The 144,179-nt window shown below is 38.2% G+C and overlaps 3 protein-coding genes across 12 annotated transcripts in view; all 3 read left to right on the forward strand.

Moving 5' to 3' along the window:
• Nucleotides 1-4,064: 4,064 nt before the first annotated feature.
• RPS6KA3 (ribosomal protein S6 kinase A3) lies at nucleotides 4,065-106,184 on the forward strand. 6 transcript variants are annotated; one of them, XM_018043793.1, is made up of 24 exons: nucleotides 4,074-4,089; nucleotides 27,332-27,425; nucleotides 28,414-28,450; nucleotides 34,233-34,289; nucleotides 56,686-56,802; nucleotides 63,004-63,085; nucleotides 70,247-70,327; nucleotides 71,320-71,399; nucleotides 71,999-72,105; nucleotides 74,745-74,782; nucleotides 75,010-75,152; nucleotides 75,329-75,399; nucleotides 82,462-82,550; nucleotides 82,737-82,801; nucleotides 82,882-82,984; nucleotides 85,327-85,451; nucleotides 87,391-87,516; nucleotides 89,493-89,582; nucleotides 91,803-91,961; nucleotides 94,022-94,183; nucleotides 96,752-96,828; nucleotides 97,348-97,465; nucleotides 99,898-100,038; nucleotides 100,675-106,184. In XM_018043793.1, the coding sequence occupies exons 4-24, from the start codon at nucleotides 34,248-34,250 to the stop codon at nucleotides 100,795-100,797; spliced, it is 2,139 nt and encodes a 712-aa protein (XP_017899282.1). In that variant the 5' UTR covers nucleotides 4,074-4,089; nucleotides 27,332-27,425; nucleotides 28,414-28,450; nucleotides 34,233-34,247; the 3' UTR covers nucleotides 100,798-106,184. The 6 variants fall into 6 exon arrangements, with proteins under 6 accessions (XP_017899284.1, XP_017899282.1, XP_017899280.1 ...); XM_018043794.1 differs by lacking the exon at nucleotides 4,074-4,089 and adding an exon at nucleotides 4,434-4,533 and having other exon boundaries at nucleotides 28,351-28,450; XM_018043792.1 differs by lacking the exon at nucleotides 4,074-4,089 and adding an exon at nucleotides 4,434-4,533.
• A 1,771-nt stretch (nucleotides 106,185-107,955) lies between these two features.
• Nucleotides 107,956-119,354, forward strand: EIF1AX (eukaryotic translation initiation factor 1A, X-linked). Its single transcript, XM_005701009.3, has 7 exons — nucleotides 107,956-108,188; nucleotides 109,073-109,156; nucleotides 111,351-111,454; nucleotides 112,240-112,290; nucleotides 114,825-114,906; nucleotides 115,678-115,769; nucleotides 117,320-119,354. The coding sequence occupies exons 1-7, from the start codon at nucleotides 108,173-108,175 to the stop codon at nucleotides 117,323-117,325; spliced, it is 435 nt and encodes a 144-aa protein (XP_005701066.1). The 5' UTR covers nucleotides 107,956-108,172; the 3' UTR covers nucleotides 117,326-119,354.
• A 4,890-nt stretch (nucleotides 119,355-124,244) lies between these two features.
• The window catches only part of MAP7D2 (MAP7 domain containing 2), an 89,335-nt gene continuing 69,400 nt past the window's right edge, over nucleotides 124,245-144,179 (forward strand). For 4 of the 5 annotated variants that reach the window (XM_018043819.1, XM_018043824.1, XM_018043821.1 and 1 more), the window contains exon 1: nucleotides 124,245-124,408. In XM_018043819.1, the coding sequence (XP_017899308.1) occupies nucleotides 124,282-124,408 (127 nt within the window). In that variant the 5' untranslated portion in view covers nucleotides 124,245-124,281. Of the gene's footprint in view, nucleotides 124,409-124,535; nucleotides 124,612-144,179 lie in introns of those variants that run through there. The other variant, XM_018043822.1, reaches the window with a different exon arrangement.

Here is a 144,179-nt window from a genome sequence, read left to right on the forward strand (position 1 = left end):
TTATCCTGTTTTCATATGAGGAAAACAGCTTATTTTGCCATTGTTTATTGAGCAACTAGTACATGCCAGACCCTGTTCTAGGCCTTTAAGTTGAAGCTTAAAGATGTAAAGGAACCTGGAGTTTAGACATAGGCCTAGCTCTGCTCTTGTCCTATCCTGTACTGCCTTACCATGAAGAATGTTAAATGTTTCAAGTATTTGTATCATAGATCATCTTCCCCTTAGTTCCTTATAGATTTTATGAGCATCTTGCATCACATGCAATTCCAGAATCATTGAACTTTAATATCTATAGGAGAATCTAGAGAAGATCTTACATTTTCTGAAACTTGAATTCTTTCAAATAAAATGTCCAGATAGGTTTAGAAATATCTGTTGTCTCTTAAGATGTGTGTCAATCAGGAAACTATTAATTTTTACTTGGGAAATTTCAAAGAAAAGATGAAATTCATACACATGAAAAAAATATGTCACCATGTATTGTCTTATGCAAGATAAACTTCCAGCCCAAGTTTTACCTTACTTTCTTACTGCAAAGAAATAGTTAAACAGTCTCTAGTGATTACTTTTTTGTATGAAAAGTAAACATGTTTCAGATAATGTAGAGGGACAACACCTGTTTCAGAGAGGTACTGATGAGTACATTTTATGGGTTTTCCATAGGGACAAACCTATAACTGAGAGTATTGGATGTATATGAGGTGGAGATTGTGCGATGAGCCATAGTTTAGTCATCTTGTAACTTTTCCAGACTGATGTAACTCCATTTTTTTGAACAAATGTTATTTTGTTAAGTAAATGCCCATTTAAACTTGTATACAAAGGTTATAATTATAGCAGGAAATTGTTGGGGACAGAGGAGGTTAAATCTGGTTGTCCTGTCATACATCAGGAATGATTTCTTGGAAATCTAGTCCAGATTTTCGACTGAGGTTTGCTGTTTCCCTTTGCTGTAGTTTCAAGTAATAACTTTCCAATATCTTGGTTCTGACTGAGGTGTGTGCGTGTGTGTGTGTGTGTGTGTGTGTGTGTGTGTGTGTGTTGGGGGAAGGGGTATAGAATCAGTAGGTAACTAAATCAACCCTTTCTGCAGATTTTGCACCAAGGAGCCCCAAAAGACAATGGAATATGAGGGCATCACTTAACATTACAGGACTTTAGGAATACATAAAAGGCTCAGTGTTAAAGGAAAATGCTAACGCAGAACTGTCCTGTACAGCTATAATGCCAGTTTTGACAAGTAAGCCACATATGTAAGTATACATTTTATAGCAGCCACATTAAAGAAGTAAAGAGAAACAGGAAATTAATTTTAACAAAATATTTTAACTCAATATATTGAAAATATCAACTCGTCATTATTACTGAGGTCTTTACATTCTTTTTTGGTACTAAGTCTTTGTAATCTGGTGTGATCTCAATAGCAACCAGCCAGCCTTGTTTTAAGTGGTCAAGAGCCATGGTGTGGCTAGTGGCTACCATATTACCCTGCACAGATGCTCTCTAGAGGCAGCTATTCTTTGAATACCTAAGAGTTTTCCTTTCTTAAAGGGGGGCGAGGGGAGTAATCCTGCTCAGGACAATATCACCTTCTATGTTCAAATAACTTTTGTTGCCACCTGCAAGACAAATCCCCCAGCCTTATTTGATTTTCCCCGATTCTCCCAGCAAGAGTGAGTGGTTGCACCACTCTTGGATTTAATAAATGAAAGAAACCAAAAGTTTATTGTTAACCAAAAGAAAAAAAATCGCTTTCTTTTCTTTTTGGGCAAAGGGAAGGAGAATAGTGTTTTCCCAAATCAATTCACATACTTATCAACTTGAGCCTATTTGCAGGACAGCTGTGCTAGTGGTACTTTAGCCTATTATTAAGTTCATTTAATGCTTAACTCCTGCAATGTGACCACTATTCACACTACTTTTTCAGATGAATTCGCTATTTTAAAAGTTATTCCTCTGAATCAACTCCCTACTGAAATCAACTTTTCAGTATGCAAACAACTAGTTTTTAAAAGGTTGGCTCACCCTTTGGGTGGAGTATTTAGAGTTGGACAGTGTTAGACACATGATAACTCTTCAACTGTATGTTTTTACTAAAGAAAGAATGTTAATTGGAATAATTGATCACCGTTGGGGGCGGAGGACTAATTTACCTTAAACTAACCAAACTGACCGACTTCTTTTCGCTGTAAGGAATGGTAACGTGCTTTGCAATATAAATGAAAGATAAATCTGGCACTTTGTGCATAAATGCAAAACGATATACAATTCCTTATCTTCAAACTACTGGAGGCTGGTTTTACTGTTAGGAGTTACAGAGACGGTGGCTGCCAAATTAGCTGAGGTTTGGGTCCAGATTGGATTTGCAGCACTTGAATCAGCATGCTGGGGGAGGTGACAAAATCACGAGCTCCGTCCTCCCCACCCCCACCTCACAGACCACGCTGAGCCTGCCCAGATGTTGCTCAACCCTGAGCTGTCCCCCTGAGTCCAAGGCTGCAGGAGAGGGCGCGCAGCGAGGATTTCCGGCCGCCTCCTCAGGCTCCCTGAACAGATGGAGCCTCTTCAGGTGGCCACGGGGCTCCCGGGCCTCGAGCCTGTACCCAGGGGCGCGCCAGCGAAGGCAGCAGAAAAAACTAACACCTGCCTCTCTCGGCCCAGAGAGAAAGCTTGCACCGCCCGCACAGACCTGGCTGGGCAGCTAGGTGTGGGGCTCTAATCTCATCCTCACACCTGCGTTAGGAAGGAAGGCTCTCCAGGTGTGTGGGCCCCTGGAGGATGAAAGGAGCTGTTAAGAGGCGTGCACAGGAGCGCAGCGGGGGACGCGCTCTGGTCGCCGAGCGTGGGATGATCTGGACGCCTGGGCAGAGGCCTGAGGGGATGGAAGCACTGGCCGGCTTGGAGATTTCCCTTTACTTTTTTCCTTTTCCTTGTAGGGCGGTTAGCCAATGGCTGCGGTAGCTTTCCACTCAGCCCGGCGACTTTTACACAATTCTGCCCCGGCGCACTGAGCTCGCCGGCCACCTGGCGCTGGGAACATGGGGTCGAAACCGCCGCCCCCACCCACTCCAGACGTCCAGGCCTCTCTCTTCACGCTCTCCCGGTCTTCTGGCGCTCCATCGCCGTCTGGGGCTTGGGATTCCTTAACCTAGGGCTTCCCTGTCTTGGGCAGGAGTTAGAAGCCCTCCCTCTCTCCCCTCCTCCACTCACCGCCAGCCTGATTTTTAATCTAATCTTTTATTTAAAGTCAACAGAGAAGCAGGAATCCCGGGCTCCTGCCACCAAGATATTTTAAAATAATTCCCCAACCTCTGCCGAGACTGGCAGCCTTGAAGAACCTCCTTGTTTTCTCCTTCGTGAAGATTTAGGCTGCGGAGAACCGGGGAGGGATGGGAGGGGGCGAGCTTGGAGGGTCGCGCCTGAAGCCTGAGGGCTCTGTGGACTTTGTGGGGGGGGGGGGACTCATGCAAGACGAAGTAATTCCAGATATTAAAAATAATATAACACAAAAGCGTCAGTTTGGAGAGCCTTGACTCAAAGCGAGAGCCGAAGCCCCAAGCGGCTCCAGGACACGAAGCCTTCTGTATCCCCATCGTGGGGGGTGGAGGGGCAGGTGAATGCCCATCATATGACCCTGAGAGAGGGTGGGTCCTGGGCCATTACATGTGCCGATAGACTCGGCGCGCCCACATGCACCCACGGAAAAATCGGGCCGAAAAGACCCCACGACCCCTCCCCGGGTCCTTGGTACGGTACCGCACCCCCTACGCCTCACCGGTCTCTCCCTAGATGGGTGGGGACCACAATTCTCTACATCCCTGAGAGCCTTCAACCTGCTTGGACCTGTGGCTCTTAGAAACTCTCAGCCTTTCGCACCTCCTCCTTTCCCGCTCTTTCCCCCACCTCCCGCCGACGCCCCCAGATTTCTCCGCTTGCCCTTCCTGAAAGAAGGCGAGGCCCAGAAGCTGAAGCTCGGGCGAGGAAGGAGGGACGAGCGGAGCGCCGCGGCCAGGGGCGTGTCTTCCCAGGCCCCGCCCCCGGCTGCGCGCGGCGGTGGCGGCGGCGGCCGAGCCTCGCTCTGAGAGACAGGTATCGCTTAGGCGCCATGTTGTGAGCGGAAGTGGGGGAGCGCGCGGGGGCCGCTGTTCTGCTGGGAGCGGGCGCGGGAACCGGCGGGGGGGGCGGAGCTGTAGTCCCGGCGGCGGAAGGAGGAGAGGAAGAAAGGGGCGAGACCCGGTGCCGGGCAGCCGCGCGAGGCTCTCGCTCAGTGCGCGGGCGTCTCCAGCCGGGCGCGCGGCGTTCGAGGGTCGGTGTCGGCGCCGAGCCCTCTCTCGGGCTGCCGCCGTTGCTGCTGCAGCTGCTGCCGCCGCTTCTGCCGTGGGGCTCGGGCGGCGACGGAACGGGGCCGGCCGCGGGGCGGGCGGGGAGGGAGGAGGCGGTGAAGGCGGCGGGCCGGGGGGGAAGATGCCGCTGGCGCAGCTGGCGGACCCGTGGCAGAAGATGGCTGTGGAGAGCCCATCCGACAGCGCTGAGGTGAGTGCAGCCGGGCGGCTGGGGCCGGCGCGCCCCCCTCCCCGCGCCCCCGCCGGTTCGCTCTTTTCCCGGGAGCCGGCCACTCGGCCCCTTCCTCTGCTGCTCGCTTCTCCCCTCGGTTCGGGATTCCGGTTTGGGTAGTTGGGGTTGATCTGTTTGCCCTTCTCTTCCTCCCATCCGCACGCCCTCTCCCTTCCCTCGCTAGAGGGGCTGTGGTGTGGTGGCGCGTGGGGTTTGGAGTGGGCGCCGGGGCTTTGCAAGAAGCCGATTTTCACCAACTTTGCGTGGGGGGAGCAGGACGCGGAGCGGGGGCCGGCGAGGAGTTGGGAAGTTTGGCCCTGCCTGGTCGGGGGCTTCCCTGGACCCTGGTGACTTTGGGGGATGCGGGAGGGGTGTGGATTGGGTTCACTGTAGAGCGGGGACTCTCGAATCCGGCTAGGGGACAGGGTTACCCTGGGGAACCGGGCGCGCGTGGGCAGGAACGGCCCGGGGCAGGGGTAGCGACCTGTGGGGGGGGGGGTTCGGATAAGGGGTGCAGGACAGTCTAGGGTTTTTGGCCCCCCTCCCATCTGCCGCAGTAGTTTCTGCTGCTGCAAAGAAAAAAAGTGGAAGCCTGAGGTTCTCCATCCTACTCCCCGCCCCGTTTCTGAGGTCGCTGAGCTTGAGGACCCCGTCTCTTGGAGTTTAACTTGAGTTTCCTGTCCGCGGAGATGATACAGTGATATTCAAGATCAGCGGCCGCAGTAAAGGGCTTTCTGGTTTACCTCGCCCGGGATCTGGTGACCGTCCCTGAGATGCCCACCGTGGTGACCCAAACCCAAACGATATAACCAAACAGGGCCAGACAGAATTTCCCCGGCTCTTCGCAGCCGCTTCTGTCCCAGAACCAACTCGGGGTCTGTGAAAATAATCCAGACAAGACCCATTTCAAGGCATCAGCGCTCCTCTCCGGAGCGGAAAATCAATTCCTGATGGTGGCGCGTCTGTGATTCTTCCTTCTTGACTTTTTGCTGTCTTCTATCCCCACAGCGGACTTTGGGGGATTACAGGATGATAGACTGCGTGTGTGTGATAGTTACTGAGTGAGTGACCCCATTTCTGGAAAGCATGACTGAAGCGCGGGGGCGGAATGGGGCAGGCTCTGATGAGTGGTGTACTTGGCGGCAGCCGCTGCCCTGCCGGCCTCCGCAGTGTGAGAGGTGGATAGGGTTACTGGTTACGTCAGTAAGACCGAGGCTCAGTTTTGATCTGAGATGCGGGACACTTGCATTCTTGGGTAGAATGGAGGGGGAGGGGGACGGGGATCAGTTCAAATCACTTTGCACTTTTTGCCTGGTCACCTCCGCTGCTGAATAAAGTAAAATGTTTACTTGCTCTCCTTATCGCAAGCAGAATTGTAATAGTGCTTACGGTTGGTGCTTTGCATTTTGCGACTTGGATCATATTTTTAAAACCTAAACGAAACGCTCTTCTTCCATGGAAAACACATTGATAGATGTTTCCTAAAAATATATTTTTTAAAGGAAATAAGGTTTTTAAGTCTGGCGAAATTAAGAGAATTTCATTTAAAATTGTTAGCCAGTCGAATATTGTAAATTTTTTGTAAGGAAGTCAAATTTAGAATGTTTAATCATCTTTTGAATGGATAGTGTGAAAAAACAATGCGTCTGGGACTCTTTTCATTCATTTTTTTTTCCTTCAGAAAAATTTTTTGCTTTAAGTACCATAGGTAAAAGGTTAACAAAGTATATTCTCAAACTGCCGACCTTGTGGAAATAAATTGAATTTGCTTTGAGCCTGATTTTTAGATGCTAACGTTAGCATTCGCTGCTCTTAATCAGTCCACATTTCTGCTTGGCATTTATCAATGTGTTTAAAAAAAAAAAGTCATTTAAGATTCCACCTGATCCTTTTTCTGTGCAGCATGCATTTGGATAAAGAAAACACAAAACTAATGTTTATTTAGCACTTACTATATGCCAGATACTGTGCTCATGCTATTTCATTTTATCCTTCCAATCCCCCCAACAGAGTAGGATTTTGGTCTCCGTTGTTATAGATTAAGAAACTGATTTCAGAAGTTAAGGGCACAAAGATTATAAATAGTAAATGGCAGAGCCATAATTCACAGCCAGGTGAATATAATTCATGTGCTTTACTTTATACTAGGGTAGATGTTTCATATCTTTTGTGGAAAAAATCAGTATAAACAAATAAGCCAATAGTTAGAGGCCATGTATTTTTCAGAAACAATTATGGTATTATAAGATGTCTCATTTGTTAAAGCCTACTTATTTTAGTTACTGTCATGGTTTCCAGAACCTGGCAGATAGGTTTCCACAACTTGCCATTTTCAAGTAATTTTCTTGAAATTCTGGCATAAGGTATTTCAATCAGAGCCAGTGTTGCCTAGATTTATTAAAATTAGATTCTAACAAATTGCCTTTAGATATTTTATTGCTTTTGCTTATTCAGCTGTTTCAAGTAAATTACTTCTGACACAAATTTGAAAATACTGAAACCAGTAAGGAGAAGGTTGAAAATTTTCGTTTGGATGTCTAATATTGGACTTAAAATATTATGCCATCTTCTCCCCAGTAAGTTATCAGTGAATAATTGTATTTTACTAGAGTAAAATCATTTTTAAAAAGTCATTGAGTAAAAACACCAAAATGTTTCTCTTCAGGCCAAAAGATTTCAGGGTAAAATATTATGCCATCTTCTCCCCAGTAAGTTATCAGTGAATAATTGTATTTTACTAGAGTAAAATCATTTTTAAAAAGTCATTGAGTAAAAACACCAAAATGTTTCTCTTCAGGCCAAAAGATTTCAGGGTCCTTCTCTATAGAGATTTACATTTATAGTCTCCTCCTTAGGAGACTGAATTCTTCAAAGCTGAGACTTTTTTTTCTTCTCTATATCCTTAGCAGTTGACACAGTGCCTGGCATATACATAATATAGGCCCCCTAGATGACCAGTGAGTTAATTATGAAGGTCAGAAATAGGGTAATTGTCAGTCTTATTTCTATTCTTATCATTTTAATCTTAAATTGAAATATGAGCAATCTTAAAAGAACTGAGTACCTCACCAAAAGTACAGGCAGTTTGTTGATTCCTTTATATATCTCCTTGACCTCATATGAGTCTCATAGTGCTCAAAACAGAAAAACCCTTGTGGTTGAACTCAAACATGGGTCAGAACATGATAGGCTAGAACTATGCCAAATGTTTAAAGCAGCAAATTTAGAATAATAAAGGAAGTACTGTGTAAGCAAAGTCAAGGTTGGTACAAGATTAAAAACAAAATACCTTCCTAAATGCTCCAGGTTAATTCAAAACTCTAATGAATTATTTAAGATGGTAGTGTGTTTTTGAATATTGGAGTGTTCAGGAGATGGATATCAAGGGATTGTGGCTAATAAGTTCTAAAAACTCCAGCTTCTGCTGTTAGGGACATTTACTGAATCTTAAGCCTGACTTAAAGTGACACTTTCTCAGTTTTAGTAAAGATAAATTATAGTAAACCTAAATATGAATGATTTTCAAAAAGAATAAAATTAAGGAGATTCTCTTTGCTTTATAGAAATGTGCTATGTAAAAATATAGTAGCTACTTTGAATTCCTTTAAATAAGATGTACCCATAATGCATTGAAAAATATTAACTATATAAATATTTACAAAAAACAAGACCCTTGTTTTGGAAACCATCTTCACTGGATGTGCAACCATTTGTAATCTCAAAGATTATATTGGATTCTGTAGTATTTCCACTATATCAATATTAGATTTCTTATATTTCATCTGTAGGGAAAAACATTCTATTAAAATGTGATCTTTGATTTTGAAAAAAAAAATGTTTTATTAAGTTCTTTTCCTTTTCCTGTTTCATTTTTACCATTTTTCAGGTTTTTTTCTTTCCCCCAAGTGAAGATCTGAGGAGAGGACAGGTATTGTTACATGTCAACTGTCGAGTAACTGTGACACATTATTGAACACTTTGCTGTTTTCAGTGATTATAATATTAAATATCAGTTTTTTAAAACTAAATTTAGGAAACTTTGCTTTATTTTGGCAGCTTGATCCTATGCTAACGGGGTTAATCCAAAATGAGAAACTTCTTTGATACATTTAAATTTTAAGATAAAGAGAGAAGCCTATCCAATTAAAGAAACAAGTATAGGCGGACTTTGCCTTTTCATCATTGTTTCTGGAAATCACAATGAGTATATCTTATTTTTATATGAAAAGAGTGGCATAATTGGGATGTGCACTCTTGACCAAGGACATGACATTTGGTAAATTATAGAATGATCAAAAATATAGCAGATCATTTAGAAGTCTGAATTACAGAAGAGTTGTTGTAAAGATTTTTTTTTAATTTATCATCCACTAAAAAATTTATGCCATTGTGATCATTGACAAAGATTTGCTCTAGAGTTCCATATTCAGAGACGTGTGATCTGCTAGGCTGTGAATGATGGGTGACCTCACGTGGCCCAGTTTGTCCAGTGCAGACTGAATGTTTTAGACCCAGTGGTTTCAGATTACAGGGTACAACAGTGACATCTTGGTGGTCTCTTGGTAATACATGAGTGTAATAGTGCTTGGTTGTTCATGCTTTTTGGTGGATAACAAGTTTTAAAGCATTGGAATGCAAGTGATAAATGTAATATTTTACACATCCCACTCCCTATTTCACATAATAGGAAGAAAAAAACAAGTAATTGCACTTTAATACTTGGCATTAAACTTAACACCGGCACCACATCCCCCCCCCACCCACCTTAGTAGTTGATAACAGTTTCCTGTGTCATTAATCTGGAACAATTATCAAATCTCAGTTACTCTAGTTTTTCAATTTTATACCAAATAGCAAGATAACTAAATCTTAATTGTTAAGTAAAGTGTGTCAGTTAACAAAACAAACACAAATATATATGTTATATAAAACAGTATAAAATGTATCCATAAAAACATAAATATCATTCAATACATTTGGCTATTTTAAGCAAATAGCTTAGTTACTAGCAATTAAATATTTCAATTTTACTTATTCCACTTTGTGGGATAATTTGAATGTATGTCAAAGTGTTAAAGAACATACTTTGGAGCCATGAAGATCTGGGTTTGAGCCCTGCCTCTACCACTTAATATCTTTGTAATCTTATGCAAGTTATTTAAAATCTCTATGCTTTAACATTCGAATCTGTAAAATAGGCATAAAAATAATACCTACTTTATCAGGTTGTGATGGGAATTAAATGATAATATATGTAAAGCATTTGGTTCAGTACATGGTTTAAGTGTTTAATAGTTATAATGAATCATCTCTCAACCAGAACTATTTTAGTAAATTCTGTGTTTTAATTCTGGGGTAGTTTTTCCAGAATCAAACAGAACAATTAAAAATGGTTTATTTGGTTGACCTGTTTTAAAAGAACCTTTGTAATATCAGAATATAATTGTAAGGTAAGGTGAACAGAAGTCTCTTGAATCTTACCCTTTTTTGTATTGTTCCCCTCTTTGATAGTGTCTTTAAAGGGGGGAAACAGATAAAGAACATTTTGAGGAGTATGTGTGGAAGGAAGAAAAGAAAGTATGTTCATATTTCAGTGATGCTTAAATTGGAAGCCCTCTCACAATCCTTGGCATGTCGTTTAGTTAGCAGTAGTTTTTTTCCCTTAGTGATACATAAAATAATAGTGTATCTTAACACATGATGGTATCTAGTAATTGATGAAATATGATATACTGTATATGTCAACCTCTTGAAGGAGGTGTGTCTGTGAAGAAATAAACTTAATATATAGTATCAGTAGGTAGAATTTTAACTTACTCTAAAAAGTAACAAAACAAAATGTGTGCGTCTTTTTATATTTTAGAGTCACTTCTGTTAATTTCCTTTTTTAGGGACAGAAATTAATATTGCACACCTCCCTCTCCATTACTATAACCATGTTTATTTTGGTTATTTGATTATGCCATGAGTAGCTGGGTTTTCCTGTCTAGAAACACAATCCTTTGGATTTTATTCTGTTATGTGATACTGGTACTTAGGCAACTTTGAATAGTACATATGGTATTTTCAACTGAGAAGTCTCTGAAAATTTGCAAAATGAGTCTGTGTCCCAACAACCATCTTCTCCCTCCAAAGCACATGTGCGCACGCGCACACACACACACACACACACACACACACACACACACACAGCATCATGACATAATCAAATAAATTTGGGGTTGTGGAGTTAAATGAGATGTGACTAATGTCTTTACTGGCCAACATCTTAGAAATTTAAGATGATGATGTACATGATGAATCTGCAAAAAGGAAATATCTCAGAGCATTTGAGACTTGATGTCAGCATCCCTTTTTTGTGAACCATCTATGAAGTCTCAAAGGACATAAGTGCTTTGCAGAACACAATTTTGGAAAGTCTGATAACTATAGTAATAGGATCCAGTATTGCCTGGCTTGTTTAATTGACTTTATCAAAGCTTTTTTTTCCTGTAACTGTCAAAAGTTTTTGTTTCATTTTGAAGTCTTTCTAAATTAATTTGTGTAACAATTTTCCATTCTAATAGTTGACTAAAATTTAAATACAATAAAGTTTTAAATAATTTAAACTTTTAAAGCCAATGTTCTGAAATTAGTGGTCATATTCTATCTTAATATCAAGCTAATTGCCCCTACTAAATGGCCCCCATATTGACTTGCTTTGCAACTTATGTTTAATATTCAGAGTTTTTAAAAAACTTATCACTTGCTACTTAATGCTGCTGTCAGTCTGTCTACCTGTCCCAATCTTTTTTAATTAATTGCTTCAAACTTAGAGTTACTAGAAAATAGCTAGGATTAATAATATTTTGATGCAGCTGTTTTTAACTTGGGAATATTGTTACTTCATCTTTTAAAAAATTTACACTTACAGCTTACTAAATAATGTAAGGGCTTCCCTGGTGACTCAGATGGTAAAGAATTGGCCTGCAATGCAGGAGACCCAGATTTGATCCCTGGGTTAGGAAGATGCCCTGGAGAAGGGAATGGCAACCCACTCCAGTATTTTTGCCTGGAGAATTCCATGGACAGAGGAGCCTGGAGGGCTACAGTCCATGGGATTGCAAAGAGTTGGACACAACTGAATGACCAAAACTTTCACAAATAATGTAAAATGACTTTCTTACCCTTTTTCTGATCTCTGTCCACCATGTACACATACCTCTGGAATCAGGGATGTTTGATGGACATATTAGCCACTAACAAGCTGATTTTGTTTCAACCTACCATAGCAGAATAGCTCAATTACTGGCATTACCTACTCTGAATCTTTACCTTCTTCTCCTGAAGGTGTCAGCTAGAAAGAAATGTGAATGAACTAAAGATCAGCTGGCTGCAAGACTGAAAGCTAGCCTGCTGTCCCACCTGGAGTCAGCTCTCCACATTGTCTTTTAGAGGGTATTTGTGTCTGTGTGTGTTCCCCATGAAACAGTGCTAGTTCCCTGAATATTACATAACCATACATTTATGTGTAAATCCAAAAGCATTTTTATACTTCCTATTATTCTTCTCCTCTATTAGTATAAATAGAATTACAGCAGTAGCATAACTTAAGTCAGATTTGCCTGTCTTAACTAATATTCTATCCATGGTCTCTCACATACTTTAAAAACTAATTATGTTTTATCCACTATGTTAATTGATCTTTGTAATCTTACATGTGATGATGATCTCATCTTCATTTCTGACCTGGTCATCTAGATTTCTGTGAGCTTACCTCTAATCCTTTGGGCCACAAAACTTGTTATAGGAAACTTGGTTTAGTCATTTGATATGAGTTAGAAGCAGATGTCAAATGATAGCCTGAAACAAAAGTTCATTTTGACATTAAGAGATTGAAGTACATCTCAAGTGCAGTGTTTGGGGAGATATCTTCACTCCAGAAATCTTGTAGAATCTATACTAAAAACCTCAGTTATGCAGGATCTTATTTTGCTTCTTCACATTTAGGAGCAGAGGAGTGTATCTGAAAACAATATAAAATAATAGGAGAGATTCACTTAAACAACTTCTAGGTAGGCACTGTTTGGTCGCCACTAGCCACATGTGGCTGTTGAGCACTTGAAACGTGGCTAGTATGAGGAACTGAATTTTTTTTATTAACTTTAATTAAAATGGTAATAGTCACCGTGGCTATTGGCTACCACATACAATAGAACAATTCTAGATTATAGAATACAAGTTGAATCCTTTTTTCTACACCAGTGTTTTTCAACTCTACCTTCTATTGCTTGTATTTTAAAGTTAATAGGCTTAATGCTTTTTCTAAATGAAAAGTATATTGAATATGCTTTTTCAAATTATGTTTAATCACCTTTGTCTTGTTTATCTTCTACCCTGAATATTTCGATAAGTGATACATGTACCTCAAATAACCATTCTGCAATTTATACAACTCTACTAATTTTACGGTGACATTCTCATTCAAGTGGTAACATCGAAGTGTTGGGGAAATTTGGCAGTCCGAAATGGTGTCTTTTGTTCACTATACTGTACTAATAAATACTGGGAAAGTAGATTGATACATCTTAGAAATTAACATTTACTGAATGCCTTTTCTTTGACTGTGGTTTCCCTGGTGGCTCAGATGGTAAAGAGTCTGCCTACAATGCAGGAGACCTGGGTTTGATCCCTGGGTCGGGAAGATCCCCTGGAGGAGGAAATGGCAACCCACTCCAGTGTTCTTGCCTGGAAAATCCCATGGATGGAGGAGCCTGGTGGCTACCGTCCACGGGGTCGCAAAGAGTCGGACATGACTGAGCGACTAACAACTCTCTCTGTTTTCTTTGACTAGACGCTTTGTGTGTATCAACTTGAATGAGATAGATGTAATTAACTTCAACTTACAGATGAGGAAACTGAAGCCTAGAGAGGTTAAGTAACTTGCTCATGATTGCACAGCTCTTAAGTGGAGGAGGCAGAGTTCAAACACCAAGTCTCACAGATTGAAAATTCCATTGATTTTCCACTAGACTGCCCGGCTTTGGTTGAGAACAGCGTATAGGTGAGTGACTCGGTCAAAATGACATCTCCTCCTAAGGGAGAGAGGGTCCATATGGTTTGTACTGAGCACTTGTTTTTATGGGAATGTATAGGTAGACTTAGAAAAGCAAAATGGATATTACTCTTCAAATAGAGCTTGGGTAAAATAACCTGGGAGCTGGCTTGAGAAACACCATTTTTGACATTGTATGGGAAATTTTTACAATTTTTAAGCTGTCTTACAAGTGAGAATTTGAAACAAAAGCTACTGTACTTGAAAAAGGAGGTTTGCCCAGATGTAACTTAACCCCTCTCCATACAGAAGCCCCTAGGTGTGTGCTTGAATAACTGCTGTTTTTAAATTGCAGCTTATTAAACCATTACCTCTTTATATTTGCATCTTCTTTTCAGAAAAAAATCTATTTAACTTTCCCTCAGAGTGCCAGAAAACAGGGTCTGACTGAGCCTGAAAAAGTTGCCAATTATCTTGCTACAGTGAAAGAAAAGGAAATTTAAAGAAATGTTACACAATCATTGGTGGCTTGTTTTCACCCTTTGGAACTTAGGTTTTTAACTTAGGTTAAAGAGCCCAGTTAATATTTTTTAAAAATTGAGACATGATTTATATGCCACATTTTACTCTTATGAAGTATGTAATTCAGTAGTCTTTAGTATATTCATAAAGTTGTGCAACCATCATCACTATCTGATTTCATAACTTTTTCATCACCCCCAAAATCCCATACTCATTAGCCAGTTACTCCCTATTCACTCCTTCCCCCAGCCCCTGGTGACTAATAATCTAATTTCTGTCTCTGTAGATTAGTTTCTTATGGACATTTCATATTAATGGAATTATATGATATGTGGCTTTTCCGTCTGGCATCATTCATTTAACATAATGTTTTCAGGGTTCATCGGTGTTGTAGCATATGTATCAGTGCTTCATTTTTATGGCTGAGTAATATTCTGTTGCATGGTTATAGCAATTTTGTTTAACCATTTATTTGTTGATGGACATATGAATTGTTTCCACTTTGGGCTATTATAAATGCTGTGAACATTTGTCTACAAGTTTTTATGTGAATATGTTTTCAGTTCTCTTGGGTATATGCCTAGGAGTGGAATCGCTGTGTCATATGGTAAGTCTATATTTAATTTTTTGAAAAACTGGCAAATTGTTTTCCAACTGGTTTGTACCATTGAAAGGACTGAAGCTGAAACTCCAGTATTTTGGCCACCTGATGTGAAGAACTGACTCATTTGAAAAGACCCTGATTCTGGGAAATATTGAAGGCGGGAGGAGAAGGGGACGACAGAGGATGAGATGGTTGAATGGGGTCACCGACTCAATGGACATGAGTTTGAGTGAACTCTGGGAGTTGGTGATGGACAGGGAGGCCTGGCGTGTTGCGATTCATGGGGTCACAAAGAATCAGACACGACTGAGCGAGTGGACTGAACTGAACTTGTACCATTTTACATTCCCATCAGCAGTGTATGAGAGTTTCAGTTTCTCCACATCCTCACCAACACTTGTTATTGTTTTTTCATTATAACCACCCTGTGTGTGTGAAAGTGGTATCTCATCATGGTTTAGATTTACATTTCTCTAATGAATGAGGATGTGAAGGATTTTTCATGTGTTTATTGTCTACTTGTATCCATAATTCTTGCGCATGTTTTGTTGCTGATTAGGGAACTTAAATGGAGTTTTACTCTAAGGCTAATATAGAAGATCCTTACCTATGTCATGCTATATACATTGTTCTCAGAAAACTTAGTTTCAGTTTGTACTTTTAAAAGATTTGCTTCATTTTTAGATATGATAAATAAAAAGCTTTTTCTAAAACAATAGCTTTCCAACTGAGTGAATAGAGACCTACATTCTGTGGAAATATCTTAGGCTACCTCATCACCTGGGCCCACCTCCAGCTAGAGCAGAGTTTCTAAAGAAACATATCTAAGAGTAAAAGATTAATTTTAAAAACTTACAGAAAGAAAGCAAAAATTGAGGTGATATTTTTCCTTACAGTCCCTTCAGCCTTCAGTCTTGTTATACTATAGTTTCTTAAAGCAAGACTATAGCAATGAATCGAAGACCAATCAAAACAAAAAGTCTACAATCTCTGAAATTAAATATAAATAAATAAAATGAATTTTCAAGAATCCATCTCTTAATGTGAGATATACAGATGTTTCGTTTAAAGAAGTAAAAATGCAAAGTGAAACCCCTGTTTGCCTTCTTTCCTTCAAGTTCCAGTTGGCTCTTGGTATAATTCAAGAAGAATAGCTATCAAAGTGGATGTTGGTAGCAGTAAGGGGAGTTACTTAAAGAGAGGTGTCACTGGCAAGTTAAAAATAAAATTTGCTGTAGATTATTAAAAAGAAGAGCTCCAAATGAGTTTTAAAGTGATCTTCCCCCCCTGGCTGTTCTGAGTTTGTGTAGTATATTACTAGGTAATAATGAATAGAGTTCTCTCCTTTGGAATATTGTAATGTGAAATTACTGAGGTGGACAGACAGTTGAATAACATGAAGCAAGCTAAGTTTGCCAGGAACAATATAAACATAATTGGATCTTTAGGGGAAAATTATGATTTATGATGTTATAGCAGTTTTCCATAGTACATTTTTAACCATAATGTGGAAACTTAGAAAATAAATGATATTACCCCAAACACCCAATAAAGTTTCTTTTAACATGTACACACACACACACACACAAATGTTATTTCAACATAAAAAGTAGTCATTTGAAGGAGACTTCTGTTTATGCCAAGATGGAGGAGTCTTTTTTTTTTTTTTCTTAGGTCTTCCTTTACAACTAAAACACCTAACAAACAAGCACAGAAACACTCTGAAATGTAGAAATAAGAAGGCAGACTGCCTGCAGACTTTGAGACTAAAGGAATGACACAAATAGTAAGTTCTCTGGGTGTTCTTATCACCTCCCATATATCCTGGAGGGTGTTGTAAAAGCCTCCAACCTGGAACCAACAACAGGCACAGACAAAACGGACTCCAAGAAAAGCCAGTTCTCTTTAACCAGACTGGTGGGGGAAGGGTAGGCTAACAACAGTAAACCTTTTTGGCAACACCCACCCTACTATAGCCAAACACCAACAGAAAAACCCCACCCTACTCCTAAGCAGCAAGTGGCAGTTCTTGGATTCCTCCACCCTATGGTGTTGGCTGGGCAGCTGAGGGACCTCATCTTCCCTTCCTGCCTAGCAAGAGCAAACAGCAGTTTGATACCCCCTGCTGGGTGGTTTTGGCAGGTTGTGCAGGGACCCAATATTCTCTCACCGCCACCCCTGTCCCACTCCCTACAGAAGGAGGTGATGTTCTCACTAGAGTAGCATCTGTGGGGGCCAGCAACCACTGAGCCTCCACCCCAACCTGAAAGAAGTGAGACATAACAAGGTGGTGTGAGGCAGGGCTAGTCCTGGCTAAGCCTCCCCACAGCCCTGTGTCAGTGAAGTGTTGAGCCTCCACCCAGCATCAAGAAGGTAGATAGAGCAAGATGGTTGGAGGTGGCCTAGTCAACACTGCGTCCCCCTCCCCCGATGCAGTAAGGCCCAGGTGTCACCCCCATCTGGCAGCTACAAGGCAAAACAGTGGTGGATGACAGGGCTGATTGGCACTCCACTCCCCCCTCTCCCCTCTCCTGTTGTCAGCTGGGTCTTTAAGGGAGCTGAACTTTCCTCCCTGCCTTGCAGGAATGAAGCAGTGTGAGTCAACCCTCCACTTCCCCTCTCCCTACTGTCAGTGGGATCTGTCAGGGAGCTGAGCTTACACCCCTACTCTATGGCAACGGGGTGGTGCGGGTTGGTGCCCCACTTTCACTAGGAACAAGAGTGAAGCTGAACTTCCATCCCACCCATCTGCAAAAAGGCAGTGTGAGTCATTGCTCTACTTTTGCCAGGGTGGTGTTGGCGGAGCCCAGCAGGAAGCTGAACATACACACTCACCCTGCCCTCACACTACACCTCAGCTGGTAGACTGCCTGCTAAAAAAGAGTAAATAGGATTCAGAGTCTTAAATTCTCCAAAATGTCCATTATTGCAGTTGAAGTTCACTTAAGAGCTAGGAAAATCATATCATGAATGAGGAAAAAAGGCACCAGATACCAACACTGAGATGCTTTAGATGTTGGTTGTCTAACAAGGATTTTAAAACAGCCAGTATAAAAATTTGAAACAAATGAATTAGTCTCAGAAAAGAAATAAAGCAGAAAATGGACATTTTGGAACTGAAAAATACAATAACCAAAATAAACTTACTACATGGGCTCAACAGAAGAGCAGAGGGACTTCCCTGGCAGTCCAGTGGTTAAGACTCTGGGCTTCCACTGCAAGGGGCAAAGGTTTGATCCCTGGTCAGGGAACTAAGATCCCACATGTGGCACAGCCAAAAAAACAAGAATGGAGATGACTGGAAAAGAATCAATAAAACTGAAGATAGAGTGGTAGAAATTGCTCATTCTGAATATCAGAGTAAAAACCACAAATTAAATGAAGAGTGTCTCAGGGGTCTGGGGAACATTAACAGGAGATTTAATATTCATGTCACCACAGTCTCAGAGCTAGAGAAAAAAGGTGGACTTAAAGAAATAATGCCTGAAATTTCCCCAATTTGGCAAAAGATGCAAACCTGCAGATTCAAGAAGCTGATTGAACCCCACATAAGGTAAACCTAAAGTAATCCACACCTAGACACATCAAAATCAAACCTTTGGAAATGTGAAATTATTTAATGGCTATAGAGTTTAAATTTTGCAAGATGAAAAAATTCTCAAGATTGGTTGCACAGCAATGTGAATATGTTTAACATACTGAACTGTACACTAAAAAATAGTTAAGATGTTAAATTTTATGTTACATGTATTTTACAATTAAATTTAAAAAAAATCAAACTAAAAGACAAAGAATCTTAAAGCAGTTAGAAATGAACTGTTACAGGGGAGCAATGATGGAAGCCAGATGGAAATGGCACACTGTATTTTAAGTACTGAAAGAAAAGAACTGGCAACTCCAAATTCTATACTTAGTGAAAATGTCCTTCTATCAGGAAAGTGCAACCAAAGCAGTCTCAGATGAAGGGAAGCTATGAGAATGTGTCTGTAGTAAGACTGTGAAAGAATGACTGCAGGTAGTTCTTCAAGCAGAAAGGAAGTGATAAAAGAAGGATCTGGAACATCAAGAATAACATAAAATCTACATATTTTCTTCCAGAAAATAGATGGAGAAACATCACAAGTCATCTTTTGAGGCCAGTGTTACCCTGATACCAAAACATACAGACAGTATAAAAAAGAAAACTACACATCAGTACCCTTAGAAATATAGACACAGAATCCTCAACAAAATATTAGCAGAACAAATCCAGCAACATATAAAAAGAACTATACACCATGACCTGAGTGGGTTGTATTCCAAGGATGTAAGACTGATTCAGTATTCAAAAATCAGTTGATATAGTCCACTGTATTAAACAGTTGAAGAAAAATATTTAAAATGTGTGAAACACATGATTAAAGACAGATTGGAAAGGAAGAAATTTTAAAAATCTCTATTAGCAAGTGACATGCAAGATGAAAAAATTCATCAACCTAAACCTTAATCTTTATACAACAACTAATCAAAAGTGTATCATGGATTTAACTATAAAACTCTAAAACATTTAGAATTTAGATATGAGAAAATCTTCAGGACCATGGGTGGAGGGAAGGGTTCATAGACAAGATACCAAAAACACAACCCATAAAAGAAAAGAAATTGGACTTTATCAAAATTTATGTTTGCTCTATGAAGAAGATCCTGTTACAGAGATGAAAAGACAGGTTACAGATGATGTGAAAAAGTATTTACACACCTATATCTGAGACGGGACTTGTATCTAGAATATATACAAGAACTTTGAAAACCTAACAGTAACAAAGGAAAATAGTCCAATTAGAAATGTCCAAACAGACATTTCATCAAAGAGGATATATGGAAAACAAACAAGCATATGAAAACATGTCAACATGGTTAGCTATCAGAGAAATGAAAATTAAAACCACAGTGAGAGATATCTACATGCCTTTTAGAATACTGTTTTGCTGAAAGTTTTCACTTTGGTTTCAGGTTCAAAGGATTTGTTAACAAAATAAGCCACTTATTATATACAAATAAATAATACAAATATTTATTAGAGAATTATCTAGCTTAACTTTCAATAAACTAGTATTAAAAGAGAAATAGAGCAGAGAATACATCACCAAATTAGGTTTTGACCAATATCCAGACTTAAACAGCGCTGGGAAGTCCCATGTCAGCACATCTGGAGTCCCAATTGGGAAAGGGTCCCAGGCAGGGCGTCTGGTTCATGGGTGAGACGTCAAAGATTGCAGTTCAGGATTCAGGATTCCCATTCCCAGGGTGCAAACTGATTTCATCAATCTGTGACCAAATTGCACCTCTGGTTTTATGTTAACACTGTTGGTTTTGTCATGTAAAACTTAAATGTTGGTGAGCCTGGGGCTTGGTTGCCCAGGCCCCCTCCAGGGGCACAACAATCTCAAGATTCCTCTCCCATCTTCTATATGGTGCTGCAAGTCTTGCACTCACAGCAGGCAGTTACTCACTGTCAGCTCACCAGCTGGGCAGTGTCCAGGCAGGTTAGAAGTAAGGTCAGAGGCCTACTCTGCTTTGTCTCTGACTATTATTTTATTTATTTTCTATTTATTTATTTATTTCCCCTAACAAATAGCCAAAATGAAGAATGCTAACACTACTTAGTGTTGGTGAGCATGTGGACAAACTGGCTCTCTCATATGTTGTTGATGGGACAGTAAAATGATACAGCCTTTCTGGAAAACTTTGGCCATCTCTTCAAAAACTAAACATACACTTACTATACAACCCAGCAGTCGCATTCCTGGATATGTGTCCCAGAGAACTGAAAATGCATGTCCACACAGAAGTCTGTACATACATGTTCACAGCAGCTTGGTTTGTAATATCCGAAAGTGAGACAGCAAATGTCCTTCAATGGGTGGATGGTTAAACAAGCTGTGGTATGTTCCCACCGTGCTATACTGGAATACTACTAAACTAAAAGGAATGAATTATTGATACACACTCAAGGGAATTCATGCTGAGTGGGGAAAAGGTACATACCATATGATTCCATTTATATAACATTCTTGAAATGACAAAATTGTAGAAATGGAAACTAGATTAGTGGTTTTCAGGGTTAGGAAGAAGGGTGAGGGAGAGGTGAATGGTTATAAAAGGGCAACACGTAGGCTCCCGGTGGTGAAGAACTGGTATCTTCACTCTGGTGGTAGATACAAGAATCTATACATGTGATAAAATGTATAACATGAGCACACAGACACACACACACACATGAGAACCTGTAAAACCAGTGATATCTGAGTAAGGTCTGGGCATTGTACCAGTATAAATTTCCTGGTCTTGACAGGAAGTTGTGTAAGATGTAACCATTGGGTTAAGGGTATATGGGACCTCTCTATTATTTTTGCAACTTCCTGTGAATATATAATCATTTCTAATTAAAAAGTTAGGGGAAAAGTTGAGAAAGCGTTAGACAAAATTCAGTATCTATTATCCATTAAAAACAGTGAAATAGAAATAAAAGAGTGTGTCATTAATGTTATTAAATAGTCTAAGACCAGTAGCCAGCATCATGCTTGATAGACACATATTAGGGGCAATCTCATTAAAAGTATGCCTACCGTTTTCACCTCTGTTTTACATTCTAAAAGAGTTTGCTAATGAAGTTAGACAAAATCAAAGAATATTCAAAAGAGGGATAAAACAGAACTGTTCATAGGTGATATAATCATCTACTTAGGTAATCTAAGGAAACCACTAAAAAGGTTTGTTAAAACCAATGATAGTCTAATAAGGTGGTATTGAACAGAGTATATATTTTTTAATTAATAAATAGTTTTCTTTGTTAGAAATGATAATGGAAAAAGGTTTAATTCAAAATAGCAGTAAAAACATTAAACATATGGAAATAAGCAAAGCACTGGAACTAAATGAAAGAAAATAGTTGCATTAAAGAATAAGTTGAGAGGAAAAGCTATGATTCTTTAAATTAGTTTCAACAGGATTTGGTGTTTGTTATTTTCTTGTTTATTTTTTAAAAAATTGAGGGTAACCTTTTCTGTGTCTTGAATGAATATTCCCAGAGTTTTATTATTTTTTTTCTAATTTGTTTAGGTTTCTTTTAGTTTGTAGCTTATCTGGACAGTTAATATAACAATTTTAGTTGAATACTCTTTAATGTGTTTATGCTTAATACATGGACAGAGGAGCCTGGTGGGCTACAGTCCATGGGGTCACAAAGAGTTGGACACGACTGACTAACACATGCTTAATATATATACAGCTAGGATTCATTATCGAGCTGTAATTATAAACTATATTTCTCATTTTTTCATATGTAAACCTTGCTGCCATGCCACGTTGTGTGTAGACGTATGATAATTTTAAATATATGTATCTGTGTACGTATATGCATGCATAGTTAATGAGTGAGTAGTTTAGATTGTTTTTTTCCTAAGTAATTTCAGTTCTAAACTTGTCTAATATACTTCGTGTTAAGATACAGTTGATATTGCTTGGGTGTTAAGTTCTTTTTTATTGTGTATTTGAGCAAGTCCTACGTCTTGTTTCTTTTGCAAGCTGTTATTGCTGTCTTTTTGTTCATAAGGGTGTTTGTAAGACTGTGTGTAAGTTTAATTATTTTAATTAACAATTATGTTATCAGTAACATATTTTGGGTTCAGTTCAGCAAACATTTAAGCACCACTTGTTTTACTGATGAGGAAACAGTAATTGGTCATTTCGCCAATTTATAGTAAATTTTGCTATGTATTATAGCAAATAAAGCTTGGGCTTTGAAGCTCAGCATAATGGTGTATCTGTTTTAGATAGGAGGGCTTCATTAATAAGCCTCCAGAAACCAGAAAAAAATTATTAGACTTTTCCCTAAGACCTAAGTTAGCCAAACCAAGTAATGCATTAGCAAATTATCTACTACTCAGATTTTTAGCTCTAGAAATGGTAGTGGACCCATTAGGGTAAGGGGCTCATCAGAATATTCTTAAGTATTTGCATTTGTCACCCCCTTTGGCAAGATAAGCAGGAGGAAAGAAAGGTTAACACTCAGTGAGCAGCCAGAATGGCTAAGCACACTAAACTTTATTACAACCTCCAGCATAGCTAGTATTCAAATCTTGTAGTTTAGAAAACTGAGACTCATGTTAAGTAGCTTGCCCAAAGTTACACCTATAATAAAGGGCAGAGCCAGGTTCTGAAACTGGATATGTCAGGCTCCAAAACCCATGATCTTTTCTCTACACTGTGATTTCCCAGACTTACCTAATCACAGGAGTCATCTCAGGTACCTGTTTAAAAAATGAAATACTGAGCCATGGGGCTTCTAGAACTTCTGATTCAGTTTTGGTTTGGGGTTAGGCCAGGTAATGACTATATTATTAACAGGAGTCTTAGGTGATTCTGATCATCATACATGTTTATGAAATACTGTCCACTCCATGAAGTACCAAGAGGTGGGATTCAAGGTGTTAGGAAGGCAAAAGTTGCATTGGGAGTACACAGAGGAAATTAAAAAATAAGTTGACACTTTACTAGTAAAATGAGAATAGTAAGATTGGATTGTGGAAATTATAAAATTGCTTTAGGTTGCTTAATCTGCGCAGAAAAACAATGTTTCATTTATTTTCTTTTTATTATTACTTCTCTTTCAAGTGAGGCTTCCCTGGTAGCTCAGTGCTTCCCTGGTAGCTCAGCTTGTAGAGAATCCACTTGCAATGCAGGAGACCCTGTTTTGATTCCTGGGTCAGGAAGACCCCCTGGAGAAGGGATAGGCTACACACTCCAGTATTCTTGCCTGGAGAATCCCCATGAACAGAGGAGCCTGGTGGGCTACAGTCCATGGGGTCACAAAGAATGGGACACAACTGAGTGACAAAGCACAGCACTCTTTCAAATGACAGCATTTGTACATTCCATTTTTTGGCATTATCCTTGTTTACACTGGAATACAAAGCACCCCTAAGGGATACAGATAAAACTGTATTTTGGATGCAGAAAAGAAAGAAGAAACTAGAGTTAGAAATAATGTACAGAACAGCTTTAAAAACAGAATTAGTAATGTCCTCAGGTGTAAAAAAGCCCACAAAATTTTAAATACTTTTAATCCTTAAAGTCACAGGATTATAACATTTTCAAGCTGGATGAGCTCTTAGATATCCATATATTTTATGCATGAAGAAACCACAAATCAGAGAGGCTTAAGTTGTGTGCTTAGTGGCTTAGTCGTGTCTGACTCTTTGCGACCCCATGCCATGGGGCACCTCAGTCCGTGGGGATTCTCCAGGCAAGAATACTGGAGTGGATTGCCATTTCCTTCTCCAGGGGATCTTCCTGACTCAGGGATCAAACCAGGGTCTCCTGCATTGCAGGCAGATTCTTTACCATCTGAGCTATGAGGGAAGCCTACAGCTAGTGGCAGACAAACTCCATACTAGCCAAGATTCCATGAAACTCTTATGGATTGCAGATAAATACCAGAAAATAGTGACTTTTTAGAAATAAACTTAGTAGCAAATCATGTTTACCTTATATTCCCTACTTGATCTGATTTTATGGTTTCTTCCTTTTTAATTGCCCTTGAGAATATGAATGTTTCAAAGGAATCTTTTTTAGGAGATTATGCAGTTTGAAATATAAACAGACATTTTCAGAACATGTGTTGAGGAAGAATTCTAGTCTCCTCCACTTTTTATTACAAAATTTTATAAATAGAGATAAATGAGCACAGGTAGGCTGCAGCCCATGGGGTCGCGAAGAGTCGGACACGACTGAGCAACTTCCCTTTCACTTTTCACTTTCATGCATTGGAGAAGGAAATGGCAACCCACTCCAGTGTTCTTGCCTGGAGAATCCCAGGGACGGGGGAGCCTGGTGGGCTGCCGTCTATGGGGTCACACACAGTCGGACATGACTGAAGCGACTTAGCAGTAGCAGCAGCAGTTGCCTATACTTGAACAGTAATAGGGCATTTCTCTGTAGTAGTGTGAGCTTTGGATTCAGATGTGGGTTCAGTTGTCTTATCTGCAAACTTAATACCTCTGTGATCTTGGACAAGTTATTCTCAACTTTTTTCTTCTCTGTATAATAACATGACTCATGGTCTATTAATGATTAATTGGGATTAAATGAGAATATATGTAACATAGCTAACACTGTACTTTGTACAAAATAATTGCAGAGATAATAGCTATTATTATTTCCTTGAGCCAGTAGTTACTTAGAATAATATTAATTTCTGAATGAATAATTTATTTCCTTATTTAGTATTTTTTTAATCATAATCAGAAAATACTGGTACAATTCCTGCTTTTAAGAATTTTGGATTTACTTCATGGCCTGGAACATGGTTTGTCTTCATAACTTTATAGACAGTTGAACCCATATTCTTTTCACATTATAAAATTCAGTATCTACCTATTCTAATGTAAGTTAGGTCAGATGCTCCATCCTTTTCTATTCATTATACTAGTTTATGTTAGTGTGCTAAAATTTCCCCTTCTACTTGTTTCCGTTTATTTCATGTCAGTATTTGTGTTTTGTGATTAGGTTAGTCTGATTAACTTTTCAGTACTGTTTTGCATTATATTATTTTTAATGACTTGTTTGAAAAAAACACAGGCTGATTGTAGAAAATCTGAAAAAGAGAAATACGCACAAAAGGAAATAAAAGAAAAACTAGAACATCTTTACTCTTACTATGAAATATCATTAGGAAAAGATTTAAACGTGATTGAGTAGGGGTTTTAGAATCAGATTTAGGTTTGAATTTAGGCTTTGCTTATTTGCCTTAGGCAGGACATTAGACTTTTTTACTTACTCAACGAATATTTATTGAGCACCTACTGTATGCCAGCCAGGCATTTTGTTAGGGGCTGAGGATACATGTGCATGTGTGTCAGTGCTTTCAAAGACTGACATACCCGTCTTGACTTCCTCATTTGTAAATTAGTGATAATGCCTCACAGAGTTGTTAGAAGCATCAAAGATGGACTTGCCTAGTGTGTGATAATTGCTCAGTAAATGATAGCAATTATTATTACTATATGCATTAAGTACTAATTATATTTTTAGTCCAGATCAAATCACCTTTTTAATCAGTTTAAGTTTTTTGCTTCACATTTGACTTTTGGCCTTATTATTGCAAACACTTGCTTTCTTCTTTTTCTTTGTGCTTTTTTAGGCTTATCTGTTTTTGTTTGGTTTTCTCTTTAAAGCAGTAAATAATTATGTGAATTTTTTAAGCTTTTAAAAAATGCATTAAAGACCATTAAATTTTTATTATCAAGCATTTTGAACACATACCAGAGTAGAGAGAATAGAATAATGAACCACCAGATTTCCATAGCCCAGCTTCAAAGATTATCAACTCATGGCCACTCTTGTTTCATCTGTACTCCCCATCACACACACACTACTATCTCTCTTCCCCTCCCTGGCTCCAGTGGATTATTTTGAAGCTGATACATCATTTCAGACATAAATATTTACATGTGTATTTCTTAAAAGATAAAGAATTTTTTAAACATCTAATTAACATACCATCATCACTCATAAAAACATCAATAATTCTATAATAGCATCAAATATCCTTTAAGTTTTAAGTAGATACTTTACAGTTCCTAGTGTAAATAGGTGTAAAATAGGAATTATTTCCGTCATCTTATTTTAAGTTTTTTATTCTTGTGGCTTGCTTTCTTTCTGCTGCCTTATGGATTCTTTTGTTTGAGGAGGTTATGAAAAATTGAAGAAAGAATTACAGAGCTGGAAAGACTTGGGTTTGAATCTTGCTTCTGCCATTCACTAATTAACTTTGCCGAACCTTGGTTTCCTCATCTGTAAAATAGGGGTAATTATACCTACCTCATGTGCTTAGGGTTGAATGGGATGCCTACATAAGGTACTATTCACCTTGCAACACCTGGCAACAGTCTTTGCCAGTTATATTCTCCACTGATTTGGACTGCAATAAATAATTAAAATTCTCAGTTGTTTCATGGTTTTTCAAAGCATTCCAAAGTTTATTAGCTAGTTACTAAAAGCAGTGGTTTTTAAATGTCTTTTTAGGAAAGATAGAATTTAGAATCTTAGTTTTTCCTTTCTTCCACTACTTCTTTTATTTTCAGTCCACTTTATTTTATCAAAACTTGCTAAAGTTTTATATTGTTTATATACTTATATCAGTTATTTATTCTTCATTAGTGACCCTTTCTCCTCTATTGGGGTTAATTATTTTATTCAGTTATTTCTAGATACTAAGTTGGTGTCAATATACTTTACCAATTCTTTCCTACCTCCGTATTCTTGAATTCTTATTTTGATTCTCTTTCAATGGTCTAAGACATACCTTTGAACAGTTCATGAAAAAAGGTACTACCAAGGTGGTGAAATGTTATAAGACTTTGCAGAACTAAGAATAATTTCCTGTAACTTTTGTATGTGAAGAACTGGGACAAGGTATAAAATTCTTAGATCCTAACTTTTCCCTTTTAACTCTGTGTGTAAGTCATTACTTCATTGTCTTCTGGCATTTTATTGTTGCAGAGGAGAAATCTGAGGTCAATATGATTTTAGTTCCTTTGAAAATAACCTATTTTTTTCTGCTTGTATGCTTGTAGGATTATATCTTTATCCTTGACATTTAAAAACATTTGCCAGGACATGTCTTGGTGTTGATGATCTCTGTTGAACCTTCTCAGTCTCCAGTCTCAGGTATTTTTTTTTTTTCAGAACTGGAAAGTTTTCTTATACTTTTGATTGATTAAACTGCTGGTTTTTCTTTAGGAGCATCTGTTATTCATAGATTATTTCTACGTCTGTCCTCCATAGTTTTTTAATCTTTTCTTTTTTTTTTTTCATTTACTCAAGTTTGTCCTCCGTGGCATGGATTCTGTTTTCTGCAGTGTCAATTCTGATACTTGCTATTCACAATGCAGATTTAATTTTGGCTACCATGTTTTCATTTCTTTATTCTTATCTCAACATACTCTTGTTTCATAAGCAGAATTCCCCTTAGGGGTACACTCCAAAAAAAATGAGATGGATTCAGGCCTAAAGACTTACCTATTTTCTGAGGCCACAACCACAGGAAACCATCAGAGAGGAAAAAAAAAAGCTTCTGAAAGATTCTTCTAAAACTTAATAATGTAAATATAACCAGTGGTCATTCCTACCCTAGTCTAGAAAATAGAATAGTCTTGAGTACTGGCAGACCTTTAGTTGCTAGAGGAATAGCAAAGCCCATGTAATGGCACCTTAGCTAGAAATAAATGGATTTTTCTAATTACATTGATTGTTTTTTCTCTTTATAAAATAATATATAATAAATGCATATAATTTTGAAAATACAGTACAAAGAAGAAAATCCTATGACCCAGGTAACTACTGATAAGATTTTATATGTTTTCCAGTTACATGCACACATGTTGGGAGGGGGGGTGTGTGCAAAATTGGGATCATACGATTTAGTTTTGTATCCTTTTTAACTTAATATATTGCAGTCATATTTTTGCATCATTAATTTTTCTTTGAGGCCCTGATTTTAACCATTGCATAGTATTACTACATATGAATAGATGTATTATGCTTTATTTAACCAGTCCCCTGTTGGTCATTTAGATTGTTTTCTATTTTTCAGTATAATGAGTATGATGAATATCACTGTACATAGTCTTTATGCACATCTCTGATATTTCCTTAGGATAAATGAGGAGCTGATTCTTAATCCTGTCACATTGGTAAGGATTATATACATTCCTTATTAAGAATATAAAATGCTTGTTTCTTATTGTTTCAATGTGATTGCATAGAAGATTCTTTGGATTCTGAACAATTTGATGCTATCTTAATTGAAGTTTTAGAGAGGTTTCTCATGCTTCATCGTCAGTACCTTCATGGAAATCCTCTGCCATATGCTTTGGGCAGGAAAACCGCTGCTGATATCAGGGAGTTTGAAAGGCAGATACACTTGTGGAAACTTGAGGATGGTTTAAAAAAAAAAAAAAGCCATGGTTCTTGTTTATATCTACAACCTGAGTCTCCAGATTAGTACACTAAGGCTCTGGCCCCGTTCTTTCCCTCCTCCCTTCCTGTTGTTTTAGGCTGTTCTCTATGAGGAATTCTTTTCTCCCAATGTTCATATGTATGTTTCATTTCTAGGTGGTAGGATGTCACGAGATGATATGTCCTGCTAAGTTCAAGGTAGCATTTATGAGTCACAAATCATTTTTGTAGTCCTAGTGTATTTGTGCAAGATGGTCTTCTGCTAGACTCAGTGTATTTTTTAAAACTTATTTTATATTTAGTGATAGCAAACTACCAAGCAGCCTAGAAATGTGCATGGTAGTAACACACCATTACAGCAAAACAACCTGTTTAATGGGGTTGCTTAAAATTAAAAGATTTTTAATTAGAAAAATATTCATGATTTTAACATTTTTAAAATTTTCCTTAAAATACTTTGCAATATTCTAGAAGTCCTGAAACCTTGGTTCAGAATTACTGATTTGAATTGCTTATCCTCTTAAGAGCAGGAAAATTATGTGATAATTTTATACCACAACATTAGAAGTTGTGTTGAAAACAATACCTGCTGAAACTGAGGCTAACAGTCTCCTTTGTCTGATTTGTTCTGGTGAGACCCATATTGTATGTTATTCTAATTTTTGACTTTTACACATTCAGATTACCAGAGTAAAGCATGATTAGCATTTCCTAACCTTTTCCAGTATTTCACATAATATTTGCATATGTACAGTCTGCCAAGCTCTGTGATTTTTTGGCTGGAAGGCATTATGGTGGGATGAGAGAGGATAAATACGTTTGCCTCGCATTTAAATGATTCTTTTTTACTCGTACTCATTCTTTAGCCACATTGTATAAAAATATATCACACATATGAATGATCTCTTCCACCCTGCTTGGCAGGAAATTGGCTATAATAAGTGATGAAACAGGTATCTCAGTATTCTCCTGTACTTCATTGCATTATGACTTTTGGAAGCTAACTGTAGAAATAGAAATATTACACAGTCACGTGAAGGCAAAGAGGGGACAGGAAGTAGCATTTACTGGGCATCTACTGTCCCTTGGTGAGTCCTTTTAATTACAGTAGCTCTGTGAAGTAGATATTATATGCATCTTACAAATGAAAAAACTGAGGCTCAAAATGTTAAGTAACTTAGCTAGTTAACTACAGCAGTAAGTGACAGGACTGGGGTTTAAACCTGCTACTAGCCAGATTCAGAGCACATGTTTTTTCTATTTGTTTCTTAAAATTAGAGAAATAAATTTTCTTGTTTAATTGTTGTTATTTCTTGAACTTTTGAAACTATAAGTATTACAATAGTGAGTCACATTAGTGGTCCATGTAACCTAATCTCTAGTGAAGTCAAGAGTCCTTTTTCAGAAGGGAAAATTCTTAGCCACAGAGGTAATTATCCTCATTTCTAAATAGTTAGCATTTGAATCCTTATTTTTCTGAAGTGATACAAAAGGTTTATTGAAGTAAAGTTGCCTTTTGGGGTTGATTTTGGTAACGCTACACTGGTATGGAGGATAAAATTAGCTTTTATATTTTCCTGCTTTAAAAATTAAATTGTTCAAAGTTCTAAATCTTTCGTAAACTCAGAAAGGAAGTAGATGTTTTTATTCTCCAATTAAAAATAATTATATAAAAAAAGGCTGAAACATTAGTAGTCTGAAAAAAATGTAGAACATAAAATACCTTTAGATTATATTTTACTTAACGCTTTTCTTAGATCGCTTTGTTAGTATATTGTATTAATTAACCCGGTGGGAAATTCAGAAAAGAGAATCCATTGTACAATTTGTGGATTACATAAAGCTGAAAATAGTGAAGAAGCTGATTGACAGAGTGGGAATCTAATCTATAGAGGTTGTAGCAATGAATCAGAACTGGAAAAAGATGAATAAAAAAATTTAAGGCTCTAAGACTAGGTAACAAGTACAAGATAGAGGATAGAGGGCTTAGTTGCAGTGTAAGTGAAGAAAACAAGAATTTAACCAACAAAACAAGAAAGAAATAGTATGACTCAGCAATGTGTTGTGGACATTCCAAAAATAATGCATTTGTGAACTGCATTAATATAAGTGTATTATGTACAACAAGGGAGGTGATATGTCCTTTACTCTGCATTGGTTATATCAAGGTTACAGTGTTAATTGCACACAATTCTCTATACCACCATTTAAGATGAATTGGTTGCATGCTCAGAAAACAAAGTGGTCTCATATTCTAAATGGAGTGTTTGAAGGAACTTGAATTATCTAGAGAAGAACAGACTTGAGGTGTTCTTTGAGTTTATGGTCACAGCTGTAGATTTACTTCCATGACTTTGTAGATAGAGTACAGACAAGTTAGTCATCGTGTATTAGTAATCCTCTTAAAAAGAATTTGCATTTGAGGAAAGTTACTATATGAAGAAGAGCATTATCTAGCAGTCAGTGCTTTTCCTGAAATAGTATAGTAAGCTGCCCAGTGAGGTATAGTACTTTCTTGTCCTGATAGTGTTCATAGGTGAGAAGGGGATAGAAAGAATGTAAGCATATGATATGAGTATGTTTGTGTATTTGGAACAGAAAACTAAGATCAAAATGACTTTATGCAGTATTATTTTATCCTCTTGAACCACCTTACCTTAATAATAGTAATTTGTGTTGGTACAGCTTCTTACAGTTTATAATGTATTTTCTTATGAGTTATCTTAGTTTTGAGCTTAACAACAACCCTTTGAGTAGACAGGGCAGGTACCTTCATTTTGACCAGATATAAAGTAATGGATCAGGAGACTCTCTGAACTGCCCCAAATCATAAAGCTTTTTAAGTGGCAGATCTAGGACTCTACCCCTGGTCTACCAATTCAGATTTTAGTGCTGTTTCTCCTATACCAAAAAGTAAGTTACAAGCTGTAATTCTTACTTTGCATTGAAAATCACAAGGAACAGATGATTCTCAAATTATATTCCCATGGAAAATAGAACTGTAGCTCAAGTTAAACCAAGGGTTCTAAAAGCCAAATAATGGGGAGCCATTGAGAAGATCTGTGTTAATAGGAGGAGAGCACTATGTACAATTAGTGAGAAAATCTACTTTGGACTCTTAGATTAATGGTGATACCATTCACTGAGACAAAAAATGAATGCAGGAGAAGTAGCAAATTGGTGGGCTGCAGAGGGAGTGATTGAATTTTGACAATAATTAAAATAGCTAACTTTGATTGTTTACTGACAGGTCTTATATAATTGCTCTCTGAAGATAAGACTTTTTAATCTTCACTTTCCATATGAAGAAAGAGCTTAGATAGTTTAAATAACTTGTCCAAGGCTTCATAATCAGTGTAAGAGCAGGACTTTGAATCTAGGTGTCTGACTCCAAAACCAGTGTTCTTAAGAGCTCCTTAAAGGTTTTTCTGGGATATTTGGATAAAAATGATCAGTGTTCAGTTGAATAAATGGTTGTGGCTTATAAGAGAAAGATGTATGCTGGTGTTACTTGAGTCCTTACCATAGGAGTGGACAATACACAGCCTCTGAAAGTGTCTTCGGAAAATAAAGATTTTATACCTGCTTCCTCCTTTTCTGCATTTTGGCACCATTTCTGTGCTTTGTAATCTTGTGTGGGCATTTCCTAACCCTGGAACATACTCTATGAGTGTTTGAAAATGGAAGTTGCCCTTTTTATGGGTCAGTACACCTATGAGATACTGTAGAATGGATCTTTAGGATGAGGGTATGTTTCATTAAGTTTTCATCTCCAATTTGATGCCTAGAACATAGCATGAATGAAATGAAATGGATGGATGAATGGATGGATGAATAAATAGAGATAGGGAGTGTACAGAGAGGAGTTCAAATTCAGAGCAGATGTCTCTTGTGGGATATGGGGTAGTGGATGGCTACCTTTTATTTCCTAGTTGATAATTCTCTAAAGATGGTTAGCTTAGATCCTTGTACTTTGTTGAATTAACAAGTGGCCAGGGACATTACTCCTTTTTCCAGTGAGGAAGTTAGAGAAGACATTACGTATACCTGACTTTTGCTTTTGTTTTTAATTATGCAAATAATACATATTCATTGTAGACACATTAGAAAATCCAAATAAGCAAGACAATTTAAATTGTCTAAAATTCTACCACTCAGAGATAGTCACTGTTAACATTTTGGTGTATATCCTTCCAGAGTTTTTCCCATACAAATATATACATTAAAACATGTATATATTTATTTACAATGGGATCATTACAATCCATACTGTTTTGTAAACTGCTTTTTCACTTATTACATGTGTCTTTCCATGTCAATAAATTTACATCTTTATCATCATTTGTAGTGACTGCATAGTATTCCATTATATGGATGTACCATAATATATTTAACTAGTTCTCTATTGTTAGGAATTTAGGTTTCCAATTTGGAGTTCTTTTTGGAAAAAGTTATGGTGAGCATTCTTATATGTACATCTTTGCACACGTGTCCATTTTTTTAAAAAGTCGAAATGATGAGACATTTCAAAGTTTTATGTGTCTTTTTTGTTTTTTAAATACAGGCTTAGATTGCCTTCTTGAAAGGTTGTGCTGATTTACACTTGCCTCAGCAGTATATCCAGAGTGTTCTTATCCCCATACCTGTATTAGCATTGGGTGTTATTTTTTTCTGTAAATCATTACCAATTTGAAAGGCAAAAGTATCTTTCAGTTAAATACGTTTCTTTGATTAGCACTAAGGCTGAAATGTTTTTTCCCTTATTGCTCATATCTGTTGAAGTTCAGTGTTTTTTCTTACAGGTTTGTAAAATGAAGTTTTTTATGTCTTGAGGATACCAACCCTTTGTCATATGTTGCTTTTATTTTTTTTGTAATCAATTTGTCTTTTATCTTTTTTATGTCTGACAGAGACATTTTAAACTTTTCTGGATTCAGATGTCATTTTTTTTCCTTTATGATTTCTATCCTTCTTACCTCATAAGTAGTACTCACCTGTGTTTTCTTCTAATGCTTGTATAATTTTACTTTTTGACACTTAAATGTTTAATCCATCTGGAATCTCTATTGATGTAGAGATTTAACTTAATTTTCCCCCTGATAATTAATCATTTGCCCTGATTGTTTATCAGTGGAGTTGGAATTTAGAATGTGTTTTGCCATAGAAAGTATTGTAAACAATGTTTGGTGAGGTTTAAATAAGACCATTGTAATGCATTTAACTGTTAAAATAAACTCAAGGGCTTGCCAGGGATTACCTGGAAAGGTAACCATCAGTTATTACATCAGTTCCATGGAAAAATATTTTTATACTTTTAAACATCAATTTATACATTAACTTTTGAAGCACAACCTGTTGCAAATTAGCAACTGCATACTTAAATGATGGTTCTTTATTTCATTAGAACCCTTTTGGAGTGAAAATATTCCTATATGATTTTGTTTTGTCTGCCTTCGTTTGGCTTGAACTGATGTGAAATCTGTTTTGGTAACTTTCTACTTGCTATGCTTTTCACAGAATGGACAGCAAATTATGGATGAACCTATGGGAGAGGAAGAGATTAATCCACAAACTGTAAGTAAAATATTGTATCATAGGGATATAGATAAATCAGATACCATAAAATTTAAACATTCTTATTTTTAAACTGGGCAAAGTAATGATTTTACAGTGTTGGAAACTTATTGATGCTTTCACATTAACTTTACCAAAATACATTCTTGAATATGCCAGTGATATTTTTTAAAAACTGTTTGACGAGCCTGATTTTAAGACCGATTATAAAGACAGACTTTATATTGTTGAAAGTTTTTCATTAGTAACTTAAAGCTTGCTTTTAAAAAAAAGAACCTAACCATGGATTTATTGGTGAAATAAATAAATGGTCATGCTTTTTAGAGATGTTTAATGTTGAAAATGATTGTTCACCGTTTCCTCATCTTGCTTTTTTAATTCAGTCCTGAATCCCAGCACCTAGACCAATGCCTGGCACATAATAGGCATTCTTTAAATATGAAAGAAACAAATAAATAAATAGTCTCCTCTTACAAGATAACCATTCTAGCAGCTTAGTTATTATCATCCTTTTGTTCTGTATATAAGACAATTATTATTATTGTTTTACATTATTTATTATTATTCCTTGTTTTACATCCATATATCCGCCATCCAGTACCCAGTAGATGTTCCATCAGTGCTTGTTAATTAAAGGAATGCATGAATTAAGTCTTGGCTAACATGTAGAGCCTAGTGCCTGAGGCTGCCTTCAGATTTGGTCTAGATTTCTGCACCTCCCAGATTATTTGGGTCATTTTACTGCATTGGTCTATAGTATATCTTTATTAGCATGTAAGCAAATATATAAACAATTAAGTATTAATATTGATTTTTCTGCCCTCAGCCACCTTGTTTTTCTTGCACAATTCCTTTGGAAGGAAAACCTTCAAATTTTTTATTCTCTGTAGTATAAAATCAAATCATTTTCCATTGTGATATTCTACATACATGGCTCATACTTTCCCTCTGAGTACTCCCGGCATAGTGACATTTACATCTGAAAGAAGATTGCATTCTAGAGATAGATAGGTTGAAAAAGTGCAGGACTAAGAAACTACCAGCAATGTGGGTTAAGTTGTTGAGATCATTCCCCATTACAGGAATCGGGTATAAGATGAAAGCCTAATATTTCTTTAATGATATTAAATCCAGAAGACTGTCAAATATTTCTTAGCCTTATACTTTTAAATTGTATTTGCCTTTAATGTACAATTACATGTTTTTGTCAGTTACTGTTAAATAGTGAAAGTTGAGATGTTGTAGTAGTTATTTTATATGTAACAAATTACCCTAAACTTTGTAGCTTAAGCCAACATACATTCATTAACTCACAGTTCCTGTGGGCCAGGAATATGGGCATGGCTTAACTGGGTCCTTTTGTTCAGAGTCCCTCATGGACTATAGTCACGGGGTTTGCTAGGGCTAAAGTCTCATTTGAACCTTGACTGGAGAAGGGTCCGCTTCCAAGCTCACATGTTTGTTGGCCTGGATTCCTGGCCCCTAGAAACTGTGAGATAGTAACTATGTATGGGACTCATTGACTGGTGGACTTTCTTGTAGGCTGATTGGCTCCCCTTTGAACTCCCCCTTCTATGGGCTGGAATGCAGAGTGTGATGATTAGCTAATTTTGGCCGCAACAAAACTATAGAATGGATATAGAATAACAAGAAAGAAGAAACTTGGATCCTTAATGACCTAAGGACCCAGCGACACTTCTTCATTCTAACCTAGCCTTGTACCTGTGGAATGCTCTGTGAGAGAAAAATAGGCACTTCTCTTGTTTGAGCCTTTGCATTTGGGGGTCTTTTTGTTAGAGCAGCTGAGTCTGTACTCTGACTACATCTAGTCATTCATTAATGAAGTATTTAATGAAGGTCTGTTTGGTCCCAGGAACTCTGCTAACTTGTTAGAGACACAAAAAACACATAAGGGAAACTTGTAGTTTTAAAATGGCAAAATAAAGCTGTTTTTGTCCTCTTCTCTGAGATATCATCACCCTAAACAACAAGGAGAATAAAAAACAGAAAAGTGGTCTTTGAAATTAGAAGACTTCAGTTATTTGAACCACAATATATAAATGTGAAAAGCAGATAAAAGAATCATAAAAAGATGGAATTGTAGCACCTACATGCTGGTAAGGGGTATATCAGCAGGAAGGAGACCTTGTTCAGGGCCCCAGAGCCCCAGAAGAGCTCAAGAATGAGGTCATCTAGTGCTATGGAAAGTGGAGGTATGGCCCAGGCTGAAAATAGTGATTGGTTGAATGTCGACATAAAAAGCCTTCACTCTGTCCCCTCTCCTACCCTTGGAAGAGACAGAAAGTATTTCATAGAGAAAAATTAACCAGAGAGGCTCCAGACATGGGGAAGCCCAGGCATAGTAGTAAGTGGGGTGAGACACTGGGCTGGAAACAGGGAGATCAAGTGAAAGGCTACTCCTCAATGGTACTGTGATACCCTACCCCTACCCATTTCACCAGCCAGGACCATATCCTCCATACAGGAGAGTGGAGTTATCTTTCCTGAAGAAACAATGATCCCTGATAAAAGACCTTCAGGTAACTGCCATATGGGAGATCTTCATTGTAAAGGCTGGCTGCTTGGCCAGATAACCTACAAGAAAGCCTACCAGTTGACAAGCTCCAGAATATTTGGTCCACTTCTTAGTGCCTCACTCTTAAATATGAGTTAAAAGCTAAATATCACCAGATACTTGAGAAGGACTTCCAACATGACAGAATAAGATCTTAAGGGAAAGAGACAATGCAGGAAAAAGAAAAATTAATATCCTTTGAATGCTAAGAGGTGAAATTGATTTTCTAAATCAGAAGTAGAATGCTATTTTTTTAGTTAGAAAAAGAAACTCTTAGAAATTAAAAATGTGATAATATTTTATATTTCAGTAGAATATTTAGAAGCTGAAATTGAGGAAACTTCAAAAAATAGAACAAGACAAAGAGAAAATAGGAGAGAAAATGAAAGAGAAGCAGTCTAACATTTACCTAATAGGAATTCCAGAAAGATACAGTGGGGAAATGGAGGGGAAGAAATTAGGAAAGAAGTAGCATGAGATACATATTTTCTTAATATCTTTGAAATCAGAATGTTTGTTATGATTGAAGGTGTGACACATTTTAATTGGTATCACTTTGTCTTTCTTAATGTTATAGTGATAATGATGCTCTTACATTAGGTAGAATACTAAAATACCAGAAAAAGTTTTTTTCCCTCAACATGAGGACCATGGGTCTCTGAATTAAAACGGCTTACTGAAAGCCTGTTAATAGTAATAATAAATAAAGCAAGTCAGAAAGACCACCCTACTCTAAAGAAGTGTCCTTATAAAATATCAAAACACCAGGGATAAAGAGAAGTTTTGCTGTGGGCTAAATGTGTCTCCTCAAAATTCATATGTTGAAGCCAATGTGATGATATTTAGAGGTGGGGCCTTTGGGAGGTGGTTAGGTCACAAGGGCAGAGCCCTCATGAATGGTATTAGGACCCTTATAAAATACACTCTAGAGAACTCCCTCACCCCTTCTGCTGTGTAATGAGAAGACACAGCAAGAAGATGGCTATCTGTGAATCAGGAAACAGGTCCTTAGCAGACACCATATCTGCTGGCAACTTGGGCTTGGACTTCCTGGTGTATAGTACTGTCAGAAATAAATTTCTGTTGTTTATTATAAGCCACCCACTGTATGGTATTCTGTTAGAGTGGCCCAAACAGACTAAGATAAGGTTTAGAGATTTTTTTTTATACCATATATAAAGGAGTGGGTATAAGAACAGTATCAGACATTTCAGCATTGAAAGTTGAAAATCAAGGAGCAATGCCTTTGAAATGCTTAGTGAAAGTGATTTTCAAGGAAGATATTTTCAGACATGTACCTATTCTTTGGAAGTTCCTAGAAAATGGGCCCTGCCAAGAGTAGAAGACTGTTAACTAAAGGAAAGAGATTCAGGCAACAAAAGACCCAACATTTGCAAAAGCACAATGAAGAAAGTTCCTTCCCATTATGATGAATAAAGGATGCCTCAGAAGATTAATTTATTCAGTCCACTTAGACAGTCCCCAGTCCAAATTGAAGCAGACAGATAATTCCAGCAGGGCTGTCTTCAGGGGAGAAGATATTAGAAGTTATGAATTATCCAATAGGTTTGAGTATTGAAAATTCACCTGAGACACAAAGAGAAGAATTTGAGATAGGTACAAAGAAAAGAAAGCAAGTTCTAAAGCAAAACAACTATAAACTTAAAAAAAAGTGTACGAGAAATGTAACTATAGTATATTCCTTCAAGTAGTGAACAGAGTTTACATAGTCATAATATTTATAAAGACTGAATATTGATTTAACCAAAGCTTGTGTTATGAGTTATCATCTATTATAGGATGTCTAAAGGTAATGACTGAACTGGTGAGTTAGAAGAAAATAGTATAAGGTTATTAGCTATCATATAAATACCAGAGGGAACAATGAATAGAGCTGAAAGGGTATTGGAAACACTAGGTACTGCTACTTTTTGGTTATATAAGCCTTGCATCATTATTTGACCCTTTAACCTTCACTCAGACCTTCTTGACATGGAACTTTCCCTATGATTTCTCTTAAATATGTCCCCTGATTTCTGTTGGGAGAGTTGTTTCATTCTGGCTGAATTTCTTTTTTTTAACTTCACACCTCATCTCTTCCGTTCTTCCTTCTTCTTTGCACTACAGTCTGCCTCCTTCCCATATCTTAATCCACCTTTTTTCCATCTCCTAGAATTTATTGCTGTTTTCCTTTCTTCTTTCTGGCTTTCTGAAGGCTCAACCCTTTCTTGTCTATATGTACTTGAAGTACAATTATTTCTTTCATGTGTCTAACAAAATGTTAGAAAATTTATCTAATTAAATTGATCCGTACCAGAATAAACAGGTTGGTATTACCTTCCTCCATCTCTTTGCCCCAGGAATGTTTGCATGTTCAGTTCAGTCACTCAGTCGTGTCTGATTCTTTGTGACCTCCATGGACAGCAGCACGCCGGGCTTCCCTATCCATCACCAACTCCCGGAGCTTGCTCAAACTCACGTCCATCGAGTCAGTGATGCCATCCAACCATCTCATCGTCTGTCATCCCCTTCCCCTCCTGCCTTCAGTCTTTCCCAGCATCAGGGTCTTTTCCAGTGAGTCAGTTCTTCACATCAGGTGACCAAAGTATTGAAGTTTCAGCTTTAGCATCAGTCCTTCCAATGAATATTCAGGACTGTTTTTCTTTAGGATGGACTGGTTGGATCTCCTGCTGTCCAAGGGACTCTCAAGAGTCTTCTCCAACACCACAGTTCAAAAACATCAATTCTTCGTTGCTCAGTTTTCTTTATAGTCCAACTCTCACATCCATACATGACTACTGGAAAAACCATAGCTTTGACAAGATGGACCTTTGTCAGCAAAGTACTGTGTCTACTTTTTAATAAGCCATCTAGGTTGGTCATAGCTTTTCTTCCAAGGAGCAAGCGCCTTTTAACTTCATGGCTGCAGTCACCATCTGCAGTGATTTTGGAGTCCCCCAAAATACAGTCTCTCACTGCTTCCATTGTTTCCCCATCTATTTGCCATGAAGTGAGGGGACCGGATGCTATGATCTTAGTTTTCTGAATGTTGAGCTTTAAGCCAACTTTTTCACTCTCCTCTTTCACTTTCATCAAGAGGCTCTTTAGTTCTTCGTTTTCTGCCATAAGGGTGGTATCATCTGTATATCTGAGGTTATTGACAATTCTCCCAGCAATCTTGATTCCAGCCTGTGCTTCATCCAGCCCACCATTTCTCATGATATACTCTGCATATAAGTTAAATAAGCAGGGTGACAATATACAGCCTTGATGTACTCCTTTCTCAATTCAGAACCAGTCTGTTGTTCCATGTCCAGTTCTAACTGTTGCTTCTTGACCTGCATACAGATTTCTCAGGAGGCAGGTAAGATGGTCTGGTATTTCCATTTCTTTAAGAATTTTCTGCAGTTTGTTGTGATCCACATAGTCAAAGGCTTTGACATAGTCAATAAAGCAGAAGTAGATGTTTTTCTGGAACTCTGTTGCTTTTTCGATGATCCAGCAGATGTTGGCAATTTGATCTCTGGTACCTCTGCCTTTTTCACATGTTTCAGTTCAGTTCAGTCACTCAGTCATGTCCGACTCTTTGCAACCCCATGAATTGCAGCACGCCAGGCCTCCCTGTCCATCACCAACTCCCGGAGTTTACTCAAACTCGTCCATCGAGTCCGTGATGCCATCCAGCCATCTCATCCTCTGTCGTCCCCTTCTCCTCCTGCCCTCAATCCCTCCTAGCATCAGAGTCTTTTCCAATGAGTCAACTCTTTGCATGAGGTGACCAAAGTATTTGAGTTTCAGCTTTAGCATCAGTCCTTCCAAAGAACACCCAGACTGATCTCCTTTAGAATGGATTAGTTGGATCTCCTTGCAGTCCAAGGAACTCTCAAGAGTCTTCTCCGACACCACAGTTCAAAAGCATCAGTTGTTCGGCGCTCAGCTTTCTTCACAGTCCAACTCTCACATCCATACATGACCACTGGAAAAACCATAGCCTTGACTAGACGGACCTTTGTTGGCAGAGTAGTATCTCTGCTTTTGATTATGCTATCTAGGTTGGTCATAGCTTTCCTTCCAAGAAGTAAGTGTCTTTTAATTTCATGGCTGCAGTCACCATCTGCAGTGATTTTGGAGCCCCCCAAAATAAAGTCTGACACTGTTTCCACTGTTTCCCCATCTATTTCCCATGAAGTTTAATGAAGTTTTGCATTTTAATAGCCATCTTTGCATGTTAATTCATATTTATGTATAATTAGTTGAATTTATCACCAGTTAACTTGCTCTAGCCAGTGTGTTTTATTCTTCTCCCTTACCTGTTAGAGAGACTTTATTTTTATCCTTTATTCTGCTAAGGCTGGGAGAGAGAGATTGCCTTCATAGTAGAAGATAAGTTACTATATAGCTCCTCAAACGAGGATACCTTCCTGGACTCCAGGATTTTCTATCTTTTCTCATCTGGTCAGAGGACTCCATGCTCTGATGATCCATGCTGAGGAAATAGGGAGTCTGAGCTGTTAAAGTCTCCATAATCATCCAGGAATCTTCAAAGCAGTTTCTTGTTTAGTGGGGAAATAATTCTCGTAATGGTTCTTACAGTGACAGGCAAAGGTTCTTCTGAGGCTTGAGAATTAAAGGAGATAAATAAATACCTAGCACAAAGGAAGAGCCCAATAAGTGTTAATTTTCCTGTCCTCTTCCTCCCAGAGACTGACTCTGATCCTGCTCTCTCAGACTACTCACCAGGGAGAAAGTATGCCTCTTAGAAACAAGGGTGGTATCCAGTAATTTTGTGGCTGACAGTAGACCTGGCTTCAGATAAAATTGAGAAATGACTTTCTCTTAATTTGGCCCTTTGGCCCTTCTGTTCCTTTTATTGTATATTTCTAATAGCCATGCATATGTGAATTGCTCATAACATTAACTTTGTATTATATTACTACAGTCCTAAATACTATATACCAACTCAGTCTTTGTAGCTCTTATATCAGAGTCATATGCATGATTGTTAAGAATTGGAAAAAGTGTGTTAAAAGTAGTAATGGTAAAAATGGTTTTAAAAGATACAATGGAGATGGGTCGTAGATGACCTTAGATGCCAAGTTAAAGAGCAGCACCCTGTGAAGGACACAGGCAGAGGTACATAGGCAGTGTCCCATTCTTCTCAAATCTCCTGATGGGACTTCGTAATAGTTTTTTCAATGTCTACATATGCCTAAGGCAGCAGTGATGTATTTGATGGCCTTCACAGCATCCAGGGAATTTCACCAGTTCCCAGTTGTCTGTTGATTTCCTCCATGTCCTTGAAGGTTCCCTCAAACTCTCTTAAAACTTGGATTTGAACATCTAGAAATGACACTCATAGTCATAAGTCCAGCACACACTTGTGTAGCTTTCGAAGTTATGGGTTAAATACAAACTACAGAAAGAGAAGCCCTAGAAGAGTAGACAATAGTCAGTGAAGAACCCACTCAACACAGGAAAGTACAATAGAGTGCTCTTTGGCAGTGAGCATTTGTGGAGTGATACACTGATGACACTTACTGACTGATTGTGTAGAGTATTGTCTGCGGTTCTAACTCTCATAGGCTGAGAGTATATTTTAGCACTTAGAGCGTGGGGAAAATATGCTCTAGTAGATTTAAGTATATGCCACTTAGAAAAATATTTCTGAGATTAAATAGTATTATAATTAGCACTGCATGGTGGCATTAAATGGCATTAATTTCCAAGCATGTAAGATTTCCTATACTACATTTTTCACCCTCTTTCAGGGCTATTTTTAATTTCTAGTGTCCCTTCTCCCCTCCCCTAAGTGAAGTCACTCAGTCGTGTCTGACTCTTTACAACACCATGGACTGTAGCCTACCAGACTCCTCCATGCATGGAATTTTCCAGGCAAGTGTACTGGAGTGGGTTGCCATTTCCTTCTCCAGGGGATCTTCCTGACCCAGGGATCGAACCCAGGTCTCCCGCATTGCAGGCAGATGCTTTACCGTCTGAGCCACCAGGGAAGTAACTCTCCTCCCCTAAGAGCTTTTAAAAATCACACTTGCACACACTCCCTTTCAAAAAAAAATCATAACTTGCCTAACTCATATAATCCCCCTGATCCAAATTTGCTTCTCCTCTGCTCTAGTCTGCTTATAACAATACTCATTTTTTCAGAGTTTGAGTGACCCAAACCATAATTGGAAAGAAAGAATATTCATTTGATTAAGTTCTTTTGAAATGTGAGTGGTTTATTTATTCAACCTGAAATACTGGTGTATTGAAAGTTGTAACCTCTGTACTTGAGTGGATCTCTTAATTTACCCATTTTAGACAAAAATGACTAAGTGAAAAGAACTCCAGGCTAAGCAGGAAAAAGTGAATAAGGAAACCAGCAATACCGCCTAGGGTGTATTGCTGCCTACTGCAAGATGCCAGTCTGTGACTCTGATGCTGCCCTGTTGCTCTTACATCATGCTCAGGGGACATGTTGTGAGTGAAATACAGCGCCCTTTCCATTGAGACAGGGCCTCAGAAGCAACCCTTCTCCATGTTCTAGGAAGCCGCTATCATTTGGTTCAGGTTGATGGTCATGAAACTTATTTCCCATCTCTGATTTAAAACCTTACAACCTTAGCATTTTATAACATTTTTTTATTGATGGATGTGTGCTACAGAATTCTTCCCCTATACTTAAATGGAAGTCCTTAAATATTAAACTAATTAGTATCTGAAAATTTGATTCATACAAAAAAAAAAAACAACCCTGTATCTGAAGGAATTGGTTAAGAACATGTTAAGTTTTTATTACAGCAGCTGATTTCTCTCCAGCAGAGTTCAGCTGTCATAGAGTCATGAAGATGGTTGATAATTGACCAGAGTTCAGGTTTTGCCAGATGAATATAATGTGTGGTATAGAAAAAGTGTTCAGAAACTCTACTGTGGACCCTCTACTGAACTGTATTCCTTCAGGGTCTTATCAAAAGGTTTAGCACCTCCTGGTGTCTGGCTTACGTCAGCCACTGGCCATACATATACACACTCTTTCCCCAGATATAATAGCCTGGCTGTGCTCCTACCAGCAACATCGCAGCCATTCCCACTTCTGAACTTGGGCTTAATTTGGATTCCTTAACTTCTGTCTAACCTTTTGTTTCTTCATCTGTAGTGTGGATAACAGTGCTTATCTCATTGTGGTGAGAAGTAATTGAAATAATTTCATGTAAAACATGGTTCTTAGCATATAGTAGTATCTTAAATGATATTAGAATTATACTTGAAAAAAATTATTAAATAAGAATTCAAATAAAGGAATTGAGAATTCAGTGAACGAAACTGGAAAAAGAACTACACGGTAAACCTGTAAAAAGCCAGAGAAAAATTTGAATTCCAAAATTGATGAATTAGAAAACAGGAAAAATAAGAAACAAAAGGAAATGCACAGATAAGGAAAGCAAAATGGGATATAACCACAAATAGGAAGGAGATTAAAACTTTATAACAACTGAAATATTGACAGATGAAATATTATAATGTCTGGGATTTACTTCAAAGTAATTAGTTATGAGAGTGGGGGGAAGTGAGTATTACAAGCAAAATTGGCCATGAGTTGATAATTGTTATGGTTGAGTGCTGGATTCATGAGGGTTTGTTATACTATTCTATTATGTAAGCTTGAAGTTTTCCTTAAATTTGATTAAAAAACATAATAGTGTACTAAGTATGGGCTTCCCTGATGACTTGATAAAGAATCTGCCTTCAGTGCAGGAGACCTGGGTTCCATCCCTGGGTCAGGAAGATACCCTGGAGAAGAGAATGGCAATCCACTCCAGTATTCTTGCCAGGGAAATCCCATGGACAGAGGAGCCTGGTGAGCTACCGTGCAGGGGGTCACAAAGAGTTGGATACGAATGAATGACTGACACTTTTTTCACTTTCATATGAAGTATATCTCTATGCTAATATGAAAGTCTTGCTGAAATATGTGGTTTTTAAGAAAACCTGAATGATTTCATCTAGGAAAGAATGGAAAACTGTGACTTTACCAACAGGAAGGGAGAACTTTAAGTTATTAAAGAATATGTAGTGCCGCTGCTGCTGCTAAGTCGCTTCAGTCTTGTCCGACTCTATGTGACCCCATAGACGGCAGCCCACCAGGCTCCCCCATCCCTGGGATTCTCCAGGCAGAACACTGGAGTGGGTTGCCACTTTCTTCTCCAGTGCTTGAAAGTGAAAAGTGAAAGTGAAGTCGCTCAGTCATGTCTGACTCTTAACAACCTCATGGACTGCAGCCTACCAGGCTCCTCCCGCCATGGGATTTTCCAGGCAAGAGTACTGGAGTGGAGTGCCATTGTCTTCTCCTAATATGTACTGCCATTGTCCTAAAACATATGAAAAATTTGTATCACCTTCTAGCCTGTTTTATAAAGTTAGCATAGCCCTGAAAATGAAAGAACACAGAAAAGGAAATTGTGCCAATTTAATTTATGAATACAGATGCAAAAGTCCTTCTAAAATTTACAAATCAAATACAGATTTATAGTAAAGCAATGGAATTTTCCCAGAAATGCAAGCATATTAGGATATCTGTTGATCTAAGTTATCAAATCAGTGAGTCAAAGGAGAAAAACTAAGTTTATTGTATTAATAGATAGTAAGACATTTTACAAAATTGAATATTCATTCTTCTTTTAGTAAAGAGGAAATCATCTCATATTAACATGATTAAAATATGTCTAAACCCAAATATTGATAACCGTATTTGAATGATTTTCTGAGTATATTCCCAGGTTAGGATCAAGGTAGCATTTATTAGTGTTTGCTTTATGCTCCATTGACTATGAGATATTTGAGTTTTAGTCTGGAATTCGAAGCTATTGAAGCATGTGAGATAGGGGTACAACCCAGTCTGATTTCTGTTTTTAAATTATTCTGGCTGCTGTGAAGAAAAGGATTGTATAGGAGAAATTTGTAAAAAGGAAAATCAGTTAGATGGTGCTAGATGATAATGGCTTGTACTGACAGTGTCAGAGGAAATAGAAATAGACTGATTTGAGGTATATTTCAGAGAAAAAATATGTAGAATTTATTGATGGATTAAATATGAAGGGAAGGAAATTAGATTAGAAAGGAAAAAGCCAAAAAGGGCTTACAGATTTTGGGAATCAGTATTGATGCTGCTGCCTAAAATGAGGCAGTTTAGCTTCCCATTACACTGGAAATCAAATCCAAACTTCTTGATAGTCTGTAAAACCCTGCTTGATACGGCCCAAACATGTCTCCCCATTTCCTTCTCTTTCCTTGCTAGCCACCAAGATCTTTCCTTTGTGTTTTGAGTTCATTAAGCTGATTTCCTAATCTCAGGGCTTTTGCATTTGCTGCTCATTCTGTTGGAAGACTCAAGACCATGAGTCAGCAAACTGTCTATAAAGGGCTGGGTAGTGAGTATTTTAGGCTTTGTGAGCCATGTAGGCTTTGTGACAACCACTCACGTCAGTGGTAGCCATTATGTAGGGCAAAACCAGCAGGAGCTGTTAGGTAAATAGTGATGGGCATGACCAGATTTAGCCCTTGACTGGCCCTGCTTGGCTGTAGTTTACCCTTGCCTGAGTGAGGTCTTGATATGGTTCTCTCATTATTATTTAGGTTCTTCCTGGAGGACAACTTGCCAAATAAGTTAGGATCAAGAAAATTTAAAATGCTGTATACTCCTTTAGAAGGTGCCATCCCTGGTGGCTCAATCGATAAAGAATCTGCCCACAGCACGGGATCCCCAGGTTCTGTCCCTGGGTCGGGAAGATCCCCTGGAGGAGGAAATGGCAACCCACTCTAGTATTCTTGCCTGGAGAATCCCATGGACAGAGGAGCCTGGTGGACTTCAGTCCATAGGGTTGCAAAGATTCAGACATGACTGAAGCGGCTTCGCATGCACTACCTCTGGAAATACAGTGCCATTTCTAGAAATTATTTCTGATAAACTGTGAATGTACACAAAACATGGAGACATTCCAGTGATATAGATAAATACTCATCACCCCAGGGAATTTATATAGTAGAATCCTCCGCAGTCATTAATGACACATTGAGGCTGATTTAATCATAGAAAACAAGAGTCAGCAAACTATACCTGAGACCTGCCCCCTATTTTTGTTAATGAAGTTTTATTGGAACACAACCTCACCCATTCTTCCTGCTGCAGTGGCGGTGTTGACATCAGTATGACTTGGAAAGCCATTTTTTCTGACCCTCTACAGAAAAAAAAAATGATAATATTCTGTAGTATGGTTCAAGTGTGTACATGTATATATTCAGAAAAAAACTAGAGAGCATTGAAATAGTGAATTTTTTCCCTCTTTTGTTTTTCTCCTTTTTGTGTATCTTTATTATTTAAGTTTTCTATTCTGGACATGCATAATTTTTATAATGAAAGTTACTTAAATAGTAAGGTGAATGATAAAACCAGTAAGACACAAAAATGAAAAAACTAGCTGAAAATTTTAAAAGATAAATTTAAAGATAGTTAAAAGTTAGAGGCAGGAGAATATTAACAGTAGTATCTAGTTTCATGGGTACAACCACACAAATAGTGTCCATTTCAGGCTTCAGTATATGATACTTAATTGGGCAGCCGTTATTTGAGTTTGTCCTATGTGGTGTTTGCTATAAGGATACAAGCAAGTATGGTGCCTGTTCCAAAGATTAATCTGGTAGGGACAATGGGATATGCTTAAACACTAATAAATGCCATAAACAATGTCCTGAAGGACTTAAAGAGCTTTTGTTCTGATTAGGAGATAACTAACACCCAAGTAAAGCAACTGTTTAGTGATATATATTGAGCTACTCTTCTAACTTTGTTTATGGTGCCTTTTGATGTAAAGGAGTTTTTAAATTTTATAACCAAATCTATATCAATGTTTTCCTTTATGCTTGCATTTTCTAAACAGGTAGCCAAATACCATCACATCACCCTCAGAGGTAAAGCATCCCATTCTTTTCTGTCACTATGCTTATCTTTTATACAGCAGTACCATGCTGTTTTAATTACAGTATCATTTCAACTGAGGAAGACTTAGTTCAGATTTTGGTGTCTGAAATATTGCTTTATATTTTAGGGGTAATATTAAAAAGCATATCTCGCAGTAAAATGTGAATTGTTAACCTGAGCATCACTAGTCATTAAAGCCAATTTAGACCAACCCTTTAAATTCAAAAAAGGTTATTTGGTTGCTCTTGTTCTTAAATATTACAAGAGTAAAGTTGGTGACTGCTCTGTATGGGGACACTCCTGTTTCGTTTGTGCACCTTAGTTGGTTGTAGAATAACCTTGGTTGTAGAATAACTGTGATGTTTGCCTCTTCTTGGCAGTCTTAAGAAGCGCCTCATGTTGAGAGACTGGTTCAGTGTTGGGTGATTGTCCTGGCCTTGCTGCCCTTTTGCAGTATTGTAAGCAGCCTTAGGTAATTGATTTTGGGAAATGGGAGGGTTTATGTTCTGATGGAAAACTTTTTCAGTGCTTTCCTTGCTGAAAAACTAAGATATGCATTTTTACTCAAGAGACATGCAGTTTCCCAGGCAGAGTTGAAAATTTTATCTTGACTGTTTGTTTGAGTCCCAGGTGATTCTAATATGTTTGGTTACATAGAATAATTTTTCAAATCGAGTAACTTCTAAAAAAATTCTTCAACTGTACACGGCCATAAAAATTTGATCTAGCAGAAGGAGCCGTGGCCTTTCACATGGTGTCTGTAACACCTAATAGGCCCCCTAATATTTGCTCAATACAGGACAGCAGCACTGAGCTCTCGTGGTAGGTAGCTCTGTCATCAAGTATGTGCCTGCCTTCACCGTAGTTCCTTCATGCTTGGATCAAACCTGCTGATTTCTAGATGTTCTTCAGTTCTTGAAAATTCGATGATTTTTATGATATTGGTACAGGTCATGTAGATTAACATTTGAGGTTTTTATTGGTTCCACATAGATTGTGTACGTTAAATATTTTCCCACAGATCTTGATGCTTCTGTCGTTTGGTTTTGTTTAAATGACACTGTCTTAGTGATCATGTCTGAATATTGGCATACTTTAAAAAATATTTCTCAAAGCAAAATTACCTTAGAAGAACTTCTGGAAGCTATTAGAGGATGAAATGGAGTAGGGGATTGTATGGTAGTTTCACCCTTCCTTCTTTTCCAGATTTACTTCAGTAAATGTTCCTTTTGCTCACTAATAACCCAGGGAGTGGACTTTTTTTTTTTAATTTAGATTTTATCAGCTAGGAATGTGAATTTTAACTGTGGGCCTTGAAGTCTTTAACCTGGTTGATAATTGATGTTTAGAAACCAATAAGAATTTAAATGTAATTTACTTTCATTTAAGATAGGAAGAATCTGTCCTTAATCACAGTCAAAAAGTTCCTTACATGTGGTCATTTTCTTCCCATAGTTCAGAAACTCTTCCTCATTGACGGGGAACACCCATTACATGTCTACATGTAACCTTAAAGTAGTCTTGAAACTGTCTTTTGGAGTGCGTGTATAAACAATACACAGGGTAAAATTTCACATGTGAATCGATGACATTATTTTAGCAGTGCTGACTAGTTTCCATTGCTTTTAAAGTGTCATATAGTTAAGAAATACCAACCTATCTCAGGATTCTGAAATAAAAGAACATTCATTTTACTGGTTGTGAAAATCGTCCAGATTTCTGGGAACCAGGCGTATGAACATTTCAACAGGATTTTGCTATCAGCAAATCTGTTTTGGTTTCCTGCTCTGGCCTCCCTACCTATCAGCTACATTAGTGCCCTCGCCATTACGTTTCTCCTTTCTTTTACCACAGGAAAATTGTCAGGCCTCTTTCTCTAGCATTTCGGGACCCGCCTGACAGGAAATTTTCTAATTGCCGGAACAGCTAGTAGGGGAAAACTTTGCAGGGGCTTGGCCTTCCCTTTCTAACTTAAGTTTTACCGTCAGAAATTCTTTTATCACCATCATGGTTTCGTAGCCATGTTTAAATTTCTGTCTTTTCGTGTTCGCTCTATACAGGTAAGCTTTGTTTATCTTCTTTAAAGACCAAAATGTTTCGGTTGGAGCTAAGTATAATTACACTAATTAAACAATTATTTTACTTTATATATTCTTTTAAGTAGCTTTTCAGAATTCAAAACCAGTTCTTAAGGAACATTTAAAGGATGCTATTTCTGTTTACTTAAGCCAGCTATTTATACTATATATTTCAACTCTGTGTATTTTCTAAAGTTATTTTACATTGGCTTTTTAGTGCTAAAGTAATTTTTATCTTGTTAATGTGTATAATTTTGTATTGTAACTCTCAGTATTAAACTAGGCCTGAACAAAATTGGAAACGTACTAATATTTAGGAGATTACCATGTAATAATAATGAAAGCAACATTGTAGGAGAATGTCTTATTTTAAACAGTTAAGGACTTAAAAGCAGAGTTTTGTTGAAATTAGGTCTTTTAAAAATTTGAAGTTTTTAATCAATTATATTTTAAGCAGGTAATTTTATCTTAGAGTAGGAACAGTTTTCAAAGTATAACTTTGTTAAAATGTGTTTGTTAAAATGATAATTTGCATTGTATTTAATCTAAAAAGCATGCCCAAATCAATTTGATATTTTCCCATGAGAATTGTGATATCCTGCTGCTCTTTAAAGAGAATTAAATTTGTTGATCAGGATTCCCGACTGGGAGAAAACTTAGTGCTCTTTGCAGCAGTTATTGAGAATATTAGTCTGGGAAACTATCAGTGCTCTTTTTTCAGGCATAGATTCAAGAAACTGGTTGGAATACTCTCTTAAAGAATTTGATTAAGTGAGAAATGTTGAGCATATTTATCATTCATTAGCAAATCAAGTAAATTGGATTTGGTCAAATTGTAATCTAGAATAAATTAAAATGTAGTTTCTCACCACAACTTGAATAACCAGCCTAATTATGTGTCACAGCCAAAAAATTAACATATCTTTTTAAAATTAAAAAATGTGTATTATGGAACTATAAGTATCTATATAGAGAGCAGTATTTAATTTTGGATTATATTTAAGAGGTAAATATAATCTTATAATTTCATTTGTCAGAGTTTTTTTTTTTTATGTTAGGCCACAAAATGATTACATATCCATGAGTAGAAAATACTTATTTATTGGCTTTTACTAAGGAATATTTAAATGTTTTATTTCCAGCTTCAACAGTGTTTTCTGACATTAAAAACAATTTTAAAAATACAAATGCCTTAAGAACACACTTCCTGACTCAAGGGAGGGGAGGAAAAAGGAAATTATGTATACAAGGCAGGGCATAATGCCAAATGTTGAATCACTCTTCAAAATCAGTTAATGTCACCCAGTTTGGTTTTTTGATGTTTGGATGCTAAAACATTATGTTTTCTATAACTCAGGTAGGCAGCATCAATTTCAGTTCCTTTTCTTTAATCCTTTTAAAAAATATTTTAAGAACAAAATTCTATTTTTTCCCTTTCAACTTGGAAAGGAAGCATTGAGTTAATTTTTCTCTATTAAGGGAAAGACCTCAAAGACCATTTAAGACAAAACCAATGGACCTTTTCTTGGTCCTGGGAAACAAACGAGGTGACCTTTCTCTGTGACAGGAGGAGCACCAAAAGATCCATCTGTCCATGAATTTTCTTCTGCCATTTTTCTGTGATGTCTAAAATGATACTCTTTACAAATTCCAAAAATTACAGAATTTTTTTAACTGAACGGACTTTATTTTATCTATCAGGGTCATACTCAACAAGTGTTTACCCAGTAGTACATCTTTGAAACCCTGGGTAAATTCCTGAAGAGCAGTTACTTTTCTGTATCTTAGTATTGCTAATACCTAGCACCATACTGGGCCCATAATCTGAATTGCCTTCTAACAAAAAGGAAGGACCCTAAGAGAATATGTCATAGATCAGAAACACTTCCATCAGGACCAGGCAGTCACGAAGGAAAAGTACAAGAGCTGCCTGAGTTTTAGTCCCCTCTTGAACCTTTCCTTTTCTTCCTCTCCTTCTCATTCCCTGATGCAAACACTAGTTTCCCTGTGTGCACCACACTGGCCTTCGCACTGGTTTGTCCATTTGCCTGGATGTTCTTCCCCCAGGTGGTTGACTCCCTTAACTCCTTTGGAAATAGTGTCTTTTCAGTAAAGCCTGCCCTGGTGTTTTTATTTCAGATTGCAAGGCCTTCTTTCCATCCATGCACTTCTGATCCCTCTTATCCAACTTAATATCGTTTTTCCACAGTATGTATCATGTTCTAAGATGAACTTACTATAACTACTATTACTAGTAGTAATACTACTACTTATTATTATTATTAGGTCTCTCCCAAAACAGCAAAGATTTTGTTCTGTTTCATTTATCATATGTCTCAGACAATTAGAAGAGTGCCTGTCATGTATTAGGTGCTCAATAAATAAATGTTTAAATGGATGAACGAATTAACTCCCATTCATAAGTTGAGAGTATTGAACACCTAGACTGGAGTGCCAAGTGTCTGAAAGTGCAGGGAATGTAGATGAAGGATACAGGATTGTGATGTAGACCAGCTGCCAGCCTCACAATTTTACCTACAAGTACACCTTTATCAAATAAATGTGGACTTTGTAAAAATAAAAATATGAAATTTGTTACAACTTTTTTAAATACTCAAGCTAAGTTTTTGTGATAATGAATGGGCTGCTGCTGCTGCTAAGTCGCTTCAGTCGTGTCCGACTCTGTGCAACCCCATAGGCGGCAGCCCACCAGACTCCCCCGTCCCTGGGATTCTCCAGGCAAGAACACTGGAGTGGGTTGCCATTTCCTTCTCCAATTCATAAAAGTGAAAAGTGAAAGTCAAGTCGCTCAGTTGTGTCTGACTCTTAGCGACCCCATGGACTGCAGCCCACCAGGCTCCTCCCTCCATGGGATTTTCCAGGCAAGAGTACTGGAGTGGGGTGCCATTGCCTTCTCCAATGAATGGGCAGGTATCCATATATCAGTTAAAGTGCAGTTGTGCTAGAAAATGTAAAAATGTGAGCCTCACAGAAAAATTATAATGGTTATAATGTATAGTTCTACTCTACCTCATTGACAAAATTCTTTTCCCATAAAATTATAGTTGCTTCACTGTATACTTACAGGCAAAAACACAATTTTACAAACTATCAGGCTGTAATTCTGTGTTTTCATATGACAGATTCATTTCAATAACAGTTGATTTAGTGACATAAAGATAGGTTTGTCACATGTGAATGTCAGTCTGTCCTTGGTTATCAATGTCTTCAGAAATTTGATATTCTTCCCTGCATCTCATTGGATTCCAAATATGAGCTGGAAGAGCATGCTGTTGCTTTCCTATCTGTTATCCAAGATTGCCCAAGCATTAGTATAATGTCCTAATTGAACCTCAAGCTCATTTCTGAAATATTCATGGTCCGATAGCTTGGAAAGACTCTAACATAAAGCACAATTTGGGAATCAAGATACTAACCAAGGATATCATGCCTGTTATGCTACTGTGACTTCACTTATACATAAAAGTAGATAGAAAATGGTTTACTGATATGATTAGTAAAAATTTCAACTGGGAAGGAACAGAAAAATGTGTTGGGAATAGAACAGTCGCAAGGTTTTGGAACTTGAGCCATAGACATTGATCTTTTCTCTCTACCCCCAAGGATGATTTTTATATTCTCTGCACTCCCAATTTAGAAAAAGATTTTTAAAAGTCTAATATCCTCAAAATGATTGCATCCATTTTGGGGAGGTTGTGGTAGGGGAGTGGAGGAAAGTGCTGTTTAAAAAAAGAAGCTGAGAAAAGAAGGATTTGAAGATTTATTTTAAAACAAGATTTACCATAATAGAAACTTTGGTATGAAGGTGGGAAAATAAAGTCAAGGATGTCTCTCAGAAAAGAGACAGAAACCAAGAGAAAAAAAGATGAGAATTAAATTCCAGACATACAATGTCCAATTGATAGAGTTGCTGTAAAAAGAGAAACCCTGAAGAGTAGTTGGAAGGAATTTATCAAAGAAATGTTAGAATTCCGCCAGAGTTAAAAAATTCAAGTCTTTAGATTATAAAGGTTCACCAAGCATCTAGCATTCTGAAGGAGAGGAGACCATTTTTATCTCACTTAGCGTGGAATTTCAGAAATACAAAAGCAGAGAAAATTCTTAAAACTTCCAGAAAGAAAAACCAGGTCACGTACTAAAAAGTGTGTATCAGACTAGCATCAGCAGCAGCGCTGGCTGCTAGAAGGCAGTGGACGAATGGCGCCAACATTCTTGGGCAAGGTTGTTTTTATTCTAAAATTTGGTAGGAAGCCAAACTATACAAATGTGAAGACAAAATAAAGACATTTTCAGATGTGCGAGATCCAGAAAGTTTTCTTCCACATCACTTTTCTTAGGAAGTTTAGAAGGGAGTGATCTAAGAAAGAGAGAAACGTGGGAAACTGAAAATAGTAAATTAAACCAGGAAAGCACTGAAGATACATCCCAAGATAATACCTATGCAGCAAGGTCTAGAGAACAACCCTTCCTGAGGGAGGGTAAGAAAGGCTCTCAGAAGAATAGAAAGTATGATTAAAACCTAAGATTTCAAGTCCCCTTGGATTGTCCCAGAACTCACTGATAGGGACCGTATGAGAGGAAATTTAATAAACCTCCTAGCCTTCGTTTGAACAATGTATTGTCATGAAAATGCTGCTGCTTGTATAGGCGTTCAGCTTTTAGAATCAGGCTTTGGGGAGAGCAAGAAGAATTTGGTAGTGGTTACAAGAGAGGATGTTAATTTTCTTAATATTAAATATTAATACAACCTTAAATATTAATACAAAGAAGCTATCAGCAGGTGGGGAGTAATTTGAGGAAAAGAATGTATGGGCACTATTACCCTCTTACAAAGTGAAGAGTTAGGATCCTGTCTAAAACTTACCAAAAAAACGAGAGGGTTTTGTGAAAATAATTATCAGATAGTAGGGAAGAAGATGATGGATGGAAGTGGCATATAAGTAAGTCCTTCATCGTATTTTTAAATCAGTAGGCATTGTCGTAAAGTTAATAAACTAAAAAATTATCAAAGTTAGTGCAGAAAGAATTAGATTTTTTTTAAAGCTTAGGTATGGTGGTGAGAAGAGACTTGCTTTTCATCTTAAACTATTCTGCCACTATTTGATTTGTTACCCATGTGTAAGTATTACTTAGATTTTAAAGACAAAAAATTTAGGAAACAGGAAATAACCCAGCTTGACAAAAGACTGTATAAGGGAATGTTGGGAAATAATGCCAGAAAAGGCAGTTGAGACCATGTTGCAGACGACCTCCAGTGCCAAGGTGAAGCAGTGCTTTTAATTTGGGAAAACTTGGAGAAGTTTTTGAGCAGTTGGTCAAGTAACTGGAGCATCTACTTTCAGAAAATGAATTTATCAGGAGGATGAATTGGAGTGGCAGTGGCAAAAAGTGGCATGATGAGTGACCAAGCTAGTTTCAGTTTCCTATAGGAAAGGTAATGACGGATTACATCTAGACAGTATTACTGGAAATAGAATGAAAGGTATTCCCAGTACTGTGCTTAATACATAGTAGGTGCTTAGTGCGGTTCTTCAAAGGAAAGGAAGGGTAGTCATCAAAAATGAAATTTTTCTTGAATAGTAACTGCTGTTTATTGTGAGACCCGTGGCCTGATTGTAGCTCACACTGTGGAATGAGGCTTGATCCTGAATGCCTGTGACAAAATGCAGAACGCTTATAATCAGTAATTCTTCCCTGCCTGTGTTGCGTTTTTATTTGTGACAGGTAATTGTAGTTGGTATTTTCTATGAAATATAATATGAAAAAATGTTGCAGACTAATAAATTACATCCCACTTAACCCAAGGAAAAAAGTGCTAAAATATACAGAGTATGATAATAGTCTGTGACAAGCTTATGTCTCTTGTTTTGTTGGGTTTTGTTTTATTGTAGTTTTGGGCTGATTTTTATGTGTCTTGATTAAATAAGGTGTACTTAATCTTCTGATCTCAGGGTAAATAAATAATTGAAATTATATGTATACTTATATGTATTTTCAGCCTTTCTTTTCTGACACCTTCTCTCAAATATAGTAAAACAACCACCATCTTTAAGTATCCTTTTCTTAACTCTAAGATCTTCTACTGTTCCATCATGCTGGAAAGACCTTTTTTTTTTTTTCTGTCTAATCCTCCATCCAAATGTTAAATCTTTTTTGATGTTGTGTTTTAGAGTTATCCCTTTTCTCCCCTCTCAGATCTCAGGTTGTCCTAGAAACAGGAAGTAACTTAGATATTTCAAACACAATAAATTTCACCATGCTAATTCAGCTGGCCTTGCTGAGGGTAGAAATTTCCACATTTACTTTGGAATATGTTTCAAACCCCTCTCCCCAGTAATCAGGTTTTTTTGTGTATAGTATTGATTCTACCCGATACAGCCACATATCAGAGCATAGCAGATTAGTCTGATCTGTTTTCAGACTTCTTTACACCCTATGCCCTCAGCCAATGAAACTAATTATTCTGATTATTTCCATTAGGAAGCATGAAGACTTGAAAATATTCAGTGCTAATGTTATGTAGAGGTTTAACTGGCCTGTGTGGTTGGCTGGTATTATTCTGTCTCTGACATTTAACTTAAAGTATATTTGCTTGACATGTGTTCTCTTTTTACTTGATGGGTCAGTAAAGGCAGTTTATATAATGTTAACTTGAGGATTTCTAATATGATACACTAAATTTACATTGCTTGACTTATAGCCAGAGGAAGTAGATCTAACTGTTTTATCCCCTTATATTTGCATCAACAGGAAGAAGGCAGTATCAAAGAAATTGCAATCACACATCATGTAAAGGAAGGACATGAAAAGGCAGATCCTTCCCAATTTGAACTTTTAAAAGTATTAGGGCAGGGATCATTTGGAAAGGTAAGTCATGAATATGTACTTTTTAAAAAGTTGTTTTTTTGAAATTAATGTATATTTCATACAAATGGGGAACAAAAATATTTTATTGAAATACTACTGATCTCCCTACAAAGCAGTACTTTCTGTGATTTTACAATTCTCACTGTCAATAAGTGTGAGAAAGTGAATAAAACCATTCAAGAGTACATTGGAAACTTTCATAAACTGCCAGTATTCAGTTCATTTTATCTTCACGGCATTCAGTTCAGTTCAGTTGCTTACTTGTGTCCGACTGCAACCCCATGGACTGCAGCACACCAGGCTTCCCTGTCTATCACCAACTCCCGGAGTTTACTCAAACTCATGTCCATTGAGTCAGTGTTGCCATCCAACGATCTCATCCTCTGTCGTCCCCTCTTCCTTCTGCCTTCAATCTTTCCCAGCAACAGGATCTTTTCAGATGAGACAGTTCTTCACATCAGGTGGCCAAAGTATTGAAGCTTCAGCTTCAGCATCAATCATTCCGGTGAATATTCAGGACTGATTTCCTTTAGGATTGACTGATTTGAGCTTGCAGTCCAAGGGACTCTCTAGAGTCTTCTCCAACATCACAGTTCAAAAGCATCAATTCTTCAGCACTCAGCTTTCTTAATAGTCCAACTCTCACATCCATCCATGACTACTGGAAAAATCATAGCTTTGACTAAACCAACCTTTGTCAGCAACCTCTCTAATTGCACTTCTCAAATGATTAAACAATCACGAAATGTTCCCATGATACACTGGTCTCTTTTTGAGGCTTCATGTAGAATTGGAAGGTGATCCTGTGTTATATTCTAACACTGCATATCAGTCTTTCCTCTGGAGTATCCCTAATTCCAGCAGAAAGTGAATAGGTACTTCCAAGGGAATAGGGTGGGGGGTTAGCACTACAGATATGAAATTGGGGGACTTCTAGCTTGTCTTTAAAATGAATGCAAAGGTTGCATTCTAATCAGTGATATCTGTGTCTGTTTTAATATCTAAAAATATTTCCCAAATCCACTAGCTGAAATTGCAACATCTTTATCACTTTTCCCCCTGTTGCATACCTCAGGAGCACTTCCTATACTCCATTTTGGGAAATACAGCTTTATAATCATTACTACTTGACCTGTCTATCTAGTACATTTCTCAGCAAGAGGAACTTTCTGAGAGTGCATTCAACTTTTCACCATGCAATGCTTCTTTGCCACCTCACTGAGGAAGCATTTGAAGATAACATGTTTTTCAAGTTTCAAAACAACACCAGTTTTTCTCTCTTGTGTATTTTAATGGGACTATTTAGCAATTCTTGGCTAACATAGGTAATCTGTTACAGCTGTTAACTTCTTTCAAACCCAAAATGATATTTTCAATCCAAATACAGATTAAGTAGCCAAAAGAAGATAATGGTTACAAGTTTGCGCTCTAGGTCAGCCAGAGGTAGATTCTTTCCTTTTTTCCTACATACTTGCTGTTTGTGCTTGAGCAAGTTACTGAACCTCTCAGAGCACCACTTCCCTCTTCTAGGCAGTCATCAGGTATTAAAGTTCTCAATGTTCCATTCTAGGCTCCCTTCTCCTCACTCACTATCTGCTCCTAATTACTCTATGTCCACTATCTTAATAAAACCCTTAAACAGCTGACCTAAGAGACTTGCACCTTCAGTGTAGATTGTACCTCCAAGCTTTGAACTCTATGTATAGCTACTTGTTTTTTTTCTTTCTGCATGCTTTAAAGTCAGTTTAAACTCAACATGTATAAGACCAAACTCATGATTTTCCCCTAACCCCAAAACCTCTCCTGTTTCATTTCTCTCCATCACTATGAATGGCATCCATTCTTAACATATCCTTCTAGTCCCCACCCTTTCCTCTCCCCTCACCTCTACCAATATGATTTGTCCACAAGTTTTGTTGATCTAGTAAAGATTTCTCAAATCATGCCTATTTTCTCTTTTTCCTTGCCACTTCTTCAGTCTATGCCACCACCATTTCTCCCTGACCTAATGAAGAAGGCTGCTACCTTGGGCTTCCCAAATTTATTCTTGCCTCAAGCCATTATTTACAGGGCAGCCAAGAGGAGCTAGTCTTGTACTCCGTCCCCTTAACCCTTTGGTAGCTTCCCTTTGCTTTCAGGAGAAAGATGAATTCTTTAAGATGGTAGAAGAGCCCCTGAGTCGGCCCCCTAGCTACCTTATCAACATCACTTTATATACGTTTCGCTACCTGTGTTCTGGCCATCTGAGTCTGTAAGTGAAAGCCTTTTGCACATGCTGTTCCCTCTGCCTGAAACACTGTGTCCCACCCCGACCTCTTCTCTGGTTAGCTCCTGTCATGCTTATGAGCTCAAAGAAGTCTTCCCAGCTGTCCTGCCTAGGTCATATTTGTCTCTTTTACCCTTGCAGAACATTACATACCTCATCTTCACAGCACTCACCACAATTGCAGTCTTTTGTTTGAGTAGTTATTCATTTATTGGCTATCTCCCACACTAGACTATGTTCTGTGAGTGTAGGGGCCATGCATGCCTTGTACCATGTCTCAGCATTGATCCTGTAGCACGGTACCTAGCATATAGTTCTGGAAAGAATTAGTAAGTAAATAATGTCCTACCCTCATAAGGTAGTAGTGAGAATTAAATCATGGGATTGTATTATGTAATTTATTATGGATAAACCAAAATAGATGGACTTACTTCAGCATATTATATTTTCAGGGAACATAATATTAAAGTTTCCAGGAGTTAGCATGCGTCTTTAAGAGTAACTTAAATACCTTACTAAAAATAGCAAACATTAAAAATAGGGCGTCTCCTTTCTTACTCATCCTCAAAAGCCAATCTAAGCCAAGGAAATAGAAATGACCTGTCACAGCCTAGAATAGCTTCATGGGGGAGTTAGAAAGGTCAGAAATGCTGGTGGGAGAAGATCCAATGGCATCTGGGACTGCTACGGCTCCTGCTATGCTTGACTGGTGACCTGCCAGAGGCAGTGGAATAAGAGGGCCCTGAGCAGAAGCACAGAACTGGGTTCAGTTCAGTTCAGTTCAGTGCTCAGTCGTGTCCGACTCTTTGCGACTCCATGAATCGCAGCACGCCAGGCCTCCCTGTCCATCACCAACTCCCGGAGTTTACTCAAACTCATGTCCATTGACTCCGTGATGCCATCCAGCCATCTCATCCTCTGTCGTCCCCCTCTCCTCCTGCTCCCAATCCCTCCCAGCATCAGAGTCTTTTCCAGTGAGTCAACTCTTCGCATGAGGTGGCCAAAGTATTGGAGTTTCAGCTTTAGCATCAGTCCTTCCAAACAACACCCAGGACTGATCTCCTTTAGAATGGACTGGTTGGATCTCCTTGCAGTCCAAGGGGCTCTCAAGAGTCTTCTCCAACACCACAGTTCAAAAGCATCAATTCTTCAGTGCTCAGCTTTCTTCACAGTCCAACTCTCACATTCATACATGACCACTGGAAAAACCATAGCCTTGACTAGATGGACCTTTGTTGGCAAAGTAATGTCTCTGCTTTTGAATATGCTATCTAGGTTGGTCATAACTTTCCTTCCAAGAAGTAAGCATCTTTTAATTTCATGGCTGCAGTCACCATCTGCAGTGATTTTGGAGCCCCCCAAAAGAAGTCTGACACTGTTTCCACTGTTTCCCCATCTATTTCCCATGAAGTGCTGGGACCAGATGCCATGATCTTAGTTTTCTGAATAATGAGCTTTAAGCCAACTCTTTCACTGGAACTGGGTAGCTGGCCCAATTCTTATCCTGATGTCACCACTGTGACTCTAAGTGAACTGTTTCACCTCTCAAAGCCCTAGCTTGGGCAGCTATAAAATAGACATTGCTTAGTAGGCCTGCTTCCCAAAATTATCATGAATAATGAGTTACAAATCCTTGTGAAAGTCCTTTGCAAAAACTAAGATGTGCTGAAAGGTTATCAAAAAGGGTGCTTTCAAAGAAGGGTGAAGAAAAAAAAAAAGGGTGAAGAAATCTTGCAACCCATGAAGACAATAATTCTTGTAGAATGGCCCAAAGAAACTTGATTAGGGATTCTTAAGAATGAATAAGAAATATCAAATCCTCACTATCCCTACCTAATTAGAATTTGTTTCAGTTCAGAAATACTCATGATCTCTGACTGCCTTTAATATTTGAACATCATTCCTTCTTAGGAACCACCCTGACTGAGAATACACTTTTTCTCCCCAAGTTGGCTCACTGCTAGCTGGCTAAAAGAAAGTTTCACCAGGGGCCATGGTGAAGGGAGACAAGGGGAAAGATTTGGGCAGAGAAGCATATCCTGCATCAGGGTTTCTGTGTACATTGTGGCACTTTTCAGTGAGGTCATTGCCCATTGTCTTTGAAAAAATTTCTCAAAGTGAGGAACTCTGCCTTGCACTAGAATCAGTTGAATGAATCAGTTTTTGATTTTGTGCTAATAGTCTAGTGTGCTGATGCAGATAATTGAGATCTGACCCTAGAATTATTCCTTGATTATAGTTGTGTCTCTTCTTAGCATCTGTGGCAGCTCAATAGCACTGCTAGTAAAGAATGGGTAGAAGAAAAAAAGTTGAAATTCAGGTCCATTTAGCAAGTCTGTTTAAAAGTTTGATGGAAAAGATCATGAAACTCATGGTCAAAATGAGTAGAGGGGTATATTGATAGTTTTGTATTAGCCATATTATAGTATGACCGTGAGTTTTTTAGAGCAGGCTTTATTCATTTTGCATAAATCTCACACTGAATTTTGGAAATATTTGGAAAATCAAGAAGCTCAGTAACATACCTGGGAATTGTATTCTTAATATTTAGGTTATATGTGTATATTTGATTTTTAAAAGATGGGGAAGCAGGTTTCTGACTTAGCTTATATTAAATATTTATGAATAGGCTTCTTCAGTATAAGTGTTGCAAATTGTTCTGCCCAAGTCAAAACTGCAGTGAGATATCACCTCACACCAGTCCGAATGGCCGTCATTAAAAAGTCTACAAATTGTAAATGCTGGACAGGGTGGGGAAAAAAGGTAACCCTCCTACACTGTTGGTGGCAGTGTAAACTGGTACAGCCACTATGGATGTTCCCTAAAAAAACGAAAAATAGAGTTGCCATATGATCCAGCAATCTCACTCCTGGACATACATCCAGAGAAAACTGATTCGAAAAGATACATGTACCCCAGTGTTCATAGCAGCATTATTTACATAGCCAAGACATGGAAGCAACCTAAATGTCCATCAGTAGATGAATGGATAAAGAAGATGTGGTGTGTATATACAATGTAATATTATTTGGCCATACAGAAGAATAAAACAAATGCCATTTGCAGCAACATGGATGGACTTAGAGATGATCATACTAAGTGAAGTAAGTCAGAAAGAGAAAGACAAATATCCTATGATATCACGTATATGTGGAATCTAAAATATGATACAAATGACCTTATTTACAAAACAGAAATAGACTCACAGCCATAGAAAACAAAGTTATAGTTACCAAAGGGGAAAGAGGATAAGGGAGGGATAGATTAGGAGTTTGGGATTAGCAGATAGAAACTACTATATATAAAATAGATAAATAACAAAGTCCTACTGTATAGCACAGGGAACTATATCCAATATCCTGTTGTAAACCATAATGAAAAAGAATGAATATATAAATGGAATCACTTTGCTGTACACCAGAAACTAACACATTGTAAATCAAGTATACTTCAATTTAAAAATAAAAATAAATTGCTCTGCCCAGTAAATGAGAAATTGTGACTTTTTTTATATAGAAAAGACTGTTCAACAGAATTGAATCAGCAGAAGATTATGGTTAACAAGAACTCCTGTATAACAATTTTTATGGAATCAGAATTTTTGTTCTGTTAAAAGCAGAGTAGTTACCACCTGTATTATACTTTAAACATGTTAGACTTTGATTGCTACAGTTTTAAAGATTTTTCCTTGTCTTACATGTTATTTGATCTTCAGGGAATTGGCAAATAACAGTAAGAAATGTGTTCACTTATATTGATACCTAAAGTTATAACCACTGTTTACAATTCATTGTGTTTATAATTGATAGATTTTAAGGAAAATAGTTAATGTATCAGAATCTTTCTAATAAGCTGTATTACAATAAGAGTCTTATTTTAGCAATAGCATAGTTTGTGATACTTTGTAAAACTTATTTTCTCTCATTTAAATACAGGTTTTCTTAGTCAAAAAAATCTCAGGCTCTGATGCTAGACAGCTTTACGCCATGAAAGTACTGAAGAAGGCCACACTGAAAGGTAAGTGCTACTGCAGTTTGTAGCGTTCGTGTAGTATGAACAGACTGAAAAATCTCAATTGATCTCATATGATTTCTCAGCCAGTTACTTAAATTCTGAATCTGTTCCTGCTACTGTCTTTAAATTTAGACTTTGTTTTAGTGGATTTTTTCCGCCAAGACTAGGAATCATATGACTAGTGAGAATGGGAGTTGCCATGTTTTGAAAGAAGTATTACAAATTTTTCTTGGACTTTAGGCAAATAGAAGTTTAGAATATTAAAACTAGGTTTGATATGTTTACCAGTTCATATTAGTATTTTAATATTTTTAAAATGTACTAATTTATTTATGATGCACAATAGCTTTTATTCCAAAGACTTTATCATTTTGACTTCTGGTCTGCAAATAAGTTTTCATTCTAAGCCTCTGATTTTGAAAAAAAAAAAAACCTAATGTCAGATTTGGTTCTTGTAGGTAAACAGTCTCTTAGAAAAAAATTGTACCTAGATTTCAAAATACTTAAATCTTCCTTTTTAAAAGTAGTATTGGTTTTTTTACCACATAACCTCTAATTGTTTTATGTGTTGATTCCTAACATCTCTTTTTCCTCTTCAACTTTACCTGTATTTTCTAAAGGTTTTAAAATATTCTGGAAGGAATATTTGTGATGATCAGTTACTATTTCTGATGTTATTCTTCCCAATTAGTAACTCAGGCTGGATTTTGCCATCGTTTCAAGAAATTTCACCTTCTTCTATAAACACCATCCATTGCTTCTGTTCTTTTGCTCCTTCCTGAATGTATTTTCTTTCTTATCTAGTCTCTACTTCCTGGCCTACTACTTAGTTGATTCTTGCAGGGACCAGGGCATTAAAATTATATCCTTAGTGTCCTACTCTGTGTCACTATTTTTTATAACTTCATACTCAGGAATCCCATGTTATAAAGCTGCATTTGTTGTTCGGTCATCCAGTTGTTTCTGACCCCATGGACTGCAGCATGCCAGCCTCCCTGTTACTTACCATCTCCCAAAGTTTGCTCAAGTTCATGTCCATTGCATTGGTGATGCCATCCAGCCATCTCATCCTATGACGTCCTCTTCTCCTTCTGCCCTCAATCTTTCCCAGCATCAGGGACTTTTCCAATGAGTTGGCTGTTTGCATCAGGTGACCAAAATACTGGAGCTTCAGCTTCAGCACCAGTCCTTCCAATGAGTATTCGGGGTTGATTTCCTTTAAGATTGACTTGTTTGACTTCCTTGCTGTTCAGGGGACTCTCAGGAATCTTCTCCAGCTTATTTAAGAGAGTTCATTTACAGAAGCAACAGAAGTAGTTTGTTTTCATGTATATAACAGCACTTGTGTTGTGCATAATATATGTAAAGGAAACAATGAAACTCTGAGAAACCTCAAAGATATTAGGAAAGGAAAAACATGCCCAATTCCTTTTAGAGAAGGCTAATTAATAAGATTCTCAGTATTCCTCTAGTCATCTAGTTAGCTCCATATCCTCAAGATTCCTGTTGCATTTTCCTTGAAATATTCAGAATTTCACTTGAAAACATATGCCTCGAAGAGTATTCTAAAAAAGAATAAGAAAGGAACAAGCTTTATCAGGCTTAAAGCTTATTAAAGCAATAACAATTCAGTGTATTTTGTGGGGGGGGAATAATATAGGTATATAAACCAGTGGGACAAAACAGTACAAAAGTATTATATATTAAAGTTTAATATATGTGTTACAAAAATATTGAGTATTTGCTGTGCTGTATGACAAAGCATATGTCCAGAAAATGAAAATTTAATATTGATTTTATAAATTTTGCTTGAAATACTTCTGAACAACCTGGAAAAAAGTTAGTCTTCTCTTAAACCATATACCATAGTAAACAACAATCTAACTGAATTTTACAATTTAACACATCCTAGGAAACTTGTAAAGAAATGTTGAGCAAATCACAAATTATAAGCAGATTGACAATACAAAAATTTTTGGCCCTTCATATAATGAAAAGTAGTATAAATAGGAAATCAGGAGATTATTTGCCTCAGATATTACAAAATAGTAATATATAAGGAATTTATTAAAAGACTCCTACTGGCCAAATCTAGAACAGTTTAAACATTGCAGTAATTAATGATAGTGATCGATTACAACCCACTGAATAAAGAATCCATGGGTTAATCCATAAAATAATTCATGGAGAACAATGGAAAGCTCTTTCTTACAGTAGAATTCCAACTAATAAATGTAAAAGGAATGATTGAGTTAGGAGTTCCTAAGAAATAACATTACAACCTCCACCTACAGGGTTTTAGAATACATTTTCTATAAGGGGATAAAATAAACCATATTTGGAAAGATGTCTCAGTTTTCTGATAAATGCATGTAAAATAATGAGTCTTTTCATACGATGGCAACATAAATTAGAAAGCTGTTTTGCATTAAGTATAGTAAGCCATTATTGCTGCTAAAGTAACCTGAGGAAATAATCTCAAAGGAAGATTTTGTGCACTTGCAATTTTTTCATTGCAACGGTATTTACAATATCAAGAATTTAAAATCTTATAAATATTGAAAAATAGAGAACTATTTAGAAAATTATGGTATACCACTTAATAGAATATTATTTAAATGAACTATTTCAAATGTGAGTATAAAAATGAATGTAATAAAAATTTGCAAGTGAACATTATAACAAATTTGTCTACCTAAAGTATAAAGATATAAGCTATAGAAGAGACCATAGAAAAGTGAAGATACTTGACATATTGGAATTGTAGGTTGCTGGTGTGTTCTTAAATTTAATTTTTATTTTTCTCAAAGTAATCTGCATATAGAGACTTGTAAAAATGTCAGTGCTTTTCCTATCCTTCTCCCTATCCCAATTCTTGACCCTCAGAGACAATGACTTCAATCTCTTTAGCTGCTACTTATGCCTTTTACCTCTACAATCAGTATTCTTATATTGTAATTCTTTGCCCGTTTTCATTAGGGGACATAATCTTTTGACTTCTACCATGGAAGTTTTGGATTTAGCTCTTTTATACTACCATCTATACAAAATTTCCCTTTTCATGTCCTCCTAGTAATATTTCTATGATGCTTTATAAAAGCTGTTCCTTGCAGAGCCAGATAGTATACTGAAGTCACATATCCTTCACATCTTTGCTGATTAGATCTCCTTTTCTAAATTCTGTATCTACCTTTTTCTGAGTTTGCTTTATAGTTTTGGTGGAATACATCTTCTAGGAGGGACTTCAGAAAGGTTGGACAGTAAATTTTTTGTAACTTTACATGTCTGACAATGCCTTTATTCTATCCCCTCACTTAATTTATAATTTGACTAGATGTAAAAATTCTAGATCAAAAATAATTTTCCCTCAGAAATTTGGAGACATTGTTTCTATTGTCTTCCAGTTTCCTGTGTTGCAGTTATGAAATTTATTGCCATTCTGGTTCCTGGTCTTTTGTGTGTAAGCTGCTTTTCCTCTTTGGAAGTCTTTATAATCAATCTACTCTTTATCCCTGGTGTTCTGAAATTCATATAATGGTATTTCTTTAGTGTGGATTTTTAAAATTCATTGTACCAGAAATGGGGTTGTCTCTTTCAATCCAGAAACTCATTTCTTCAGTTCTGGGAAAGTATTTTGTCATTTCTTCTCCATTTTACAACTGCTACTCTTTGGATATGTTGAACCTCTGGGTTTGTTGATTAAATTTTATTTTTTTCCTGTATTCTAGGAAATGTTATCAACTATCTTCCAACCCTCTAATGACTTTTTGTTTTTACTGTTATTTTTAACTTCCTAGATTTTTCCTTGTTCTCTAATTATTTCATTTTTAAAAACCTTTTATTATGGAGAGTGTCAAACATCTATAGAAAAATATAGAACCCCCATATACTCTTCTCTTTCCTTCAGTATTTCTCAACTTATGATCAATCTTTTTTGTCTGTGTTCTTCCCCTTCCCCTGTTTTGATATTTGAATCAATTTTCAGACATTGTATAATTTCTTGCATAAATGTTTTGGTGTGTATCTCAAGAAGATCAAGACTCTTTAAAGAAATAATATAATTCTGTGATTATATCTGAAAAAAACTTACTGTGCAGATGTCTGATAACTCTTCAGATTTCCAGTTGTCCCTATTGTTAGAATTCATTTTTTTTTCTACAGTTTGTTTGAATCAGGATCTATATATATATATTTTTTTTTGGTAGCTCTTTTTCATGTTTAGAGTCTTTTCTTAAATTCTTAGGAATTCTTTGCTATCTTTTCCTCATTTAAGAGTGAGGTACCAAAAAGCTGATTGGAAGGGATTTTGTGGCAGGAATTTTCTGAATTCTCATTGGCTTCTTTTCCTTAAGCTTAGATTTTAGCTTTCTCTGATCTGCTGTGTGAGTTATCACTCAGTCACTTTCTGCTACTGCTTCTTCTCTTTTTTGTCCTTGTGAGTTTGTGTGTAATTTTCCCATTATTCTAATTCCATTAGGATTTTTAAAAGAAAGTAGAAAGTAAAACATTAATCTTTAATTAGAAGTCTCTTTCCATTTTGAAGTTCCTATTAATACAATGAATGGGGTCAAAAAGAAGTCAAAAGTGTTAGGTTGAGTTTATAGGGACTCTTGTCCTAATAATCTGTGGGCCTAAAAGGTTTTGTAAACTATTGCTTAAAGCATTTGTTTAATATGGAATTCTAGACACACAAACAGCATTTCTTCTTATTTGTTCTCATGTTCAAGTCGAGTTTAAAATCTAATAACTAGTATGTAATACAGATTATTCCAGATGAATGTAGTTGCTTTGCCAACATGAGTCAGTATTAACAACTTCTATTTCAGGATTTAGAATTTAGCCAATATAAAATTAGTGGTTCAGAAGAACCACTAATATCCTAATCAAGATTCTTGATGGTAGGATGATTTATATTTGTCACTAGGTCTTTATATACATAAAAGAAACCAGATTGGAACTATTGCACAGACCTGTCTCCAACAAAAGGAAGGAATTCTTTAGTGAGTGAATCTTACTGTTCATTTTGAACTAAACAAGGTCTCATCAATATTGCTTATAAGGAAACTATCTGACAAGATAATCATAATAGAAAGAAAACCCTGGTTCTAGCCTCTTATTTTATACAGAAGGAGGCAGAAAGTCCCTGAACAAAGGATTTTACCAGGGTAACTCATCTAGTTATTAGCATGGCCACTAAACTATAGCTCTTAACTCCCAAGTAATTTTTTTATAGCAGTAGAATAATAGAAGAGTGATATACAGTAAATATAATGATAGGTATTTTTGCTGCTTACTGAGCAGAGGAGTGATTTTTAAATAATAAGCTTTGTATAATTACTGAAAGAGATAGAAATTTGGAATCTAGCTTTAAAGTAACCAGAACATAATCCAAGATTGTATGGGTAGTAATGGAAAAAGGGCAGTTTTGGGCTAGAGTAGAACAGACTTGTCAGCAGACCTAGGTGATGAACCTCATTCACACAAATAGTAGAAAGGGCCTGTTGGACATGAGGCACCAGAGTAGTAGTGATAGGACAAAATAACAAAATCAGAGATTGATATCTGAATTCAATATATCAACAAAGCAAGTCAGGTAAAAAAGCTGTATTGATAACAAAGCAATTGATTCCTTTTCCAGTTTTGCATATTTTCAGTCACTGGCACCAAAATCTCCCATTTGGAGGTAGAAAACTGGTAGAATGGCAAATGTAGGATTTTTTTTTTAAGTTTTGTTTATTTTTTCCAGAGGGCTTATATCTGAGTTTTAAATATCAGTAGTCACCTTTAATTGACATGGAAACCAACTCTCTGTTCCCACCCCTGCGCCCCCAAAAGACTCTCCCATTCTTTCTATTTAATCTTTGGCATAACCATGCAGCTCTTTGGCCTGAAAAATAGAAGTTATGTGTGATTTGTCCTTATTGCACAAGAGAAAAAAATACTTTAATGAATGATCATTTTCAACTCTTAAATCCATTCAGCTACCAACAGAGTACTTATCAGATGATTAATCATCAGTTTACTTGTCTCATTCCCACCAGATTATGAGCTTCTTGAAGATTATTTTATTTGTATCTCACAGTGCCTGGCACACAGAGTTTGCTCAGGAAATGTTTTGTTGGTAAAAGAGATCTTTGCCCACATACAGAGTCAAATGTAAATTCATCCTGGCATTCCAAATTGTCAGGAATCTGAATCCTCCCTACTTCACATCCTCCCCTACATTCCCCTTCCTTCCCCCCGCCTCACCCCCACCAACCCCCCGCCCCGCACCAGTTTTAACACTGATTAGATTCCTTCTTGTGCATCATGCATGCCTCCATGTCCTTGCTTGCACTGGCACTCTATACCTGGACTTTTCTTCTCTGTGTCCAATCCTTCTTGCCTGTCTAAATTCTACTGAGAGAGTCCTAAACACTTCTTTACTCTAGCCTTCCTGTGCAAGTAAAACTCATCTTTCTCTTTTCTGAATTCTTGTACTTATTCCTGGTGGTAATACATCATTTTATTGCTTTATCATATTCATGGTACTATAACTTTATCATATACATGGTGCTATAATTGAATATCTCTTATATCAGGCTCTGGGATATACAAACCTTATCTCACAATGGTCACACAGCCCCCAAAGATACAGTGGTGTTATCCCCATTTTATAGATGAAAGGTAATAGAGGCACAGAGAGTTTAAGTAACTTGCTCTAGATTACACAGATCAGTATCCAGATTTTTCTAATTCCAAAAATCTTTACTCTTTTAGCTGCACTATAGTATCTCCTCTCAGTATCTCTACTCTCCTGCCTCCCTCAAAATACACCTTTTGGGGTATATCTGTCCTTCACCTTGTCTGCCACATACTTTAGATGCTTAGTGAGTGTTTGTTGAATTGAGTTGATATGATTGGTAGGGAGGGGTATTTAAATCTATTTCATATTTTTATATCCAATTTATTCTGGTAATACAATTTAGTTAAAAAATTAGTTAATGTTGAAAATTTAAGAGTAATGAATAGTTTTATTTATACATAATAATTTTATTTCTATGTGAATTCATACTTTTATACATATAAGCAAAGTTTTATTTAATGTAGTCACCAAAGAGATTTTATTTCAAAGATTGTCTCTGGAAGCTATTGCAGTATAGCCATATGTACAATATTTTATAGTTCGAGACCGTGTTCGGACAAAAATGGAGCGTGATATCTTGGTAGAAGTTAACCATCCTTTTATTGTCAAGTTGCATTATGGTAAGTTATGAACAACCTCCTACTTCATCCTTTTACCTCATTCTCCCATTCCCTGATTGCATGCAGATATACAAATGTATATAAAATTTACTTGTATATATTCATATGTCTAGTAGATACATATAGTAAGTCATGGAAATTGAACCAATACTTCTTAGATAAATTTTAAAAGATTTTTATTGCATTTAGTTTCATGTTTCTTTTAAACATTATAGTTTCTGAGTAATAGCCATAGGAATGGGTAATAATAATCATTAAAAAATTATAATAATTAATAATAATGTGCCAATATTTTAGCCTAACTTAAAAGCAAGAAAAATCCCTAATATAGACATCCTGATGTTCTTACGATGTGTAATTAAAGCTAACCAGTCCACATTTTTTTTGTAGTTAAGTGACATGGTTTTTGTATTTTGTTTCATGGTTAAGTAAGTCTTTTCTGTTAGGAATTTTTCTTAACTGACCACATGTTTTAGAACTATTGTATTCTTGAGAGACTATTGCCTGAATAAAATCTAACAAATGTTCTAGTGGTTCCATAATAAGAAACACTGTATTTAACATTTCTACATGAAAACTAAGAGGAATTGGTGATTAACTTGTAAATAAAAATTAGTTGAGATCAAAACTCCAATATTTTGGCTTGAGACCTCATGTGAAGAGTTAACTCGTTGGAAAAGACCCTGATGCTGGGAGGGATTGGGGGCAGGAGGACAAGGGGACGACAGAGGATGAGATGGCTGGATGGCATCACTGACTCAATGGACATGAGTTTGAGTGAACTCCAGGAGTTGGTGATGGACAGGGTGGCCTGGCGTGCTGCAATTCATAGGGTCGCAAAGAGTCGGACACGACTGAGCGACTGAACTGAACTGAACTGATGATATAGTCATTAATTGCTAAAATAGTATTTATTTGTGAATGAGTTGACCTAATGTAAGCCCCCAAAATTAAACTATGAATTAAATGGAAATTTTTATTTCTTCTTTCAGCTTTTCAAACTGAAGGGAAGTTGTATCTTATATTGGACTTTCTCAGGGGAGGAGATTTGTTTACACGCTTATCCAAAGAGGTATATAATTAATCTCTATTTTAAATCTATTTATATGCATCCTGTTTTAAGTAAAGCTTTGTTATGTTTCAGTATTATGCTTATCATATTTTCTCAAGTGGCACACGATTCTTACATTGAAGAATCAGAACCAAAAAGAGTTATTTTCCTCACTTTTGAATTTATTCTGAAGGTAGATTTTTAAATTGATAAACTGTCTTTTGTCCTGCTTCTTTCAGTTTTAGGTTTTTCAGAAGCAATAATATATCAACAAATATCCTTGAACAATCAGTAGTGGAAATTCAGCATGCATTGTAAAGATCATTTTTCATTTCTAAGATTTTATTATGGTGGGGCAACAGTGGCACAAACTGAATATAGTTGTTATTTAACAAAATGTAAAATTATTTCCCACACAATGCATATTTAGCATTTAGTAAGTCATTAATTGGCTGATGTAATCATCTTTGCAAATATCTTCCATAAGTGAATTGTACAGGAAACTACATCTAATTAGCATATTTATAACTTTTAATATTTAAACTGTAGAGTGGAACTTTAAATAAAAATAGCAAACACCAAAAGAAAATAAAGACAGAAAAATTATTATTTTATTTTAGGTGATGTTCACAGAAGAAGATGTCAAATTCTACTTGGCCGAACTTGCACTTGCTTTAGACCATCTACACAGCCTGGGAATAATCTATAGAGACTTAAAACCAGAAAAGTAAGGAATCATGCTGCTAAGTTTAATACAATGTAATGTAATTATTTAAGCAGTAAAACAAAATAATGTTATTTGATAGAACTATCACAAACATTGAGTTAGAGTGCCTGTGCTTCACATTTCTGCTAACCCTCTGTATTCTCATACTTTTAAATTTCTGTTAATCAAAATATCTGTTCACGTTATCTTGTTTTTATTTACATTCAAATCTTTGCTCATAGATTTATTGGCAGTTTGTCTTTTTGTGTGATTTTTCTGTTCATTGCCTTTGCTAGTTTTTCTTTTGGAGGATTATGTTTTTCTCATTGATTTGTAAGAGACCATTCTTTATAAGCTAAGATTTTACCATTTGATATATATTATAGATATGCTTTTCTAGTTTATTTTAAAATTTTATAGTATTTTAACCTGTACAAGTATTTTTTTTCTCAGGCCTACCAATCTTTTGAGATCTCTTCTATGGCTTCTATTCTTAGGAGCCATAATTCTCTAACTTGACTAAGTTCATGATCAGATTTTTTTTCTTCTAATTTCATGATTTCTTTTTTTTTTTACTTTTAACTCCATCTAGAAAAATTTTGGTATGGGGGATGGCATGGAGCTAATTGTTTCCTCCAAAGACCATTTATTGAAAATTTTCTTCTCGACGTGATTTCAAATTTTTGGTGTGAGTTGAGCAAATTTTACATTACTTTTATAGTAGTGGTTACCAAGAAACTAATATTTAAAAATTTCACACAGTTCTGTGCTTTAATTTGTCAGTGTTTACTGTCTACCACTTTGAGCAAGAAAGGGTTTTTTTCATCCTTTTTTTAAAAGGACATAAACAAGAACCTTGTTCTATCAAGAATTTTTAAAAATAGTTTTATTGAGATGTAGTCCACATACTCCAGTGTTCATGGCAGCATTATTTACACTTGCCAAGATACAGAAGAAACCTAACCGTCCACCAGTAGATAAATGGATAAAAAAGATGTGTGTATTTCTCAGCCATAAAAAAAAAAAAAATTTTGCCATTTGCAGTAGTGTGGATGGACTTGGAGGCAAGTTCCTATGATGAAAAAGACATCTTTTTAGCATGTTAGTTCTAGAAGGTCTTGCAAGTCTTCATAGAACCATTAGCTTTTTTGTCATTAGATTGAGGCATAGACTTGTGTTACTGTGTTGTTGAATGGTTTGCCTCAGAGACAAACCAAGATCATTCTGTCATTTTTGATACTGCACCCAAGTACTGCATTTCAGACTTTTACTGACTATGAGGGCTACTCCATTTCTGCTAAGGGATTCTTGCCCACAGTAGTAGATACAATGGTCATCTGAATTAAAATCACCCACTGCTCTCCATTTTAGTTCACTGATTCCTAATATGTTGATGTTCACTCTTGCCATCTCCTGCTTGACCACATCCAATTTACCTAGATTCGTGGACCTAACATTCCAGTTTCCTATGCAATATTGTTCTTTACAGCATCAGACTACTTTCACCACCTGGCACATCACGACTGAGCATTGTTTCCTCTTTGCCCCGACCTCTTCATTCTTTCTGGAGCTATTTTTCTGCTTCCTCCATAGTGTGTTGGACACCCACTGACCTGGGCGCTGACCTTTCAGTGTCATATTATATTGCCTTTTCATACTGTCCATGATTCTTGAGGCAAGAATACTGGAGTGGTTTGCCATTCCCTCTCCAGTGGACCACGTTTTGTCAGAACTCTCTACCATGACCTGTCTGTCCTGGGTGGCCCTTCATGGCATGGCTCATAACTTCATTGAGATCCATGTGATTTTTTTGGTTAGCTTTCTGTTCTTTATCATAACCCATACCTAAGAGCACAATAAATATTCTTTATTTTTCCTTCTAAATCGTTTTCTAAAATCACAGGTTTGACTATCTCTGCCTTCCTTGCATGTAAATCTTTTATGATCTTCATTGCCCTTGAGAAGAAATCCAAAGTCTTTGGTATGCTGTATTGGCCCTTTACAGACTGGTCTCATTCATGCAATGTACATTTCTTATCTGTGCTCTGCCAGACACTGAGTTACAAGATGAATAAGGTCAAAGTCTCAAGGAGTTCTCAGTTTACTGAAAAAGAAAACACTGGGTAATACCAATATACACAATAAAAGGATGAATCAAAGAAAAGCAAGGAGTGTGAGGAAGGTGTGTTGAAGAGAAGAGGATTGTGTAAGTTGTGTCAGAAAATAAACTAGGAAGGAATGACTAAGTCAGATGCCTTTTAAAAGACCAAGAAAATGATAGCTCTAACACATTTGGCTTAAATTTCCAGACCCTTTGTCTATTGTTCAAGCACTAGGGAGTTTAGTTAGGCTACCTATGCAGAAAGGCACTAGAAAGAGCAACTTACAGGAATAGATTTTAGTTCCTTTCCTCATGGTTCTCAAGTGTCCCTGGCTCTTTAATACAAGTTTATATCACTTTGCCTTTGGGATTTGTTATATGTGTGTGTCCAAAAGAATAGTTTTTCTCCTCCTTTACCTTTGCCTTCTTATTTACAGTCTAAAGCAATGTTTTGGAATGACTGTAGTGGTCTGATGCTTAGCAAAGTAATTTCAGTTTTAGCTTCTAAAAATCTCTCTTTGGTGGTTTGAAAAGATTTTCTGACTTTGTTGTCTTTCAGCATTCTTCTTGATGAAGAAGGTCATATCAAGTTAACAGGTAAAAATCCTCATTTTGTTAAAATAGTCTCTCCTGTTCTATATAATTTCCTTTAAGGTTGATCATGATATAAATATTAAGTAACATATTGTGTTAAAAACTTGAATTAGAGTTTTTAAGTAATGTGAATATTAGAACTATTAATGTAAACTTTGGAAGTCAATGTTTGAACTTTGTATGTGCAAATTATGGTAGGGTATTTATGAAATTGGTATTTATTTTCTCAGACTTTGGCCTAAGTAAAGAGTCTATTGACCATGAAAAGAAAGCATATTCTTTTTGTGGAACTGTGGAATACATGGCTCCAGAAGTAGTTAATCGTCGAGGTCATACTCAGAGTGCAGACTGGTGGTCTTTTGGTGTGTTAATGGTAAGGTTTGAGTTTTTTTGGTATTTTTTTTAAAAGTTCAGTAGTGACTGTAGTAGAAATATGTCACTTATTTTATTCTGTAGCAATTTTAGAAGATTTGATTGTGATTAAAACGATGCTTTTTGTCTTTCTGATAAAATTTTATACTTACTAATACCTCTTATTTTTCTTTATAGTTTGAGATGCTCACTGGTACACTACCTTTCCAAGGAAAAGATCGAAAAGAAACAATGACTATGATTCTTAAGTAAGTATGCCTTGAGTTGTGTGTGTTTTGATGAGATTTAAAAATCAGTGCTCTACACTAAAAAATGAGATTTTAGAGTGTTAGATATAGTACAATAAATAACTAAGAAATTCATTGATATTATGATATTCATATTATATGGTTGAAATATGAACAAACCCATATAATTATCTTCATGCTAACATTGAAAGCTTTACCTTTGAGATTTGGAATATGACAAATATGCCCATTATTCTACTTCTGTTCACATTGTTCTGAAGGTACTAACAAGTACAGTAAGGCAACCAAAAGTTTAAGATTTAGAAAGAAGAAATAAAATTGTCATTGAGAATTCCCTGGCCATCTAGTGGTTAGAACTTCAGACTTCCACTGCCAGGGGCCCAGGTTTGATCCCTGGTCAGGGAACTGAGATTCTACAAGCCATATAACATGGCATGGCCCAAAAAAAGAAAAAATGTCATTTAGTTAAAATGATTGTGTCCATAAAAAATGCAAATCTTCATATAAATCCTTGGTATTAATAAAAGCTTGATAGAGTCACTGGATAAAGGGTCAATAAATAAAATCTATTTCATGATTGAATACTAGCAACAGAAAATGTAATTTTTTAAAAAAGATTCTGTTTACCATAGTATAAAAAATATCAAACCTAGAAATAAATCTAGAAGTTATGTAAGAACTCAGTGCAGAGAACTTGAAAAATGTATCAAGGTACTTCTTGCACATTGAGAAACCAGTACTCAGGTAGTCATAGCAACATTACTTATAGTAGCCAAAAGTTAGAAATTAGATTGTTAACAGACGAATGGACTAATAAATTATGGTAAGTTCATATAGTGGACTACAACAGGGATTGACTGTCTATGAATATTTTAGACTTTGTAGGCCACACACAGTCTCTCTCAGATATTTGTATTGTTTATTCTTTCTTTCTAACACTTTTAAAATGTAAAAACCATTTGTAGTTCAAAAGCCATACAAAAATAGGCTGAAGCCTTTTGCCCCTGGGTGTAGTGTGCCATACAAGAAAATTAACAAACCACGGTTATATGCAACTTGGTAACCTCACAAGAATGTTGAGCAAAAGCAATTCAGATACAAAAAATGAATAGTACATAGGTGGTTCTATTTATAAAGTTTTAAAAGCAGACAAACTAAAACATAGTTTTTAGGGTCCATATTTAGATGGCAAAAGCCTGTGCCAGAATAAGGAAAGTAGTTACATTGGATGAGTGGTTCTGGAAATCTTATATTTCTTGGTCAGATGACTGTTCATTTTGTGGTCAGCCATTGAGCTGTGTACTTTGGGGTTTTTGTTTTGTTTTTTGCACTTTTATGTTATCCTTCATAATAAAAAAAACGTTAAAAAGTATTTGCTATGTAAACAAATGTTCACTGATCCTTCATCACTCTTATCTACTCTGGCCCCTTCCTTTCAACTAATACTCACACTCTAGTGTTGAAAAAATCAAACCATTTCTTTGACTTGGCCTTTTTTTCAAGTTTCTGCAGCATCTTTCTGCACTCTCTCAATACAATGGCTCTTTAAGGAGTAGTCTATGCTTTTTGTTACCTTTTTGGCTGCTTTTATCATAACCAGTCTTTTGTTGCTCACTTCCACCACCCTGTTGAAACATCTCTCACTATAGTCATCAGTAATTTCCTGGTTGCTCAAATCAGTGACAGATTGTTTGAAAGGTGACTCTTTATATCATTTGTCCCCACAGTTCATTCAACAGATAATTGAGGTCTTGCTATATGTATGTACTTAGGATGCAGTGTGAACAAGACTGACAGGATCTTCTGTCGTCTCAGCGTTTGCGTTCTAGTGGGGGAAACAAAGGAATTACTCTAAACAAATAAATACGATAATTTACTATAGTAATAGGAGCAGCGGGGATAGTAAGCCAGGGTACTCTTGAAGTGTGAGGGCAGGAGTCGTTTTAGGTGGGACAGTTAAGGAAGGTCTTTTTGAGGAATAGTTGACCCTGCTGGCCTCCTCCTCCCCACTTAGTTTTCCTACTTTTTATCTGTTGCTCCCACCTCTCTAACCATTCCTGTTTTGATCTCTTTTGCTTGACTATTCCTTCTCTGCCTGCCTTTCTCTTTATAAAATCTCTTATGAAAAATTTCCAGTGTAAGTTTGCAAAAATAGAATACAGTGAACATACATATACCAATCAAGAGTCATCAAGATTTTGCTGCATTTGCTTTGTCTAGTCTTTTCTTTCTTCTTTCCTGAGATATTTCAAGCATTCCAGGCATGTCATTTCTTAGCTGCTTCAATTTGCATGGAAACAGTCATCTAATATCAATCCTTAACCAGATCTTTCAGGTTTTCTCCAAAACTGTGTCCCAGATCAAGTTTGCACATTTCCTTTGGTTATATTTCTTAAGCTTCTGTTCATTTAGAACAGTGTACTCCTGTTTTTCCCCTGCCATTTACCTGTAGTAATTAGTCACTTTTATATCATTTCACTTTCTAAATTTATCTTGTCAAAAGATAAGACCACTAATCAGTATCTGAAACAAAAAGTATAAAGGTGGTTCTGTTGCTTACTATAGTAAGGGAAAGCGATCTCTCCAAGCATAGTAGACCACTGTTCTTGTATAGGGTTTGGAGGAAAGGTGGAGTTCAAGAACTGGCAGGTTTTCAGGGCCTTAAGTGAGTTGACATCATCTGTAAGAGTGTAGTTACTTGGGTGGGACTGTTGGTACTCAGGTCTGGTTATTGGCGTTAGTTCATTCTTGTTTGGCTGATTTTCACAGATGAACAGCTGTTATTGAATGGTTAGTTTGCAAGAACAAAAAGGAAAGGCTGTTCACCTAGGCAAATCGTCTTTGATCAATTGACTGGTTCTGGTGACTTGTCACTATGGTTATGTAACAATTAGTCTTTTCCCAGGAATGTGGATGTTTCTTAAATTCTCTTTGTGGTATTTTTTCACTTATTCCTTTATCCCATTTTTGGTTAAACTTCTTTGGCAAGATTATTTCCATAGCTTGTGCTTTTGTACCCTATTACATCGTATCAGGAGACTTACAACACTGTGTTGCACCACTGTATGTGATGAATTCTTGCGATTATAGCTGATCCCTCCATTGTTAAGTTCCCTGTCAGGCTTTCATCTAATAGTTTCATCCATTGATAATCATTACTTGAAACAGTTTCTTATTAGGGACTTTAAATTGTGTATTTTCTGTTATTTGTTCATTTATTAGCTGGTGTTTTCCAAAATGATAAACTTTTCTTCATCAGCTAGGTTTATTTAGTTATCTTGAAATTAGGCTCAAACAAATGCAAAATAAATATTTGACTCTTTTCTTAATTATTTCCAATTGTCAGAGCCCTAGTTACTTCCAGTGGGGGTGATGTCCACTGTGAGTTGGGTTTTTATGTTACTTTTGACTTTTCTTTTTCCTTTTTTTTAAAACTATAACAAGCTCATGGGATTTAATAATCTGTTTGATTCAGCCAGTTTCAGTCATTACTTTTAATGCCCAAATTGTTCTGTTCCTGACCACCTTTAAAATTTTCTTGTTCCCCAGGGTTCCATCTCTGATGTGCTTTTCTTCCCCCCTGGACTCAATTTCCTGAATATCAATCTTTCCAATAACTATTAAATATTTTAATTACTCCCAAGTCACTGTTTCTTAATTTACCAGACACCAAACCTGAATTTCCATTTACTCACCTGCATGTCTCACCCAAAACAAACGACTGCATGACTTAATATTTTTAAGCTAAATTTATCTTTGTTTGCCGTTCTGTTCCTATTCTTGTATTCCCAATTAGCAGCATTTCCATGCACCCTATTTCCCAAGCCAGAAACCTAGAAATCATTCTTAATTTCTTCCTGTTGCATTCACAGGTATTCACTAAATTCACTCTCAGAAATTATTTCACTCTCCCAACCTTTCCTCTGTATTGTACTGCTTATAGCTCTCAGATCTCCTACCCATGGTGACCTCCTACCCACACTATAGGGTCAAGCTTCTAAGTAGAAAGCCCACTGCCCACCACTTTTTACCACTCAAGATCATTCTGTACTTCCCTTGGCATTGCCTTCTTGAAAATAAGTATGGTCTGTTGGTCCACTGTTTAAAGATCTCTACTATATTCATGTTACCCAATACAGTGGTGTTTCCCCTTGTTTCTGTTGTTTAACATAACCCTAATTACAGAAGATGTTAATAGGTATTGTCTGAAAAAGAGATGCTAAAAACAAATGTTTAGAAAAATACTGATTTCTTAACTCACATTTATCAACCTTTCATATATAACATATTTTTATTTTATGTCTCCAGCATGGGGTATAATAGATGAGATTCCACAAGCTCATTGGATCATGAAATATTCTGTTGTTATTGCTTAGTGTCTAGAGAAATTAATGTTATTTAGTAAAGTATTGAAGGAATACTGACCAAATGAATAGATTCTCAACCTTTAATTGCACTTAAGGCCTTTTAAAATCTCCCATATTAAAATAAATATCCCCTACGGTTCCCTTGAGCTTCCCTGGTGGCTTAGTGGTAAAGAATCCACCTACCAAACAGGAGACATGAGTTCGATACTTGAGTCAGGAAGATCCTCTGGAGAAAGAAATGGCAACCCACTCTAGTATTCTTGCCTGGGAAGTCCTAGTGGAGCCTGGCAGGCTACAGTCCATGGGGTCACAGAAGGGTTGGACATGACTGAGAGACTGAGCATGCACACATGTTCCCTTAGCACTCTTCACATATGCCCTTCTGGATTTGTCTCTTAATGTACAAGGGTTATCTATACCCATATTCATCACTCACCATTGGGGGCTGTCTTTATGTGTATGCTCAGCTCTAAGCAGTGTCTAGCACATAGTAGCTTCAATAACAACTCACTGAATAATAAATGGATCTATTTCTGAAATAGAAATTTCTCTACTAGCCATTTTGTCCATCTCTGTTATTATTTTCATACTTACAGGATCATTGGTTTCCTTAATTTGTAGGTTGCGAAAAAGAATAAAATTATATATTAGAGCTGAAACAGACCTTCAAGCTTATCCAAGCCAGTGGTTTTCAGACTGTACCACAGACATCTTAGATGTTCCACAGACCCCTTTCCCACCAGCTCCTCTTCCCTTCAGGGCTGTTAAAGGGAATGGAAGGAAAAAATAGGTATATGGAAATACATGTTCTCTTAACAGTTTTAAATGTTGGATTTCTTAAATTCCTTTTGAGAAAGGGTTCCAAGTCTACCATTTGGCAGCCATTAATCTAACATCCATATCCCCTTGCTTATGAAGAAGTGGTAACAGGCTCAGGGGGGTTGGCTTTCCCAAAGTCACAGAGATCTTAGTAACAGATCCAGATGATCGATCTTTTACAGTAGTGCTTTTTTAAAAAGTTGTGAAAAATGAAAAAATTCATTACAAGATTTTGGGCTAACATTCTATTATGTGTTCATACAAAAACCTTGACCAAAATGTTCATAGCAGCTTTATTCGTGATACCTCAAACTGGACACAATCTAGATGTCCTTTAACAGGTAAATAGACAAACTGTGGCATGTCCTTGTCATGGAATACTGCTTGGCAATAAAAAGGAATGAACTGTTAATACAACAGCTTGGATGAATCTCAAGGAAATTATGCTGCATGAAAAAAATTACATACTATATGGTTCCATTTTACATGGCATTCTTAAAATGATGAATTTATAGAAATGAAGAATAGATTATGGTTTCCAGAGTTTAGGAATCAGGGAAGAAGGGAGGTGGGTAGGGTTGTAAAGGAGCCACTTGAAGGATCCTGGTTGTTCAGTACCTTTGCTCTGGTGGTGGCTGCAGGAACTTGGAAATGTGATAAAATGGTATAGAACTTCAACTCACACCTTTAAGAATGGCTGTCATCAAAAAGTCTGCAGATAACACATACTGGATGGGACTTCTCTGGTGGCCCAGTGGTTAAGACTTCATACTTTCATTGCGGGGGGCCCAAGTTCAATCCTTGGTCAGGGAACTAAGATTTCACAAGCCGCGCAAAGCAACCAAATAAAAATGTGTTGGAGAGTATGTGGAGAAAGAGGAACCCTTATATACTCTTGGTGGGAACATAAATAAATTAGTGCAGCCACTATGGAAACAGTAGGGAGGTTCTCCAAAAAACTAAAATTAGAACTACTATATGATCCAGCAGTTTAACTCCTGGGCATATATCTGGAAAAAATGAAAACACTAATTCAAAAAGATATATGCACCCCAATGTTCATAGCAGCACTGTTTACAATAGCCAAGACATGGAAGCAACCCAGATCGCCATTAACAGATGATTGGATTAAGGAGATTTGGTATGCGTGCGCACGCGCGTGCACACACACACAGAATGGTTAGCCATGAAATAGAATGTTTCTGCCATTTGCAGCAACATGGATATACCTTGAGGGCATTGTGCTAAGTGAGACAGAGAGAGGCAAATACTGTATGATATCATTTATATGTGGAATCAAAAAATAATGCAAATGAATGTATATGTAAAACAGAAACAGACTCACAGACATAGAAAACACACAGTTACCAAAGAGATGAAGCAGGAGGGACAAATTAGGGGTATGGGATTAATAGATACAAACCAGTATGTATAAAATAGATAAACAACAAGGATATACTATATAGCACAGGAAATTATGGCCATTATCTCATAATAACTGAAAGTGGAATATAGTCTGCAGAAATACTGGATCACTATGCTGTACACCTAAAAATAATATAAGGTAAATCAATTCCAGTTTTTAAAATGACATAGAACTAAACACACAGACAAATAAGTGCAATAAAAACTGAAGACATCTGAATGAGATCAGTGGATTCTATCAATGTCAATATCCTGGTTGAGATACTGCAGTATAGTTTTATAAGATGTTACTATTGGGGGAAATTGGGTAAATGATACATAGGATCTCTCTGTATTATATCTTAAAACGGAGTTTGAAACCACAATTATCTTACAATTAAAAGTTCATTTTAAAAATAAAATACAGATACCTGCAAAAAATAAAATGTTATTGTATGGATTTATTATTTAGAGCCAAACTTGGGATGCCACAGTTTTTGAGCCCAGAAGCCCAGAGTCTTTTACGAATGCTTTTCAAACGAAATCCTGCAAACAGATTAGGTAAAATTCTTAATTTGTTTCCTTTTTGTGTTTGGTGATGTTTGTTTTCTAGGGGGTGGATGGGTATTTGTGTTGTGGAATTATGAAGTACTAGGGCAGGTGTTAAAAGTGAAGACGAAATAAGCATTGTATATCTATCCTTGAAATAAAATTGCCATTTAATCAAAGCTAATTAATTTTTGATAGGTGCAGGACCAGATGGAGTTGAAGAAATTAAAAGACATTCATTTTTCTCAACTATAGACTGGAATGTAAGTATCGAATGAAAACTTGCTTGAAATATTTTTTTAAATAATTAACACATGACTAAGGCTCTCTTTTTCACTTCCAGAAACTGTATAGAAGAGAAATTCATCCACCTTTTAAACCTGCAACTGGCAGGCCTGAAGATACTTTCTATTTTGATCCTGAGTTTACTGCAAAAACTCCCAAAGGTAAGGAGAAAATGTGAAAACCCAAATATAAGACAATCTATATATTTTTTCTTGTTCAATCAGAAAAGCTTATCTAATATAAATCTTTATGCTGTCCTCATTTCTCTCCTTCATACAATATCCCTGCTGCAATAACTAGATCATTAGTAAATCCTTGATAGCATGTTATAGAAATTAAGGTCCTTGTTAAATCTTTTAGCAAATTATGTTGTGCCTTAAACTGATTTGAAAACATTATTTGGGTGTGCATTTATTTGCTTGTAGCTATATTCACATGAAGTACTCCAGCATAGTGTTCGTGGAAATACCTGTAAAGTTCAAATCCCAAACATAGCTTAAATTTTATGTGAGGTGTGATAACTTCAAAATGATTCATATCCTGTATTAGGATATCCTAAAATTACTGTTGTAACTGTTACAGAGAAGTGATTTTTTAAATGGTAAGCTATATTTCATTAATTTATATGTGCATTATACATAATGGTGTGTTTTACACTTTCATATTCTCTTATTTAGGTGTATCAAATCCCAGGTTTATCACTGACAAGTAAATAAATAGAAAATGTACTTGTGTGTATCATTTAAATCTGGCTATAAAGCTTTACAGCCAAAAAGCCTGACAGCCTATAATATTAGCATTGAAGGGTATTTATTTTTATAAGGCAGTCTTAGAAATTTGGATTAATACACAAATAGAATTTTATCAAATGCATAGGCAATGATATGCGTAGAATTGATGATACATGGAAGTATTTTACTTTGCTTTCTTAATACAAGTTATTTTGATAAAGGGAAAATCTTAGAATGGAGCAGTTCTATCTTATGTTCTGCCCAGATAGGTTCTCTTAGCAGACGTCTTCAATATAATAGGGCTTCCCTGATAGCTCAGTTGGTAAAGAATCTGCCTACAATGCAGGAGACCCCGGTTCGATTCCTGGGTTGGGAAGATCCCCTGCAAAAGGGATAGGCTTCCCACTCCAGTATTCTTGGGCTTCCCTGGTGGTTCAGCTGGTAAAGAATCCTCCTGCAATCCAAGAGACCTGGGTTTGATCCCTGGGTTGGGAAAATCCCCTGGAGAAGGGAAGGGCTATCCACTCCAGTATTCTGGCCTGGAGAATTCCATGGACCGTATAGTCCATGGGGTTGCAAAGAGTTGGACACAACTAAGCGACTTTCACTTTTGGTATAATACTGCCACATTAATGTAAAATTCACTAAATATATATTGCTGAGGATATCAAGCTAATATTAAAAAGAATTTTATGTGGAGTTGATGTTTAAGTAGATTTGTCTTTTGCTTGCCTGTAGCCTTTAGAGTATATTTATAAATATTAGTATACCTAGTTGGGTTTTTATATTTATGAATAACACATTTATTATGCTTTTATTATTTATTTTTATAGTGAACATTAGCTGTATTATAAAAGTATTTTTCTATTTTGTTAATGCCAATAGATTCCACAGAAATAGTTTGAATAATTTATATATATACATTTGATATTTTATATATTTAGTAATTTTAACTGGAGTTTAGATTTCTAGATTCTGACGTTATGTCTTGAGACCACTGGACTAAATTTGTTTCTCCTAAATTATCTGTAGATGAACCTTGTATCTCCCTCTAACCAGTAGCCATAGCATTGTTAGGTTATTATTTAGAGCCGGACTATCCAATATGGGCTTCCCTGGTGGGTCAGAGTGTAAAGCATCTGCCTGCAATGCAGGAGACCTGGGTTCGATCCCTGGATCGGGAAGATCCCCTGGAGAAGGAAATGACAATCCACTCCAGTTTTCTTGCCTGGACAATCCCACTGACAGAGGAGCCTGGTAGGCTGCAGTCCACGGGGTCACAAAGAGTCGGACACGACTGAGCAACTTCTCTAACTCATCTAATATGGTAGCCAGTAGCAATATGTGGCTATTTAAATTAATTAAAATTAAAAACTTTGCTTCTTAGTCACACTAACCACATCTCGGATTCTCAGTAGCTGCATGTGGCTAGAGGCTACCATATTGGGCAGCACAGATAAAGAAAATTTCCATCACTGCAGGAAATTCTTTGGGACAGTGCTAATATAGAATAACAGTAACCCAGTAATTCATTCATTTAGTATATTCTTCAAATGAATTAGCTATTTTTTGGGCTCTAAGGGACTAGGATGTCCAAGTTGTGATGGCAGTAAGCCATCAGGACAGTTCTGATACAGTGCCTCACTCTGTTATCCTGAAAGCACTGAATACCTGAGAAGTAGAATTCCAGAATAAGTGAGAAAGGTAGACAGTTCTTCCCTTAATTACCTTTCAAAGCAGTTGCCTTCATAGTAATTTATTATTATTTCCAGATTCACCTGGCATTCCACCTAGTGCTAATGCACATCAGCTTTTTCGGGGGTTTAGTTTTGTTGCTATTACCTCAGATGATGAAAGCCAAGCTATGCAGACAGTTGGTGTGCATTCAATTGTTCAGGTGAGTGAATGTCTAAGTAATTTTAAATTTGAAATGTTATAAGATATAGTTCATTGTGTGAATAATTATGTTAGATTTGATCTGCTGACTTTAAGTGAGCAGCTTAAAATGCATCATATATCGTTGACCCTTAGAAATTTCTTTCATATGCCTTTGAAAAGTTTGTATGTGCCAAAATCCTGGATACCTATCTGACTTGAAAGTGGAATTCTAAGAGAGTTGAGATCAATATGACCATCTTGTCTCTCTTGTCTCCTGTGCTTCAGAATGTTTATCAGGCCTAGTTTGTTTCATCCTCTGTCTCTATTAGATCAGATATGATGAGCTGGGGTCTCCTGTTTCACTGATGTTTTATAACAGGGGTCAGCAGACTTTTTTCTATAAGGAATAGATGATAAATATTTGAGGATTTGTAGGCTATATGGATCTCTATTGCAACTACTCAACTCTGCCATTGTAACACAAAAGCAGCCATAGATTGTCCATAAATGAATCAACATGGCTGTGTGCCAATAAAACTATATTTAGAAAAACTAGCACTAAACCAGATTTGGGCCACAGGCCATAGTTTGCCAACCTCTGGCATAGAAATAGATAAGAAATAAAAATGAACTTAAATTTTAAGTTTTCCAGGTTTATGTCTTTATTCTTTTGGAGCCTGCATTGTCATTAGGAAGAAATGCCTGTGGATACTGCCTTAGGGTGCCCCCTACTTCCCTTTTCCCCTCTGTTGATCAGTGCAGGAGAAAAAGGAGTTATAGAAGCAGGTTTCTGAGTGACTATCAATGTGTGTGTGTGTAACAGGAAACTGCACTACTAAATTAAATATTATTAGAGGAACACAAGTAGTACAAACCATTAGATTTTATTTCTTCCCATCCTAATATCATTGAAAGATAAATTTAATTCATCTTCCTAATCATAGAGGGAACTAGATACATCTTTTGAAACATTGAGCTGTTTTTAGGGTATAATTAGTGCTTCGATTTGCCTGATGATTAAATTGTTTTTGCACTTGTTTTTTTTTTTTCACAAGTCAGCCCTCTTGCTTTCCACTTTCTAGAAAATCAATTTAAACATTGGGTTTTTTTTTTTAAACAAAGTTCATGTTTAAATAGTCTGTCCCTTTTACTATGACAGGCATGTGATGTATGGCAAGTTTCTAAGTCAAAACTTCTGTACCTAACAGAAATCATAAACAATTTTTCTGTAGAATTCAAGTTTTAACCTATAGGCATGCTGAGGGGTGTCTTCAATACTGTAGGCAAGACCAGAACAACTCCCCTCAGTCTGTTTGTAGAACTAGTAATTTGCTGTTCATCATCCTACCCCTCGTTACTAGTCCTCAAGCCATTAGCATCTTCTCTAGACAGAGTTGTAATGAAGCTATGACTTGAGGGTAGAGAAAGGAGGGCATGGCTAGTGATAGTCCAAAGTGACAATAAAATAGGTTATCACCTTCAGATACATTATTTTCTATAATCCTTACCTTCTGAAAATACACACGTTCAAGGGTACATGGCCTACAAGTGGTGCATCTAAGACAAGAATCCAGATGTTCTAATTCTGAGTCTTCCTAATCTTTTCTTCTATACCAGAGGTTTCAAACATCTCCCCATTTGCTTCAAAGACTTGTAGCCGTTTGCATAGTAGAATGGGGAATGATCACAGGCAAGGCTGTCAGAAACCACGTAGCTCCATGTTTTTTGTTCTACATATTCAGTTTTCTCTTTTTAACATAAGCTTTTTGAAAAGGAGTTTCTTGCTGTACATTTTATCATAGACACTTCTGAAATACAAAGTTGTAGAAGAATGAGTGCAGTTAAGATTCATTCTTAATTTTACTAAATTCATTTATAGTACATACTGATGTTTCCCTATTACATAATGTACCAAAGTCATTACAGAGCTCTTTATCAACTTATAATTGTGTTTGTAGCAGTTGCACAGGAACAGTATCCAGTTTACTGATGGGTATGAAGTAAAAGAAGATATTGGAGTTGGCTCCTACTCCGTGTGCAAGAGATGTATACATAAAGCCACAAACATGGAGTTTGCAGTGAAGGTAAGTGTTTTTAGATTTAAAATGCAATTCTGATACTTAAAAGTAAGAAAAAGATCTGAAGGGATGTACATTAAGATATGAATAGTGGTAGAAATGTGATATTTTTATTTTATTTTGCTTTCTGTGTTTTTAAATTTTCCACAATGCACATGTATTGCTTCTGTAATAACAAAGTGTTTTTTAAGAAATAAAAAATAAATAAAATGCAACTCTAACAGTTCTTATTCATGCATGCTAGTACCAGTTAAAAATTACACTCTTCCTTTGCTAAGTGTGTCCTCTGTTATAAAAAGGTAAGGTAATTTAAATGTCTAACTAGTGATCTTCAGGATCTTAATCTGGAACCATAGATTCCCCTGTAAGCTCAAAAGATAAGGCAGCATACATACAGTTTGAGGAAGGCGGTACCAGTTTTCACCTGACCTGGTTTTTAGTATCATGCCTTTTATTCTCAGAAGTCCCCATTTATAGTCAAGCTTTCAGGGAGTTCCTCAAAATTTTATGCTGGATTTTGTGTGTATACATTTTTATGGCAAAAATATTGATACATCCTTCACATTTAAAAGGATCTGTGAACCAATAAAAGAATAAGAACAAGTGTCATAAAATATATCATCATTAGCTGTTTTAATTTAGTTATGTGTCCTAAGACAATAAGGAATTTCTTAGCCAAAAACGAAGACACATGCCTCTATGAGAAAGTTTGAGTCAAAACCTGGACTTCGCCAGTGGTCCAGTGGTTAAGATTCTGCCCTTCCATTACCAAGGGCACAGGTTCAATCCCTGGTCAGGGAACTAAGATCCTGCAAGCTTCATGGTGTGATCAAATAAATAAATAAAAGTAAATTTAAAAAAATAAAGCCTCCCAATGTGTTCTGGTTTTCACAAGACTAGTGCAAAATCATTTCCTTTGAGTTGGCATGTCTTTTCCCTGTATCTTTCCTCTTAATCATCCATTTGCCTGATTCCACACTATCATTTGCAGTTGCTCACAGTGGACACTTGTATGTTTGTCTTCCCCATTCTCCAAATAAAGAACTGTTTTCACAACTAAGTCCATTTCAGATAGCGGGTTTGGCTCATATTGAGAGTTTACAAGCTCTTTCCTAGGATGGTGGAGCATTTGGGTATTTATTACATATATTAATTACTAAGCTGTTTTAAAATGGAAAGTATGAAGATCGCAAAATTTGTTTTAGACTACCTTTTGGATGAAATGAAAGCAAAACTTGTTGCCTTTTAAAAAATATTCCTTTAACAGATTAAAACATTTAGAGGAGTATTCTTAAGAAGCAGCTGACATAAAAGGGTTGGAAAGCTAAATTAGTATTTTAAAGGGCTTTATTATAATAATTAATTCTAGCCAAGTAGAATTTCTAGGTATGGTATTCTGCTTAGCTTTCTGCCTAGCTTCAAAAATAAGCTTGTTCTACTTAACTGTTAATTAATTTTTTATAAGTAGCTTACAGCTAATGGGATATTCCATTGAAGCATTTTATTTAAAAAAGTAAAGGTAATCCAATAACTGTATTGAATTACAATAAACAAACTCTGGTGGTGGTTTTAAAGATACATCTTGCTCTTCTTAATTATCTATATTGATAGAGGTTAGAAGTTAACTGAGTTCCCAAAGCTCTTAAGACATTTAAAAATGGAAGTTATGTTAACTGTGTTCTAGGTACCTTTTCTTGAGGCTTTTGAGCTTTTGTTAAATCCTAAACTTGTTACAAACTTAAACTAGACAGACCTGATATGAATGTGACTCAGGGCATAGAGTTTATGGCCTTACCATCTATATCAAGACTGGCATTCAAATTTTGATTAGACAATCTGGCCAGGTACTTGAGTAAAAATCATTGATAAGTGGCTTATAAATACAGTGTTTACACAAAATAAGACCTAAGTCTGTAGCTGTAAATACTTAAAGTTTATACTGTATAGTTCATGAAATTTTATGATAAATATTTGCCTTTTAGATTATTGATAAAAGCAAGAGAGACCCTACAGAAGAAATTGAAATTCTTCTTCGTTATGGACAGCATCCAAACATTATTACTCTAAAGGATGTAAGTAGATTGTTTAATATAGATCATTTGAATCAGTTGTCTAACTCATATTTGGAATCATGTGTTAGACAAAGGACTCAATATAGTGAGCAAAAAAAATAAGAGGACAACATACATAATTCAAGTTACAGAAAAAAATCATGTATATAGTTAGTTTTTCTACCTTTACTTTAAGAAGAAAAGTACTAATGATATTATTGCTCTTAATATCAGTATTTACTGGAACACTTAGGTATTAATTATATTCAGGTTGAACTAGGTCAGGTTCCGTGTGTGTGTGTGTGTGCGCGCGCGTGCGTGCGTGCATGCATGTCTGTGTGTGTGCGTGTGTGTGTGTGGTGTTAGTCACTCACTCTTGTCTGACTCTTTGTGACCCCATGGACTACAGCTCGCCAGGCTCCCCTGTCCATGGAATTCTCCAGGTAAGATTACTGGAGTGAGTTGCCATTTCCTTCTCCAGAGGATCTTCCCAACCCAGAGATCAAACCCAGGTCTTCTTGTTGTGGGCAGATTTTTTACCTTCTGAGCCATAGGGGAGGCTCTGTAGGCTCCCCAAACTGTCTTCCATAGTACTGCCAGAGGGAGCTGCCACTTCTGTGGAAGTAACCATGTTACTTTCCTGCCTGTAGTTCAGGCTGCCCATCACCTCTGGTCCCTGCCTTCCTCCGTCTATATTTTTCACACTTCCTCACATACCCTGTGCTCCAGCCATGCTCAAGTATGTACATTTTTTTGTGTGTGCTTTCTTCTACTGCTCTTTATTTTATATGATTCCCTCTGTTGGGAATACTGTTTCCCTTCTTTGCCTGGCTAATTACCACAATCTAAGACTTAGCTAAGGCATTACATCCTTCAGGCTTCATATTCTGCCCACCACCACCCCCAAAACAAGTGAAGTTTCCCTCCCTGCTACCATTGGCTTTTGTCATAACAGAGATGTTGGCAAAGGGTGCAAACTCCCCAGGCAGCATTATGTCCTTTCTTGCTGATCATGCTCATATGGGCTTAGAGGCCATGTCTGGGTGTTATAGACCAGAAATGTCATGTAGCCAACTCAGCCAGAGGACTCCTAAGGTACCTTTCACCTCTGAGGTTTTGTGAATTCCAGCGTTTATCCTTCCTTCTCCTTCCTAGCTGAAACTCCAGTTTCCTCAGAATAATGTATCACTGTTCATTGTTAGAGGAGGTTAATATAATCCATTAAAATGTGAAGCTGTTTCACTTAAGTGACTCTTTAATTAATATAACCTCCAAGAATCCAACCAAGTACATTAAAAAGGAAATGTAGAAAATATTGAATAGTTAATCTCGGTCTTGCCTGGGGAATTCCCTAAGCTATTGCTATTTTTTATATCTTTGCTCCTTCATGTCAAATTCCAAAGTCTCTAAAATGATCCCCACTTTTGTTACAGCATCGCCAACATTTTTTAAAACTCATTTCTATGTCTGTTTCTTCTTACTAGAATAAAAACTTTGAGGGCAGGTACCTTGTTTTCTCCATATTCGGGGCCTCAGTACGTGGTATCTGTTAGGGAGCTAAACAGAGCTGTGCAGTAACTCTATGAGAAGAGGGGAATAAAAAGGCCTGAAGTTTAAGGAGAGGGTTATTTCAGTTTGGGCTTGCCTGGAGTATAAATCCAAAATTATGTTGAGCTTGCTTTTTCTACATTAGAAGTGAATTGGTATGCTTCTGTATGGTTGAATGGAATTTCTCTTTGCTACTTACTCTTCCTACTTAATTCTTGCCACAGCTTGTCTTTCAATTTAATCAAAATCAGAATAATTCACTGTATAAATATAGAAGTGCATATAAATATAGAAGTTCTGCAGTTGTAGAAGTTCCAGGAAAATCTCAATCACATGTCTTTGTAGCAGTCCCTCTCATCATTAGTAGGTAGAAAGATCAAGAGGAACACACCCTAAGAGCTGAAGTTCAGTGCCCCTTCACATTCCATACCCATAGCTATTTTGATTGGCTTAAATTAAGTTTCACGGAAGGAAATCAGGTTATTTTTCTGACATTGTCTCATCAATTCCTATTTTAAAGTTTTTATGTGTATAAAATTGTTTATAAATTTTATATCCTTCATTGGTTATGATAAGTAAAATTTTCCTTGAATATAAATTGAGTTTTAATTTCTCTTTACTATGCTAAACTTCATGCTGAGCACATGTAAAGCTTCACATAACTTTTTGCATTTTTGATGTTGAATTTTACAGGTATATGATGATGGAAAATATGTGTATGTAGTGACAGAACTTATGAAAGGGGGTGAATTGCTGGATAAAATTCTTAGGCAGAAATTTTTCTCTGAGCGAGAGGCCAGTGCTGTCCTGTTTACTATTACCAAAACTGTTGAATATCTTCATGCACAAGGCGTAAGTATTTTTAACATTTTATTAACCTAATGTATATAAAACACCATATGAAATTTGGTATAAAATACTAAATACCTTTTTTCTTTTTCACTCTTAAGTGTTGGAGTTGAAATTACAAAGGTAGAAGTTAGTTTATGCATGTAAAGAAAAATAACTATTATGTTAATTATGCTGCTGTTTTTCCACTATGCAGATTTCTCCCATTGAGCCTGAAGTTCTACTTTAAAATTTTAGCTTGTTTATAAACATTAAATTCTTACACTTCCCAAGAAGTACGTGAGATTTTGTGACATAGAAAACAGCACCAATTTTGCTAGGCCACTGCATACTCTTGAGAATTGGACCCATGTAGAGTTTAGACACGGAGAAGGCAATGGCCCCTACTCGAGTACTCAAGAGCCTGGAAAATCCCATGGACGGAGGAACCTGGTGGGCTACAGTCCATGGGGTCGCTAAGAGTCAGACACGACTGAGCGACTTCACTTTCACTTTTTACTTTCATGAATTGGAGAAGGAAATGGCAACCCACTCCAGTGTTCTTGCCTGGAGAATCCCAGGGACGGGGGAGCCTGGTGGGCTGCCGTCCATGTTGCACAGAGTCGGACACGACTGAAGTGACTTAGCAGCAGCAAAGTTTAGACAAGAACCAGAGGCATGGGTTGTATTCACTTGTAAAAGGAAATCCTTCAAACAGACTAGGCCAAAGAGCCACCTGAATTGACTGGTGGGTGCTTTCCTCCTTTATTCCTGCCTACAGATTTTTAGTAAATGGACAAAAAAAAATTTTTTTTTTTTTTTTCAAACAAGTGAGTCTGGGAAGGAAAAGGAACAAGAGAGAGGTAAGGAGCGGGGAGAGGGAGGAAAGGAAAATAGCAGAGGAGCAAAGAGGAATGGGAGGCAAGAAAAGAATAACAGACCTCTTGTTAAGGAGTTTCAGTACATTATTCTTGTTTTCTTTGTCTTTGCCCCTAGAAGCTAACAAGTGAAATGTGTTCATTTAATTCTAGAGCTTCTTCACTTGTAGCTGCTTAAGATTTGCCTATTACTGTGACTGGAAACTAATAGAACTCAGTTTTCACTGAAGAATTTGTGACTTTGCAGTCATCTAACTCTTCTATGTCCTTTTCTTAGTGCCTCAGCAGTAATTAGTTATTAAAATAATAACTGGTCTGGAGAAGTAAAGTTCTGAATGTTAGGGTGTGAAACTGAGGTTACTGATTAGAACATAAACTCAGAATTGAGTGATGGAAGAAACACATATTGTCTAATAAGTAATAAGGGGCATCAGAGAGACTTAAGATAAAAAAAAAGTATTCCAGTAGGTGATTAAAGGGAGAAAGTAATTCAGAACTCTAAAGGAATGGTATCTTTCTGTGTGTGTGCCATTATTGCTTGGATATCACATAGGCAGTACTTAGGTAAATCCAGGTTTTTGTTTCCTTTTTACACTTAAACCCCATGCCTGTTCCATTGAGCCTGTCCATACATTTATTGTGTTTATCCATTGTACACACCATTCCCTCTACTTAGAATGACTACCCCCACTTCTCTGGCTTCTACATTCAGTTCTTCAGATCTTAAATCAGTTGTTACCTCCTCTAGAGACCCTTCCTGACCCTCCCGAGTTGTGCCCCATCACTCACCTATTTATTCTCTGCCTCCCTTACTACTGGGTAAGCTCCTGGCATGTAAAGGCAAGGATCTTACAGGTCTTGTTCATCAGAGTATCTGCAGCTCCTTGTATAATACCCTGGTACATGACAGATATTCAATTAATATTTGTTGACCAATGAATAACTTGGAGACAGATATTACTGCTATTTGCATTTTTCATTAATCCACTTAATTGGACAAAGTGAGGGGGGAGATAAATACTGTTCTTTCTTCCTCCTTTCCTTGCCACAGTTCTGTGTGAGAGAGTTATACTTACACTATTAGTATTTTATACTGTTGGAATAATGTGAAGGTCACTACCAATCATCTTGTTAAGTTTGTGATAAATAATTTTCCATAATGGAGACGTATTGTTAATGCAGCTCTTTAATTTGTATTTCAATTAGGTGGTTCACAGAGACTTGAAACCTAGCAACATTCTTTATGTGGATGAATCTGGCAATCCAGAATCTATTCGCATTTGTGATTTTGGCTTTGCTAAACAGCTAAGAGCAGAAAATGGTCTTCTCATGACTCCTTGTTATACGGCAAATTTTGTTGCACCAGAGGTAATTGTGAAAGAGTTTGCTTGCAATATTTCAGTATATTTAAAGACTCATTTGCTTTGTTTTGCCCATCTTCCCTGGTAGCTCAGATGATAAAGAGTCTGCCTGCAATGCAGGAGACCTGAGTTTGATCCCTGAGTCGGGAAGATCCCCTGGAGAAGGAGACAGCATCCCACTCCGGTATTCTTGCCTGGAAAATTCTTTCCTGATACTCTTCGAATTTCCTGATTTTTGTCACCATCTTCCTGTATTTCTAAAGCTAAAACATCATGGTCTTTTCTTGTCTTTAGCTTTGTAACCAGTTAGCATCTCTGTTATCCCCTACAACCAGTTTGGGCTTCTTCTGTTCACAGACCTGCCTTCCTAGCCCCTGCTTCCTTCACCACAGCCCCAGGTGACTGCCACAGCCTAGGTGCATGGCGTTCCCTTTTGTCATTGTCTGATCAGTCCACAAAGATGTTGCAAAGCTGCTGAAGTCTTCCTCAAGCACTGCTTTGATCAGGTTGCTGCTTTTCCTAAGAAATTGCAGTTCCCCATTATAGCATCTCTAAAATCCAATGTTTTGCCCTCAAAATTTCTTGCCTTTGGATTATCACTATGTAAAAAATTAAGACTAGAAGCAAGATAATAAAAAATAATAGTTAATCCTAATATAAGGCTTGCATGTCAGGCACATATGTTAACAGATTTCATCCTCTCAGCTTTAATTTGGGTATAATAATTTCTTCTCATTATAACTATGTGAGGTGAGTACTTTTATTTGCATTTTACAGGAAACAGGGTGCACAGTGAGGGGTGATGCCATTTGCCTGAGGTCAGATCTAGATTTGAGCCCAAGAAACCCAGCTACAAAGTTTGTGCTTTACCATGTGCTAGATATTTCACAAAAATGATAATAGTTGATAACATTATACTAGTTGGATTATAGATTCAGATTCCCTTGTCCATTCTCCAAACTTTACTTTTTAGATAGAAAAAAAATTTTTTTAAGTTTATTTGATTCAGTTCTCCCAGTGATACTAGAACTGATGAGGGACAGGTTTTTTCCTTTATTTGTTGACATATCCACAGCCTCTGACACAAACCAGTGTCCAAGCATGACCCCCTAATCCAGCCATCTCATTTTTCCTCAGGATTGTTTCCTACTTCATATAAGCAGTCTGCTTCTTGGAATCACCATGTAGCTTTTATGTCTTGGCACATTGGAATGTTTTTTTTTGCTTCAGATCCTGCCTCTAAATTCACCTTCAGGAAATCTTCTATGATCAAACTGTCCTTAGACTGACCTCTTAACTCTTCCCAAAATCCTCCTCCTGTATTATTTCTCCACATTCAGTGGATCACCAGATCCTTTCCTTTCTGATTCCTAAATATTTTAGACCTTTTTTCCCTTACCCTGTATATCCAGTCTTTACTGAGTCCTTCCCATTTTATCTTTATGTCTTTTCCTCTTCATGTCCTGTTTTAGTACAGATCCTCACAGCCTTTCACTTAGTTTGCTACAAATTGCCTCCAATGAGGTGGCCTTGTGTCCATTCTCTCTTCTTGCCAGCATTTTCTCTATACCTTGAGTTATCTTTCTGGTATACACATCTACTTATTTTATTTTCCTCTTTAATGCTTCAATGACATCTGATTGCTTGCAGGGGGAAAAAAACACCTAGATTCCTTAACAAGATATTTATAAAAAGCTTTCCAAGGTATTTCCTGGTGGGCCAGTAGTTAGGACTTGGTGTTTTCACTGTTGGGGCCCAGGTTCGATCTCTGGTTGGGGAACTAAGATCCCAGAAGCCACGTGGTGTGGCCAAACAAATAATTAAAAAACCTTTAAAAACCGCTTCAGTCTCTCTATAGAATCCCCTGTGTGGAAATCTGGCCACACTGAACTTACATGTCACTAAGCAGGCTCTGCTCTCTTGCCCCTGCTCTCTCCCACGTCTTGATTTCGCCTCCTGAAATCTTCCGTATCGGCCCAATACAAGCAGGTTGCCTCCGAGCCTTCCCTCTCTCCCCTATCAAGAGTGAATTGCTTCTTCATCTTTATACCCATATCCTTAAAACATATTTTTGTTAGAAAACTTATCATGTTGAATTAACTACATATATGTTTATTTCTTTTGCAAGATTCTGATTTTCTTAGAGAAAACAGTTGTTTTGTATTTGTCACAGTTTATGCCTGATAATAGTGATGATTAAATCTTGAGTATATATATAAAAGTACAATTTTGCCCTATATCATTTATACTGTTATATTTTCTTTGTTTTGTTAATTATTTCTGCAGCCCCTTACAAAATATAAATACATTTAAATAAGAAATTTACCTTCAGTTTATTTTTATAGTCCTCTGTGTGCCACAGCAGCATTTGATAAATTAAGATGAATATCAAAATTTAAATTTATATAAAGTATTAGTAGAAGTTTCTAGAAGTAGTATTACTATATTGCCTTGTTTGTTAATCATGCTCTGTTTTTCTTGTATGCATTGATTTAGGAGACATAATTTAGTTCACGCCTATCCAAATCTGTATAATAAAAAACAGTGTGTTGATACTAATTTTTACTTTTTCTAGGTTTTAAAACGACAAGGCTATGATGCTGCTTGTGACATATGGAGTCTTGGTGTCCTCCTCTACACAATGCTTACTGGGTGAGTGTGTACTGTATGTTGTAAGCATTTATTCATCGATAATTTTGGTTACATTATCTAGATTTATTTTTTAATCCCTTATAATACTTTCTTTCCATAGTTTTTCTCGTTGTTTAATAATATAATTCTATGTGTATATGTGTGTATCACTGTTATACCTGTATTATTATTTTCTGTAATGTACTGTTATTAAGTTCTTCAGGTTATGAGTTGATTTTTTATATCATTTTTGTACTCTGTGTCATAAACATATACTGTTTTAAATATTTTATTCTATAGTATGTCATGTCTTAATTATATTATTGCATATTAAATTTAAATTAAGATTTCATAACCTATACCTTAACCTGGTACTTTATGAAGCTTCATATTGTTGTTAATTTTTACTTAAGTAGATTTTGATGAGGTGTAACATTAAATGAACTACTTAGAGTACTTTTGGATATTGCAAATAAATATGAAAATTATCAACCAAAAAAGAAACTTTATTCATTAGCATGTTATTCTGTTATAAATTAGTTACACTCCATTTGCAAATGGTCCTGATGATACACCAGAGGAAATACTGGCTCGAATAGGCAGTGGAAAATTCTCACTCAGTGGTGGCTACTGGAATTCTGTTTCAGACACAGCAAAGGTAAGTATGGCTTCCTATTAAAGCTTTTGAGAAAATAATTTTTCATAATCCCTAGTGAGAAAAAATAATATCAGTTAGAAACTTGTTGATAAAGCAGTATTGAAATGATGTCACCAAATACCTCAGACTCAAAAATTGACCACTTATGTTGTTTCTTTTCCAGAATAGATTGGTTTGGCCTATCTATCTATCTGTCTATCTATCTATCTATTTCATGGTACTTCTTACTAACGAACATGATGAATAATACTTACGGTGAATTGGCCAGGCAGCTTTGGGAAGCAGAAGGATGTAGTCCATCCCAGGCTCTCATGATGATCTGTGTGTTTCCTCTGTGCCTCACACTGCACTTCACCTAGATTATCCCCTTTAATCCTCTTAACAACACTGTAGAATAGCTAGTAGTGTCACCATTTCCCAGTAGGAAATCAAAGCCCAGAATTTTAGTGTGAACTTCTCCACAGTTACACACCAGGCATGAGTAGGTGCTTCAAAAGAAACAGCCAATTCCAAAGTCCTTGTTCCCTAGAATAACTGTACCATGTTCTATTTTTGGTCCATATTATGAAGAAAGGGGTCTATCTTTTTCACAATAAATAGTAGTTTAGCTTTATAGTGTCTACTTGAAATCCATTTGAAAAGCCTTTCTTGCTAGCAGACTCGCCATCCCCTGAATAGCATTGATTTGCCTTCTAACTCTCCTCTAGTTTCACTTTCAGTTCATTTGAAGAAAATTCTGTTTGAAAAGAAGAGCAAAGTTTTCCATTTCAAAATAAGAAAAACATAGAGGAGATGAGGAAGATACATATTGGTAAAAAGTGCTCACTCCTTTTTCTTAGAGGTGGATGCTTGACTTGAAATGATTGCATTAGTAAATAGGATATGTCAGAAATTTCTGTAGATAATTTTGGCATCGATATGAAGCCTCAGTTGACTAGTTTAATATCTGTGTGGATAATATTTAGTATTATAACTATTTAAAATGATATGTTAGCTTTTCCCTTTGTTTAATAATAAAATTTCTTAAACCAGGTAATTCATTTTTCTTGGTACTTTTTACTTTTTTAAAATTCATGTATTGAGCACCTGCATTGTGCTTAATCAGTGAAAGTGCCAGGGATAAAAGATGGGACTCAGATGAAATTCCTGATCTCAGAGAGCTCTCAGGCTAGTTGTGAGATGGCCAGAAATATACAGTTCAGTGTCACATGTGCTTTTACAGTGCTCTGCTTACTGTGCTAAAGAAGTTTACAGATGATGTTTGATCAGAAAGATTTCATGGAAGGCTTTCTAGAAGCATTGAAGGGATTGGCCAGACAGCTTTGGGAAGCAGAAGGATGTAGTCCATCCCAGGCTGAGGGAGCAGCCCATGCGTGGTCATGATGGCATGGGAATGGCACAGTACCTCCAGGGTGGTGCACAGAGTTTGATGTGACCAGTACAAGGTACATGTAACAGGGTCACTGATGAACAACAGTTATGAAAGGTTTTGTCAGTCATGCTCAGGATTTGGGATTTTCTCTAATTACTGGGGAGCTGCTGAAAAATACTAAGCATTGTAGTCGTCAGATTTTCCTTTTTCAAGGTCACTGTGGAGTAGTAATTTTTAACCATTGGGATCCACTGCAAACTTGGTCACAATTGGTTGTCAGGCATATCAAGTAATGTTACCATAGAAAGTATCATAGTTTATACATTGCCTGGTTTTTTAATAAGTTAAAGCAAGTCTAGCTTATCTCTATGATTTTTATAATTTGGTCCTCATTCACTTGCATTTTATGATTTTTTTGAGTGAAAGGCAGGTGAGGATGAGATACAAATAATGCAAAAAAAATTACATCCAGTACACAGCCTATTTTATGAATGCCACATGATTACTAATAAGTTTTGCTAATTTGTCCAGTTAATACTTGTGATTATAAGTATAACGTAATATGCTGAATACCCACAAAATTGAGAAGTAGAAAAAAGTAAAAATAACTCTGTAATCTTTGGAGGGAGCATTTAGAACACTCCAATTAATTCCTGTTATTAGACAGTTGTATCCTGCTTTTCAGTTTTACCAGTAGTACGAAAAAAATCTTAAGTAGCTGAAAGTTACTTAGAAATAAACCAATGAAAATGTAGAGAAAATCAGAATATCTGAGAGAAAAAAGAGCCAAAGTCCTTAAATATACATAAAATGTGGTAAATTTACCCTTTGCAATGCACCAGAATTATTGTTAGCTCAGGGAGGAGAAAACAAAGACTTAAGTTTTTACTTTTTTTTTTTTTTAAACATTGTCATATTGACCAAATTGCTTTGTACCCAAAGGTCTGCTACTCAGAAAGAATAGTGTCATGGAAGCCAAGGAAGAGTACTACACAGTATCAGGTGCTATAAGAAAACAAATAACAGGTTTAAGCTTGTTTTATTCTTTTTCCCACTACAGGACCTGGTGTCAAAGATGCTTCATGTGGACCCTCACCAGAGACTGACCGCTGCCCTTGTGCTCAGACATCCTTGGATTGTCCACTGGGACCAACTGCCGCAATACCAACTCAACAGACAGGATGCACCACATCTGGTCAAGGTGAGCAGCCCACTGGGGCATGCATGCCACATGCCCTCCAGGGGAGACTGAGATGCCGTCTCTGTACCACAGCACCTTGCCCTTTCACTGCCTCTCAACACGCATCCACTTCTCAGGTGAGATTCTCATACAGTGGGTGATTTAGAAAAGAAAAAGCCAAGGCGTGCCAAAATACCATCCTAAAGCTAGTTCAGGAATGATTTCTGAGTTTATTAATCAGATAAGCTTTGTGGACTTCCTGACTTTTCTTTGTTCTTTCTTACACACAACCCAAAGCAGACTCTTTGAGGTTGTCAGCAGTGGTAAAACACAAGTTCCAAAACAGCATTCCTTGCTGACTCTCATGGTAAAGGATTGCAGAGGTAAAAAACAATTGAATAGTCCAGAGAAAAGTAAGGACTGGTTGTTATGAGCCCACCCCTGTCTTCTCTCATCCATAATTTCAACTCCCTCATTGGCCTCTTCAATTTTAGTTAGATCAGAGGATTTGACTAGTGTGATTATTTTCATTATGAGCCTAATAAAATCTATATAAATTTGCATGTGAAGAAATTATCTGGGGAAAGTTCATTTCATATTCTGTGTATAAGTGACTACCCACTGTCATTATTTGTGACCTTTCTTTCCTGTTTTCAGGGTGCCATGGCAGCTACATACTCTGCTTTAAACCGTAATCAGTCACCAGTTTTGGAACCAGTAGGCCGCTCTACTCTTGCTCAGCGGAGAGGTATTAAAAAAATCACCTCTACAGCCCTGTGAAGTGACCTCAGTGAGATATTTGGTACCATGGTGTAAGTTGATAGCACAAGTTCTGGTGACAGGTAGCACATATCTGAGAGGCACCTGCAAGCACACACTGTCCCAGCTGGTACCCATAATGCTGCTGCTCCTGCTGCTGCTCCCGCTTTTGTCTCTTCTCGCTTTAAATGATTGTTAGCAAGTTAGATTTTCCTGGAGCTTCGGATGAAATGAAAATGGAAACATGATGAAGATATATTCACTGAATCAACAAGAATAATAATGAACACATGAATACCACCTAAAAATACACTGAATAAAGTACTCTACACCACATAGCATTATTTTTATAGGAAATATTTCATGTCCCTTAAATATTCTTCGTTAGTTATAGGGATGGACAGTTTATGTTAAGCACTTAGCTTAAACAATCCGTTTCTATTAGCACTGTATCCCTTGTGCCATCCAACATTTTGTATGTTTTTGTAAACAGTTCATATACAGTACATTTCTGTACTGCTTTCTTTAATGTATACATGCCTTGTTTAACTTGGAATCTATTATTAATCAATTGACTATTAAATCTGGTTAAATAGTTCACCTGGATTAACAGTATTGTTGGACAGCCCTCAAAATGGCCAGATTGTAGAACAGCCTTTGAATGTAATACTTCCAAAATGTACATATCTTTCCCCATGTCTGTTTCACTGGTTCATTTGTTTGTTTGTTTGTTTCTTAAAGTCAGGTGCTCTGTCAGGCTAACCTAGAGAGCTTTTGTGATAGAGAAAGTTACTGTGTGTGTGTGTGTGTGTGTGTGTGTGTGTGTGTGTGGTATGACAGACATCAAGAGTATACTTATGAAGTTAGTCCGTATACTTTGCAAATCCTTAGGGTCTTTTTTCCTTAATTAAGGAAGTAGTTCTTGCATTTTTTATCTTAAATCATCTCCATACTTAGAATTTGGCATACATTTGGGATTTTTCCCAATATACATCAAAGACCTTTAAAAGGCATGGTGAAGAGATGGCAAAGGAAAATTTAGCAACAGGTCATTGAAATCCCATTGGATTTTTCGTGTTTAAATAGATCAAATTGCAGAATTTAGCATATGAATAACAGGATACCTGTTCTTGTATACCTGCAGGAAGAGTATGCTTTTTGGTGGGGGGGAAGAAAAAGATAAATCATAATGAATTATATCCCATTAAGATGCTCTACATTAAACACTAATTTGAATGTAATAAAGGCCATGGGCCTCTCTATGAAATTTGGACTTAAGCTTTCTTATTCTAGGGAATAAAACATTCTGGATCAAATATTATCTGTTCTAACCTTAAATCATAGCTGAGGTAGACTAAGTGAATGTTTAGCATTGAGTGTTTTCTGAATTCCTCCTGATGATTTATAGCCATATAATGCTTTCTTTTCTTTTTTAAAAAATTTTTATTGGAGTATAGTTGGTTTACAATATTGTGTTAGTTTCATATAATGCTGTCTTTAATTTCAGAAATGATCATTTTTCATAATGGGCACTATATCTGCTTATTCATTATCTACATCAAATTTGGTAGTTTCCACAATTTCATTAAAGAAATGTCTGCATCCATTATTACCTGTATCTTTGCCAAGCTACCTAGCATACATCAGTATGTAATACGAAAAACATATGAGCAAGGAAAAGGTGATTTAACTTATCTCATCAAGAATGTGCCTGAACATATCTTTCCTAGTCATGTACTAAGCCATTTACATCAGAAATCCCTTTTCCTGCCAGAAGCTTTAAATCTTCCCCCTGAGAGTACAAAGCCAAGAAAGCATGGTTTATCTAAATGTCTTGGAAGCCACTTGTTATTCCTTAACTTCTCCTCTGTGTAATTCAAGAGAAAGAGAAAAGTGATCATGCCTTTTGCCCAGGTGATACGAAATGATTATTGCCTAGAAATCAAATATAAATTTATCTTCTAAATAAAAAAATACATACGAGGAAAGATTTCAGAAAATCTAGATGGAGAAAGTTTTAAAATATTCCTGAGTATATGGATGATAATGATTAACACCTGCTTTCCATTGCCTGGAAATAAAGGTGTTTTTTGTTTTCTCTCCTCTATTAAGTGTTTCAAACCTGAGTCATCCCAAATTCTTGTCACTTATGTAATTCTAGGCAGAAAATAGATCTTTTCAGATTTTTGACACGGACACTATTTCCTAAGTGCTTAGGTGTATTGTTAATCGTAGTCTTTTAAAACCAGAAGTTAATGTGTAAATCCTTATAAATTGTCTAGTCCAACTTTCTCATATTGCATGTAAAGAACCTGAGACCCAGAGCAAAGACTAGAATCCTTAACTTTCCATTCAGTTTCTTTCCCTCATAACACCGTGCTGCCTTCCCCTCATATTATCACACGACCATGTGCTGAGTTGTTCAAAAACTATAGTTCTTGGAGCAGTCCTCTGCTGGTACATGAATGCCTTCTTTGCCTTCTCTGCCTAGAAGAGCTGCCAGTTTTATTGGAGAATAACTGGTTATATGTTCACAAAACTGAAGGCCTTCTGCCTAAAAAGCAGTTCATACTTTATTTCATCTGTGATTCTGGTGTTCCTATTGCCTTTGACTTAGAGCAGACAAACTTGGCCAACAATGTGCTCTAAATGTAGTGCCTGTGCTGGGATAACCTTTCCATTAATTCCTTCAAGTCCAGTTTCTCTTGGGCCCTACAATTGTGGGAGTAAGGCCCTTTCCCATTAGTGCTGCTGGTTACCTCCCAGGAGATTTTAGTTCAGTCTGAAGGATATTTCAATATGAAAGAAGGAACTAAACTAACAGGCCACTTTCACAAACCTCCTCTTAGCTTATAATCCAGAATAATATCCAGAATGGTAGGTTGAATTTAACATTATCAAGCACATACTGGAAAATCTGGATTACACTATACCATGTGTTTTCTATCCTCCCTTTCAAGCGATGATGCTAAATTAAGGTAAGTTTTTTGTCCTCTGAACTTTTTGTATAAGTAATTTCAGTTCCTAATTCATAGAGATGTCTTCTTTCTAAGTACAATAGACTCTTCACTTTAGCAGATTTGATATAGATTCATTTATTTGCAAGCAACCTCAAAAGTCCAAAAATATAGTAATTTTGACAAGGCACAAAGTTGAGATGCTGTGAGGCTGGAGACTGACATGTGGGAAAAGTCCCTTGGTGAGTGTCTAGAGAGGGTGTGGTGTGTATCCAGTAGAGATTCCGCATTTCACACACAGTGGGCTGCAAGGAGCTGGTTTGGGTCAGCCTTCTCCCATCTATTTTTAAGAAGTGGTTGCTGTTGGGAGAAGAGAACATCATGGGAAGTGGGGCTAGTCTGTTAGCTGTACCTTGTACCCTCAGCCCAGGAAAGGCTTCATAAGTGGGCACAATGGATTGGTAGGAAAAGCACTAAGGTACATCCAGCCTCAGGTGAGAGCAGAAAAGCATTCACGATTTGGGGGCTTAGTACAAATGTGCATCACCACAAAAGCCAGCAGCACACATTTCAACACAGCTGTGATTTTTCTCAACTTCCTGGCCTTTACACATGAGCTGAAAATTTTCAGGCTACTTGACTGTATTTTATAGAGAATATTCTCTCTTATGGTGGTATCGAACATTTGAAATTTACAAAGGCATTAGGACAGATATCTCAGGAATGTAAACGGTCAGAAAAGGTCTGCTTTCTGTGATTAACAAATACGATGAGTTCCATGGCTGACCTTGGTGCTTAAACCAGGGGGTTCCAACTAGTCCTAGAGCTCTGTCTTCCGAAAGGTCCACTTCCATGTGACTAACAAACTGGATGTATACTTTGAGCCTTATTTAATTCACAGATAAGTTGACTTAACTCAGCATTTTTATTTCAATTAATGAAAACAGTCCTCTCTTCACCTCCAGATTGCTTACATTTTTCTGGTCTCCCCAAGTGACCATTAGTGGAGACCAGTTAATGAAGGAATGAAATTTGCTGTTTGTTTTTTTTTTTTTAATTTGCTTTCTTGGGACTGTGGTGTTCTGCAGAGCCACGCTTAACCACTTTTTCTAGTGAAGAGTCTACAGAATGATAATAACTAAATATGGATGGCCAAGAAGATTTTGTATCTACAGTGCGCTTTATATATTTTTGACACTGCTGTATTCTGTGTGATCGAATGACCTGTAACTGGTTCCAATGTGACTGAGTGTTCTCAATGAATTCTAGTAGCAAAGTCAACTTAATTTTCTTAAGCCTTGTATTACTATCTGTCTCACATTTACCACTTTGATTCCAGTCTTTTAACTGTTCATAACAGGGCATACCAAGGGTTGGGATGAGAGCCTACTTCCTACCTCTAAAGGCACTTTCCTCATTATTTTGCCATATAACCTTGAAGTGCATGATAAGCTGTTTAAATGTCCATGACTTCTCCCAGAGCAACTAGCAAAGTATATTACATTGAATAGAGATTAGTGGAAAGGAAAATTTAGAGACTAAACAGGTGTAAACCTCAAGAAAACCTCTTTAGAGCACATACCATTTGAGTACAATGTATGTAAATGTATGTGAGAAGAGAGTTGCTATAATAGTCCTCTCTAAGTAGATTAGTTCAATATCTAATGGAAGTGAAAATCTACTCCTATTATCACTATAGTACTGAGTGAACTGTATACTGAGTTTTTTAAACAAGTACTTAAAGTAGAACTTTTAAATATAAAGCAAGGGCATAAGGACAAAGGTTTTGGTTTGTGTTTCTCTAAGTGTAGTTTACCATCTAAGGCTTCCTTTCTTAATTGAAAAAAAAAGCTTCAAGGTATTGCCATTCCTTAGCATCCTTAATAATTATGGGTGATGAGTTTTTAACTCTTAAGATTATATACCTGTATTACGTTTATCTTAACTCTTACCCTAAGCAAAAGGGAAGGTATACACCTAAGGGATGTAATTATTTTGCATTTTTGGCCATGGGTGGGAAAGGGGTGGGTATCTACTTAAACAGTTTTTAAAAAAGAAAAAAGTCACAAATATTTTTCTACTCTTATATATGATTTTACTTTATACTAGTTTCTCTCTAGTAAGGCATGCCAGAAGCCCATGACACCATATCACGAGTTTATATGTATTGTACCTTTTATTGGTAGTTAAATCTCATCAGATGCTTGGCACTGCTGCCATGATTATGAAATGCTTGTAAAGGATTAAATATCACTGAGTATTTTAAATTGTTTTACTTAAGAGTCTAATCTGGGAAGTTTTCAAATCATACTATTAATGTATAATCTAAGCTCTTTCAGATGTATCCACGAATAATCCTGGAACAATATTGCTTGTATTCCTGTCACAGAACAGGTTTTGTAATCTTTAAAAGAAATGAAAATTTATATAATAAAGTTTCAAATAAATGCATGTATGTCCTTTTATGAGATTATTTTGCTTAGGTTTGTCCATTAGATGCCAGCAGCATGGCCCTCCTTCCCCAGTTGTGACAACCAAAAGTATCTCCAGACACTGTCAACCATTCCTGGTAGAGAACCACTGTTTGACAATTGTAACTTAGGAATGTCCACTTTCTTAGAAAATGTTTAAATGCTAACGTTTTCAGAAAAATGATTTAAAATAAGATTACTTAAAAGTGAAGCTCTTCCTCCTGCATAGTCAGCTGTATTAGTTTGCTGAAGCTACCAATAAAGTACCACAGACTGGGTGGCTTAAAAACAAATTTATTTTCTTACCATTCTGGAGGCTACCAATCTGAGACCAGGGTGTTAGCAGTATTGGTTTCCTTTGAGGTCTCTCCCCTGGGCTTGTAGATTGCTACCTTCCTGCTCATGTGGTGTTCCTTTGTGTGCTGTGTCCTAATCTCTGTTTGTAAAGACACCTAGTCATATTGGATCAGGGCCCACCTTAATGATTTCATTTCAGTTTAATTACGTCTTTAAAGACCCTGTCTCCAAAGTCACATCCTGAGGTATTGGGGGTTATGAGTTAAATATGCAAATTTTCAGTTCAGTTCAGTTCAGTCGCTGAGTCGTGTCCGACTCTTTGCAACCCCATGAATTGCACCACGCCAGGCCGCCTCCCTGTCCATCACCAACTCTCGAGTTCACCCAAACTCATGTCAATCGAGTCAGTGATGCCATCCAGCCATCTCATCCTCTGTCGTCCCCTTCTCCTCCTGCCCCCAATCCCTCCCAGCATCAGTCTTTTCCAGATTTTGGGAGGATACAATTAAGCCCCTAATGCTGAGTTTGTCTTCTTCCCTCCCTTCCTGTGTGTACTGAGCACCTACTGTGTGCCAGACATTCTGCTAAACGCTGGTAATAGTAAGCAACTGATTTGGTCTCCACCAAATTAGGTTTACCGTGAGGTAGGGGACACTTAAGGAGAAGGCAATGGCATCCCACTCCAGTGCTCTTGCCTGGAAAGTCCCATGGATGGGAAGCCTGATGGGCTGCAGTCCATGGGGTCGCTAAGGGTCGGACACGACTGAGCGACTTCACTTTCACTTTTCACTTTCATGCATTGGAGAAGGAAATGGCAACCCACTCCAGTGTTCTTGTCTTGAGAATCCCAGGGATGGGGAAGCCTGGTGGGCTGCCATCTATGGGGTTGCAGAGAGTCGGACACGACTGAAGTGACTTAGCAGGGGACACATAAATAACAAGTATCATGTAAATATTACTCTTTGGGACAAGTAATAAAACTGAAGTGTGAGATTAATGAACCCGCAGCTCAAACCTGAAGACGCCAGTTTGCCACAAAGCAGTAGAAGTCTGGGAGTTGGTGACGGACAGGGAGGCCTGGCGTGCTGCAGTCCATGGGGTCAGAGAGTAAGACACGACTGAGCGACTGAACTGAACTGAGTAGAAGTCTGGCGCCAGGCAGCAGGGGGCGCTACCTGAGTACGCCTGTACCGCGGCGCCTCGGCACCGCCCACTGCCTCCAAGGTTCCGCCTGCTCCCAGGCTCACGGCCCCGCCCCCGGGCTCGTGGCCCCGCCCCCGGGCTCGTGGCCCCGCCCCTGCTCCCAGGCTCACGTGCCCCGCCCCCGCCCCCCCGCGGGGCTCCACCAACGGCCGTTAACGGTCTGAGAGCGCGTCTGCCTATCTAACAATAGGAGTCAGCCGGCTACGCATGCGCCATAGGTAGGAGGGGGCGTGGCCTGCTGACGTTGGGAGGTGGGGATAACGGACGCAAGCAGGCGCGACGCCATTTGCTGCGGCCGAACGTCGGTGAAGGCGGATCTCGGAAGACGTCCGTCGCTAGACTCCCGCAGACGCGACCCGGTCCCTCGCAGCCGGTTCGTGTCACCCTATCTCACGCGTCTCCGTTCGGAGGAGTCGCCGCCACCACCCGGAGAGAAGTCGGAGACGCCTCAAGTGCGTCGTCACCGCCATGCCTAAGAATAAAGGTAATGCCGCCTGAACCTCAGGACACCGACTCCCCTCTGCCCGGTCTCCCTTGCTCTGTCCGCGGCCTCCGGATGCCCTAGGCCGCAGTAACTTTCCTCTCCGGCCTGCCTTCACACAGCTAGACTATCCGGACGCGATTCTGGTCTCGGGGGAGGAGCTGGGAAGTTACTTCAGGCTTCCAGTTTGGTCACACTGGGGTGGAGCCGACGCCATTTTTGAAGGGCCTCCTGCGGGAGAACGTGTGCTTCTGCTCATAATTCGCGCCAGACAGACCCCGGCGCTACGGGGACCTGTGGGTAGACCTCCGTGCGGCCTGGGCTTCCCACATGGGCGCCACATGGGCGCCACAGGCCTTAGCGGCAGTTGTTAACTTTCATAGGGTGATACCTGCTTTAAGTGGCCATCAGTACTCCCGCATGGGATTCTTTATGGACAGTTGCTGGGTATTATTGAGACTCTTCCCTTTCCGTGGTAAAGGGGGCTTGATAGCTTACTTCTTTTTATTACTAAATAGTACTCATTATATGGAAATATCACAGTTTATCCATTTATCTACAGAAGGACATCTTGGTTGTTTCCAAGTTCAGGCAGTTAGGACCTTGCTTTTTTACTGGCTTTATGTATTCTACAGATCCAATGTAAACTCTCAAGAGTTGCCACAATTGTTTCTCTCCCTCTACTACAAAAATCAGTGTGTTCCATTACAGTAGTGAGAACTCTGCCAGGCCCACCTCTGGCCGTTATCTTTTTGCACACAGATCTTTCATTTGGGAGAGCAGGTACAGAGAGACCTTATTTTATAAAATTAGTCATGAACGTTTTATAAGCTAAGTTCTTTTTCTACTGTTTTGCAGATAATGTCTTTTTCTTTAAAAACCATTAGGTAAAGGAGGTAAAAACAGACGCAGAGGCAAAAATGAGAATGAATCTGAAAAGAGAGAGCTGGTGTTCAAAGAAGATGGGCAAGGTAAGCATTTAATAAGTTAGGTTTCTTTCAGTAATAGTTCTCTTTTGTAAATAAAGATATTCAGTTTCTAAACATTAGAAGATACTGTTCATAATCTGGAGCAAAAAAATGCAGTGTTCCTTTTTGCTCTTCTCACTTTCTCATCCCCTACACTTCTCCAGAGCATTTCTTTGTAGTTATTTCGTGTATACTCAGCCTTTGTTGAGGGTTGATGGCATTTCTGTAAATACATATGTTTCACTATTTTATGTGAACACACTCAGAACTAAGAATGAATTGAACAGTTCCCTCTGTAAAGCTGGAAAGATGTTCCCAGGCAAATGCAATTGAACAGAGCGAACTGAACTTCAAAAGCTATATTGTTGACAATCCCATGACTTGGTTGGCTTTTTTTTGATAGTGAATGGTGCTACATAGTGTGTTCAATAGACCGTGGTTATTAGAGGAATGAATCCAAAGCCTTTCCCTTACTTCTCCAGTTGTATTGGCATTTATCAATAATTTATAAAATACAGTGAAATGAAACTGAACCATTGACTTGACCTTTTCAAACTGATTAAGATTTTTAAGTAATAACACTAGTTTCCCATGTTTTTATTTTGAGTAATTTCAAACTTTCAGAAAAGTTGTAGTTTAAGTACCATGAATTCCCTTGAACACTTCACATGTGCATGTGTGTGTGTCTGTGTCTGTGTGTCTGACTGTCTCCATCCGTCTTGAACCATTTGGAAGTTGACTGAAGACATCATGGTACTATGGTACTTTTCCCTTACTATGAATGCTTCATCATGTGTCTCCTAAGAACAAGTCTATTCTCTCAGATAACTAAGGTTATCAGTTCAGTTCAGTCGCTCAGTTGTGTCCGACTCTTTGTGACCCGATGGACTGCAGCATTCCAAGCTTCCCTGTCCATCACCAACTCACACTCAGGTATTTTAACGTGAATATATTATCTGTCCAGTATATAATCATATTTAAATTTTTCTATTTATCTCAGTAATTTCCAGCAGTTTTTAACAAATAACTTTTTCTAATTGTCTCTTTTACAGAACTTGATGAATTTGTTCATACCATGAATATATATAAGCCACTGAAAATAAAACACAGTATCTGGCTGAAAGACCTTTTTATTTCTTACCCTTGCTCATTTTTACCTTCTTTAGCAATTGACTTTATTTTGACTATCATTAGTTCTTTTTCATGTTTCCCCCTCCCTCTTTGGAAGAGAGGCTACCTTTTAACTGACCAGCAATATTGAGGTGGTAAATGGGTGCTAGATTTACTGCAGTCTGAGTAACACTGCCACTTTGCAATCCCACAGGTGAACCTTTGAAAGTTAGGTTTCATTATATTTACACACTGGTGGATAGCCTCTTCTTAAACACAACTTGAGTAAGAGAAAAAAGTTTTGGAGTGACCCCATCCCCTCCCTCCGATCTTCTGGGCCACAAGAGATGGCCCTTGTGCAAGCCAGTGTATAATCTCAGTTTTTCGAATGGCAACAAAACAGGGTGGCTTCCTTGGTACCATTTTGGAAAGATTTTGATGAGGAGGGAGGTGGGAGGGGGGTTCATGTTTGGGAACGCATGTAAGAATTAAAGATTTTAAAATTATTTAAAAAAATTAAATTAAAAAAAAAATAAAAGTTTGGCATTTGCCTGGGAACATCTTTCCAGCTTTACAAAAACCAAAATAATCACTAATTTAACAAAGACATTAATAACATTTAAGCTGCTTTTATTTGCTAGTGTACCAAAAATTGTGTTGTGACCAGTCTCTAAAGGCTAACCTTCCTCTGAGGGAAAGGAGATCCATAACTGGGTGAGGATCCAAAGTGAGCGATTGATGAGAGGAACATTTTAGTGTATATTTTGGTACAAGCCACTTTGATTTCCAGAAGTAGAGCATACAGTGATGAAGACAGTGGTCAGTCTACTGAACTCACAGTGAGTAAGTAAGGTAATTAAAATATTTCTAATAGAGACAGCTTGTCATGGACATGGCATACCACAGCTTTGATGTTGGCCCTGCTGCATACTAGGTTGGTGTATATCACGCCCTTGTACTTACTTTACTGCAAATACTTATTCCTAACCAACACACCTATATGTTCTAATGAACCTATGTGGACTTTTAAGTTGCCTTTATCAGAAATTGAGCAATGTCCTATACTCTTTTCTTTTCCCTCATCCAGAGTATGCCCAAGTGATCAAAATGTTGGGAAACGGACGATTGGAAGCGATGTGCTTTGATGGTGTTAAGAGATTGTGCCACATCAGAGGGAAACTGAGAAAGAAGGTAGCTGTGGAGACTTGCTTTACTTTAATATAAAATTATGGTTAAAGGGGGAGAAATGGCGGTAAGGTTTTTATGGGTCAGGGACCTTTTTTCAGCATCATTTATGTTGTATTCCTGCCCAAGGTGGTTAACCTGAATCTAATCGTGAGAAAATAATTAAGTCCAAATTGAGGGACACATTGTAAAACAAATCATCTGACTGTAAATATTGGGTTGGCTATAACAACTTAAGGAAAAACACGAACCAGGTTTTTGGCCAATCCAATACATGCAATGTTACTGTCATGAAAGAAAAAAAAAATGCTGGAAGGGCTATTTCAATGTAAAGAAGATTAAAGAGACTCATTTGTTATGTGCAGTAAGTGGTCCTTATTTGGGTTCTGACTTGGGGTTGGGGGAAATAGTTGTCAGCAGTGTTAAGAAATTTGAATATGAATTAATGGTAAATAAATGTTGTATTAATGTTAAATTTTCTGAATTGAAAGAATGAGCAGCCTTGGAAAGAAATGATTAATTTCCCATCAGTGTAGCTGATCAGGCAGATTTATTTATTCATGAGGTTGGTTAGAATAGAAGTCTCTCTAATCTTGACTTTCTAATATCCCAAATGATAGAAACTTTAAAATGGCTCAGCTGCTTATTGTAGTTTTTTTCCCCTAATTCTAAATGTAGATACTCTACCCACAATTGAGTGAATAATATGTATGTGTTATGGGAAGACTGACTCAACATTGCTCTTGGTTGAATATTTTTATTTTAAATGTAACCTGCTCTGGCTTTTATAGGTCTGGATAAATACCTCAGACATTATATTGGTTGGTCTACGGGACTACCAGGTAAAAATATTATTAAAATTTTCATTGTTTACTTGCTTGAATTTGGTGAGCAACTGATGTTTAGAACATAAGTCATAGCCAAATTTGATCAGTTCCCAGGCCAGTAGGCTGCTCAGTATTGTGTCAATAAACATTTCTTAAGGGCCAGTTCTGTCATAGGCATTGTGCTGGGTACCCCAGGGATCATGGTTCCCCAGTGCCAGTCTATGGAGTCTGCATTTTCACTATAGAAGAATCACAGTGTGAATTTTTCATGAAGCTAAATACTCCTTTTTCTCTTTTGGATATTTAGAAGTTCCCTTTTTGGAATGAAGGATACTATACTGTAGTTTTGTTAAGTGTTCTCAGTTGGCAGGATAACAATAAAAATGTAATTTTATGTTGGAGTGCCTGCCTGCCCCAGTTTTTTTTAATTTATACATATTGAAATAAAAATACGAAAACCATTACTCTAGGGGATACAACTGAGTGAGTCAGGCTGCCATCTCACAAAATGCTTATGGCCTGACAGTGGAGATAATAAGAGGCACACAAGCAGTTACAAGACAAATCATGATAAAAGTGTGTGTGTTCAGTCACTCAGTCATATCCAACTCTTGTGCTCTAAATTTAGATGGGAACTTAGGGAAGAAAATGGTAGTTACCCTTCAGAGATCTCTACCTGGAGACTACCCATTGTGAGTCTGTGAAATCTATTTGGTTTCCACCTATTGGAACTCAGCACCGTGTATATGTTTACATTTTGAGTGATAGTGTCTCTATTTTTATAACTCTGATCATACTCTGATTTTTTAAATGTATGTTCCAGAATAAAGAATTAAAATTACTACTTTAAATCAATGGTTCTCCACTGTGGGTGACTTTCCTCCAGGAGACATTTGGCAGTGTCTGGAGACATGACTGGTTTGTACACATGGGGGTAAAGGGCAGTGCTGCTGGCATCTAATTGATAGAAACCAAGGGTGATGCTGAACATCCTAAAACACACAGATTGGTCCCTACAGCAAAAAATTATGTGGCCGAAAACATAAACAGTGCTGACATTGAGATAGCGTGCTCTAAACTGATACTATTTTAATGTCCATTTTTTTCTTTTGATCTTAAAGAGAACCTCAGAAGTAGAATTAATTCCCTGTTTGACGGATACGGAAGTCAAGGTTCTGAAAGATGTAACATTCATGCATGCATGCACGCTAGCGTGCTGAGTTGCTTCAGTTGTGTCTGACTGTGACCCCAGGGACCGTAACCCACCAGGATCCTTTGTCCATGAGCTTCTCCAGGCAGGAATACTGGAGTGGGTTGCCATGCCCTCCCCCAGGGATCAAACCCGAGTATCTTAAGTCTCCTGCATTGGCAGGTGGGTCCTTTACCACTAGTGCCACCTGGGTAGCATTCATATTGATACTCTTAAAATGACAGCCACAATAAATGTTCTGATTCTTAATTTCCCATGATCCTTCTTTTATGCCCCTGCCACTGAGAGGGTAGTACAGGGGCCAGTAGCATCACTAGCTTTCAGTTACTTGTTAGAAATGCAGATTCTTGGACCCCACCCCAGGGCGCCTCAATCAGAATGTGTGTTTTAACCAGAATCCCCTTGGGCTTCTGTACATAATGCTTTTTGAGAAGTGCTGGTCCTGAATCATACCATTCTTGGGTCACTGTGATCACTTTCCTGCCTTTCTTTGGACCTGCTTTCAGGTCCAAAAATTTTTTTGAAGTTGAAACAATCAGCTTCGAACCCGTTTTTCTTCCTTAAGTCAGATTCTTTTCAGATGGGGAAGTGTGAATGTTATGAAGCATTCATTTTCAGTGGGACACTTGCATCAGAAATAGCCATATATTTTACAAATACACTGTCATGGTCTTCATTCCATAACTCCTAATTTATCAGGAGATATAAAAGCTCCACCCAGGTAGCGTTAGTGGTAAAGAATCTGCTTGCCAAGACATGGGTTCGATCCCTGGATTGGGAAGATCCCCTGGAGGAGGAAATGGCAACCGACTCCAGTATTCTTGTCTAGAGAATTCCATGGACAGGGGAGCCTGGTGGGCTGCAGTCCATGGGATCACAAAGAGTCAGAAATGACTGAGCATAGACATTAAAGCTCCATAAGAGATTCTGATGGATTTGTACCCTAAGAACCACTGGTTATGGAAAAGTATAATAATTCCCTTAGGTCATTATCCCAGTCTCAATTTTTGAATTAGTGTTTAATCACCTAAATTATGGTCCCAGTGAATTTTTATTTTTCAAAAGACTTCTAATCAAAGGGTAACTAAATAATCTTAAAAATTGGGTCCGCACAGTTCTGCTTCTTTTGAGGTGAAATCTATATAAATGTCTTCCCTAAGCTTGTTGATCATTACTCACTTACATATGCAAGATTCTTCAGACTGACTTAAACCCAAGAATGTTTTTCAGAGGGTAGGAGAAAACTTTAAAATTTAAGAAAAGTTTGAAACTAATTTATGAAATTAATGGATAGTATTTTGGCATAATTATTTTTAAACATTATGTGTCTCTTTTTAAGGATAATAAAGCTGATGTAATCTTAAAATACAATGCAGATGAGGCTAGAAGCCTGAAAGCATATGGCGAGCTTCCAGAACATGGTAATGTCTGAGTTATTAACCTGTTAATATGCTGTTAATCCTTGATGATTTAAATGAAGGAATTTTGATAGAAGTTTTTTGATTTTGCATATTTAGTTTTGTCTTTATGTGACTCAGTCCAAGTATGCCTACCTTCAGTTCATATTACTAGACATCTTAAGAAGAAAGTAATTGAGACTCTGTCTCTCATAACTATAGTTTTGGTGAGGATTTATCCTTTATGAGCCCCTGGACTATATTTTGGTTGTTGCATATTACCAAGAAAACTGTAATTTTACTTGGGTGTGAAAATCCTGCTGTAATTATTTACTTCACATTTCCAATCTAGGAAATACTAATATATCTGGGAATAGGACTAGGAATTCCTGGTTCATTTCTGTTATTAAGGGATAATCATGATATAACCAAATTTTTCTGATTGACGTGTTTGATAATTTCTGGGTTGTTAACATGTGCTACCTTTTTTGAAGTGTAGCTAGAAGTTATAATAGTTTAAAGTTTGTTTAATTGGAGCCAGCCTCACTAAAAATACCTTTGTGAACAAAAGAAAACTATTTCCATCTTGACTTAGAGATGTGTAAAATAGTGTTCTATATACTAGGGTTGTTAGGTAGACATTACGAGGATATTTTTGATAATGAAACAGATTAAAAGTTTGACTTCTATAGTTCAACGTTTGATACCCAACTACTGCTTTCAGTGGGCACTTTAATTCATTTTTGTTAACATCTTGGCTATATTATATGACTATATTTGTTATTGTTTCTCAAGCTAAAATCAATGAAACTGATACATTTGGTCCTGGAGATGATGATGAAATCCAGTTTGATGACATCGGAGATGATGATGAAGACATTGATGATGTAAGTTGATGCACCTTGTGTTTTCTCAACTTTAGTTTGTGCTAGTCAAATTGTTTGTGCTTATGAGAATTTTATGATCTTTTTCAGTATTTCTTCCTGAAAAGATCAGTATTTGCTAGAGTATCTAGAGAGAGAGCTGTTAAGAAATTTAGCAGACAATTGTGAGAAATAAGATTTTATCCAAGAAACAGGCCTTTTCTTTCATTAATTGTGATATAGTTGATGTACAATATTATATGTTACAAATGTACAATATACGGATTCACAATTTTGAAAGGTTATAGTGTGTTTATAGTTATTATTAATATAAGTGGCTATATTCCCTGTGTTGTACAAACATGCCTTCTCTTAATTGAAACTAGTATATTAAAAGAATAATCTTGTTTGAACCAGTTTGGTATGAAGCGTTGGAATTACAACATAACATTAAAAGCCCTGTTAAAGGGACTCCCTGGATTGCCAGTGGTTAGGACTCTGTGCTTTCACTGCTGACAGCCTGAGTTTGATCGCTGGTCAGGGAACTAAGATCCCACAAGCTTTGTGGCACAGCCCCCCTGCCCCAAAAAAAGCAAAGACTGGTCTTGAGGAAGACTGAGTTAGTGATACCTACCACCAAGATTTTACAATTAACATATTTCTATACTTGGTGTATCACATTTCTGTCTATACTTTTATTTATCTGTCAGTCCATCTTACATATTTTGATGTATCTCCAAACCATTTAGAATACACCATGACTTAAGGAAAATTTGAGCACAAAACCTACAGTACTGCATTTTAAAGCATACCCTAAAATAGAAAATTAATAAGGGTTAAGAAATAAATCCATCATTCTATTTTTAATGTTACCTCCGTTTGGAGACCCCTGAGCCAGAGGATTCCTGTACTAAACTGTTAGTAACTTAAGAACCTAGTCAGAGAACATGCCTGAGTCTGAAGTCACATACGCAGAGGTGATAGGGTGAACATCTAGATAGGGTAAAGCTTTTCTAAGAAAAATATTTTTAAATTTGTGCCAGTGCTTCCTCAGAACTGGGATAATAAAGACAGTTATTAACTGGGATAATAAAGTAGTTATTAAAGTAATTTGAGTTGGCTTGTATATTTTGTAAGTGTTGCTTTATCACCTGAGAACACTGCTTCTTCCCCAAGGTGTTTCTCCAAATGGTTTCTGTGTGTTCTTGCCTTCACCTCTATAACCAGGTTGACTGGTAGGAGAATTTGGTATCACACTTGGCCCTTTCTTAAGGAAGTAACACTCCTTGTGTCTGCTCCCACCCCCGAGATAAATTTCTAGTCACTAGCATGAAAGGACGGAGACACTAATCTTTACAGATAATATTCTGCATAACGTATAGCATTCTGAAGGAATTTGTAAAGATTCACTGGCAGCAGACCAGAATTGAGAAAATCCTAGTGTACAGAATTTCCTCAGCAAACTGAATTTGTTTCCCAGATAGTCTAAAGAAGAGGGTGCATGTGCCCCTTACATGAGGTAGACTGTTGGAGTATAAAAATTCTTTTGGTTGACCTGATTTTTTTTCTTCCAGATCTAAAGCGAACTCAGCCTTGCACATTCCAGTTTTCTCTGAAGATTGTTCAACAGTTTGAATGTTTAACTGTGACTCATTAAAATAAAAGTTTCATTAGCAGCACAATTTGCTAAAGCAGAGTGATTTTGTTTCTAAGGTATTTCTTTAAAAACTGGTAATGCTGAATTCTCTTAAGTGAAATGTTAAGGCCACTTTGTTCTTTTGGTATAATGGAGGTCTGCTCTTTCAAAAAAGGAAAAAAATGCATTACTGCCTTTCCCACTTTGACCACTTCCAGTAATAAGTAAATGGATGTTTTGAATAAACCACTTGCTATACACTTGTTATAAATTATAATTAAGCCCTAGTTTTGACTTACCTGTTGACTGTACAATGAATTTTTATATATTCCAGTTACCTAGTTCCCTTAAGATTTTGGTACAACTTAAGGGAAGCAGAAATCTTCATTTGAAGTAAAAAATGATTGTTCTGTTTTTCATATTTAAGTAGCATTTGGCTATTTTTATACTAACTTTGAAATCATATACTTTTTTTTTTCATGATCTTATTTTGCCACTGTAAGCCTGTCAACGAAAAAGGCATTTCCAAAGTGAAGTTTTTAGAACCTGGGTTTTAATAGCAATTTTGAATTTGTAGAGTTAGTAGTTGCAGAAATCAAACACTAGGTGGCACCCAGTTATCTTAACATTAGAGACATTGATACAGTTATCAACCTTTTTTTTAACTTACTGTTCACGGATGATTTCCCAAACAAAAGACTGATAACATGCTATGTAGAATATTTTTGCAAAAGAAAAAGATTATGTTCAAAAAGTTTTATTTTCAGAAGTCATATGTGTAAGCTGGAATTTTGAGCGCTTTTTAAACACTTATGTGTAAATGAAAATTTAATTTCATAACTGCTTGTACAAATTAAGCCTTTTGGAAAGTATCTCTAAGCTGGGAAAAGAGGAAGGTATGAAATGAAAAGATGGTCTCCAGTTTCTGAATGGAAGAGCTGCATACAAGGGAGAAATATAATAAAAGTCAGTATTGTGCTGTAGAGAATATTAAACCCTTACTTTGTGTTTAGGATGTATTTTATTATGTGTACAGGTGTTTTTGCTTGTATTTTATCGGCAATTTAGATTTACCCTGTGTTACTTAGTTTTCTATTATCACTTCTAGTAAGATGAAATTAAGGGCAGGACCTAGGCCTCACTAGCTACATAGAAATCATATAAAAGAAGTCCTTGTAGCTTTTAACACTTGTAAGGAAACAGCTTTGAAAAAGTTACTTCATGATTGTCGTCATCACGAAGTAATGACATAAGGAGTGATCTAAACCTAAGATATTTAGGCTTCTGTACATAAAAGTGCTTTGCTAAATTTGTTCCATATGTAGATCTTTCTTCCACATTATCTTACCAAGAATGTTTTACCCTGCATCTGTGCTACAGTTCATGGTAGGGGTGGTGCAACTCCAACATTGGTTTTTCTACTTCCCTTAACAAATGGTTTGTCTAAAGATTCTTTTCAAATTACAAATATGACATTGATTCTTGTGTTTGCAAGTGACTTTTCTTGCCGAGGTAGTAACAGTCCCATCTGGTGCTGTTGCACTCTAGAAGATCTCAAATCACGATGATTAAAATAGTTGGGGTAAACGAGTAGTTCATATGCAACCCTGCTTGGAGGAATTATTTTACTTGCTTGTCTTTAATGTAAAAATTAGTTTAACTGATTTGATTATATTTCACATGAATTTGGAATGGAAGTGGTCGTTAAGGAAAAAAATTTTTTTGTTATGCTGTTTGATTCTTATAATACAGTGCTATAAGGTGTGCCCTGAAAGAAAATAAAGTGTTTGAAATCCAAGAATAATGATTCTTATTGCAAAGAGAGTGTAATAGTTATCACTATTGAGTTTGACAGGCTTGTGTTTTTATACACAGTGTTTATTCCAGTTAAAGTATAAATAAGTCCTATTACTAAGGTGGTTAAATAACCAAAGCAAATGTTTGTGTTAAAAAAAAGACTTGCCAAGAATTAATTGTTTGTTGAATCTTGAACATCCAGCTTCTCAAAGAGACCACCTCTTAAGGAGCCTGTAAACTATGCATGATGAAAATTCTTGTATTTTATTAATGGTCTGGTTTACTCACCACATCCATGGAATTGTGGCTATAAACATAGTTGCTTACAAAACTCATAGTGACTTACAGTTTAACTTAATCTCATCTCTTGTGTAAATATAAAATATAGAATGTTGCATAACAACTTTAATAGATGTAAACTGCTGTCAATACTGAGCAAGTGAGTAATCAAATAGATAAAAGCATGTTTCAGATAAAATACCTAGCTAGATTTATACTTTATTGCATACAGATTTAACAACATCCAGTGTTGTGTGGCTTGACAGTGAAATAAGTAAGTTCTGTATGTTCCCTGACAGTTGTAAAGATTAAATTATAAAGATTTGTTTCAGTATGAGATGTTTAGATCTCTATCCTGCTTATTACTAAGGGGGAGTTTCATTTACACAGTTTGGACTCCCATGAACTTTTGCATACCACTTTGTATTTTTTATTTACCTTAAAGTAGCATTCTTGCATTTTTCTTCCTGTTTAGAAAAGAACAAAATCTGAATTAAGTCTTACTAGTAAGTGTGATAAGACACTCTTAGGAATTTGGAGAGTGCTGGACTGTTATCATTTCTTCCTCCACAGCCGCCTTGTGCTTAGGAGGCCTTGTGATAAGTGAAGAGCATGGACTCTGGGGTGAGGCAGCCTGTGCCCCAGCCCCCACTCTGCCCTTTACCTGCAGGTGACCATGCACACCTTCTCCAACTTGTCTGAGCTTCAGGGCCTTCCTCCTGTAAGATGAGAGATAACAGTACCTGCAGAACCAGCATTATTGGGAGGATTAATAACGTATTCATATGTGATGCACTTATAGCAGTGTTCACTATTCACTTGATAGCTAGGACTGTATAAGATACAATATGCATGACTTTTATATTCTCTATTTCTTTCCCTTGCAGTCTTTGGTTCCTATAATAAAAAGTGTGTAGAATATATTTGTATATTTATGTCAACATGGTATTTAAAATAATTGCTACCACCCTCATTTAATTCAGTGTAAGACTAACAGATGGAATTTTCTAAATTGCCTAAGGATATTTTGCAAAATACTAACTTGCTCTATATTTCTTTAGAGAAAGTTTAGTATTGTTGATAGCTCTGGTCATATTTCATTAAGTCTTAAATCAGTCTTTTACAGTAGATTCATGACAGCTAATTAGTACTGGTTTGGGGGTTTCTTTTCCCATTGTTTGGAATTACGATTCCAATTGTCTGGAATCAGATGCAAACTTGCAATTAGAAATAAAATATGAAATAACTTTCAACATCGTATGAAATTGATTGTTTTTGAACTGTCTATGATGTTTCAAACTAAACCATTCATGATCATTCTTAAAATTTTGATTTAAAAAAATTGTGATGTATGAGGGAAATGTATACATTACCTGTTTTTTTATTTCTGTGTTTGATTTGAATTTGGTCAGACTCCAGATACAAGATTTTCTGGGCAAGTGAATTTGTTACAAACCTCTACTGAAGACATTTTCTAACGTTAGGTCAGTTGTCCAGAATGATCTCAAAATTCCCAGAATCCCATTCACTGGACCTTATTTTATGCTGTGCAGAGACAGAAGTATTTATTCATTCTCTGGTCAACTTTCTCACTTTTAAAAAGCCAGTCTTCTCTATTGCAATCCAGGCTTTGTTTGGTTCACAACCTGATAATGAAAGATCAAAAAGTGAAGACAAAATCTGAGTAAGGTCTCATTGCTGATTTGATCCACCAGACTGTCAGGTATAGAATTAGTTGGCTTTTTGCAACAATTTCTTTTAAAAAGCAAGTTTTACAGTGTCTCTTGACATTCAGTAAAATGATTAATCTTGTTAACAAATCCTCTGTACAGGGATTTGTTTCTTTAAAATGTATCTCAAGCATCTTTTAAAGTGCAAGCTACAAGTATGCTATATTCTTAAAACCTTCCAAAGGAAGTATGAGACAGCTATACGACACTGTCAAGAGTGGTTATATAACTAACCGAAGAATCCCAGCAGCACCCTGCTAACTTTGAGTGTGGCAGTCTTCTACACATCTACACATTTCTTCTACATAGTTGTCTCAGGGAAAAACTGATTATTGAGTTGCAAACTGCACCAGCCATCATTTTTTGTGGAATACCATTTTTACTTGAACAACTAACAAACTAGTTATTGAAACTTGGATTTGTGGTCAGCACTGACTGTCACTCCAAGGAGAAAGCATTTGTTGGAGGTGATAAATTTTGAGTTTTAAGTGAAAAAGAGTTGGGGGAAATTGATAACTGCCACCATTAGCTTGACAGCTTCACAGTGAAGATGTCAGTGGTGGTAGTAATGGATGTGACTTGAATACCATAGAATGAAATGCGTTGACATTTGGAAGATTGTAGCAGAATCAAGCGGTATTTTCTAAATGTTGCATTTTAGTGTACTAGTATGAAAAGATCACTGATTCAGTGTCAGATTGTACATTGCAACTAACTTGAAGTTACATTTGTCAAGATTGGATGTAGTATCAAGAACATACTTACCTGGAAAGCATTAAACTATTTCTCTCTTTTCCAAGGACATAGAGGGTAGATTTTCTTCATGTGTTTTAACAACCTACTGTAATACATTGAATACAAAAGCAGATATGAGACTCAATTTTCAGTTAAGCTGGACGATAAAGAGATTTATTTTAAAATTTAGGTTTATTGTTGAACAAATCTAAAAATTTTCTAACATAAATATTCCCCCAAGTGAACTTACCACTTCAAAGAAAACTGACGGGGTTGCAATATTAACATGGGCACTTTCAGGTAAAAAGTTTTGGAAAATATCTACCAGCATCAGCAGATAGATCAGTTCTTTCAGAGTCTTAATTTTAGGTGTAAAATAGGAATTAGGTTTTACTGAAGGACCAAAATATATTAAGTTTTGTAGGCTCTATGATCTGTGTTACAACTAAGCTCTGTGGGTGTTTCACAAAAGCAGCCTGAGATAAGATGTAAACAAATGACAGTGGCTAAATTCCAGTAAAACTTTATTAAAAGTAAAAGTGGGCTACATTTGGCCCATGGGCTGTAGTTTGCCAACCCCTGCTGTAAAGGGGCTCTGAGGCAAAAAAAAAAAAAAAAATTTGAGAACTGCTGCATTCGACTAACATACTAGGTGGTTTAACATTTCAAATTGTTCAAGGAATTCCCTAGTGGTCCAATGGTTAAGACTCTGTCCTTCCACTGTAACAGAAATAAAAAAAACAGCTCTGGTGCCCTAATTAACTTGTTTTAATCTTACTGGGTTAGGAACACTTTTCATTACAGCCAAGGGACCAGCCCCAGCTTGCCCACTTTCCTGCCCATTTGTGTCTAAACTCCTGGCTATCTCACCATAGTTGCATTGCACCCTACACCCAGCACACCTTTGGGAGTGTCAGGAAAATGTTCATCACATTTTTGTGCCAACAAAGGGACTCTTTCCAAGCTTTTCACTAAGAACCCAGCTATAAGTTAGGGTTTTGTGGGTTTTTTTTTTTAATAATTTGCACACCATAAAGTTCACCCATTTAAAATGTACAGTGGTTTTTCATACACTTAAGAGAGTCAACCATCACCATAATGTAGAACGTTTTCATCATCATCACATACCCCCCCATTCCACCCCCCCAACCCACATTCAGCTCTGTTCCTCTTTTTTAAATCATGCATTTTTCCCCGAGGGGTGTAAGTTAAAACCTGGGGGCTGGTCACCATCCCGCAGAGAACGCTGCAGCAGAGATATTCTCCTTATAGAGATTCTTCTAGTAGTGGTAGTGTTTGTTAATCGCTCAGTGGTGTCCAACTCTGCGACCCCACTGACTACTGTAGCCCGCCAGGCTCCTCTGTCCTTGGGATTCTCCAGGCAAGAATACTGGAGTGGGTTGCCATTCCCTACCCCAGAGGATCTTCCCAAGGCTCGAACCTGGGTCCTCCTGCATTGCAGGCAGACACGGTTACAGGTACCTGTGTGCGTTATTTGTGCTCTAGTAAGGAAGGAACCATTGACTCGAGTGGAGTCAGCCAGGGAGCAGGGGAACAGTTGGAAGGCAGACTACATACCCCTGCTCTTCTTGAAGGTTCACCTAGCTGGCGTCCCGGAGTCTCCTGGCTGCATGTCTGACTGCAGTGAGGGAGGACCTAGCTCCTGCCGCCCCTGGGCGCCTGTGCTTGGAGGGAGACATCTGTACACATGGCACGGGCCCAAGTGGCGCCTGCCGGAGGCCCTACTAGGACCTGTTGCCAGAGCTGCAGCTCTAAGTATGTGGTTGCCTAGTGTGTGTGAACTTAATGCGAGCCGTGTAAGGATTTGAATGCACGGTGTGTGAGAACGTGTGCATGCTGGGTGGGCAGGTGTGTGTGCACTGTTTGCAAGCTGAGTGAGGATGTGAGTGCATGCTGCAAGAAACTGCATTCCCCGTGTATGACACTGAGTGTATTCACTGTGTGATGATGTGTGTTTACACTGGGATGTGTACGCTGCCTGCTGTGTGTAAGCACTGTATGGGGAACGGTGTCCATGCAGTGTGTTCTTTCGCGCTGTGAAGACCAGTGTACACCTCGAACGTGCACGCGGTGTGTGGGAGCTCTGTGAAAACTAGTGTGCACATTGCATGTGCACACCGTGTAGGCGTGATGCGTGAGAGTGGTTGTGCATATTGCTAAGTGCATGAGGTACGCGCCTGCTGCGTGAGGACCCGTGTGCACCTCGCGTGTGGACGCGGAACGCATGCGCAGCTTGAGAACCGGTGCGCACATCGCACGTGCACGTCGTTGAGGGGACGCGCGCGGGTTCCACAGCGCGGCGGCAGGGGCAGTGCGCCTGTGCAGCCCTGGCATCCCGATGGAGCACGGTGTCGGCTGCGCGGCGACAGCCGGGACGGAGGGGGCTACGCGGGCCCCTCCGCTTCCTGGGAAGATGGCCGAACCGGGCGCGGTGAGGACCTCACCGCCCAACCACCGGCCTTCAGGTAGGGGACTCTCGGGCTGAGGCGGGCGCGTGGGCGCCTCAGGCCCCTGAGGGGGGCGGGGCGGGCCGCGCCGGGGGTGGGAGGCGGGGCACGGAGCCGGGCTAACACCCTCTCCTCTGCCCGGAGTCCTCTGGGCGCGGGGTCCCAGGGCCGCGCCCCTCACGGCGCCGGTGACAGGGGACACTCCCTCTCGGGCGACCTGAGTGAGTGGGTGCCATTGGGGGGTGGCTCAGGGCGGGTGGCAGGTGTGCTTGGTGTGAGGGGTGGAGGCAGAGACCATGCTTGATGCCCTAGGGGCCCCGAGCGTCTGGCCCGGTCTCCCGGAGCAGCCGGCATGGGGGGGCACCGGGGGTGGCCGAGCCGGCGCCGGGGGTCGCCGGGGCCTGCGCGCCCGCCCACTCTGCGTCTCGGGCGTCGAGCGCGAGCGGCAGCCCAGCTCGGCGCTTCGCGGCGTCCCCGGGGGGCCGAACCCGCGCGTCACCCGCTGGCGGAGCGGCCAGGTGCGAGCCCCTAGCCGGGTTCCCCTGCCGCCAGCTCGTGCCAACAGAGGCCGCGGGTACACTGCTCCGGGGTCTAGCGGGGCCGCGCGGCGGATGAGCCCCCGGCCCTCGGGGCTGCAGCTGCTGGGAGCTGAGGAGGCTCGGTCCCCGTACTGGCTGCTCACAAACGAGCGAAGCGGGCAGAGATTTTGAGGACATTTGACGGAATTTTCGATAAGCTAGTCTCGCGTCTTTTAACGTTCTGTAAAGTGGTTGCAGGTAGTGCGGGGGTGTAAGCAACGTGGAAACCGATTTCGTGTTTTTCCTGACAACACCTTTTTTTTTTTTTAAGTTAATGGGAGCTATTTTTAAGACGTGTTTTTACCGCAGTATAGCATGCTTCCCACAAAAACGCACAGATCTTAAGTAGAGGATTTGGAGATTGATCACATCGTGAAGGTCTGCGTATTTTATGTAAGGTATACCAAGGAAGGGAAGGAAATCAAGGGAAATGTTCTTGAATCACTTAAAACAAGATTTTCATGGGGGAAGTGGTATTTTTTTTATTGGGCCTTCATTTGTATCATTTAGAAAAGGAGGAGGTGGCTTAAATCTTTCCCGGTTTGCGTTTTTCATCATGCATATTTTGAAAAGCAGAATTTAACAATTATCACAGGATTGTGATATAAATACTACAAACATGTACTTCTGTTTTCGTCTTTTTTGCTTGAGAAACTCGGTCGCATCTGCTAGGGAAGAACCCAAAACCTACCCATCCGTTAGGACCAGGTTGGGGGAGGGGAACCTAATAGAATAAAACATTGGAAAAGGAAGGTTGTTAAAATTCACCTTTTAATTCGGTCGAGAGTTTAAATAAGTAGGTAGTTTTGATGTTGTAGAGTCAAGGTGGAGCTGTATGGTTGGGCCTGAAATTCATCTGTGGTATTTTATTTTATTTGAAGGCACTTAATAAGAGAAATCCCATGGACAGAGTAGCCTGACGGGCTACAGTCCATGGGGTCGCAAAGAGTCGGACACGACCTCGCGACGAAACAACCACCACAGATAAGGGTGCCATTCTTATTAAGTTCTAGTTGAAAACTTTTATTGTAAAAAATAGCTTAAAGCTATATTCCTTCATTTGACATCGGAAATACGGAAAGACATGTTCTGTGAAGGTTTAAAATATTTCAGGGACTTCCCAGGCGGTCCAGAGGGTAAGACTCCTCCCTTCCATTGCAGAGGGGAGGAGTTTGATCCCTGGTCAGGGACCTAAGATCCTGCAAGCCATCCGGTGCGGCCCCAAACAAAAGATTTTTTAAAAGATAAAATATTTAATAAACTTCCATGTACATTAGGGTTGGTGTGGAAAAATTGAAGTATTCAATCTAGGTGTCAGGTAGTACAAGGGTTTGCTCTTTGAAAGCAGGTTTTGTGAGGCTAGGTACTTTGAAAAATAATGTCATCCTCAGAGAAGTCTTGATGATAAAACCTCGGTTTTATGATTATCCATCCTCATAGTGATTATTCTTGGCCATCCAAGGCTTTATCATTTGGGACCTGTTCCTGATGAGATTCAACCTGCATTTCTTGAGGGTCAACCATTGTTCCTGTTTGTGCTGAGTGCTTTGAGGGCCAGAAAAGACAAGTTCCGGAAAGGTTTAGGCTCTCAGACAATTTCATAGTGGGGGGATATGGGCCGGCAAGTGGTTTTCCTGAGAGCTGGTGTAGAAGGTCTCATGGGAATACCTTTCTGGTTGTTTCCTCTAGCAACAGGTTCTTCTGATATTGAAATCCTGTGCAGTTTTCCCTATTATCCCCCAGTAATGCTTTCTTTCTTTCCCGTTGCCTACACCCCAGGATGGAAATGACCAGAGTACTGTTCTCTTTAATGCTTTTGTTATGTGCATGGTATAAGGAATGAGGTGCAAGCACCTGTTGCTTGAGTCTGCTTAAGTGCCTTTAGAAGGCAGGGAGAGGCAGCAGACTGCACCGGAGTCTGTCAGACTGCCTTGGTGTCACGCAGGTCCTCTGCTCCCCTCAGTCTGAAATGTGCCCTTCTCCACTTTTCCCATAGGCCCCTCTCAGTGTGAATTAAGGAACTTCGTCTTTTTTGTGCCTGTAGCACCTGCAGGAAAGCACTCTTCTTATTCCACCCATGTGATGACATCAACCTTCCAGCTCCTCTCGGCAGCTGTTCGTTGGGTGCCCACTGTGAACAGAGCCCTGACTGCCTGGGTGTGAATGCCACATCTCCTCTTCCTGCTTTCTTACCTGCAGACATTGTTGAGCTTCAGTTTTCTCACCTTTAAAATGGGTATAAGAACACCGTGGTGGAGGGAAGGAATAGAAGCACTGCTTTGAAGATGAAGGAATTAGTAGCTGTGAAGCAGTGCTTGACACAGTAAATGCTCGAGCTGGTCATTCAGTGTCCCTTCTATTAGATGATCAGCTTGAGAGTAAGGCCTGGGTCCAGGTTACAGGTGCCTCTCACAGTGCCACCTGATGCAGAGAGTGGCTGGATATCATCCTACTCATCCTCAAAGTTTTTGCACATAGTAGGTCTGTAACTGATGTTCGACAATTGCATTATGCTGGGAGCAGCTCCACTGGGTTGAGTAAATACTCGCAAGTTGGTTTAAAGGAGTGTGTCGGTGGAGAAGATTGAAATAGTGGGATTACAGAACATGTTGAACTTTACAGTGCTTTCTGCAGGTAAATACTGTTTCCTAAGTTGAATTCATTTGCCCATGGTTCCCTGGTCGGGAGGGAATTGCTTTGAGGTGAGAATCCCTTGGACAGCAAGGAGATCCAACCAGTCCATACTAAAGGAAATTAGTCCTGAATATTCATTGGAAGGACTGATGTTGAAGCTGAAGCTCCAATCCTTTGGCCACCTGATGCGAAGAACTGACTCACTAGAAAAGACCCTGATGCTGGGAAAGATTGAAGGCAGGAGGAGAAGGGGATGACAAAGGATGAGATGGTTGGTTGGCATCACTGGCTCAATGGACGAGTTTGAGTAAGCTCCGGGAGTTGGTGATGGACAGGGAAGCCTGGCATGCTGCAGTCCATGGGGTTGCAAAGAGTTGGACACAGCTGAGCGACTGAACTGAGATGAAGTTCCCTGCTCACCTCCCACCCAGATTAGGCGAATGGAAGGGTGCATAGGAAGTTCAGGAGAGACTCCCCTGGGGACCACAGTAGGGTGGGACCAAGCTCTCAACAGAGTCCGGCCACAAGAAATTCAGAGTTCTTCATCCTCTCTCAAAGTTGCATTTGAAACTTTTTTTTTAATTGTCCAGCCACGCAGCTGTAGGATCTTAGTTCCCCGGCCAGGGATTGAACCCCTCGGTAATGAAATTGCAGAGCCCTAACCACTGGACCCACAGGGAATTCCCTACAACCATTCTTGACCACTCTAATACTAAAATTGTTTGAACCTAAGAGGAACGAGTTGAGCTTGTGCATGTGTTCTAACATCATGAGTCCCTTTGGCCTTGAGAAAGACATTCCCACTCCCCTAGGTCAGGAGACAGAGAGACAAAGTTGCATTTGGTCTGGGGCTTCTGTTCTGGCTTTGTTGAATGATGGCACTGATGGACTTAGACGTGGCAGAACCTTCAGGGCAAACTCCTGGAAGCCTGTCTGACTATAAACTGTTTATTTTTTGATGTCCTGAGCCTGGTGACACAACTGGTCAAAGTCTGTCATTTCTGTCTCTAACCCTCTTTCCTCTCCAAAATTAAAGGATGTTTTCCTTTCATTCAGATGCCCCATCTTCTGAAGTGGTTCATTTTTTGAAAGAACATTTTATATTCTTTTTGAAAATTTATTTATTTTTAACTGAAGGATAATTCCTTTACAATATTGTGTTCATTTCTCCCATATATCAACATGAATCAGCCATAGGTATACATATGTCTCCTCCCTCTGGAACCTCCCTCCCACCCCTCTAGGTTGTCACAGAGTACCAAGGTGAGCTCCCTACACCATACGGCAAATTCCCATTGGCTATCTATTTTACGTATGTTAATATATATGTTTCCATGCTACTCTCTCAATTCGTCCCACCCTCTCCTTCCCCTACTGTACTACAAGTCTGTTCACTATGTCTGCATCTCCATTGCTGCCCATATAGGTTCATCAGTACCATCTTTCTAGATTCCATATATATGCATTAATATACAATATTTGTTTCCCTTTATATGATGCCACTCTCTATAACAGGCCCTAGGTTCATCCAGCTCATTAGAACTGATTCAAATGCATTCTTTTTTATGGCTGAGTAATATTCCATCGTGTATCTGTACCATAGCTTCTTTATCCATTCATCTGTTGACGGACATCTAGGTTGCTTCCATGTCCCGGCTATTGTAAATAGTGCTGTAATGAACGTTAGAGTACATGTGTCTTTTTCAGTTATGGTTTCCTCAGGGTATATGTCCAATAATAGGATTGTTGGGTCATATGGTAGTTTTGGGCTTCCCTGGTAGCTCAGCTGGTAAAGAATCCATTCCTAGTTTTTTTAAGGACTCTCCATACTGTTCTCCACAGTGACATTTTGCCTTCTATATTAGCTGTGCTAATTGACTTACACAACAGAAAGATTTTCAGGGCTGAATCAGGTAGATGAGAGATTGGGTTTTCTGGTGGATGCTGGTCAGTAGTCTGGTGGGCTTTGTTGGGGGGATTTAATAGGATAGAACTCATAATGTGCTCAGCATAGTCAGCACTCACAGGGCAGGTGGTATGATTTGGCAGCTGTGGTTTTGCAGCTGTGCTTCAAGAGCAGGGAACCACAAGTTGCCAATTTTCTTATGGCCCAGACTTGAAGGTCCTAGAATGTCCTTTCTGCTGCATTTGGTGGTCACAGCAAGTCACAGAGCCAGCCCAGATTCAAGGGGAGGAGAAATATACTCCACCTCTTGAGGTGATGTGTGGTAAGCACCTACTGTAAGAGGAGGAATCTCCCTTTCTAGAGGTTCTCTACTGTAACAGGTGAGTACCTTGAAATTGAGATGTTAAGTAAGGGAATTCCTTGACTTGGTGCATTCACTGCCAGGGCCTGGGTTTGATCCCTAGTCATGGAACTAAGATCCTGCAAGCCACAATGCTCAGCAAAAAAAAAAAAAAAAAAAAAAAAGAGAGAGAGAGAGAGAGAGATTTAAATAAGTTGGTCAAAGTCACACATTAAGTGGCGAGCCAGGGCTCAAACCCAAGTGTGTTTGACTCTAGAGTTAAGTATTTTTAATCTCCATGCCTCTGTTCTATTCCAGATAGATTATAACAAACTCCTTTTATGCATGGGCCGTGCCTCCCACATTTTCTGTACCCTACTCAAGATGTAGCTTAGTACTGTTGATACACATTTTATGAAGATTTTATGTGCCTTTTTTGTAGTACACAGTTACTTTTCTGTATAAAGTTGATGACCTTCATTTCTTAGAACTACAGCAAAAATTGTATCAACAAAAATGCTTAGAGGGAGAGAAGTTTCATTTAACAGAATCTCTTGTTTGCCAGATTCCAGGATATCAGTGGGTATCAGATTGCTTTGTCAAATAGCTACAAATGTTTCTAAATATGTGCTCTCGATTTATATCATTACTGTGTACAATAATGAACCATGAGGAGTCTGGCATCTGTCCACAGGCCATACACTGAGTACTTTTGCCCTGGACTAGCATTTCCCACGGAGAAGGCAATGGCACCCCACTCCAGTACTCTTGCCTGGAAAATCCCGTGGGCGGAGGAGCCTGGTGGGCTGCCGTCCATGGGGTCACACAGAGTAGGACATGACTGAAGCGACTTAGCAGCAGCAGCAGCATTTCCCAAAGGATGTGATACACAAGATGATTTAGATTACATGTGGACAAACTTATCTTCTCAGTTTTAGATTAATAGTCCTGTGGATTCTTTCCTTGTGTTGTAAAAGTACAACTAATACATCAAACTAATTTCATGAATATTTTCAGCATGAAGTAAAATATGAAAAAAATATTCAATTTAAAGAACAATTTAAAGAAAACTACTGAGTATAGGTTGGTGCTAGCTAATACAAATAGAATGCTAGCTTTAACTATTTAACTCAGTATATCCAAAATATTGTCATTTCAACATGTAATTAATATAAAGAATTATTAATGAAATATCTCACATTTTGTCCTTTGCACCAAGTGTTCCAAAACCAGTGGAAGACTTGACACTTTCAGCTCATCTCTATATGGACTAGTGAACAGTTCAGGTGCTCAGTAGTCACTGTGGCTAGTGGCTCACATATTGGACATGGTGATCTAAAACATTTCCCTCATGGCATAAAGTTGTGTTGGTCACATAGGGCACCATGGCATTGAGTGTTGCATGAAGAACAGGATGTATGCTGCAGTATTCCACCTATCGTAGCTCTCTTGTGTGGAAATGAAAAGATGCTTCGATAAAACGGCCTCCCCTGCAATAAGGCAAAACCTGCCTGGACCCTCAGGCTCCCAAGGGGAGAGACTGCTTCTGCTTTCCCTGATGTGGGCAGGTGCCAAGGTCCTGATACGGATTACTGTCTTGGATTATTCACAACGTGTGGAAAGGGAGTAGGCTTGGCTTCCAGGTAAATGTTGGGCTGTTATCATGGAAAAGCATAGTATAGTAGTGATGGAACAGTGGGAGGAGAGCAGTATTAGCCAGCACACACACTCCACATTCAGTGTCAGGTCCAGTGGCGAAGCCCCTCTTCAGGGTGGTCTCTGTGAGGCCAGGTCTGGCCGTTCCCCCCAAGGCTAGCACTGTGCCTTCCTAGCTCCTGTTCACCCCACTCCAGTACCCTTGCCTGGAAAATCCCATGGACGGAGGAGCCTGGTAGGTTGCAGTCCATGGAGTCGCTGAGGGTTGGACACAACTGAGCGACTTCACTTTCACTTTTCACGTTCATGCATTGGAGAAGGAAATGGCAGCCCACTCCAGTGTTCTTGCCTGGAGAATCCCAGGGACGGGGGAGGCTGGTGGGCTGCCGTCTATGGGGTCACACAGAGTTGGACACGACTGAAGTGACTTAGCAGCAGCAGCAGCAGCAGCTCCTGTTCACAGAAGCCACTCTGATTATGATCGCCAAGTTCTGGTTGACTGACAGGACACACCCCCTAACTGGAGACCACGTAATTGAACAGTTTCAGGGAATGCAGGGGCTGAGCCACCTCCAGTATCCTAGGTCTGATGATGTGGTGAAGCTGGCTCTAGCTCTAGGGGAACTCACTGGGCAGGGCCAGGCAACCACACTCACTTTCAGGACCTGCAGGACAAGTCCCTGCCCAGACCAATTTGTCCCCATCCTGTGCAACTGATCTGTCTTTGCCTTTGGTACCAAGTTAACTGTGGGTTTAGCAGGTCAGCCAGTGTGCAGCACCAACTTCTATGGTAGATCTATTAAATGCACCTTCTTCTTATCCCTGCCCTTGTTTTTCTCTTTCTCTCCCACTTTTCATATGTATTTTTGCTATATTTTGTATAAGCAGAAGGAAGGAGAGAGAGGAGGACATAAAGGAATACCTGAAATTAATAAATAGCAGGAAATGCCCCATAGCTTGAATTTTTCACCAGACACCAAAAGTCCTTTATTAAGTAGTACTATGTGTCTTTGTTTCAAAACAGCACTTTAATATGTACCCATAACTGGAAATAACCATCTGAATCATAAACTGGGTGAAACAGGATTCTCCTGCTGCGCTTATTTTTAAAAACACCTCCCACTACACACACACACACACACACACAAGATTGCGCTATGTTCTCTTCCCTTAGCACCTAGGCCTGTGCTTTCAGCATTCCACTGACTAGAGAGGCAAATGTCCTTGTGCAGGGGGTGTCTCCTCTTATGAGAGTTTGCACTTCTCTACCTAGTTAACTGTGTGTGTTCGGTTCTCTTGAGCACCAGTCAGGGGTGACAATTTGTGGTGAAATGCTATGACAACCTTCGGTGGAAGCTTTCTTTGCACGTGGGTAATTTTTGCTCATGTAGATATCTGTTATGAACAAAACTTTGTTCATTTTCTTTAGTTAGGTAACCAATATTGTTGAAGTAGATTTAGTTATATCCTCAGACAAAAAGCCCTCTTTAAAATATTTCTGATTCTAATTGCAGTTTTCTTACTGCAAAACATGTTCCTGCTCTTTTTGCCCCCCTCCTAAGTTCAGTTGAGTTCAGCCGCTCAGTCGTGTCCGACTCTGCGACCCCATGAATCACAGCACACCATGCCTCCCTGTCCATCAACATCTCCCGGAGTTCACTCAAACTCACATCCATCGAGTCAGTGATGCCATCCAGCCATCTCATCCTCTGTCGTCCCCTTCTCCTCCTGCCCCCAATCCCTCCGAGCATCAGTCTTTTCCAAAGAGTCAACTCTACGCATGAGGTGGCCAAAGTACTGGAGTTTCAGCTTTAGCATCATTCCTTCCAAAGAACACCCAGGGCTGATCTTTAGAATGGACTGGTTGGATCTCCTTGCAGTCCAAGGGACTCTCAAGAGTCTTATCCAACACCACAGTTCAAAAGCATCAATTCTTCGGCGCTCAGCTTTCTTCACAGTCCAATTCTCGCATCCATACATGACCACTGGAAAAACCATAGCCTTGACTAGACGGACCTTTGTTGACAAAGTAATGTCTCTGCTTTTTAATATGTTGTCTAGGTTGGTCATAACTTTCCTTCCAAGGAGTAAGCGTCTTTTAATTTCATGGCTGCAGTCACCATCTGCAGTGATTTTGGAGCCCCCAAAAATAAAGTCTGACACTGTTTCCACTGTTTCCCCATCTATTTGCCGTGAAGTAATGGGACCAGATGCCTTGATCTTAGTTTTCTGAATGTTGAGCTTTAAGCCAGCTTTTTCACTCTCCTCTTTCACTTTCATCAAGAGGCTTTTTAGTTCCTCTTCACTTTCTGCCATAAAGGTGGTGTCATCTGCATATCTGAGGTTATTGATATTTCTCCCAGCAATCTTGATTCCCGCTTGTGTGTCTTCCAGCCCAGCGTTTCTCATGATGTACACTTCATAGAAGTTAAATAAGCAGGGTGACAATCTACAGCCTTGACGTACTCCTTTTCCTATTTGGAACCAGTCTGTTGTTCCATGTCCAGTTCTAACTGTTGCTTCCTGACCTGCATATAGGTTTCTCAAGAGGCAATTTCCACTTCACTTGATTTTGTTTTCGGCAGTCAAGAATTATTTCTAAAGAATAATTGCTTCTTATTAATGGTCTATTAATTTCTGCATATAGAGGAGGGCATGGCAACCCACTCCAGTTTTCTTGCCTGGAAAATCCCGTGGACAGAGGAGCCTGGCGGGCTACAGTCCATTCAGTCACAGAGAGTCGGACAGACATGATTGAGCAACTAAGCACAATTTCTGTGTATCCTTAATCTTCTGGGGCGAGAGTAACTCTCTTTACAGCAAAACAGTCAAAGGAGTGAAATGAACTGTTTCACTCTACCCTAATCAGTTTCTATTTCTTTTTTTCCCCCTCAGCTTCCATTTCTCTTACTTGTCTTTTACTTTCTCTCAGTTTTGACTGAGAGACCCAAGAAGACCCAGTGCCTTTCTACTAAAGAGTGTTGAATGACCTGTATGGTACATAATTGTACCTTTATTAGCTAAAAATAAAAAGAATTCTTGCCCTCTTTTTAAAGGTGTATAAAGATGCCCTGTAGTGGTGCGTAAAGATTTCAGAGTGACTGTCTCTTATGATCAGGCCAATTCAAGCAGGAGATGTTATACACAGTGCTGTCCAGTAGAGCTTTCTGTTTTCCGTGTGTTCCAAATGGTAGCCACTTGCCACATGTGGCTATTGAGCAGTGAGGAACTGACTTTTTGTTTGTATCTGATTTAAAATAATTTTAATAACCATATGTGGTAACAGCTTCTGAATTGGACTCTGCAATTAACTAGATGTTTACTGACCTTGCCAGGTTAGATCAGAAATGAGGAGTGTGTTTTGGGCTCAAAAAGTTCCTTCAAACTCATCTATTCTTTTTTTCTTTAATTTAATTTTTATTTTATTTTGGAGTATGGTTAATTTAGTTTCAGGTGTACAGCAAAGTGATTCAGTTATACCTATACATATATCCATTCTTTTTCAGATTCTTTTCCCATATAGATTATTGCAGAATATTGAATATAGTTCTGTGTGCTATACAGTAGGTCCTTGCTGATTATCTATTTTATATATAGTAGCTTTATATATAGTATGTTAATGCCAAACTCCTAATTTGTCCCATCTATTACTTGTTTCTTCTCTACAAGCTCTGGTATTTAGTACTTGTTATTCAGGTCCTCTCAGATGTGCACAGGCCACCAAGGTCAGAACTGGCATCTAGCTCTTGTGGTTCCCATCTTGTCTGCAGTGCCATGATAGATCTACCAGACGAGACTTATTTCTGGCTCCTGGGGGCCCTGGGATGCCCTCTTTGTCCCTGCTTCAGTTTTGGTTACACACCTTGGTTGGAGGAGAAGCCAGATTGACTTATAAGGCATCATCAGATCATGAGATGAAATATTGAGCTTTGCAGCATATGGATGGGCTGTGGGGAAAACTTTTCCAGGGTGATGTTGGCAGGGACTGAGATCACAGGAGAAGCCCATAGTGGAAGGTGAGGGTGGCGAGGGGAGCCATGAGCAGTGCGGCTGAAGGAATCAGTTCTCCCTTCTCTAGGATGTGCTCACTGAATTAGGTGAGCCTCAGCTTTCTTGTCCAGCTTGCTCTTCACAACTGTGGCCTCATGTGCTGGCCTGGGAGAAGAACTTGGTCACTTGTGAGTGCACTGGTGCTTTAGGTCATCTGACTAATGCTTTCCAACCCTGACATGCTGTGGTCCTCCACTGCCAGCCCAGAAGGCTGGGGAAAAGGTAGTCTGATCTTGCCCACTCTGATTAGTGGGATCACCAGCCATGTCGGCTTATTAACCAGCAGACTTACCAGACTTCCCTTCTCCTTCTCCCATTATAACCAAGGCAGGGGGTTCTGTGTCCATCTCTCATGACCCCATCCCCACTGCCAATGCCTAGGTCAGACCCTGTCATTTAGGGCACAGCCATTATCACAGGAACCTCAGGGGTCTCTGTCTGCGTCACCCTCCTGCCATGGATCCATTGTGTTGCACTCTTGTGTGACCTTCTCTGACATCAGCCTAGCCTAAGCACAGCTTCTGCTGGGGTTTCCCAGGTTGGTTGTGTTGGAACAGGGCTCCTGCTTACCCCTCCAGCATCCATCTCTGGTCAGTGATCACACCCAGCTGGTTGTCTCCAGCACTCTCTGCACCCACATGTGCCTCACTGCCCATGCTCATGCTTGGCTCACGACTCACCTCTTCCCTGAAGCCTTTCCCGATCACACACACTTTGGGTGGGTTTTTCTTTTCTCTTCCATTTCCGTTATGGTGTTGATAACACTAATTCAGGTAAATAAGATCACGTGGAAATAAACTTGGGGTTGGCATTTGGAAAGTAAAGTGCACACATCTTAAGCACACAGTCTGATGAATATTTACATGTACATCCCTAACCAACACCCAGATCAAGAAACTAAATATTTCGAGTACCCAGATGGCTCCCCTGGGCCTCCTTCTAGACAGAACTCCCTAAAGATGGCCATTGTTCTCAACTCTTTTCACTATAGGTTAGTTTTACTTGTTTTTGAGGTTTATAGAAATAGATTCTTATAGTATGTACATTAATATTGCAGCAAAATATACATCACATAAAATTTATCATTTTAGCCATTTTTAATGTACAGTTAAGTAGCAGCAAGTACATTCACATTATTGTACAACCATCACCACCATCCATCTCCAGAACTTCTTGAGTATATAGTTTTGTGTGTGTGTGTCTTTTTTTCCTTTCAGAATTATGTCTATAAGATTCACCCATGATGTTGCAGATATCAGTGTTTCATTTCTTTTTATTTCTGGGTAATATTAGATTATCTGACTATACCTACTACAGTTTGTCTTATCCGTTCTCTTGCTGATAGGCAGTTATTTCCAGTTTTCTATTGTGAATTAAACTGCTATGAGCATGCTTGCACATATCTCTTGGTGCCCCCACACATGTATTTCTGTTGTGTGCATACCTAGGAGTTGAATTACTGGGTCAAGAAGGTAAGCATATGTTCAGCTTTTGCTGATAGTGCCAAACTGTTTTCCAAACAGTTGGAAGTAGTTCCCTATTGCTGTTATAACCGGTTACCACAAATTTAGTGGCTTATAGCAATGTGGATTTATTATCTTCTAATTCTGGACATCAGAAGTGCTAAAGTCCAGGTGTCAGCAGAGTCTTTCTGGAGCTCTGAGGGGAGAAGCCGTCACCTTGCCCTCTCCAGCTGCTGGCGGCTGCCCGCACCCCTCGGGCCGCGCCCCACCCCCCATCGTCAGGGCCAGTAGTGCAGCCTCTTCCAGTCACCTCTTCTCTCCAGTTTCTGCTGCCCTTGTGACGTGTCCTGTCTCCCACTCTAGCTTTCTTGCCTCCCTGTAGCTACATGGGGCCCAGCTGGAAAATCCTGCAGTCTCCCCATCTCCAGACCCTTACCTTAATCGCATCTGCAGAGGCCTTTTTGTCACAGAGGGTAACATTTTCATGAGTCCAGGGCTTGGAACGTGGGCTTCTCTAGGGGGCTGTGATTCTGCCTGCCATTCTGTATCCCCACCGGGAGGGCACGAGAGCCCCAGTTCTTGTCCGTCTTTGTCAGTGCGTGCTCTTGCCGGTCTTTTTCGTTGCAGTCATTTGAAGCGGACTTTGGGGCACATGCACAGCTGCCTCCCCCAGGCAGTGTGTCCTCCTTTGCTCTGATACAGATTTATTGAGCTGATCATTATTACATTATAAATATGTGTTTCCATGCCTCTGTCTTGGCCAAACTGTACACTTTTTCATGAGACAAATCTCAAGAGTAGCCAGTACAATAAGTGCTCCTTGGAGAGTAAGAAATTACTAAGGGAAGTTTTCAGCAGAGAACTGAGCAAAGCTAAAGGTGTAGATGAGCACCTATGCTTACAATCCCGTCTCTGGCTCAAGGTGGGTTTTCTCCCAAACAAAAATAGGACCAGAGCAGAGAGCATTGTTTCTAACTTCTGCACACTCTTCTCTCCCAAGGTAGTTAATCTATAAGTGAGCAGTGCCCTAGAAGGGGATATGGGCCTCAACTCCTGAGGGCGTTGGTTGGAAATGATTTCAGCGTGCATGTAAATGAGAGAGGGCCGTGCAGTTCCACAGGCCGCCTTATGGGGAGGCTGAACCTGGACCTTGCACAGAGGCTTGGGTTTTCCTTCTCCCTGGACTCGGCTCGTGTAGCAGCATGCTGCAGCTTCTCGCCTGGAGGAAGACCTTTCAAGGTAAGCCGGGTGTCCCTGATCCCAGGGAATGTCGCGTGTGTAGACTGAAACCTGCCGTGGAAGCTTCAGGCTGGGATTGCTGAGGATGGCGAAGGCAGAGTGGAAGTGATTTTGCAATGCCCCTGGACATGGCAGGCTGGGCGCAGCAGTCCTGGTGCTGGCAAGGCTGGTCTGGAAGGTGGGACAAGTGTGAGACAAAGGCAGGCAGGGTTGTGGCTCCTGCGGGAGCATCTGGACATGAGGGGCCACTTCCTATGCTTGTTCGCGATGCTCTCCTTGGCCGGGCATGCACCTGGCTCCAGGAAGGTGCTCAGGTTTCAAGGCCTTAGGCTTCTGTTTCCAGGTGCTGGGGTGTTTGCAGCGGGCCTGGCTGCCGTGACTTTGACCATCAGGTGTGGCGTGTGCATGAGGAGCTTGCCGGCCACGTGGCAGAGGACTTTCCCAGCCCTTGTGGGAAAACCTGTGTCACTGAATGAGCCTTGGCTGGTCAGCACTCAGATCCTGAGGGAGTCGGTCTTCTGAGAAAACTACTATCTCAGGGTAGACGCTCCTGGGACAGGCTGAGCAGGGCTGGTGCTGGGGACCCCCTGGCCTTTCACTGCTCTGCCTGCTGTATTCAAATTGCGGAGAAACTCAGGTGCCTGCATTCCTGCTAAGCCCTGTCCCTCTAGGACTTAGACCCTGCTCCCTCTGTGTTCCTTGTCATCCTGGACCAAGGAGGCTGAGAGCCCAATCGCTTGGAGTCCCCTTCTCAGAATCCAGATCAGGGCACCTGCAGAGACAACACCTTGAGAACATTATGATAAGTGAAATAAGCTAGTTACAGAAAGACAAATACTACATGTTTCCACCTCATGAGGGTACCCAGAAGAGTCGAATTCATAGCATCAAAGAATGTAATAGTGGTTGCCAGGGGCTGGGGGAAATGGAGAGTTACTCATCAGTGGGTATAAAGTTTCAGTTAAATAAAATTAATAAGTTCTAGAGATCTGCTGTTCAACCGTATAGTACACATTGAGCTTTTTTAAGAGTATATCATGTTAAGTATTCCTACCACAATAAAATTTTTAAAAATTTTTGATGAGTTTATCACTTACCTTCTCCTGATCAGGTACTAGTGTGGCCACTAACTTGCTGTGGGGCCATGGGTTAGTTTCACGGTCTCTTCCAGACGCAACTTCTTATGAATATAGTAGCAAATTCCTCACAGAGTTGATAGGAGGATTATATGAGGTAATGAATGCAAAGTGCTTAGTGTGGTGTCTTGCATGTAGCTCTGCTCCTTGAGGTCATGGATATCATTGTCATCATCTATGCACTGAGTACAACATGTCTATAAACATAAAATTATATGTTTGTATATATGTTGTATATTATGCAATGTATATATATATTGTGTGTATATATATACACACAACATATATGTTGTATACAACATGTATATATATGTTGTACAATGTATATATATAATATATATGTTGTATATATACATTGTATACAATGTGTATATATAGTATATATATATATGTTGTATATAATATATTGATAATGATAAATACTGGTATTGCCTTTCAAGGACCTAGTGACCTACTGAGCTGTGCTTTCTCTAATTTACTTATAATCCAAGTTTAGCACTGAAAACTACTAGAACACTTTCTAACACCATACACAAAAATAAACTCAAAATGGATTAAAGATCTAAACATAAAATCAGAAACTATAAAACTCTTAGAGGAGAACATAGGCAAAACACTCTCCAACATAAATCACAGCAGGATTCTCTATGACCCACCTCCCAGAATATTGGAAATAAAAGCAAAAATAAACAAATGAGACCTAATTAAAATTAAAAGCTTCTGCACAACAAAGGAAACTATAAGCAAGTTGAAAAGACTGCCTTCAGAATGGGAGAAAATAGTAGCAAATGAAGCAACTGACAAAGAGGTATCTTACAGTTGCAGGCTGTTTAATGGAGTGAAAAGCAGAGATATTTATCTGTGCGGTTCCGTTTTTGATTCTTCTTCCAAATGACAAGGTTAAATGTATAAGCATTAAATCTTAACTACCTAATGGGTTGAAACCTGACTAATGCAATTAAAATGTTTCAGCCTCAAATTTGTAATATAAAAAGGGTGTTTGCTCTCTGAAGTCCTTTTTGTAGCACCTTATTACCTTGAAGCAGATATCAAATATGAATTCTTAGATGTGAAGGCCCTGATTTCTTAGTTGGTTTTTATTGTAGTAAAATATACATAACATAAACTTTGGCATTTTAACCATTTTAAGTGTACAATTCAGTGACATTAAATGCATTCACAATATTATGTAACCATCACAATTATGTATTTCTAGAACTTTTTCATCATCTCAGGCAGAAACTCTGTATCATTAAGTAACTCCCCATTATCCCCTCCCCCATGTCCCTGGTAACTAATATTCCACTTTCTGTCTCTGTACATTTGCCTATTCTAGATACCTCCTCATATAAGTAGAGTCATACAATATTTTTCCCTTAGTGATTGGCTTATTTCACTTAGCATGATGTCCCCAAGGTTCATCCATTGTTGTATCGTGTATCTGAATTTCATTCTTTTTAAGGGCTGAATAATATTCTGCTATATGTATAAACCACATTCTGTTTATCTATTCATCTGTCAATGGATACTTAGGTTGCTACCACCTTGTGACTGTTGTGAATAATACTGCTGTGAAATGGGTGTACAGGTATCTTTCTGAGACCCTGCTTTTATTTATTTATTTTAATATATTTTTAAATTTTTTTATTTGGCTGTGCCAGGTCTTAGTTGTGGCACGTAGGATCTTCTGTCTTTGTTGCAGCATGTGAACTCTTAGTTGCAGCATGTGAGATCTAGTTTCCCAACTAGGGATCGAACCTGGGCCTCCTGTATTGGGAGCACAGAGTCTTAGCCACTGGATCACCAGGGAAGCCCTGAGACCCTGCTTTTCATTCTTTGGGGTATATACCCAGAAGTGGAATTGCTGGGTCCTGTGGTAATTCTGTGTTTGTCTCTAATTTTTTAAACAGTTTAAAAATTATTTTGAGGTATTGTCCATATAACATAAATCTCAATCCTGTGAAGTGTATGCAGTTCAATGGTTTTTAATATATTCACAAGGTTGTGCAATCATCTCCACTAGTCACTGGTTTTTATGACCTCTGAGGAACTAGAGTGGGAGAGAGAATCTTGAAGGTGGCTTGGGTGTAAGGGAGGGCGCTTTCAGGATTAGTATGAAACTTTTAAAAAGAAGGATCTTTGTACCAGATCCTTGAAATGCCACACAGGCTTTAGGAGGAATACTCTGCCCACTATAGGGCCGAAAATCAGAAAGGCTCCCCTGCCACCTGACATATTTTCAGCTACTTATGAGGCCTTGTTTTATGGAACAGGATATTGAGTAACCTCACAAATGGGTCACCCTCCTCAAGAATACTCTGAAAGCCTGGTTCTGTAGGATCAGGCAGGCTTTTATGTGGCTTTTTGCTGCTTTGTAGCACCTCCTATGTTTGTTTTGTCAGATGTCCTTGCCTGGTTTGGAACTGGTTCTTTTCCTTCTCTGGTTCTGATCCCATATTCTGCAACTACTTTGTTTTCAAACATGAAACAGATTGTTTACCAAAAAATGCCTTATATAGTTAATTTTTAGATTTTAGATTGCTCTGCTCTGAAGCAAACAATAAAACTCATCCACTTTTGTTATAACCTACCATTCATACATACCAGGGCGCTCTGATTTTCACTGGTTCTGCTTATGTACTTGTGGTTTGTAACATTTGTTACTTTAGAGGTGGTTTTGTTGTGATTTTCTGATAGTTGGCCAGCTTTGTTTCTTTCTTTCTTTTTTGGTATACCATACAGTTTTTCCCAGGCTTCCTGGTGGCTCAGACGGTAAAGAAACCTCCTGCAATGCAGGAGACCCAGGTTCGATCCTTGGGTTAGGAAGATCCCATGGAGAAGGGAATGGCTACCCACTCCAGTATTTTTGCTTGGAGAACTCCATGGACAGAGGAGCCTGGCAAGCTGCAGTCCATGAGGTCACAGAGTTGGACACAACTAAGTAACTAACGTACACACACACACAGAGTTTTCCCCCTCAAAGTGTACAGTTCATTGGCTTTTTAGCACATTCACAGAATTGTGCACCATCAATTCTAAGTTATTTTTATCACCTGCAAAAGAAATCCCATACCTATTGCCAGTCACTCCCTGTTTCCTCCCATCTCCCAGTCCTAGGCAACCCAGCCACTGATATACTCTCTCTACAGATTTGGGGCCAGCTTTCTTAGATCCTTGTCTACCAGTGATTTTTTTTCCCCGAAATTATAGTATAAGCCACCCACTCTGCTTTCTTTCCCTGTTGCTTTCTTGTCATCTCCCTACCTCCTCCCTCCCTCTCCTTACATTAGCAGGTTAGCTGTAAATCCTCCTTAAATAGCTGTCAAAGTAAATGAGTTGGTAGATGGGGCACAACTACAGGAATTCATCTGACAGATGGATAGACAGCCATTGTTGCACCCTGGCCGCCCTTCTAAGTCACCTGCCTTCATTCTGTTTCTGTGAGGCTGAATTTCTTTATTTTCCCCAGTTTTATTGAGAAATAATTGATATACATCACTTCATGATGGTTTGATGTACATATATGATGAAATGATTACCACAGTAGATTCAGCTAACATCCGTCTTGTAATATTGTTGTTCAGTCTCAGTCGTGTCCAACTCTTTGCAACCTCATGGACTGCAGCACATCAGGCTTCCCTGTCCTTCACCATCTCTCATAGCTTGCTCAAATTCATATCCATTGAGTTGGTGATGCCATCCAACCATCTCATCCTCTGTCGCCCCCCTCCTCCTGCCTTCAATCTTTCCCAGCATCAGGGTCTTTTCTAATGAGTCAGTTCTTTGCATCAGGTGGCCAAAGTATTGGAGCTTCAGCTTCAGCATCAGTCCTTCCAAAGAAATCCCAGGGTTGATTTCCTTAGGATTGACTGGTTGGATCTCCTTTAAGTCCAAGGGACTCTCAAGAGTCTTCTCCAACACCACAGTTGAAAAGCATCAATTCTTCGGCACTCAGCTTTCTTCACAGTCCAATTCTCGCATCCATACATGACTATTGGGAAAACCATAGCTTTGACTAGGCGGATCTTTGTTGCCAAAGTAATGTCTCTCCTTTTTAGTATGCTGTCTAGGTTTGTCATAGCTTTTCTTCCAAGGAACAAGAGTCTTTTAAATTTACGCTGGCGACACTTCACCCCATCAAATACCTCTTTGGAAAAACAAAAACCACATAAATCTTAAAGTTTAGTTATTCAGTAGGTCTGAAGCTACTGAGGTGACTGGGAAGGAGGGGCTGTCCTCAAGGAGGGGGCCTTGGTGGGCAAAAGTTTATTTTGAAAACAGTAAGATTACAGATTGTAAGAGAAAAGATTAAGATTACAGATTGACAAGAGAAAAGGCAAATTGTGAATCGCACTCCTCATTTCTGAGAATGATTTTTGCAGAGTAAACCCACAAGGTCTTCAAAGTGAAGTCTGAAGGGTCACAGCTCTGTGCAGGCTTCTCTTTGGGTTGTTCCACGGGAAAGGCTCCTGCCATTCAAGACAATGCGTGACAAACGCCCGTTTGTGCACCACAGCTGGGTTTGAGGCACGCTTGCCTGTTGCGGCTGTCACTGTTTCTCTCCTTTTCTCATCACAAGAATATAAAAACTGATAATACGTGTTTTTTCAAATCTTGCAAATACTATACCAAAGAAAAACATATGCCAGCCCATCACAGCAACCCAGCTTGGATTCACATTATTTTAAATTAGCCAGACTGTCACACTTAAAGGTCACTACATACATTTCTATTACAGCTGACCCCAGACCAGTGCTTATGTGACCACTGCCTTTAAAAACAGCACA

This window comes from Capra hircus, assembly GCF_001704415.2.
Source record: "Capra hircus breed San Clemente chromosome X unlocalized genomic scaffold, ASM170441v1, whole genome shotgun sequence".
Taxonomy (NCBI): domain Eukaryota; kingdom Metazoa; phylum Chordata; class Mammalia; order Artiodactyla; family Bovidae; genus Capra; species Capra hircus.

Coding starts and splice junctions, on each gene's coding strand:
- EIF1AX (XM_005701009.3), top strand. Junction 109,157..111,350: donor GTTCAAAGAAGATGGGCAAG/GTAAGCATTTAA, acceptor TCCCTCATCCAG/AGTATGCCCAAGTGATCAAA. Junction 112,291..114,824: donor TTGGTCTACGGGACTACCAG/GTAAAAATATTA, acceptor TCTCTTTTTAAG/GATAATAAAGCTGATGTAAT.
- RPS6KA3 (XM_018043791.1), top strand. CDS start 4,465: ATGCCGCTGGCGCAGCTGGCGGACCCGTGGCAGAAGATGGCTGTGGAG. Junction 74,783..75,009: donor AGGTCATATCAAGTTAACAG/GTAAAAATCCTC, acceptor TTATTTTCTCAG/ACTTTGGCCTAAGTAAAGAG. Junction 75,153..75,328: donor GGTCTTTTGGTGTGTTAATG/GTAAGGTTTGAG, acceptor TTTTCTTTATAG/TTTGAGATGCTCACTGGTAC.